Raw genomic sequence first — 144,179 nt, 5'->3', positions numbered from 1 at the left:
AAAAATAGGCCTGAGCTAAGTAAGTCAAGGAATCACATTTCTGTAAAAACCAAAATATTTCTAAGGTCCCTAAATTGTAGTTATGTATTTTTGATGCTTCTTGAAGATACATACACACTCCTAATTTCAATCCTATTAACTTAGCAGTTAGGAAATTTGCATCAATATCTTCCTGTCTGGGTAATTTAATTCCCCTTTTAAAAATAAATTCAAATTAGCAACAGTAAAAGAAAATACAAAAACTCTGTTGAACTCAAGTAGTTACCATAAACAACTCCCCCAAACCAATCAGGCACTGTGCAAAGTTATTGCTACTTAAGAAAAGAAATCCTGAGAGAGGGGGTCAGCCCCTATTCTTAACAAAAACCTATGCTATAATTCCCATTGACTGAAAGGAGAGCAGGGCCAGAACAACAGGGACACTTGATAACAGGGTAAGGTGTACTAATGCACTGCCATGTGGGGAGAAGGACCACGACAAAAGGTGGAGTATTTCAGGCCAGCAGCACAAGCGTTACCAGAGTTGCTGGGAATGTTTAATTCAGTCTCTGATCACTGAACACTCAAAAAAACCAAGTTGAATTGAATCATGACAGGCTTAAAGACATGTGACTGCCTCAAAACACAGATTCCTTAACAATTTCAGTAATCATTTTGAAATAAGTTATGCCACACTTTTAAGTCTCTCTGACTTTCGGGTCATCATCTGCATTCTGCATTGCAGTACAGGTCACCAATTTACAACAAACAAGACTCATTTTCTAGTACTTGTTAGTTTTCATTTTTTAATTACTGTGTCTTAGAAAAGCCCTGATTTTGTTTCGGATAGCAAATCATTCAGAGGAAAACTGAAATCCAAAAATATAAACAAAACCTTGTATATTTCAGGAAAAAGTTCAGTGAGACAACTCATCTTCAGTTGTTTTATTTCTAAACAAAATCTTAAACTAGAAACAATTTCACTCATTTGCCCCTTTAACTATTATTTCCATGGCAAGACAGATGCAACTGAGACAAACAAATTATTTTTGAGGTACCTATTGCAGAATGTGTTTTTTGCCATGTTTCCATTTAACTGGTCTTGAATGTGAAGGGTTTCAAAGTTCTTTATACTTTTTAAGGGTATAAAATATAAGACCAAAATTTATTGCATTACAATTATATATATTGGAATACTTTGATAGATGGTTAGACAACACTAAGTCATTTTAATGCTGATGTACCATCAAATTATAATGTAAGGATACTGGTTTGACTATGCTAGGGTAATCACTGCATACTTGAGGCCCAGAAGAAATTTTAGTAAAGTATGAAATTATTTTAGTAATAAGAGTGCATTAGGAACATAATTTTAACAAGGAAAAATGTAAAAAACATACAATTGTGTCAGCAAACTACATATAAAAAAACCCAACAAGCAATAAAAACCAGAAAATAAATATATGAAGAGGTACGTGCCTATACATGATGGGATCTGTTGTCCAGTCACTACTGAAATGAGGTTGAAATGGTACAAATAACCTTGAAAGTAAGACATTGGAAGTAGCTATGCCAGCTAAGCTACCAATCTGAAATCAGTGCATGCACATATGGACCACAAGTTGCGAGCACTATTCATGTATCCTGCACGAAATGAATCTGTCAGTCTCAATTCATGTCCCATGTCCACATCACAAAAATATACCCTTAAAAATGACCTCTCTGGTTGGGAACTTCAGCAAAGATATAAAAGGGAGAAGGAGACACAGAAAATCAACCTCCTCTGAAGCTCTAAAGCAGGTCACAGAGGAGCAGCATGGGAGAACTGATACTCTGATGGCCAATGAGAAAGGAATGATCCAGGAATGGGCTTTCGTAAATCTTATTGCTGCAGCAAATCATAGATCATGAGCTCTAAACTGTTCTGGATCTACCTGTGTTCAGCAGAGGAGATTAAATTAATGACTGCCAACAACTGCGTTTTCAAATGCGTACTTGGATCCCCAATGCACATGCATAACAGCCTTCAGAAGTGAATTTTGTTTTGAAGTTTGAATTGCAATCTGTTTTTTTAACATATCCAAGTACAAAAAATTGATATTTTGTTTAAAAAAACTCCATCCGGCTGCAAATTTCACATTCGGACTGAGCCACTCATAAAAGTTTGGGGGTTTTTTAAATTGTGTCACAATTCTGGGGTTACATTTCTGCTGTTTGGGGAACTAATGGGGTCTGTACATCTAGACAGACCTCTTCTGATAAGAAATATCAGAAGTTAAGAGGGTTAAATATTTATAAGTGGAGTCATGTATTTTGCATTGTTAGTTGGCAAGATATTTCCCATGGTGCGTTCACGAGATGTAACTTTTTTTTCCAAAATGAGCAGACATATTTTTCACAAATTATTGAATGAGTAATTGCCAACAGATTTCTGCCCATGACGTTGCTCACAAGCTATTCACTAAAATGACTGCTTCGTGTATTTTAGGAATTCACCACTCATAGATTAGTATTTATAAGGGGCTGCTGGTCACACAAATCACCTGACATTTTTTTTAACCTTTGTTGGTAAACTTGCAACCCATCAAAGGCTTCCCTAAGAGCTGCACGCAAACTACCATTTCAGGCATTCATATGGATATGGAAATGCATCATTGCATGTGACAGTTTTTCTACAGAATATCACTCTAATGAATGTTTGTGGAAAGTGAAGGAACTGCCTCAATTACCATCAAAACAAATAGTTATACTCAAATAAAAGTTCACATTTTTTTTAACAGTCTTTATGTACTAACCTCCATTGACAGAATACACTTCCAGATTTTACAGATGAATAGAACATTATTAAAACTACTCTAAAATTCTTAGTTTAGAACATAATAATTCCAGCACTGTATATGCATGACTCCTATCCACAGAAGCCCCATACATGCAACAAGCATAAGAAATAGCCATGAATATTAGTTAATACCATTTGAAGTGTATTGGAATTTTGTTCCATCTGCCCCTTGTATGCCCCCCTTCAAGGATTTGTTTGTAAATCCTAAACCAGTGCAAACTCAGTGTCATACCTTCTGACTTTCCTACAGGTTTCCCATTGATTATAGCATATAGTGGCATCCACATCAGTGGACAATCCTTGGTAAAAATATAGCACAGCTTTCCGAATAGTTTCTAAAAAACAAAATCCAGTTTGCTTTTCTAACTCATTGAAATAAGCAGACTAGCTCCCATGAGTTAAGCAAATAGCATTTGGCCCACAGAACATTTCATTCAACTATCAGACTAACAGAAAGCCCCAGAATAGCAAAAATACCTAGGACATTTTATTTACTTATACAAGACAGCTCTAGGAATAGATACACCCATTTGAGAATGTGGAAACAACCTTAATAGACTCCCACAAATCTACATGGCACTCTATCGTCACTGATTTGCCCCAAGACACATCAGCATCTGATTCAAATCTTTTCTTTAAATTCATATTTTTACCTATAGATTTGTAAAATATTATTAACAAGAAATTTAAAGTCTTTTCTGTTAACAAAATAATCATCTGAAGGAAACCCCTGCTCCCTGGCTGACAGTACGGCTCCTAGACCCTGCCAACAAATGGTCTGACTCAGCAGAAACCTGGTTAACGTGCCTGGCCAAATTCAACCAGGGCTTACATCAGGCTACAGAGGACATTTCAGAATGAAGATGTGCCTTGAAAGATTATACTGACATGTGGTGATTTTCTGCTGAAGAGCCTACAAGGGATCAAAATAATCTGAATAATAATAATGATAGTAATAATCTGAATAATCTGAATGCTCAGTTCAAGAAAAACTTGTTGACCAAGTGCATCCTTTCAGTAGGGTCTGAATTACAGGGATTCTCTGGATTATGGCAGCAAACTATGAGTTATAAAAAAATACCTTGGGGTTTTACCATGGGGTTTACAATAGATAATGTCCTTTGTGGTGGCATTAGAGTTTCCAGCAACAGTGGCACAGGGACTATGGTGACTGTGGCATAGAAATAAAAACAGCAATGTCTTTCTGTCCTTACTGGTCACTCTCCTTGTGCACATCCTCACTTCCCTACTACATTACAAAATAAGCTGATATTTACTAATTAATAATAATATTTATAGAATCCCTTTCACTATCCTTGGGGAAATACAAATTCAAATATAGTCAAATACAATCACAACAGAAAACTATTAAACAGATGAAAATAGTAATCCATTCCAACATTCATCAGAATAAAATCTCAGATTTGAGAGAGGAGACAAAGGGATTGACAAAGAGAGGGAATTGTAACCCTTGTAAAAGGGATCAATCCTTCCATCTTGTTGCTGTGGCAAAGGCACCTACAAGTCACACACAAGACTACACCTCCTCTGAAACATTAAAATGTGCCAGGGACACTACCATTGGCACCTCTTCTCCAGTTTCTAGAAGACCCCTGGCATGGCTGAGGCAGGGCCAAACAGCACTCTCCCAAACTGCTCCTGGGTGTGGGCTGGAAGCTACCTCAAGCCAGCAACGGTTCCCAAGAAATATTTTGCAAATGGCCATCTTGTCTTGGGAGATCAAGGCAGCTTAATTGTATGGATGCTGGCTGTTTTGTGCCAGTTGACCTCAGTGCCAGAGAATGGTCCAAGATGCATATAATTTACTAGCATGGACACAGCCAGGGATGTGAGCTTTCAAGATACACGGCACCGGCTCTGAGGTATCTGGCAGTGAGCTGCCAGTTTCCTTTTCTTTAAGGATTTTAAAGCTACATGCCCAGGATTTGAGAGACAGGCAGGGGGACAGGTGCACACTCTGTGGTAACTTTAATCTCCTAGATGCCTTTTGAAAATAACTATATTCTGCTAGTTCCTTTCTCTGCTGATCTGATAACATCAGCACAGCTCCCAGACTACAAATGTTTCATGGCTTGGCACTAGGAGTGGCCCAAACCATATGTATGCAATCAGTAAAGGCAGTGATACGGTTCTAGGGAAGCTGGGGAAGTGGTGGTGAAAGAGTTTCAGAAAAGAGGTTTTCCGTGCCTTTGGTAGTAGCCAGAAGTACTCCAAGTTTTACAATTTCCCCCCATTACTCTAGCAGGCTTCTGCCTCCCCAGTAAGCTCTTGATGCTGAGAAAAGCTTTTGTCCCTAGAAGGCCTGACAAAACCAAGGTGGCTAGAGGCCACTGCTGAGTGACTTTGGGTGATCTGTCTCTGCAGCACTGACAAACCCAGGGAAAGAAGATGTAGAAATGCAGAGAGGATCTGGATTATCTATGTACCACTGGGATTTACTAACCGTCACTGCAAAGGAGTCTCTAATAAACAATTAAGATATGATTTCCATCCACTGAAGTGAAAGAGCATCCAGATAGGACAAGAGGAAATATTTTCCAGGGTTGAAATTCTCCAGAACAGAACCTCCATAAGAGCAAGTACAGGTAAAAGCACAGAAACTCACAAACAAGGTACAAGTCTACCCTGGCAATGGGGACAGACAGCTATAATCAAGTAGGTCTACAGTTTCTGAATTTCTAAAACAGTATATGGAAAACAAGAAGTTTGATTTATTCTTACATGATAAACATATGTCTACATAATTGTGCCCACTGGTAGGCACCTTAATTTAATATTTACATGAGACAAAAAAATATGTACTATGCTTTATCACTAATTAAGCTGTTTTACACACTCATATCCAGGTGGATTCCTGTTCCTTATCGTCTGTACTTTCCAATTGTATTTCATAGAAGAAGATGCAAGAGAATGCAAAAATTCATGTTGAAAAGGCAAATAAGTCTCGGCAAGTAACCATGTTGGTCAAAAGAGCAACATTTTGCTGCTGTACTAGTGGGGGAAAAAGAAAGAAGAGCATACATGAACAGTTACCAAAAGTATGGCTTTTGTGTCCCTTATGCAGAGAAGTTCTTCAAATTTTGCAGCTCTGTGGCTCTGTTTTCATGACCCTCACAGTCCTCTGGTCACAGTGACCCCACCCTTACGAGAGGTTAAAGCTACCCTTCTGTATATGAAAGACAAGAAAGGTAACCAGTGTCTCCAGATAAGGGGCCTCTGGTACCCAACTGATCTCCTGCCCAGGAAAGCACCTCTGTATTATAAAGGTTTAGCTATAGCACACTATATGTATTTATTCTAAAGCAAAGATGACAGTGGTTGAGCTAGTTCTAACTAGATTAGAGATTTCCGTAATGTTTAACCACTGATGACCCCACTTGGGTTTTTATGCAAACAGTGCAGCCCACTGAAATCTATTTTGGAATATCTTTTGTTCCTGTGATGCTGCTACTATTTTCAAGGTGGGCAAGACTCTGTAGTGAGATCAAAGTGATTATGGAAGAAACTCTCAACAACAACCAGGGGACCACGAAGAAAACTGCAAGCCAAAGCAGCAAGTAGGACTACTGAATCAAGTAAAGACTGTCTACAGAATGAGGTAAGGCCTGACAAAGATGGCAACTGGACAAAGTCCATGATGGACATTATTGTGTCATGCAATATAGAACCTAGCATGCAGTAAGTATGATTTCCATTACCTAGCATCCAAACCCACATCTAATCTAATAAATAACAAAAGCTGTGCTAGGAGTTTCTAAGAAGGAACAGGAAAGGAAAAACAATGAGCTCATGCCTTCTGACCTTGCTTGTTTTTAGCCTGGTTTCCTATGGCAACGAGGCTTGTGATCATGCTGTGTGTGTGCATGTGTACGTACTTGTGCGCATAAAAGTCAGACAGAAAGTGACCATCAGGGTGTTCAATAACTGTTGAATGCACTGCTAGTTTGCAGTCAGACCTGGCACTTAAACATAGGTCTCAATGATAATTAAGTTTCTGCAAGTTTTGTGAAAGTAGGCGGCCACCAAGACTACAGAGACCTGTAAGTGTTCCAGGTTGGAGGAAAAGGCTGCACTGTGAGAACATGCATTATTAGGCACCTGAGAATCCACACAGGAGAGGGTAGTTATAAGCGGCCCAACTGAAGGAGAAGAATCCATCAAAATTTACAGCAAGGCGTGAAACAACCCTAGGAAATCAGCTTTTTCAGGTCTGGTACTACTCTGTGTAAGACATTCAGGTGATGTTCCTTTTCCTCTTTTTCCTGGTGAAAGTTAACAGGGACACCTTCACTGCTGGTCTTCAGGAAGCTGATCCTGGCTAACAAGAAGACAAGAACTTTCAATTCTAGTATGTCAGTATCCACATAAAGATATCTTGAAAGACAAATGAGAATCAAAGATTTGATGACCACCTTCTTCAAGAAAAGGCCGAGAAACATCACAGTCAGCTTAGCTGAGTCCTCTAAAGACAGTTGAGAAAAAAATAAATGTTGACAGTCATTGACATTGTTGAGTGTCTGCCAGATAAAGGATAGGTAATTTCTGGTCAATGTGGTTTGGGAAGACCCACCAAAACCTTTCCACTTTTCCTTGTACATAGCCTTCTGACACAGCAGGCTGCCTGCTTTCTTCCTCAGAAATATTTAACAACAGAGAGAGAGTAAGTGACTATTCCAGACAGAAACCTTCAGAAACTATCAGAAATCAGGATACTCAGATGGGATCACCAAACTCTACTTGTAATAGCAGTGAACAAAGTAGGATAAATGTGTGTATGCCAGTCTCCACAGACCAGTAACTAGCTGCCTAAGAACAGTCTATCTGAAACTGTATCTGCTTGTTGAAGCCTCCATTTTGCTGAACTCTGTTTCATGTAAATACTACATACCATTTGAAAAACAGCTGTCTGTCCAGGGTTATACTGAAAAGCTGGTGGAGACTGGAGGAGGACCTGAAGTCCTGGTTATTAATGCTCTATTTGAATCACAGAGCCTAGCTATTAATTTGGGCCAGTCATACTTACAGGACAGAGAAGCGAAGCTATTACAAAGTCGTCTGAAGAGGGAACGATGGCCTGTATTTCTGTCACTCACTTTAACAGACAGTCATCTGGAGTATGAAGTTCTACATATGAGTAAATTCCCTCTTTCCCGTAAAAGTCAAAATTGCCATTTGTCATTGCTATGTACAGTTCAATCGCTATCATGTTTGACTCCAAAGAGACTGCTCTCTATGCCTGATGAAATCATTTCTCTATACATTGGCAGATCAATTTGGGATCCTCTGATCTGGAAGTCACTCCAGAGTAATCTGAAAATAGTCTTTTTGATTTGGTTCCAAGTCAGATGTGAAACGTTAAAATCTTCACTCTTCATGCCATCAGGCAATATATGAGTATATCTAAGGGCAGAATTTGACTTCCATAGTTTTCCTTAATTTCATTATTGTAAAAACAATATTGCTTAAAAATTTAATTGCCATTTCCCAGGTAGATATATTTGTCACATCTGCAAACATGGCTTCTAAAACATTGATTTTTCTGGCCTCCTTATTTACCACAGACTATGTCCTCAGATCACTTTTCTCTCGTTGCACAAGCTTCTGACTACATTATAAATATTCTCTGAGTTGTGAAATACTCTTTTTATGCACCTCTGTCCTTCTGCTTTTACACCACACCCCTCACCTCTAAAACTGATACTGATCCCATTAAACGAAGTAGGAGCAGTATCATGAACCAGGCAAGTAGCCTTTTCCTAAATGGTTTTTAATTTGTGGCTGCGGCTTGAAAGCGGTGTGGTGAAGAGGAAAAAATCCTAACTAACCAAAACAAAATTCTCAGTGAAAAAACATAGTAACAACTTAAATATAAAAACCCCCAAAAAGCTGTTAATCTAATAGCATCTTTGAAAAGCCTTTTGATCCTCCACAAATTTTAGAAACTGATTCCTGTTTTTCCAAATTTTTCAACCACATATCATCAGATGGGAAGATTTTTAGATATTTGAATGTTACCTATAAATTCAACTAAATCAGAACCGAAAGTTTCAACAATCACAACGATTAGATTTGATTAGGGTATCAGGTATTTAGGTTAACTTTATCTTATGGTACCAAATTAGGCAAACAGTTTCATTATATGTTATGTGTCCCAAACAATCTGTTTCATGAAATAATACTGTCATATTTCTTGATGATCCTGGCAGGCATGTGTAATTAAAACCAAAACTTAGTATCTGTAGCCCTTCCCTGTTGTCTCCTCCATCCAAATATCTGCAGGTCCCAAGCCTGCAAACACGCACTTGTTTGAGGAGCCCTGCTGGCTTAAACTACTCACAAAATTAGACTTACACATACAGAAGTGTTTATAGTCTCAGATCTGAACCCTCAAGCTTGCAAAAGAGACTAACCTAAATAGTGACTGCTCAAAACAAGAAAACTTCAGTATAGAGTATTTAGTTCTTTGAAAAATAAATGTAAAGTTACAGAGGGGAGACTCTCACTTGAAAGATAAGATTTTTCTAAGGAAAATATTAGTAATATATGTAGAAATAGAGGATTAGAATCATATAGAAATGAAAACCTTCTTCATACACTGTCCAGAAAGAAACAGCAAGTAAAATATCAAATAAAAAGCAATGACTGGGATGGTCAATCATAATTTACAAGTAAATAAATTGTTAATCAGTAGTTTAAATGGAGGGGGGGGGAAAATCCAGGCTTTGTTCTCAACAGCTAAATGTTTTTATATTTTTAATTCCAAAATTACAAGAAAAATGTGACTGTTACTGTGGAGTAAATACAAAAAGAGGATTAACATTTATTTTTAATATTCATATTTACTTAATAACATGTATAACAGATGATAGAGTGATAAAATGGCAGCATGCTGCTCTGACAATTTTTTTAATGATCCAAGCATGTTTAATATTTAACTTCCACTATTACCTCAATGGAATTATTTTTTCTTCCTATTTTGGGTTACATTCATATAAGAAAAGTCATTCTAAATGTCCTTTGTTAGTTGTAAATGTACAGAAGACTTTTGTTTGCATTTGACTGAGCCAAAACATGCTTTCTTTATGTATCTGAATTGTCCATATAAGGCCATATAATGGGCTAGGTCCTTCTTACATATAATAGGACTAGATTCATGGGACAGAACAATATGGATTTGCCTATTATCTAAACATGCAAATAATTTTTATTTTATTAGTTATAGCACTCATTATGCACTTTACATATCAATAACCCCCTGACCAGCTGTAGCAAGAACGACAGAGTAAAGGTTTATTTTTTCATTTGTTCTCAGCTTCATTATAAATTTGGATTTTTTTTTTTTCCAAAGGATGCAAAAGAATAATACTCATGGATGCAAGGGAATCATACTCATGGCTAATTTTTAATGCAAGTTTCTGCTCTAGCCACTCAGATAAATCCTTCCATTTACCAGAAACAAGACTCTGGTAAATAATGTACAGAAAGTGAGTTACATTTGGCCTTGACACACATGAGCTTGGAAACTGTATCATGTCTAACAGACACACTAATCTTCCTCACCCCCTTCCACCCTCAAAGCATTCTCTTAGTTCCATGCTAGACCTGTGAATAAGCATAGACAAAGTAAAACTTCCAGTAGGTCTTACTTCTACTAGGCAAATGTGCTTCTTTATACTTAAGGACATCTTCTAGGTCTCCATTACATCACCACCTAACTTTATAATAAATAAAACAAAGCTATTACAAATATTCCTTCAAATAAGAAGTCAACCCTGCATTCGTCGTGCATTCAGAACTTCTAATTTCAGAAAGACCCCCCCAAGTACTTTTGGTATCTTTTTGATGTTTTTCTTTTTTGCAGTCAGTTTGCTTCCTTTTTGCTCCTCCTCACTAGACAGATTAGCTCCATCCTTGACACAGCAGGCATTGAGGCAGGCTGATGGCTCAGCTGACCAGTATCGGCCACTACATCTCCAAGGGACTTCACACATGTTACACACCTGCCTCTTTACAATACTAAAATCCACCCAAGTTAGAAACTATTTGGGACAAAAGACCAGGCCCAAATATTTTATTTTGTCATTTTTATTTTGTCCCAGATTTTCTAACAGTCTGAGCTAGTGTTGCAGCAGGGCAGTGGGTAGACCAGCGGCGCACGATCTGGTGCCATGGCCACAGGTGGCCTCAGCAGGAGGGTGTGTGTCCCCTCTCCTGCCCACTCACCCTGCCTGACACCCTCCCACAGCCTTATGTGCCTGTTGGACTAAGGGAATGGGGGACTTGACTGCACAGATGCCTAGATACAAAATGGTCACATTTCATTGTGCTCTATTAGCACAGTTTGCACCTTTCAGATCCACCCTTAGATCCAAGATCTACTCACTCCACTGAATTTCTGTTATTCAAATTCTGTACTGTTCCAGGCTGCTAGAAATGACAGAGAGCAAGTTGACTTGTTTCCTTCTTGACACCTTTTCCAGGAATTCGATTATATCTAACTGTGGTTACCTTTCAGATACCCGAAAGCAGTATCTCATTTATTCCTAAAGCTGATACAGAAATAAATGCTGTACAGTTTGGGGACCGTCCATAAGGTTAAAAAACAATGGCCTAAAATTTCAGACTTGCTTGTCTGAGGTTAGCCTCCTAAACTAGGCAGCAGGAAAGGCAAGCCAAAAAAACCCAACATTTTAAATCAAGGAACAACTATTTATTGTAATGTCTATGATGCATACAGATACTAAAGCCCACCTATGAAAGCAACCACTATTTTTAGTTCTGTAATTAATCAAGTGGACTTTGTTAGGAAAATTTGGATAATAAAGTAAGCAGGTATTGGCCTATATTTTCTTTACCACTGTTGAGTAGGGGAAAAAAGTCTCTTCTGGTGTGTTAGACACTTCAGATACATGTTCATAACTTCTCAGTCCTTGTGCTAGAGATGTTACAGTCTGTTTCCAAATAAAAATCGTGACATGAAGTGATCAACAAAATAGTTTTGACCTTCAAGGACAAATTAAAATGGAAAAAAAACCAGCAAAAATTACTCTGCTGGTTTTCCCATTGAAAGCTAGATGATGGCTATTCTCTTAGATATAAAAAAAAATAAATACTTGTGCATAAAGAGGAGACCACTGTTACACAGCCCTTCTCATGTACTACCTCATGGATATGTGTTTACCTAATGCATGCACAAAGCCACAGTAAAACTACACAACACGTATGGCTTTTTACGGACAGATAGGTGAATAAAATTTGCATGGGTACACGTGCCACACACACACACACACAGAGAAATCATGACAGTTGTTACCCTCAAATAAACAAGGATACTGGATGGACCGATACAATTTCTATTAAATGAAAAAATAGCCCTTAATTTCAGTGGGATTTTGATTGGATTTGAATCAGATTTGGTTAAACTACGTAAGGACTAGGTATGTACCTTACAGACAGGAATGTTCAAACACATTTTCAAAGCAACTAGTTGTGAAATCCCCCTGCAGCATAATTGTTTCACTATATAGAACTATACTGCAGTTTCATGAACACCTTAAAATTCTATGATTCTACCCAAATACCTTAAAAACAAATGAACTGAGGACGGATTAATTTGATTCTATTTATTATTTTCAGTTACTATACTTTTCCTGTATTTTTAATGCACATATGCCTGCATATATGCATGTATATCCAGTCCCCCACATATAGAGTTCTACTATACTAGTTCAAATTTATACAAGAAACTCCTTTAACAGGAATGAATCAAGAGACTGATTTAGTTTAATAGGAGTGAAAAGCAATGACCATTATTTAATTGGGACAGTGTTAGCTAAAATTTCACATGTGGAGCAGGGGAAGTAAAGGGTGATCTGCTTAAGTGAGCTCTGCAGTTACATGAGTGTTAGACGATGGGGAGGGAGCGGACAGATTGTGGTCTTTTATACATCAGCACACCAAATTAATCCAAAAATAAAAAATAATGATGAAATGCAATGTTACTTTATGCAGAACATTTTCTGCCATTTCAACCTCATCAGGTTTTTCTGATTTTTTTTTTCTAAGATTGCTTTTCTTGCGTGTAATACCTGCTTAAAGTTGAGCAGCAAGTAAAATACCTAAATTGTGAGTTTCTACTGTATATAAATATGTATCAACTGAACAAAATAAGGAGATGAATATGTCTCAAAAGAAGAGGTCAAATAGCTACATAATAAGAAATTATCACTTTTGAACCAGTACTTTTTGTATACAAGTCTAAAGGAGTTTTACTAATGGCTTCACTGTGGGAGCAGAACTAACTCCATAATCTTATGAACCATATGGGAAAGCAAATGAAGGTCTTATGCAAAAAGATAGAGTATAGCAGGTTACAAGGGTAACCAAATTAACACTCATGTTAATTTGTACTTTTGTAAGTGTACTTTCGTAAGTAATCTTTGTACTATTGGCATGACAGTACTTGGTCATATTTTGTTTACTGAGTGCTAAACTGCAGGATCTCCATTCTCAGTTTAGCAGCTGCATTATACATATATTTTTAAAACCCATTACATTGAGAAAGGCCTAGTTTGACTATGAATAATGAGAAAAGGAAGCAAGCAAGCAGGGTAACAAACAAGGTAGTAATGGTTAGTGTGATACAACTTTGGATGGTCTTTGTTCAGTTGCCAAACAATGATTGTTAAGTGTTAAAAAAAAAAAAAATCAAAATAATTAAAAAAAACCCCCAACGACAAAATACCCCTCCTCTCATATTTTGACAACCTGAGCAGAAAGGATTCAGAAAACCAAATATTCCTCTCAGGCTTTGGATAGTCCCTCTGCACTGGAGTAAACGTGGGATGGGGCAGTGAATTAATAAAGCCAGAGTATTTATTGCTAATAGGTTTACTTAGCATGTGAACAGATAGCCAGTCACACAGTGCCAAAACTACATCCCACAGAAACTCTTCAAACTAACAAAAAATAGAAATTTACAGAAACCAGGATCGTTCAGGAAGGGATGTAGGGTCTTTATGCCGCTTCTGTGACTGGACAATCAGAAGTAAAGCAAAATTCAGCAAGAGCTTGATTCTTAACACAAACAAGATATCTTTACCCACTGTGAAAAGGAAGGGAAAAAATATAAGATGCAGTAGTGCAAGACAAAAGGCCTTTCCCTGCAAGATCTGTGTCTCTTTGCAGCATTTACTGCTGTGAGGAGCCCTATTGTGGTTAGGCTAAGTCCTGTTAGAAGACTGCTTGGAAGAGGAAAGCCCTTGCTGGATCCAGATGTAGTTACTTTTCTCAGGAAATAGCTGCTGGGTTTGCAAGCAACATACAAAGCTTTGTACTGCAACAGACTGCTGGTGAACACAAAGAGCCATAAAATATTTGCTTGACCAAATAGTTAAAATTGGGGTTAAAAAAACCCTGAGGAAGTTGCAGAAATGCAGGCAATCGCTGGTCAGTAAACACTATTTTTTAAATAGTCCTCAACTCCATAAACTGTGATATAATAAAAAAGTCTGCCCTGTACTTCAGCTTAATTAATATTGAATAGGCCTTTTAAAAAGTTAGTAAATATTTATGAAATGAACTATAATTTTCTTAGTGTACATTAAAACCTGTGAATCAGTAAACAATTTTTAATTTTTTGCCAAATTTATACATAGCAAGAAAAGAATCACATTTTACCTTTATTATTTCTACTATGGATTTGCATGCACATGTATTTGTGGATATGTCTACATGTGCACATATACATCTGTCCTTGCACAATAAAATAATCTGTGTGCATGCACATACAAAGACTTGCATATTCACAAATACTGGGTAAGAAAAATTACAGAAGAAGTAAAAAATTCACCTTGTATAATTGCTATAACAAGTTAAACCTACTGTGTAAATTTAAAATGTTTATGTAAAAAATGTCATGGTTTCTGATATTAATTTTATTTTAAAGAGTAAAACCAGAAAGCACTTGGAAAAACTATAAAACAAACAAACAAGGGTCAATCCTGATTTCCCTTTTTATAGGCTCTTTATTGTTGCATTTCATTCAGTTTGGCCGGTAAAAAAAAAAAGAAACCAGCCTAAAAGATCAATTGTTTATCTCCCTGTCCTAGTCATATTACCTCCTTGCTGTTGTGTGCTAAAACAAATCAGTTCATTTGTTTTTTTGACATTAACTATAAAGTGTTTTAATTTAATTTAAAAACAAAAGATAGCTGTGGGTTTTTTTCCTGTTCCTTTCAACAACATACTTTTGAATTTTTTTTTTTAAAGAAAAACATAGGACTTTGAGAAGTCATTGCCATAGGTCCTTCAAGATGATTTTGAGCATCACACTTCAACATAACGTCCCTTATACTGCAAGCCTGACAAGCAGAGCTCCCAAAGATTTCAGCTTAGTGACTTGGCACCCTGTTCTTTTATGTCACACTACACACAAGTACTTCAAACTCTTAATAAAGCCTCAAGATGAAGGTATGGGTGGCCTGCCAGCATATGGACTTGAGCAGTTCAGTGTACACATCAGTATTTTAATATTGGGGTTTTTTCTTGGTCCTGTTTTCCTTCATTTGGTTCAGTTAGGTTGGCCTTCTGCTACAACTGCGTGATAAAAATACATGCATGTGAACATACACAAACATACAACTACTTACAAAACTCTCTATAAAATTCTGTAATGCATGTCAATAAATCCTATTTTTGTGTAGTAGATTCATCCTTCCCACCCTTGCTTACCTCAACTTGTCATAAAGCAGGGAGCACATGCTCCCCTCTATGCCGTGTAACTTCCATCATCATTTGCAACTTATTGAAGATGGTTAATCAGTTTATAATGTAGCCACACTGCCTGCAAAGTCCTTGTCAGCCCCGTGCAACAGGCACAGCAGCACACAGCATGCTAATTTACCTAAGAAGCAATTAAGGAGAAGAATCCTAACACCAAACGCAACAGCTGAGGGGAAGATTTCTCTCATTTACATTGACAGGCCCTGATATCTGCTCATTCTGCTCTATGATGAACTTTGTGATCATCCAAGTGCCAAAAGGCAGTGGCCAACCCAGCTAGTGATCACGTCTGCTGAGCTGGCTGCTCAGACCCAGGCTCACCCTCTGCCTTCTGCCCTGCCTCCTAGTTTTCACCTCCTGTGTTCATCAGAAGCATTCATCTTCTGTGCATTGTAGGAAACAAGGTGGGAGGAGCAGTGTAGTAGGAGAATCAGCTGAGGGCCCTTTCTAGGGACAGGTGCCCATGGAGGTGGGTGAAAATCTGGGAAACAGAATGAAGGAAAAAAGAGAGACAGTGTGCATGTGCCTGAGTCAGGACAAAGTAGAAGCAGGAGCAATGAAATAGAAATACAGGGAAACAGGAAAATTTAAAAAAAAATAAAAAAGGGGGAGGGGGGATTTTAAGAGGAGAAATAGGAACTGTCTTGCCACATTCTCATCATCTGTAGCATTTAGTCATTTCTCTACCTGTGCCATATCATACTTCCCCAGCAGACGCTCCCATGAGGGTAAGGAGAGTGACTGAGAAGCATTGCTTTGATGAGGGCAAGTTTGGGAACCAGCAGTGGACTGAAGTTTTTTAAAAGCCTACATCTCACTCTGCTAATTTTTTTCTCTTTTTTGGCTTCTTAAATCCTGATTTGGAAGGAAAAGAGTTACCAAATATATTGCTGAAAAATGACACCCCACAAAGCCATATCATCTTTCCCCATACTTTAGGATGTCCCTCTCTTTCTACCTCCTTGAGAAGAAATCCATTTTCTTTTCCAACTAGGAATTGTGCCTGGTCTTACGATTGGGACACATGGGCTGGAGATTCTCTGAGGAGCAAGACGCCACAGGAGCAGATCTATGGCAAAGGCTGAGAACTGTGCCCAGGCAGGGAACACTTCGCTGCACCATCCCTGCCCTGGAGATGGACCAACAAAGAGCAAATTAGCAATCAGTATACATTTGCATCAAAACTGGCAAACATATTGTCAGAGCCAGGAACTTCTGGTGTGCCAGGAACAGGTATGTCAGGATTTTTCATATTCTCTTAACAGACAAATAGCTCTTCTCTTAAATCACTGGCCATTTCTAATGCAACAAAATAGACCATAGGAACACATGCTGAAAATAACTAAATATAATAAATAGTTAAAAAATAACTAAAATATAACAACATTGTTAAGAATATTTAGAAAAGGAACCAGAAAGTGACAGAGATCTGGCATGAGCTTGCCACTAAGGACAAGGGCAGCTACACCAGATATGCAGAATTTTAGCGAATCACTCAGCCAGTCTTTCCAGACAAAAAAAAAAGCAAGGGAATTGAGACGTTTCTGTGTTGGCTTTAGTGTCTTTCTTTGGGTGTTTGCAGCTCACGGTATTTACGTTACATTAATACTGCTGACTATGTATTCTGTACATTGAGGTTAAATAACTGATAGTGTCATAGCTGCTGGCCACTTCTCCCCAGCCCCTCTCCTAGTTAACTGGTCTTTTTGTCCTTACTTCTCTCCCAGGAAATGCTGACATTTTTCCAGAGTGGACACTATGTGCCATTCACTCAGCTCAAGATTAAACACCCTCTCTTCTAGTCCACTTTCTCCTTTTCCTCCTGCTTGTAGTGAGGGTGGACACCAACATGGGCACTGACTTACATCTGTACAGCTGGGACTGTGATGCAACAAGCTGAACAGCAGCACGTTTTCCCAGTGCTTGTCCCGATTCCTCTGTTGGAAACAAATCTTATTTGCTTCAGTAAAGCTATAAACTCAAGGGTGAGGTAGGCCTTGATTTGGCAATGCTTTCTGCCTCCCACACCTCTCTGGTAGAAATGTTCACGTGAGGCCAGATAATTCAAAGAGGAAAAAAATGGAAGAATCACACCTTTAAAAAGAATGTAATTTCTCCATGGCAGTTTTCCACTGCTTTTCATTTTTTTCCTTCAACCAGGCATTTTGAGAATGCATCATTTAAAACAATCAAATTCTCAGAAGAAATTTATTTTACAATGCCCCTTTTCAGAGACGTTTGCACGCAAACTGAGAATTTTCAGGTTTCCCAGGTGGATGAACCTTGTCCGGGCAGAAGCCCATGATAGCTTATGTTATTCAGCATGGCATTATCCCATGCTGTTTACTTATAGCTTGCTGAAAATGAGGGACGATGGAACACGTTTTCCAGGGCACACCCTGACTTTATTCTTAGTAAATTCTATTCTCGGCCTAGAAAATCACAATTCTTTGAGCACTTTTTAAAATAATACCTGCTCATTTTCAGCTGTGGGGAGAAGGTGACAATAACCCCTTCAGTACCTCCATTGACAAGAAAAGGGGGCAACTTCAGAAGACAGCCTAACCACCACCTGGGAGACAGAGCTGCAGTGGTAGAGCATGAATTCCTCAAATTCAGAGAATGAGCTTTGGGGATGAGGGAATCCTCTAATAAAATAAACAGAAAATTAAATTCGCCTCCCTTTTTCTCTCACATGTCTTCCATCTACGCCTGCCTGGGAGAGAACAACGTGGTGCCTAGACATTAGCACTATCAGCACAACTCACTGACGTTATACAAACACAGGGGTCACATTTCGCCTCTGGCTGGACTCAAGGGAATCCTCTCTTTCCTCCTGAGAAGGCTGATGCTGCATCCTGGTGATGAGCACAGGTACCATCAGTGCTGGAATGCCAGTCCTTGTCACTACACTTGTAGCTCAGCCTGAGACTACCTGTATATAGACAGGAGTGCATGTCACAGGAAGCACCTGAGCGGTGCTGGAGGCCATACTGTGGCCATGGGGAGCGGATGGTGTCTACCAACCCCACAGAGGTTCTACAGAGACTAAAGCTGTATCAGAAATGAGACTCATGTCATGCTGCTACTATTTCTATGCATTTCTCCATGTGCAAATAGTAAAATTAATAAAGCATCTTCTATCATCCGTCCAAACTCATCTGGACAACAGCATCAAATATGTTATAAAACACAGGTGTCACTTCTTCTTTTTAAGTGGAAGCTTTGAGTTTCACAGGGAGAAGTTCCGTAACTCTCTTCTACAAATTAGGAAACTTGACTATCCAGAATTAAAACAAAATTCTAGAAAAAATTCCATTTTGTATTGACATACATATGTATTAAGTGTGTGTGCATGCAGCCAGCCCTGTGCCTCTGTGTATTGCTCTGAACAGCACTAGGTCACACAGAAAATTGAATGTATTTAAATAAGGTGCAACAACTTCTCCCTGCTCCAGACAAGGTCCATGGACAATGATGCTCTTTCCTGGTTATATTTACATAAGAAAATGGATTATATTTACAAACAGAAATAAAGTTAAACAGCATAGCGTCATTTCAGACTAAGTTTGGCTGTTCTAGTGCTCCTCTCTGAAGTTTGGTGAGTCTACACCCTATATTTTCCCCCAGACTACTTATCACGTCTGCAGTACCATAAATCTGCCAACTTTTCCTGTCATGTCTACTGCTAATTATGCTTCATTGGGGTTTTCACTCTCACACTCTCACATTAGATAAATGCAGTGGCTATAAGCACTGCTAACTGCATTACTGGTTATGGAGGCACTTTCGGTGGTCATGCTAAAACAGTGATAATATAACAGCCTTGTGTGGACACTGCCAGAGAGTCAACAAACCCTATTTAGTGCTCCCTAAGTCCTGCCCATAAAATATTTAGAAAAGGAAAGAGAAATAATAACTTTCTGTGGTTTGTTTTTTTTTTTGGGGGGGGGGGGGGCACAACATGACACCAATCAAATTAACCTGCCCCTGCTGAACCTGGGGTATAACTAATCATATGAAAGCCAAAAGGTATTTATTTTAATTTTTAGAAAAAGCTCCTTTAGAAGTATATTTAAAAGCACCTAGCATTTCAACAAGAGTTGATAGTTATTGAAAGTTACACAAAAAATAACCACTACAAAACTTGTCTGAAAATATAATAACAAAAATAAAAGTAATTCACATGAGTCCTTTATAAGAGTGATCTCTATAGCCAGAAATGAGATGGCAGTATACTACAGCTAATGTAGATATTATAGCCAAATATATTTGTGGTAACACATCTAAAAGAGAAAGAATGAAAACTGATGTGCAGATACTCTGCAAAAGATTCAAATACTACTAAAAATTGGGGGAGAGGGAGGGTAGAAGGAGGGGGGGGTACAAGTCTTAATCATTATTTCATGAGGCCCATATTCACAAAGCAATTTTTTACAGATGATTGGAGGTATTTCTCAGCCTTTAACTGACAGGAATACAGGAGCCTCACAGGCCTTAAGTAGCAATTCTATTCATAGGCTCTTAGCCTTTATATAATTGTATCAAGTACAGTAACAGACGTAAATTAACATGCGCTCACCTCCTGCTCCTATCAATGTATGCCTTGACCTTTTAAGAAACCTCAAGAGTAGAACTAGTTTAGTATTTGATACATTCTCTTTTGGGGGAGATTAAATGCTGGTCTAGGAGGTGCATGTACTCAAGGCTCTAGCAGGCCTTACCCACCTTTAGCTATAAGAATCTGCTTTTCTTCAATACCTATAAATAAGCAAAGTTTGTCTACTTTGGTGGTAAATGAGCTGATACCAGTAAAGCACTGCTAAGCTTTATGGGTCCTAATGAAGTGTTTAACCTGAGTCAGGTGGTAGCAGAGCCCCCAACTTCTGAAGACATCTGCCTGTAATGACAGCTTTCTGAAGAAAGATATTTTTGTGGTTTTACAGCAAATCATCCATCGCAACTTGTGGGCAGATAACGGCCATCAAGAAATTAGACGTCAAAATGAAAAGACAAAAATGGACTTCTTGCAAAAATCCTTCCTATGAATTTCATTTACTCATAAATTGAATTTAAAATCCAAAAGGAAAAAAATGAATATAAAATTAAAAATGTAAAAACACTTTGCTGTAGTTACTTGTCTATAAGCTTTTAATTTTGTAACTGGAATGTATTTCGTCTTTCTCCAAAGTTGCCACGTCTGGAAACAGAGCAAGGTACAATGGCTAAAAATGAGTCAAACAAGGATATTTTTGGTTGTTTTAATGGGGTGGGGTCCTTTTGCTTTTAAAATATGTGCTATAAATTAATTTGCCTCTTGATTTTTCTACCTCATGACTATAGTAGTAGGCAGAAAACTGTACTAGCTGTCTCAAGGATTGTGCATTTAAAAAAAAGAAGAAAAAAAAACTACGAGAAAAAACTACGAGACCTGCCAATGTCGGACAATGCATTTAACTATGAAGTGGAAGAGTGTTAACTAGCAAATGAAGAAAGAAAGATGAGGTAAGTAAATAGATTCTAGGCAATGCTCATTAACTTTTTTTCTTCCCCATCTTCTTACGACGACAGGTTTCACTTGAAATCACTTTGACAGTCTGTTTATATATAATTTATATCAACTTTACTTGGATTTCCCCCCCTCTTTCAATGACCTGACCTCCCTTCCACCAGCATGGGCTTTCTCCCGTGTGGATGAGAGGTGTTAGCCTGTACACAGGGGCTGCAGGTGCTACCTTGAGCCCTATCAGTGCTGGAGGTCCCCGAGGAGCTGTGGCCTAAGGCTGTATTAGGCCAAGCCTGGCTGTAACTAGCACCGGGGTCTAAGGAAATGGCAGTAGCTGGGAACCCAGACGGCTCCCTGGCTTTCGGGAGGGCCCCGTGTGAGTAACCCCGGGGGTGTGGGGGGAAACCCGTCGTGCCGCTGCTCTCACCTGCCTGTGGCCCTCGCTGCTCCCACGGCGCCTCCGGCCTCGACGGCGCGTCCGCACCTGTGGGGAAAGGCAGAGGGAAAAGGAGGGTTATTCGGGTCGGGGGTGGCTCCCGCAGGGGTCTCCGCTCCTCCCCGACTCACCTGGCTGCGGATTGCCCTGAAGCCTCGAGGGGAGCGGAGACTGGCTCACGGCCCCACCTGGGCGTCCGTGTCACTCGAGAGGACACGCACACACACAGACACACACACACAGAGCACCAAGTGGAGCCCCGGCAGCTGCCCCAGGCCCAGCCCCAGCACAGCACGTCGGGGGAGGCGAGTCCAGTCCGGGACGCGTCTTGGCAGGGCCAGGAGAGGGCCCGACGGGAGCAGGAAAGGGCCGGGGCTTCCCCGGGACGGCCCGGAGGGGCTGCCGGGGGGTGGGGGCTTGGTCGGCCGGGGCAGGGGCGGCAGCGGCCCGGACCGCCCGACGTGTGTGAGTGTCCCGCAGCAGAGAGGGACCTGCGAGGAGCGAGGACAGGGAGAGGGGCAGGGCAGGGAGTGGAGCGGGGCAGGGCGGCTGGGGGCAGGCGCCGTGTGGAGCTGCGGCGGGCGCGGAGCCCGGCCAGGGGCAGCCCCCGAGCAGAAGGGAGCGGCTCCCGCTCCGCCCGCAGCAGCCGCAGCCCTGAGCATGGCAGCAACAGTTGGCTGGCAAGGTAAAGAGACGTGGAGCTGCACCACCGTGGCTCGGATTTCCACTCGCGCCTGAGCTGCCCCCCCAAATCACTGCTGGTTTCCATCCTCTTGAGGGACGACTGTAGGCAGGGAACATACAGGATGCTTTTTTAGCCTTAGCTTGGCTGATCCCTCTTATCACTTCCCTCTTCTTTTTTTTCCAAGTTCCCTCTACTACCTTGTCTCTCCCTTTAGATTATGCTCACATGAATAAAAACCCCGTAAAGACGTTTGCTGGCGACCAGAAAGTACAAATGTCTTTTTTTTCTCTAAATAGAAGAGGATAAATTATTATGAAAATGCGAGTCTACTTGGAAGATATTGTGACCCTTCCACCTTTGTTTTCATCAAGCCAGCTAGTGCTCAAGCTACGTGTCCTGAACAAGAAGGAAAGGAGGGAGGGGAGCAATGAGGTGCTTTTTCTTTGCCTTCTTTCCTCACTTGTCCCTTAGCTGGCCTTTTACTCTTTTCTAAAGTGCAAGCAGGTCTTCAAAATCTCCTTTATCTCTCGAGAAATATTAACTCTTAACCTCGACTGTGGTCCTCGTCCGATCTCTCCTGTGCAGGCTTCCCTGAAATGCAAAGATCAGCCCTTTCTCAGACGAATCTCCCTCCGTGCTACTGTCCGGGGGGGTGGGGGGGGGGGGGGGAGCAGAGGGGACATCCCTTGTAGTTTCTAACAGCTGAGACATTAGATCGCCTCCCCCCTCATTTTTATTTTACAGCCGGGCGAACCATAGGCCCCTGTGTTGCGTCAAGCGGCCACTCTGCTACCAACTTGCTGCTCAGATTTTGTCTCTTTCACGAAGCTGATCTGCACGGACAGATCTGCTCTTAATCACTCCTTCTTTTGGGGGGCGGCAGGCAGGGAGGATTTCTCTTTGCTATTTATTTCTTGCCCACGGAATCCAGGCTAGTAATTACTGCAAAGAGAGGGAAAATGCAGCTTCCCCAACTCCTGCCTGAGATGCTCTCAGTGCTGTGTGCATGCACAAGGCAGTTTCAGAACCACAGAGCTGGTGCTGATGCTGCTTTGCTCGCTTGCAATCACCTCGTCCAAAAGCATTGCCTCGGCTGGGTTTTCCCTCGGATTCTGCCTTTTTTACCCTTTTCGGGGGCACTAGTTTTTGGAGAAAGAGTGATCGGAGAGATCACCGGACTGCAAGTTGCTTAAAATCAGGTTGGAAGTGGGCAGGGGGGAGGGAGGCGCCTTTGGCAAGCGCTTCCATGGTGCATCTCCTGCTAACTGGGGTCTCCCCCAAACCGCGGCGGATCCGTGCACCTCCCCCTCCTCCTCCCTCCCTATTATTTATGGGGTGATCCCGGTAAATCCCACCCTCCCCACCTCGAAATAAGCCGAGGCTCACAATTACAGAGCATTTAATGAATCGCTCCGAAGAATTTTTTTATGAATTAATCTCGATCAACTAGGACACCCATATTTTTCAAACACGGCTATGTCCTGAAAGGAGGGGAGGGGGGGGGGAGGTTAGGGTAGGAGAACTTTTAAGAAGTTTTATTCTATTTTTATTTTTCCATAAATGAAATAAAAACTACCATACAGTTATCCGAATAAACGTGTGATTTGCTCCTTTAGGCAAAAGTCGATTAAAAAGTTAGGCTACTAGGCGACGGGGAATATTTGGACGTTTGGGGGACCAAGAGGAGCAGGAAAGGGGGGAAAGGGTGTTTATTTCTCTCACTACATATATATCTAGAGAGACACATATACACTCACAACGGGAGGGGGGCGGGGGGGGGGGGGGGGTGGACAGGGGAAAAGGAAAGGTGCCAGGAATTAATAATAGAAGCCCACAGAGTCTAGATAAGTCCAAGGCTCGGCGATCGCAGCTGCTGCTCCTTCGGCGAATGCGCCCTCCGCGAATGCTTTTTGGGGTAAGGGCTTCCCGGGTAGGTAGTTATGTACAGCAAGCCCAGACCGCAAAAAGATTCGCGAAGGACAAAGTCTCCCGCAGCTTCCTACATCCATCCATCCGGCTGCCACCACAACATCCACAGGACCCACGGGCGATCGGCTCCGCCATCCCCCGCCACGCCGGGTCCCCACCCCCATCCCCGCCAAGTCCCGTTCCGAAACCCAGGACCCCGCCGGGAGAGGCGGCGGCGAGGGGGAAGGGGGGTGTCCCATCACCCCGCACCCCCCCGCGGCGGGGCCGGGGCCGGCGGTGGGGCCGCGGGAGCGTGGGGAGCGCGGCGTGTCCGCGGCCCCGCTCCGCGCGGAGGCTCCGGCGCTGGGCACGGGCGCTGCGTAAAGAGAAAACTCTCCCCCCTGAGCGCTAAATAAATAGAGAGCAGGAGGGCCGCTCATTGGTGCGGGCTAAAATCGTCACCCACCAATCAGCGGGCGCCTCACACTGCCTCGCTCGGCTTTTTTTTTTTTTTTTTTTTTTTTTTTTTTTTTTTTTTTTTTTTTTCCTCCCGAAAGGGGGAGAGGAGAGGAGAGCGGGAGGGAAGGATGGATGGATGGATGGATGGAAGGAGGAAGGGAAAAAAAGAAAAAAGAGGGGAAAAAAGCCCTGTCTATGTTCAATTAGTCACCAAATCCACGACAAGAGCACGTCCGACAGCGCGACCGGGCCAGCCCAGACCCCTTCTCGCCTCTGCCGCTCCCCAAGCCCCTCTCCGGGAATCCTCTGCCAAAGGGGCGCCGTTAAGCTAAGGATCAGCCCCGCCGCGGGGGGCCCCGGGCGCAGAGCGGCTGCTCCCCTCGGCGGGGGCGCCCCGGGCCGCCCGCCACCTCGCGGCGGGCAGCTGGGGACAGGGGGGACCTGCCGCTGCCTTCTTCCCTATCTCCCCCGCCTCAGCGCGGGGAGCCAGTCAGACCCGAGGGGCGACCCTGTCGTGGACGGCGGGGGACGCGGGACGTCCCCTCCCCTCCGCTCCTTAGTTCCGTCCTGAGCGCTGAGCCACCCATAACCGCCCCCGGCGAGGACACCCGCTTGCTAAAAGTTTCCAGGACATGTCAGTGAACTCCAGAGGTCTTCTCCTGAAAGCCCGCGGGGAACCAGAGGCCCCGCCAGTGCCCGGCGGCAACGGGAGGAAGGCAAACACACGTCCGCGTCGAGGCCCGCCCGCCCGCCGGGATCCCGTACGAGTTGGGGCAGATGCTCGCGTGGGACCGAGAGGACTCGCGTCCCGGCCCAAACTCCAGAACTTGCAGGTCCACCACTGCCCCGCGGCGGCAAAGGGTCCCGCGCGAGAGGCGCGGGAAACCCACGCGTGACGCCCCCGCGCGCGTCCCATCCCGCACGGCAGCGGCTCCTTCCCGACGCTCCCGCCCGCCGGGTGGAACGACGCCCCGAGCCCCCGGCGAGCCCAGCGGCAGCGGCGCGGCCGAGAGGAGCGGAGCGCGGCAGGACGGACAGTGCAGCCGGGGCAGCGCAGGCAGAAGTTTGAAAACCCCCAGCACTTACCTGGCGGGGCGCGTCCCTGGCCGCTCCGGGGAGTCCCGCGCAGGGTGCAACCATCACCAACAGTGTTTTGGTGTTTTTTGGTGTTGTTTTTTTTTTTTTTGGAAAGCCCAAAAGCAAAGCGTCCCTTCCTCCAGGTGTGTATATAAGTTACTGTACTGTGTGGGAGGGTCACGATCTCACTAGGTGCAGAAGATTCCCCGGGATTAACCCCTCCTCTCCCTACCCCTTCTGCAACTTGTTGAGGATTTTATACACACACGCGCGCAGGCACGGGCACACGGACACACACACGGGCACACACACGCACACACACGGACGGGAGAGCAAGGAGAAAGCGAGCTCCGCGGAGTCCGGCTGCCCCCCGACGCCGCTGTGATTGGATGGTCTTTTCATGGAGAGGGGACGTCTCAAGTCGAAGTCACGATTTCTCCTCAGTTTGGAACCATCTGTGACTGGAGCCATGACGCAGCCAGAGCACATTACTCACTTTTACAGTCACGACTTGGAAATCCGTGCAGTTTCCAACCAAAATTACACCGCCACCATTGAATTATTTAATAGGATCCAGTTAAGGGTAATCTTATGCATTGTGTCAAGTGAGGCAACGATCTAGGAGGGGAGGACTGGGAAGGCGAGGGAGGGGGCGAGGAAGGAGGGCATTTCTTGTTTCTAATGCCTGTTTTGTAGAGATATATTAAGAGTTGCAATGATTGGCTACACGTGTTGTAAGGGTTTTTTTTTTTCTTTAAAAAACCAAACAAACAAAATAGATATTGGGTCTGCTTGTAAATACGACCACGCAAGCTCGGGGAAGGGACGGTTTAGACATTAAGGGGAGCCGTGGGTGGAGTGCCGTGCTGTGAATTCAGGCTCTGGTATTTGATTAATTGCAAGAAATGATGTCTTTTGTATGCCTAGATTAGAGCCATTGCATGCAGTCTTGGCCAGGAGGTGCTCTCACCCCAGCCCAGTGTGCTGTGCTATACCGATGTTCATGGCTGCATCATGCCATTGTCTGCAGGATCCGCAATTGTTGCTGGGCTTTGTGTGGTAGGTGCACCATTTTCTAAGCTTGCTTTTACTGAGAGGCTATGGCTAAACGTGCTCCGGGGGAAGCTGCTTCCTTATCTATTGTCTGCCTCGTGCGTTTTCCACCCTTTGCAGGTCTGAGGCTGCAGCTAAGCCCCCTTCCACGGCGGTTTCGGAGGGGATACCGTTGTCCGGGATAACGCGATGGTGCATGTGAGTGCCGGACGGTGTTTCCGTGTCTCTTTTAATGCAATCTGATGACATGTCTTTGCTAGCCGGAATGCCTGCGAACCTGCATGCTCGTAGCCTAGCGAGAACTTCCCCGGCTCCCAGAAGCGGTGAGGGGATGACGGGTTGTTGCAGCACCGAGGTAACCCTACACAGCTACTCCGTACACACCACAACAATCCCCCACTACTTCGCCTCTAATTCAGTCATTCCACCAACTCCTCTGGTGAGGATATGACTAAGGACGCGAAGGACGGGCAATAATAAAAACAGACGCTCGCACACACACGATCAGCAGAAAGTGTGAGCACTTAGGGGGGAAAAACGAGGTGGGAGGAGAAGGGGTGAGTCCAAATAAAGCAACCTATAGCCTCTTATTTTGCGGAGCACCATCATCAGGTAGAGGCTCTTTCAAACACACGGGCGGGAAGGGCAGGCGGCGCCGGGCGGAGGAGCGGCGGCGGGGAAGCCTTCGCGGGAGCGGCGCTGCCGGCGGCGCTGCGCGGCCCCCGCCCGGCGGCAGCGGGGCCGGCACCGACCCCCGCCCGCGGCGGCGGGTTCAGCACCGGGGCGCGGACAGCTCCGGGAGGCCGCCCTGCGGGGAGCGCCCGGCCCGCGCCCCCGACCCCGCCGCCGGCCCCTGCCTCTCCCCCCTTGGAAGGCGAAAATAGAGGGGGGGGCGGGCGGGGAGAGGGGCTCAACAGCGCCGACAGAGAGAGAGAGAGAGTTGCAGCTCGCTATTGATTCAGAGATTTACCGACAGGGTGATTCCCCTTTCTGCAAGAATTCCCCGTGTCTGGGCTCCGGGCATGCACCAAATTCATTATGTAGAGGAGTATACCCCTATCGCTTTAGAGGAAAAGTAGAAAGGAAGGAAAAAATGAATCCAGGCATGCATAAAATAAAGACAAGACTCACAGCCACTCTCTGCACCATGCACAGGAAAGATCACTACTTACCCAAACGGGAACTCCTCGGTTAGGGGAGGGAGGGGGGAGGGGGCGAGGAAAGGGAGGGGGGGAATCCAACAATTAATTTCCAGACAGGAGTTGGAAAAAAAATACTGCGGTGATGTCCAGGTTTTCTTCCACCCGCGCTCGCTTTTTATACAAGTGCAACCCTCTGTCTATTTCTGGAACGCGATCAAAACCCTGATGCTATTTTTAGCAGGTACTGGGGAAAAAAATCTACACACAAAGGCATTTCGCTGGAACGCTACATCCAAAACATTAAATGTGCATTAAGTCTGCCCCCCTACAACACAACAACCCCCAACCACGCACCCCCCTACCCTAGCTTCTTTCTGCAACACCATCCACATTTGCTTTAGGTGTATCATTGCAGAGGAAAAAAAAACACCACACAACAAAAACAAACAAACAAAATCCACACCAAACGACCCAAACTGACCGCCTTCCATGCTGTCCTATTGCACAACCCCCTAATCCACAGTTGTATTGAGTCTGTCTCTGTGCCTCTCTGCCTGTTGCCTTGCAATCATTATTGTGTCTGCCTTCCTCCGGAGTCTTTATAAAGTGGGCTTTGGAAAAAACACAACCACCATGCACCAGTTTGCCATCATGCACAAATGTGGATTTCAGGCAGGGATGTTTGCTTTGCCGAGAGATAGAGGTGGCTTCATGTACTGAATTGCACCCAGCACGAAGAAAGGGGTTTTTTTATAAAATTCTCTCCTCCCCACCCAGTGCCTTTCCCCCCCTTAAAAAATCCTTTGTTTGGAGAATAAAGGATCTATAAATACATATATGAAAAAAAGGGGTGTGTGTGTTTGCGTTCTAGTAATTCACTACGAGGGGGGACTGGGGAAAAAATAGAATCATTAGGGCTTGCAGGCTGCAAGGAGCCAGCCTGAGACTCCTTTGCAAGGCTGCGTCAGTTATCAGCTATTGACGTCACGTTCAGATTCTCCTCTTCAGAGGCTCTAGTTCATCATAAAAGATGTCTGTGCTTGGAGCTTTGTGCTTGCAGTAAGGCACTTCAATTCGAGGAAAAGAGTTAATTAGCAAGCCCCATATTTTGTGTAGTGCAGCGCTCTGTACAGTTGCACAAAAATCCTGAGGGGTGTTCATATGTGTGTTTGGGGTGGGGGGTGGGGAGGAGGGAATATGCGCTGGGGACAGGGAGATATTTCTTAAAAAACACACACATATCCCATGCAGAAGCACAGGCAGGGAGAGCAATCTGCATAGCCAGACCTTGCAAGAACATTACCCCCCGCCCCGCCCCCCCCCCGCCCCCCATCTCCCTTCTCGTGGTTACCAATTTTAACAAAAAGCAATTTGGAAACATAAGTCTGTTTTCTGAATATTTGTAAGGCAAACAGCACGGGGGGAGCTGAATATATTTTAGCATCCTTACCTCCTCTTTTCCCCTGTCACCCCCCCCGCACTCCCCCTCCCCACAAGAGACCAACAACAGCAGCAGCAAGTCCCCCTACCACCTTACACTTGTATTTGGCTACTGTAGCAAAAGACAGATATTGATAAAACCAGGATTAATTCTGTATATTTGTCAGGCAAACAGCCCCGTCTCCTAGAATGACGCAAATAACAGATTCTATGGCTCTGGCTTTCTATATTCTGCACCCACGCACTCTGCTTGGTCTCCCACGGAATCAGCTACAGAGAGCAATGATCCAGATTATACAGAGAAAGGGAAAAGGGTGGGGGAAAGGGAGAGAATATCAAATGAAATTGCAATTAAAAATTATAATACTGCTATAGTCTGTACGCAGATGGCTAAACCTGAGCTTGCAGTGTGGCACACACAGACACACACTCGCACCCCCCGAGCCCCCTGCCCCAAACCCAGGCATCAATAGCAGCCAGACAAAAGAGAATTGTCTTGCTGACAATTGCGGGGTTTATCTGGCCAAGAGAGGTATTCCCTTTAGGCACCACACCTTTCCCTGCTCCCATTAAGCAAAACACATCTCTGAAACGACCTCTCTTGCCACCAAGTGTGCGAAGAGGGGTCAATTAACATCTGCAGCCAGGGAAGGGGAGGGCACCAGGAACCCTTCCACAGTCCCAGAGGAGCTAATGAGGACCTTGAAGATCATGGTCGTCTTCCCGTCTCCCAGCCAAAGGGATGCAGCTCTTTCTTAAAATGACTAAAAAAAGTCAAGCATAAAGGGCTGTTGCTATTTTTAAACACATCTCTCATTTGTTGGAAAATGGCACTAAAAGCATTAAACAACCTCCCCACCCCCGGGGACAGACTCAAACACACATGCCAGCACCCGAGGGAAAGCCCAGGCTTAGGGGACTGTCTTGCCCAGGTAAGAATACCCTACCATGCTCTGCCCACCATCATCCCTTTTCACACCTTGGATGAAGAGAGAAGCAAAATTCTGGGGCAATCAAGAAGACAGTAAGTTATTTACTGTCTAATCTGTACACACACATTCCTTATTTATTAACTCACTTAATTATTACCAACTTCTTTTGCAGACAATGAATTTCCTAATGTCAATAAACTGCAATCAATGAGGTAAGGCTGTCTCCTCCTCTGTCTCTTAGCCAGACAACGGTGTTGCCAACTACTGGTACTGATAGAACAGGACTCAGGGAGGGGGACATCACACACCTTTATGAGATCACATCATAAGCACTGTCAGGCTTGGGGAAATAGATTAGGCATTTTAAAAGGACTACACACACACACTTTGGTAGAAGTGGGCAGATCCATTTTCATTCGCATATCTCTGGCACACCAGCCACAAATCCATCTTCCCAGGACTGGGAAAGATGTTGTGCTTCAGACCTAGAATGAAAACCCAGCCTAAATCATTTTTTCACCATATACAACTGGAAAGCTGGCCTTTACAGCAGTAGCAGCCCAGACACTAGAAGGATGTGGAGAAATACCACAGTGGGGAAAGACCTCATACCAAGGACAGGTCAAAGCACCTAAAGACCCAGACGAAGAGCCAGTCACACAACATACCTTCTTTGAGGAACTGCAATGAAGCTCATCCTGTATTACTAAAATCATTAGGTGACACGGGAGTTCAAGGATGGAGGTGTGCACACCTAAACTATCTTCTGTCACTCAGACCTGAGAGCTTTCAGATAACCCACAGTCCACTGTGGAAGGAAGGGATGGTCATCTACTCTCTTCCCTCCCAGACATACACCAAATGCTTTGCATTTCTCTGTAGTTCTCCTCTGTGAATGTGAACAGAGGAAAGCTGTTTAGCTTTACTTTTTCTCTATTGCAAAGAAAAGGTATCAGCCTGGTTGTGCACAACAGATGATCTCTGTGACAGGTCAGGAGCAGGCATGCTGGCAAGCCTTGCAGCTCCTGGGCCTGAGACCCTCACCAGCCACAAAGATGCCTGGAATTCCCTCCCTGCTTCCCATCCTGAGCAGCTCCTTGCAGTCACATGTGGGATTTTTTATTTTGTTTTGTGGTTTGTTTGGGTTTTTTTGTGTTGTGTGGTTTCTTTTCCCCTAAGACCTCTAAACTTAGTGAAAGAACTAGATCTTTCTACCAAAGGGTTTAACATTTTCTTCTGGAAGCTGTAGTACCATCTTTCAGCTTCAATTCCACAAAACCAGCCTGCCTTTCTCTTTGGTGTCCCCTGATTCTCAAGCTCAATACATCATCTCCACCTCAGCAGAACCACCTCCTATCTTGCCTGTCTGCTGGTAAAGGCTTGGTCAAAGTGAAGTCCAGTGCCCAGAGAACTTCTGGCTTAAAAAAAAAAAAAAAAGAAATGGAAACCATCCAAACTGAAAAGTATGTTTGGCAGTTGATCATGTACCAAAAAGCAGTTTCCACTTCTCCTGATCATTAGAAGCACCAAAAAAACCCTAAAATATCAACGTAGAAGATAAATTTATCAGCCATCTCCTTGTTTCCAAACAGTTAAGCTTTCCTACCAATGAAGTCTTAATGAAAGCAACAGATCCTATATTTTTTCCTCCACTGAAAAGTGATACCCAATACTGACTGAAGCAGTGGAGTCCCCGTCAGCATCACCTACAGCTACAGAAGACGCCAAAAGGGCTGCTGTAACATGTATGATCCATATATGTGGAACTGTCCTCTCCCTTGGAAATTTCCCTTCCAGCAAGTTCAAGGCACCATCTCTTTCTCATTTTGGGTCTGCTGTAGTTTGAGAGTTACCTCCTCAGAGCTTTGGAGTTCAGCTGACCTGTGAGCCATTCATTAATATAATTGCTATAAAATACTCTTCTAACCAAGTCTTACTTCCACAAACAGTTTGATTCTATTCTTGGCCTCGTTCACTCAAGAAGCTGAATGACACTTGATATGTTCCAAACAGGACAGGAGAACAGAAGATAACCAGAAGCAGAGTGAAGCATCACCAAGATATACTAGGAACTCACAAAACCCCCTCATCTTTTTGAATAAAATTCACCTTGTATCAGGTCAATCAATAACTTATACCAGTTAATTCATGTTACAGGAAAATATAGAATCCAGAGGAAAGCACAGTCATATTGAAATGGAAATAAATTAAAGCAATATCTATTCAACAATCTGCTGGTTATTATAGGTGAGAGAGTATAAGCTAGTGAAAGGATCTGAAGAAGAGTAATTGCTAGTTAAAGCTGAGGATTAGGATCTAGATATTTCCTTCTAATTACAAAATTGCTACAACAAGTGTTGATCTGAAATTTCTCATGGAAAGGCTTTTTCCTTGAAAAATTTTGAGGTTCTCCTCTGATTTCAGGTGGAGTGCCCATCGCTTTATACTTGGTATATCTACCCATAAAATGAAGAGAAGACAATACCCACTTACCTAACCAGGATGTTCTTGAAGGTATCTATAGCACTGAGATAATGAATAAAAGTAATCAGTAAGAAGACTTTATAATATTGTTATATTATAAATAATCAGAGATCAGAGCATGCAAGGAAGCACAAAGAGGAAAAGAATGTTTTACTTCCAACATCAGAATGAGAAACTGCAGTACGTTAATAAAGAAAATCTCACCTTTGTCAGAAGATCAAGGACTTATTAAGACTTCAATTTACGGAATTTTATGAGAACCTGGATGCATATACTAGGACACCAATAAAATAGACAACTCATGGTAGTATCATCACACAAATTGCATTAATAAACACTTTGAACAGTTTTGGGTTGAAATGCCACTATACCTGGGTTGCTTTGTTTTCATTAGCTTTTCTGTTTACATTAGAGATATATATTGCTGCTATAACATGTAAAGGGATACAAACTGGATTTTCCTCCAATGGCTGCAAAACCAGGCCCTAGAGACATACTTCTGTGTAACAGGGATGAAAAGAAGAGAAGCATTAGCATAATGAAGCTGGTGGAAAAGAATACTAAGGTCTCAATACTGAGGATGATATCAAAAGAAAATCATACCACTTCTTAATGAAAGTTGAACCTATGGAAGAAATACAGTGAATAGGCATCATACTTCAGATACAAGAAGCACAACCTTTGAGGAATCCTGCTACGAATTTGATGAGCCTTTACACTAAGATTTGATTTTCATTAGCCTTTAAAATGGAACTTTTAATGAATAAGACCCATGACCTTTAACATAATGTGCATACATATCTGGTAAATACCTTAAAGAAAGAGTTATAAGCAAGAACAAAAGCATAAAAAAACACCTCAAGGTAAATTATACAGGAACTTGTACTCATAGAAAATAAGAGAAGGCAGTGATGAAGAAATGCTAAAAATCTGTGTCAGTCTTTACCTCAAGCTAGCCAGTATTATAGTCAGTGGGAGAGAATGGGATATGGAGTGGGGTGATTTTTAAGTAATTTAGGAAGAATTTATTTACTGAGATAAAACATGAAGCCAAAGGATATAATTAAAGAAAAAAAAATCAGATTCTCTCAGGGCAGAAGACAGTGGAGTGGGAAAAAGAAAATACATTCATTTAGCTACATTTCACAGATGGTGAGGTGGAAGAAAAGGTGAGATGTCTAGGGTTATGAAGACATGGCCTTGTGAGCTCTTATCCTGGCCTCTGATGCTGCTGTAACACTGTCCTTTCCTAATTTGTTGCCTCTGATTTGTTCTTCCTTAGAATGTAGTTCAATCTGGCTATCAAAAATTACAACATAGAAGTGTTACTCAGCTAGAAAATGTAATGCATATTCAAACAAGGACAGGATAGAGATTTCATCAGTCAGTTCTCTACTTACCTTTTGAGGTCCAAATTCACACCATTCAGTAGTTCTGGAATTCCTACTAAAAGCCCAAATATCTCTTTTATCTAAAGTCTGAAATTCCAGAAACCCATGTTCAGTAAAGCAGAAACGTAGCAGTTTCCAATAATGTGAAAGAAAATTAAAACATGAATGGATAAAAGATCTAGATCACATATGATTTTTTGTCTAAACACCTATTTTTATCACCAGTTAACATTTATGCACTGTATGCTAATAGCAAGTTCAACCCTATAAATGGCACCAAGATCCAAGCTGTTTCTGCTTGGATCCAAGCTGTCTTTTCTATGCACAGCTTACAAAGTAAGCCACTGGTTTCCTTACTGTGACTGGCAAACCATCAGTGTGTACAAAACTCGTGGAAGTCCCTGAGGACCAGCTGGGCAAGCACCAATGGCTTTTACTTTCCCAGATGCTGAATTGCAGAAACATGTGATACTTCATATTCTTTTACTTTGCCAAATAAATGACTATTAGTACATGATGTTATTTGGTCATGAATCGGGAGGAGGTAATTCATGTGACTGGGCATAGGAGTGGAAACATCTACAAATTTTTACTGTTAAGACATGCTTTGGTTCCCCTAGGGGAAACTGTGACAGCTACTGGACCAACAGCTGTCACTGAGAAGACAAGGCATGCCATGAAATTCACAGGAAGAAGGACACACTTCAATATTTGGAAGGGTATAGACCATTTAGAAAGTCCTCAGAAACACTGCTGCAGTGCATACATCTAATCACACCACCACCATCAGCCAATATATAGCGAAACATGTACAGAGGAACCATAGCGGTTTTCTCCATTTTGTTCCCTCATCAGTGGGCCCTCCAAAACAGAGGATGGGTAGCAGCTGTGTCCCTGGTCCTTGTTGTGGCTACATGTACATTCTTTTAATGACAGGACATTCGTATTAATACTTACCCAGCTCACAATGTGAACTGGATGGAGAAGTACCATACATAACTTACAGAATATTAGTAGAATATCTGGAGATCCACAGATGAGCAACAGAGAAACGCAGGCTATCATCATATTGCTATAAATGCCTGCCATGGAGCCAGGGGATGAAACCCATATGCTTCTTCAAATCCCTCACAGATCATTGTTTTGTGCTGCTTTTGCAGTAATTGCAATTATTGCAGGACTATATGAACAGAGATACAAAGTCTGAATTACATTTCATGTAATGATTTTCTGGGTAGTTCAAGGTTTGCATATAAAAGCTATCCTGAATTGTTGTTCAAAATTGACAATGAGTATTTAGCTAAATTTAGAAATCTGTTTGGTTTTTTTTTTTCATTAATATTGTATCAGTTGACTGATCCTTACATTAGCAACATGTCACAAGTTAAACTTTCAAAAGTGAGCCTCATTATCATGTGTTGGCAATCTCAGATTAAGCTCCCATCCTATGGGATGCTGTGCAAACAAAGAATCAAAAAGTAACCAAAAGGAACATTCTAGCCAGGAGCCAACACTTGAAAACATAGGTTGGGGCATTAAAATAAAGTTGGATCCTTATTTAGGGGGGAGAAAAAAGAAAAATAATGACAGGCAATGTAATTGTTACCTACTACCTATGCATGACCTGGTGGGTACTGTACCAGAGAATGAACAACATCAGTAACTGCCCCATGAGGTTACAATTCAAATGGAAGGGCACAGAAGAGAGTCCTATGAAAAACAGAGGAAAATTACTTGTGCCCCAGCACGGTTTTTTATTTTGGAATAGCTATCTTTTGCAGAAATATTGCTATATTATAAATGATATAATTTATAGAAATATTATATTATTTATAATATAAATAATATTGTGTAAATAATTTTGGTAAGATCGCAGCAAGTGACGAATTGATAGGAAAGAGATCTTGGGTAGTGCAAAGAGGAGCGTAAAGTGACAAGCAGCCAGAGCAAGGTGCATGGCCTCACACTCACAGTGGGAGTCAATGGGAAGCTCGTGCCTAAGGTTGAAAAGCAGGAGAAACTGAAGCTACTATACAAGAAGAATTTGCAAGAATGCATTGCAAATATCAGGGCTGAGACAATCTTTCAATCTTATTTGTGATCCTGGTGTTTTGAGGGGAAATATGCCATGGAATATCAAAAATACTCCAATGAGTATGTGAAAGAGTGAAGCCACTCACCTTGGCTTGATACTAGGTTTTCAACTGAGAAAGTGGAGGTGAACTAACCTGGCAGTGAGACTGCACATGGGTGTCAATGAATTTTGGAGTGCCTTTCAGAGAGGTCTGCAATGAAATTGAGAGACAGCAATTCTTCTGCCAGATAGTTTGTGGACTTGTGGCCTTTTCCTCATTTTCCTATGAACTAAATGTGAGTCCAAGCAATAAACTGTTTTGCTCTACCTCACCAGCATTGACTTTTTGTCCAGTCCTTATACTACGTACATAGTTTAGTAGAAGAAAGAGTTTTACTTCTTATACCTGGAGTTTATGAGGTGGTGTGTGGTTGCCTCTCTGAAGGTTTTTCATGAGAAAGAGCTACTTTCATTGCCATTTACTGTGATGAAGACTGTATCTAGGTCTCTAGTAGTACTATGTAATTATTGGCAAGACAATCTGGAGAAGTACAGTGAGAAGAAATACAGGATTTTCCTCTGTATGGCTGTCCACCTGACATTTAATATGCTGCATGGTGACATAAACTACCACCATCTTGAATAAAACCACTTCAGAATTAGCTTATGCAGCCTCCTTGAGGTAAGTTGCATCACAGGATGCTTAGCACTAGAAAATCAAGAGTAGCAGAAGAATATACAAAGCAGGAGGAGTCTTAATAGGGAATATCCTTCAGCACAAGCATCTAAAGCAAGATAAGCACTTTCAGGGCAAGACTCTGTGTTGATGCAGTCCTGTTCATTGTTGGACTAGGAGGAGATGGTAGTAGAGAGAAAGGGCAGAAAAAGGGGGAGTGGTTAGCTCTTTCAACACAGGGAATCCTTCTAAATCTGACATGAAAAGACACAGCATCTGGAAAGCTGCAACAAGGTAGATGAGCAGTGTTCGAGCTGGAGAATTCCCTCTATTGCACAAGCTATGCAAATGTAATTGTAGGCTAGAAAGTGCAGTGACTCATAGGTGAAGTGGATGCGAGAATATCTGGGTTAAAGAGAGTTTGTACTGAGAAGACCATGTGCAGGACCTCAGAAGCTCCCAGAGAAGGGGAAGTGAAAGGAGTTAATGAAAACTCATTACCAAGAGTCATCCCGTCACAGATTGCTTTCTTGAAGTGGCAAGCGAGGAGCTCCTGAAGCTGTTTAAACCTGGTGGCATTTCAAAACATTCAGATATCCTGATCAGTCAACAATTTGGGTGTTGGGGTGAGGAGCAGAGAAAAGAAAAGAGATGAAGCACAAACCTCAGAAACCTCAAAACAGCACTCTGAAGGGATGGACTCCAGCTGTTGTAATGTTCAAGTGAGTAGCACTGCCCCATGGTGTTTCACCCCCTGCAGTCTCACTAATCAGATGACCCCAATGACGTCTGCATCAAGATTCACCAGCATAAAACACAGGAGATCTCCATGTTTTCTCAGTTGGACAGGCGAATGAGAGATGAGGGTTGAACAGGTGGCTGTAGAGGTGATTCAAGGCCAAATGAACTCAAGATCTCCATATTTCTGCAAGGGAGATGGACCAATGGTGTAGTAGGTAGGATAATTAAGTGTTGGATATGTTCAAGGCCACACTGGATATGTTCTTAAGCAATCTGGTCTAGTAGATGGTGTCCCTGCCCATAGCAGGGTGGTTGGAACTAGATGGTCTTTAAGGTCCCTTCCAACCCAAACCATTCTATGATTAAGACGTGAGCACTTTGTAACCCCCAGCATGTTCCAGACAAATCTGCCTTTCATGGCAGAGGGCGAAAATACTCTATGAGCAAGCGAGAAGTGAAAAGCTGCCTCAAAACCACATCACTTTTGATTTTCTGCATCAACTGCCATGTCTCTGACTTCCAGTGCCACCTTCTGAGGCAGTTGGCTGTCATCCTGCAGTTGCCTGTTTTGTCCCCTCTGAGGTCAGGTTGCTCCACTGCTCCACTGAGTGCCCTGAGATTCCTCAGAAGAAAAGGCACTACACAAGGTGTGGTACATAACTCACACTCTGTACTGTGTCAGTTGTCACATGGTATTAGTTATTACTTTTAGTTACACAGAAATTGAGCAGGGTTCTCTGAAGGGAAAAAGGCTTTCCACTGGTTGAAGTAGTTGGTCCTCACAGCTACTTTGGAAACCTTCCCCTCAGACAGTGAGGACCATTCAACTTTTTTTGATTAAGAAACCTGCTTGAAATTACCAATAAATCAAACCTGCTCTTCTGAGGCAAGACATCTGTTGATAACCAACACTGAGTGCAGCAGCAGTAAAGGAAACCAGGACGTGCACCACAGATGGCTGCAGCCAAGGTGGAGACCAAGAAATCCTCATTTCTCCTGAGCTAACAGTATCTGCAGTTTGCAAACCCCCGAGAATTAACCGAGCATTTTGGCATCTTGGTTCACACATTGCAGAGCAGCAAAGTTTGGAACATGTAATTCTGTTTAGTTTCTCTATAGATCAGCTATCAGAAATTACTATGTATAAAGATTTCCCTCTACAGGTGGTTAGAGCTTGTAACAGCCTCTCACTTTCCTGCATCACTTTAATTAGTATTTTGCCTTATCATTTGCTTTGTTATTATTTTACCTATTACCCCCCCCCTTCACTATGGACTTTCAGTCTATTCCCAGTGGTAGCAAATTCTCTATGCAAGAAATGTCAACTCCCTTTCATCCTCCCTAAGCTTTAACATTGCTAACTTCGACACTTTTTGCAATTAAAATTTCATTTGCAAGCTTGTTTCCTGAGTGAGTTGATGCCTTCCTTCTCCCCCCACCCCAAAATGTGACAAAGTGAAAGTTGCAGCCTCTGCAAAAAGTGTGGGGGGGTCTCAAATACATAGCTCCCTGTCTGCAGTTTGAGCTCGCAAACTAACATGCTTTCCTGCAGGAACATCAAATGCACAGGACACACAACACGACAGTCTAGAGAACTCTTTGCAAGGAGGGGGAATGCAACGCTGTCCAGTCTTTTCAAAGGCAGGTAGCAGAACAAATCAGAAAAGTCTATGTCTTGTAAAAGCATCTAACAGCTGAAATCAGAAAACTTTGCAAAAAGCAAAAGGAAAGCACCACACACACGCACGCACGCACACATACGCGCACGCACACACAGAGAAACCTACCTTGCAAAATCTTCTTCACTTATTTTTGTATGCAAAGAAAAAAAACCCAACAAAACAAAACAATCCCCAAACAAAACAAAAATAAATAACTCCCTCCCCTCCAAAACCGCTTTCCCCTCTTCCCCACGCCTTAGCTGGATTTCTAGGGAATTTGGGGACGGGTGGGAAGAGCTGAGGGTGGAGGGGCTATATAAATAAACTAGAGCGTTTCGAGCTGTGTATCGCGAAAGGCTGTGGGTTTCGCGTAATGTGTGCCTGCACTCTTCTAGGAGAAAGGAAAAAAAAAAAAAGGGGGAAAAAAAAAAGAAGCCAGTTCGTGTTCAGAGCCTGACTTGGAGACAGGGAGAAGCAGCAGCCCCCTCCTCCCCTCCCCCGCCACCCCCCCCCCCGCACCGCCGCCCACGCACCACCCCCGCACCGCCGAGCCCGGCACCTCCTGAGCGAGTGCGCGGGGCGGAATCGCTCAGCCCCCGCCGCCCCGCGCCCCCGCCGCTATTTATAGCCCGCGGTCCCGGCCGGCCGGGCACACGCGTGTCCCTGCCTGCCTCCCCTTCCTCCTAGTGCGTGCACCGCCACAATAACGCTGCCTTTCACAGGTAGTGAGGGGGGGCTTTTTTTTCACCGCACTGCCTCTGATCACAGATTTTTTAGAGATTTTTTTTTTTGCGGGGGGGGAGGTGGGGGTTGCGGGAAGCCCACGGGGTGCGTGGGGGGAGCGGGGATGGCTGGGGAGGCGGCGGGGGAGCATGTGCGGGAGCCAGGGTGTTGGAGCGGGCTCCCAGCCCTTGGCTCCCGGTAGCACAGTCAGTTCCTCCAGTGTGTGCTATTGACCTGCATTGACGTCATTGCGTCATTAGGTCTCCCTTAGAAACACTGACTTTCAAAAATAGTATCAAATTAATTCAACTGGCAGAGAGAAGCCACTAGCTGGAATGAGCCATAAAACTCCAGAATCTTCAGCCCGGCTTTGCTGTGCCAGCCCACCCCCCCCCCCCCCCCCGCCCGACACCCCCCCCAGCCAAGCGGGCAGAAATCAGATTGTATGGAAAATACCACCGATGGAATAAAAAAAGAGAGAAAGAAAAAAAAAAAGGAGGGGGGAAGAGGGAGACCAAATTAGATTGCAAACCCTAGACCAGCCTCTCTCCCTCTCTTTCCTTTTTCTCTCCCTCTCCCCTCCTTTCCCTTTTCTGATCTAAAAATATCCCCCTTGCTTGAGCTGACTGCAGTATCTTTTGTGTTGCATCTTTCTGTTTTTAGCCTTTGCATGAGCCATTGAAGGGTGGCCTGCAAGAGATCAGAAGCACAAGATATTGATCTATCGATACCCTCTGGGGCCAAGAATTAATTTTAAATGAAAGAGCTGCACCTTGATTTTGGCAGTGGGTGGGTGGGCAGATGACAGGGGTTATTTTAGGATACCATTCACATTCTATGAAGCTGCAGCGTCCACTTTCTCCCTCTAGATTCATTTTAAAAATATCCTTCCTTCCTCACCCCACCTCTCTCACGTGGACCTGTGGGCAAGCACATGTCACCCCCATTCATACAAACACAATGCAACAGAGCAGCGGTAATTTGCAGAGATGGTACATTCACAAACAGCAACCCAGTCGCTTTAATGCAGGTTGATTTCACAGAAAGGACACCGCAGCCCAGAGGAATTTGATTAGACTGGTGACTTAAATTTGCAAGCTGCTTATTTGCTTCCTTATTTTCTTCACCCTAACTTAGCAAAACTGATTTAATCTCTCTTTCTTTCTTTAAAAAGAAATAGGCGGAAAATTCTGTTTACACTGGAGAGGGAAGACCTAAATCTTAGAACCAGTGGTAAAGGACAGTAAAAAAACATTGATGGTGATCAGCTTTCAAGTGCTTTGCATCAAAGCACACACCCATGGCCAGATACAGCTATATCTATCCATGACCTATGCTATGCAGAGCTGTGCATACGTACCACACAGCAGATCTAATCCTGCAACATTCACAGTTCAGGAGAGTGTTTGAGGCTTTTTTTTTTTAATCGGTGAAAGTATTCAGGAACAGAGGTACTGTGCTAGACAGTAATAATTTGCAAGATCAGGCCATAAATAGGACTCTAGCCCTGCAAACATTTATTCACGTGCCAAGTGTTAAGACTGTGACTAATCTAATTTGAAATCAAGGGGATTACTCATAGTAGTAACGTTAAACTCATGCATGTTTGCAGGATCAGGGCCTAAATGATTAATCACCACTGCAGCTAGGCACTATTGGGTACACCATTTATTACTTACAATACTTCAGCACTGTATACACTCAGATCCATCCCAGAGAGTGTGCATTGCTCTACCATAGTGAAGAATGAGCATCATGTTCTGCTTAACAAGGAAGTATGCAACATACCTCAATATTCTCATGCTCGATCTGATTTTTGCAGTACTAATGAACCTCCCAGAGGCCCTGGATAAATATCACTTGGGGCAAATTTGGAGTCATTTGAGCAAGAAGTTGCAGATGCGCAGCCTGCCTGAGATAGGCATCTCACACATCCCTTTTTTTCATGTAATGGCTACACATGTACTGTAGCTGGAACTGTATCTGCAGACTGCTGATGACTCCAAGACTAGCATTGGTGTGCACAGAGGCTCCACTCCTAGTTCTGAGGGACAAATAGGAAAAGAATGAAAGCACGGCCATTATATGAATCATTCATTCACACATTCATCCATCTTTGTATCACTATTGATGATGGCTATTATTATTATTACTATTAATTTTTAAAAAGAAGTTTTGGTCCTGCTCAGACTGGCATGTTCTTGGATATTAATTTCTGCTGGTGCTCTGCAGTGGTGATGACACTCTGCTGCAAAAGTGACTGACCTTTGAGCTTGAGTCCCCACATCAGCTTGTGGCAAACTATCAAATCAAAGAAAGTGAGGTGAGGTGCACATGAGCAGTAAGATGTGCTGAAGCAAGAAGGTTTCAAGGCAGCTTGCTGGTAAAATAACTAAGTGATCTCAGGTGACATGAGGTGTTGGCTAGACCTGAGCTGCACCCATGCACTATGCAGGGTGACTTCTCTTGACAGCTTTTGGGAACAGAGTGATGTACAAGTTTCTTGTGTTTTGCAAGAGCTCCTTTTGTCCAAACCTCACTATCTCTCATTTAAAAACAACATTTGTGAGTTCTCTAAAATAAACAGTCCAATGTTGTTTTAGAAACGTAAGTAGTCATGAAAAATCAGCAAGGACTAAGTGGAGGAACATAGAAGACAGTTAAAAAAACAGGATTAGGTTACCTGGAACAAGCAAAGTGAATGCAGCCAAAGAAAAACAAGCAATTTGGTCATCTATGCCTGTAAGTCACAGATAAAAAAGTCCCTTTAGCACAGACTGTTCTAGAGTTTCTAAATTTTTTACTTTCTGGGGTGCTTATCAGAGGGAAAGCTTTGGGGCACATGTGCTGACTGAACAGGGGCAGGCTGGGTTGGTTGGATGCAGAAGGGAGAAGGGTCTGGAGTAGAGCACAGGAAGAAGAGTATAGGACTGGAAAGGCAAAAGCAATTAGAGGGGAGGCTAGAAGGCAGAAGGAAACAAAGACAAGGGAGTAGAGCTGAGACCCTAGCCCAAAAGTATGATGAGAGGCCTGGTGGAGAATGAAGGCCAGGTAGGCTGTGAGGAGAGTGAGCTAGAAGCACTCTCCTTTTCCCTCTGTGTAAGCGGAGTATGTTAGTTAGAGGGGAATTCTGCTTGGCACCAAGCCTGTCTCCGGCCAGAGCCACCTGGAGCTGTGCAGACACTGTTTTCCTTCATGTGGCTCTTTTGCTTGACCAAGAATGAGCCTCTGAATTTCCAGAGCTCTCAGCCTCCTTCCCAAGGGCTTCCCTTCCCCAGGAGCAGCCTGGGGCTGGACCTTGGCTCTTGTTCCCTGTCCTGCCATCCTGCACCTGGTACACTCACACCTCACAGCACTGCCCCGTTCCTTGTTGCCCACAGGTATGTCAAATAACCTCCATGTGAGAAGTGGGAAGGAGAAGGGTAAAGCTGAGATGGATGTGGGAGGAAACAAGGGAGGACAGCTGCAAACAGTGCATGCATGGAGAGGAAGGGGAGGGTGTCAGAAGGTATGGAAGTACAAAGTGTGGGTGTAATGGAAGGGATTTGAGAAGACCTGAAGCACTGTAGGGGAGTAAAAAGAGCCAAAAGGAATGTGGTGGATGAAAGAAAGCAGTGAAAAGAAGTGAGAGAAGCTGAACAGTTGAGCTTTACAAACTTCATAACCAATATCCATACCTCACAGGGCTTTGGAGTGCTTTGTTTCAGGTCTCTTGCTTGTCATATGTGCTCCCTTCACATTTGTCCTCTCCACCTTTCTAAGTGTAGTTATGGCTCCAGTCTACTCCAGAGTCCTTCCCCAGCTCCTCTTTGGAGTTTCATGCTTGTACCTGCAAACACAGGAGCATAAAGAGGGAAGCAGTGTGCAACACAGTGAACCAAATCCAGTGTGGTTATCCAGGCTCTGGACATGGAAAAGGTTGCATTTTTCTGTGGGTGTGTAAATTGAAAAATATTTGATATCCCAGAACTTTGCTTAGAGGGAATTAAATTTCCTTCATTTCATTTCAAGAAGTAGAGAAGCAGAGTGAGGGTGAAATCAAGCAAAGAAGAGACACAATTTTGTTGCACACATTGCTGTTTGGAATGCAACTTCAACTCTGCCCTCTGAGTGCTGTGCCACAGCAGGGCCCTCACCCACCATCGCAGGCACACTGGAAACGTGTATGGAGGTCTCTTGGACAGAGTCCAATGTCTCCCTTTCTGTGGTAAAGCATAAGGCAAGGTGACACAAACAAACAGGTGCAAGCTTGGCTTGGCTTCTGTTCAAGTGCTGAGCCTACATATAAGACACTAAAAGATATCTTGACTTTTCCCTTTCTCTATAGATTCCTTCAGTGAGATGGCCTTGCTCACCTCCCCCAGTGACCAGGAGAACATACCACTAGGCTGTGGACAATTCCTGCAGCAAGGGATAACTATGGGCACATTGGCTAAATCTCTGTTGGCAAACCAAAAAAAACATGCTCCATCTCTTAACATAGACCTTGCACTGTATCACGATATCAGCTATTCCAAGCTGCTCCAAGAGGTAATCAATACAGCTACAGTCAACACACTCAGCATAGAGGCAGATAAATGTTGGATTTCCAATTTGTTGTCTGTAATTCTAATAACAGCACACACCCAAAGAGAGTGCCTCAGGTCTATTTATTAGGCTCCTCACTTTTTGCCATGCCATTTCTAGGAGCTAATGCCAGCAACTCACAGTTAAGATTGTGTTGGGAAGGGATATTTCTTTTGGCATTTCATTGTTGACTTCTTAGACATCTCAGTCTTATGACTACTGGAATTTTCTAGAAGAGCAGGGAGACACCACACCACCTGTGCAGCAACAAATGTTCTGAGCACTATATAATAGTGAAAAAAAAGCAGTTCAGTGCATAAAGTGCTTTGTGGTTAAGTATAGGAGAGCATGCTGCACACAAAGAGATTGCAGTCTAAATGGGGAACTGTGCAAAAAAGAACAATTAGAAAAGGGGAGGGAGGATGGACAAAGTAAGTTACCAAATTTCATGGTGGGTGGGACAGACGTATCTTGCTATTTTCAGCTTTTAAATCAAATTGGCATCCTGTGTTTAAAGACTATTTGGAACCACTGCAGGAACTTCAGTCCTGGAAGAAGAAGCAGGAGATTTTCAGTCTGGATAGGCTTCATGGCACATGGCTTTAGGGATATTAGAGGCTACAGGCTACACAGGCATCACAGCACATGAACAAGTGGCTGTGTCTAGCCCCAAGTCACAGGAAGATGTCTTTTTTTCCCATGTCTTTTTTTCCCCTTCACAATTTGCAGTCCAAAGGGAAATTTCAGGTCTGCACAGAGTGCAGGAGGATTTATCTGGAATTTAGCAAAAGCAAAATCATGATCAGCTATAGTACTACCAGAGGCCTGAAAAACTGTAAAGACAATGAAAGGTTACGGTCCTGCATCCTGCCTAACCAATCATGTCCCAGGGGCAAGCCAGACTTCCCAAAGTCTTGCCCATGCCACACATAAAATGTTGAATGGAGTGGTATTGCTGTCAGCAGCATGAAGTAGTCACACAGTTTCTGACAGGAGACTCCTATGCAGCAGCCTTGCATGTCATGTCCCAGGCTTTAGAATACTTGAGGCTGGGTTTGTTCCTGCCGATTTCCCCAATAAATGTTATACACACACATCGCTGTTGTGTCAGAGCATCTTTCATGACAGAAAGCCCTTTGCATGTTTATTTCTACCTCTCCTGAATTTAGCCAAAATTCTCAGAGATGCCATTTTGGGCTACCTCATTCAAGAGATAAATCTGTTTCATACTGCAGGTAAATCCAGTCTGCTTCCCCTCTTCTGTTTTGTATAAAACCTTGCAGCACTTATGTCTTGCTTGCACCGGTGCAGGGGGAAAGATGGAGATAGAGGGCAACATGATCTTCTGACCTGCATGACAGGGCTTTTCCTGCCTTTTTAAAATGAGGTGAAGGGGCTTGAAGGCTGAATCATCAAAGTTAAACAATGGTGGCTGTAGGCCTGGCTCTTACATGCCTGGTTACTCGAGAAGGTGCTTTCTGAGACACATCAGCTTGTCACTATGGAGTAATCCTGTACCTCCTCTCTTTGTGCTGTAGGGACAGTGCTGGTACTTTCTTTACTGCCTGGCTTTTCCCCTCCCCTCCCCACCAAAGAAAGGAAAGGGAAGCAGGGAATAATCTGGGGAGTGGGGTGAGACACACCCTCTGCAACCCTGTCCCTTATTTCAGTGAGTCTGTAGGGACTGGTGGAAGACCAGTGTATGCTGCCTAGGCACAGCCTACCGTGAGTGAAGGTCTGACTGCATTGCCCTCACAGCTGGAGGAGAAGGTTTGCAGAAGGAGGTGAGCTAGCAGGGCAGGCAGAATGAGGGTTGCCTCCCCATTTCTGATATTTCTCAGGACAATCCTGATCAGTCCTCTTTTGTCAAATTCATCCTTGTCTGAACTCCACTGCAGTCACTGGAATTACAGGTGATGAGCTGCACATTTTGACTCATATACTGGGAAGTTGTAAACTGACTCCCAGTACACCTGACTCCATTTTGGATTGAGAAGATAGGACCCTTAAAAAGCCAATAAACCAAATATTTATTGTGACATGCTCAGATAGAAAAACTTCTGCTCATCTCGTATTTTCTTTTATCCATTGCATTGGGAAATCTGTTTGAAAACAAGACTTCACAGTAGTCTTTAGCAGTTCCTAGTTCCTCTAATTCATCAGAGTACTCACAGACACTGGAGACCATAGCAGGGCTGGGTGCATCCCCAAGGGTCCTGGCTCCCTGTTCAGTGCTTAGCCCCATTTCTCTTCCCTCTACACTGGTTGTCCTTTGGTGAAACTACCCAAGGACTATAGGGCAGGAAGAGACAGCAGAAGCTGGGGAACTTACGTGGTGAGGATGGGTTCAGCTACACCAGTCTAGGAGATGCAGGTGGATGTAAAGTTTGCTTAGAAATAAATATTCTGTGTGTAAATATCCTTATTAGCCATTAGTCTCTTGTACCGTCTCACCTAGTGAAGGAATTAAAAATGTTTGGCAGCTGAACGCATTTGCTACAAAACCTTAAAAAAACCAACAAAGCATCCCCAGAGCCAGCTCGAGCCTGTGACTGTTGCTAACATCCTCCCGGCTTTGGCATTACCACTGTAATTCCTTTCAGTGGAGTTTGGGAGCAGAATTAGGCTCTCTGACTCTCCCCTCACCAGAGCTCCCTGCTTCAGCAGGAGAGAGGTGCAGAGACACCCCGGATGCATTTTAGGGCCCTGCCACTCCTCCCCATCTCTCTGTTCCCCTGCTCACAAGCCCCCCAGCCAAGCTCCCCCGTCACTACCCGTGTGTTCTCCAGCGGCATTAACTTATGCACACACCATTCACCAATTGTTCAGCATTTTTGTCAATGAAGGCACATTTTATGAATTAGAAGAGCACATGCCCCCTTGTGGCTTGACTTCGCTCCCTGCTCCACGCCGCCAGCCCCTTCCGCACCCCAGCGGGGGGACTCCGGCACGGGGAGGCTTCGCTCAAACCCGCACGAGTTAAAAATAGCCCACGGCATTCGAAGAGATGGCCGAGGTGTTTGAAGGATGAGCTGGAGGGACAGCACGCACAGACACCCCCCCTCCCCCCCCAAAAAAAAGGCAGTAGCTTGAGGAGTAGAGGGATATTTATTTCTACAGGGTTTTAAGAAGGGTTTAGCTAATTGAATTGAACTGAAAAGGAAGACAGCTGACATATAAGCCGAATGCAGTCCCCTGTTCATCCATGGAGCAGGTACAGCACAGCAAATGGCTTCTGCCTGACCTATATGGCTCAGACACTCGCTAGAGAGCGTAAGTGGAGCTGATTCTTCACAGCCTTTTCTCTCCTCACCCCTTCCAGTCCCTAAAACAGGATTTTCTGGGGTTGACAATGGTAGCAGTTTAATTACAAGAACCAGGTTTTACTGAGCACTGAAATGAACCCCATGACCTAATCCACAGATCTTGAGAGGATCCGGGTACAACACTTTGATTTGGGAAACACAGGATTAAAGACCAGAGGAGAAGAAGCAAGACTGATAGTGCACAAGCCACCTATGGACCTCATTTACAATCAGGGTCACATCCTGCAGTTGTTATTCCCGGCAAAACTCAACGAGACAGAAACCAGAACAAAACTCCAAAAGCCAGCAAGAGGCTTGGCATCACAGGTTGTGGGATTGCCATCTCTGGGATTGTGGCTTGGGTTAGGAACCAGGAATGCCAGGGATCTGATTCCAGCTATCATATCACTCCTTTCCTAGGCAAGTCTCTGTAAAATGAGTATTTAGTTCTCCACCTCCTGGGGGCTATGTGGCTGAATTATTGATGGTAGAAGGTGAAAAGCAATAAACAAGAAATCAACCAAATTGCTAGCATGAGGGAAGAACAGGTATTAATATAATTACAAAAAAAAAAAAAAATAAAATCATTGTTCCTGCAAATGTGGGAAGGAGTGCTGTCTCATGGTTACTGGAGACAGGGAGAGGCAGGACTCCCGGGCTGCAATGCCAGCTTGGGTGCAGCAGCTTGTTAGGCTCGAACTAAGCACTCAGGTCAGTTTGGTCTTTACTTGCAGTTGCACACTCTTTGGTCATGGATTTCCTTGTTATTTTGGGGGCAGCATCTTGTGCTGTGGTGCCCACGGGCAGTACTGTAAAGAGACAGGATGCTACACAAAGACACACACACACTTCTGCACGTGTACATTTGTGACCGCTTCCACCATAACTGTCTGTCTACATCATTAAAAACATTCTGGGGTTGATATCTTACCTTCTTGTCCATACACACAAAGACCTTTATCATGATTAGGGCCTCTAAGAACGGACACAATAAGAGTTTAAAAATACAAACATTAGTGGGTGTTATGAGTGACCTTTGTTTCCTCTGCCTTAGACAGAAAGCCTTGTTTTTCAGTAAGCCTTACACAGTCTTATTTAGCTTGCGGGATTTTTTACTTCATGTGACTGTCAGTTTAAAATACTTGGGTGGAATATTTAACTTGAATGCTTTCCACCTTCTCCTCTTATTCTTTGCATGAAGCAACACAGGTTTCTTCTACTGAGTGAGCAGAGTGTCTCTAATATAAATGGTGGCAGATAAATGTGGAATTGCTGTGTATTCTCCTTCACAGATCTTGGTTCAAAATATTGAGTCTAGCCAAGAAAGCCCCTTCATACATGGGGAAAGCTAGAGCCAGTAAACTAGATCCTCTCTCTTTCCTCCTCAGAAATGCAGAAGCAAGAAGCTTGCTAAGATATCTTTCTTGGGGCCAGGGTCCAGCTCCACTGGCTCCCAAAAAGAGAAGGGTAGGCAACACTTGGATAAAAAGTTGTAACCACTACCTTTTCACAGGAACAAATTACCAGGACTGCAACCCAAATTTCACTGATATGCTTTTCAAAGGTGAAACACACATGCTTCTGCTCAGGAGAAGGCAAAGACGTTTTTGTCTTCCTAGATTTGGAGCTCCTGTTAGAGATGTCTGAAGGGTTAGTCCAGTTAGCAAAAATATCCCCAGGATACAATATAGCCCAAAATATCTTTGCTTCTCCATGCTACAAAGAGGTAACTCCACTAAGATCCTTGTGTCATGCCCACCCAGTCCTCATCAGACTGACCTGAAGCAATAGGAGCTGGGGGTGCTCACGACTAACCCTGAAGGGCACTGGAAGCCTCCACCATCACTTGTTGTTTGCTGGGGAGAGGTCTAGTCCTGCTGCTGTTGGCCACCACCACTTCCCAGTGCAGTTCAGAGGGTGCTTGTTCTTCCTCACCACATTTGCTCTGGTGTGGAGTAGGGACTTGGTCCCCTCTTTGTCTCACCTGGGATGGCTGAGATGAGAATCCTTGCCTCCTCATGCTGGGGGGATCTCTGAAGAGGAAATTTGTTTTCCCCTTCCCATGTCTCTGGCACACCTGGTAGTGCTTGAGGGGGTGAAGCTCTTCAGGTCTTTGCATTGATGCAGCCTTAAACAGGAAGTGGGAGGAAGATGGCTGGTGATGGGCTGCAGAGCTCTTTGTACTGACGTTATTTCTGCATGATAGAAAGTATGAATCCAGGTGGTTCATTCATTTTGGACCCAGCATTGGACGAGTGGATGGTAAGAAAGTGCCGCATAAACTGGGCAAGGGTACAGATACAGGGGATAAAACTATCCTATCTGTTACCCTGGTGTAAACCCCAGTGGGGTTGGAGCAGTCATATTGCCAGAGGTACTTCAGCCCACTGACAGACACAGCTGTATTTTGTATTTTACCTCCCCTCCTTTTCAGCATCTTGTCAGAGTGGGGATGTGACTGTCGGAGTCAGGCAGGGCAGGCAGCCTGCCACGGCTTGGGAATGGAGGTGGGCAGGGGCACCAAAAGTCGGAGCCAGTGGTGGGGGAGTGGGCTGCAGCGAGGGGGCTGCGACGCGGAGCATTTCCTGCCCCACTGCCGGGTAACTACATTTACCTTGGGGATGCCCGGGTTTGTAACGGGGTTGTTTGGAGCTTATTCGCCCCCCAGCACGTAGGACTTATGTGCCTGTATTTAAAAATAGACTCGAGCTCGGCAGGCCCCCGGTGCTGGGGAGGAGGGCAGAGGCTGAGGCGGCCCCAGCCCGCGTGGTGCCGCAGGGGCGCGGAGGGGAGCGTGCCGCTGATGTAACCGCGTGTCCCGGGGATGGGTGGGATGTGCTCTAGCACCGTACTGGTTCTGTGTGCGGGGCTCACGTGGAGCCACTCCCGCAAGGTGGTGGTGTGGGGGTGCGTGGGGCATGAGGAGGCGGGGGGGCTGCCAGCGAGGCCAGCCCGGCTCTGCCTCCCCCGGAGGGAGCACGAGGCGGGAGTACGGCTAAGCTGCACTGAATCCCCTTTAAAAATCTGCAGTTCGGTGCCTTACTGGGTTTTATTTCTCTCTCCTGTTCCTCTCTCGCCCTGGAGTTCTGTAGTAGCCCTGAATTAGCATGTCACGTGTATGGCATGTGGAAATGAATCAGGGGCATGTGAGGAGGAGGAGGACGCCTGTGTCTGTGTTTGCATCCAAGGATCTCCTCTCACTCTGTGTTTGCGTAGGTGTCTAGCTCCCTTCTCCCCCCTCCCATCCCTGCCTGCCTCTCTCTCCCTGCCTCCCTCTCATCCCTCCATCTGGCCAGCCCAGCTCTCCCTGCCAGCTCAAGCAATACCTCAAGCAGAAACTGCAGCTTATTCCCTGCACCCCGTTAGAAAAATAGGGTGGCCTTAGGCTCTGGACATGTACTCAAGGGAGAGCATGCACACACACACTCCCAAATGAGACCTCCCTTTCCCGCTCTCCCCCTTCCCTGGATTTTTGCTCCTTAGTCAGCTCCTCGAGCCCTGCAGACTGCACCAAGGGCAAGCTTATTAACGCTAACAACAACAGAACACAGCCACAAACGGAGCCCCAGAGCTGACTCTGTTAGTGGGTAGGTTGCCTTCACCCTCTTTTAGGGAACTGCCACCAGCACATCTGCACATAAAACCAGGCATGAATCAAATCCACCCACGGGCAGGGGTGGGAAAATGTCCCCCATGGGGCACAGGAAGCAGGCAGGACCCCCAGGGAGAGAGGCCAGGCACGGTGCGGGAAGCAAAGGCTCAGTGAGAGCCGAGGGGGCTGTAGAGAAGGCACTGAGACCCTCTTGGGGTGTTTCCACACACTTGTCATGGTTCTGCCTGCCTGCTGCAGCCAAGGTCAGAGCTTGCCACCATAGAACAGTGATGATGCTGGGGAAGGGATGGGGAGCACACCCTGAACCCAGTCCCCTGTGGCAACAGGCCACGTAAGCCCAGAGTTCCCCAGTCCCAGTTATGACTCTTGCTGGACAAGTTGCCCCCTCCCCATGGGTCAAACTCCAGTACTGCTCTTTTTTTAGATGTTCCTGCTGTACTGAGTGAGATGGGCTGTTTCTGCACTCCCCAAAACCCACTTCCCAAGAGGCAAGTTTTGCTCTGACCAGCTCCCAAGTACTCCCTGATCCCAGGCAAGGGTTGACCCAATATGATTTAAATCAAAGCCCCCATCCTATCCAGGAAATAGCTACCTGACACATCCCTCCTCAAATCTCTCTCAAAACAATTTTTGATGTTTCCGGTTTCCATTCCCTGACAAGCACCTGACACAGCTCCCCTGGTCCACCTGCACCCTGCTCCTCTCCACCTTGCATGCCATGGTTCCCACTTTGCATACAACCTTTGGTTCACTCCCTCCCCTCCTTGACTTCCAGGCTTTCACCTGCCCTCCTCTCCTTGCCCGGGGCCCCGTGCCCTGCCCTGCCCCATGGCCTGCCCCGTCCTGTTTCCCCCGGGGGGTGGAGGCTGCTGCTGCTGCTGCTGCTGCTGGCAAGGTGCAGCCTAGTGTGGCGAGAGGCTATAAATAGCTCAGTAAGCTCCACTCTCATTGACACCGTTTGGACAGAGGATGGAAAAATAAACAAAGGAAACTCCAGGCTCTAAGCAGCAGATACATTCCTCGTGCTAAATAATTACAGATTTTCCTCCAAGGTGTGTGGGTAATATACAGATTGCTATTGGGAGGTGGCAGGGGGAGCAGGAATCAAAACAAATTATACACACCCAGTGCATGTCAATATTTTGGTCCCTCTCATTCTGCCCTGTAGTAGTTAAGCACACGCAGATTGCCTATATTTAGAAAAGGGTATATTTTTAAATACTCTGAGATGGAGATTGTTTCCATTAATAATGATGGAGCACATTGGAGGAGGCAGACCTGGCGAGGAGCTGTCCAATGTTGCTTTAGTGACATATAGAGGTCTGAGAGATAAAGGACAGGACAGGAGCAGAACAAATATTTTGAAATCAAGCAGTGATTACCCTGAAGTTTGCAGTTGTGTTGCTATTTTTACACAGGGGGCTGTTTGCACTGGGAGATTATTCACAGTTCCCTGGTGCAGAGACTCAGGCAGTGGGAGAAGAATTATATTATCAGGGGTTTATTTTATTTTGTGCCTTTTTTTTTTTTTTTTAATTGAGGACAGAACATACACTGCAGCAGAAAGGTTCAGCTTAGAATGGCTGAAAGAAGGGATGGACACAGAAAAAAAGTAGCATTTATTACTCAATTCTGGGATGCTAACTCAGCCTGGCTTAGGAAGGGCAGTGTCTGCATTTTAACAAAATACTTTTTTTCCCCCCCCTCCATCCTGTCATTCCCAAAATAGCCTCTCCCAATCTCAGTATTCCTACAGGGATATTAATAGTGAATTTTCATTTATGCTATGGGAGGAGGTAAACAACCAAATAAGATCTGCACCATAACATGTGAGGAGCTAGACATGTTGGGTATTAAGAGACTGCCCAAGGAGCTTAATATGTGAAAAGAAAAAGTAAATAATAAATATAAAAGGAAAAAACCCTTTGCACTTACTTATAGCTGGGTAAATGAAAGTTGAGTGACTCACCCAAGGCTATAAAGGTAGTGTGTGGCATTGCTGGGACATAAAGCTAGTTTTTCCATCTTAGGGCAACACCCTTCATATGATCAAGCAGATGCTTCATTTTTTTTCTCCTAGATGTTTCTGCTTGGCTATTTCCCAGGCAGGATGGTTTACAGAAGCAGAAATCCCAGTAATTTTCCTATTACTCTCTCATGAAGGGACATCTATCAGTCAGAGCTGCCTTCCCCATCTGATGTCCAGCATGGTGGGGGGGAGACAGCCCCAGCAGCCCTCCCGACTGTAACCCTTCCATGTTGTGGTCACTCCTGTGCTCAGTCTGGCTGTAGCTCCAGCAGCCTGGTGAGTGGGCACACAGGGCCTGGGATGGCAGATGCCTGCGGTCATGCTGGTACCACCCAGCCCTGGTGCTGGTAGGGCTGCCTGGTGGGGTGTCTCTCTGTGCCCTGCTGAGCTGAGTCAGCCCTAGCCCAAAGCTCTCTCACTCCTGAGGAGGAGAGGGCAGAGAAGGCTCTAGCGTAGCTGTTCGGACACCTGGTGTGGGGAGCTTTAGCTCTTCCCCTGGAGGGCTGTCCCGGTGACACTGGGGAAATCCATTCCTGAAGGGCCATGACCTGTCTCCCAACCTCACCTCCTGGTCAGAGTTCAGCCCTTCTCCCCAGCCACAACAGGTAGGGAAAGTCATCTTCCTCTGTGGCCTCCTAGGAGGAAGTTGGTCTTCACCAGCTATGGCAGTTACCTAATTATTGGATATGCTCATGCAAATGCACCCCAATCTCCCAGGAAAACCCATCCAGGCACCAAGTTTTCCCCAAACTTTTGTGCAGAGAGAACAGACATGGCCTTATAGGCCATGGGAACAGATGCTCCTCAGGCTTTCTCTTGCTTCTGTGATGGCCTGACCTGGGTAAGTCATGCTACCTCACCCAGCAGGACTAGCTCGGTTAGTCACAAGGTGAGATACATCAATGACTTGTAAATGGTTCTGAACTCTCGGAGTAAATGAAAATTAGGTGATGGAAGATGCTGGAAAGTTTGGGAATGTGGGAGAGCTCCCAATCAGAGTCTTTTTTTAACCTGTCCTGCACATACACGCGCCACACCACTGGGAAAGGACAAAGCCCTTCTCCTTCCCCAGCTAGTCTTCACCAACTTCAGGGTGCAACTCAAGCTGTCATCTCACTGATGAGGACCATGGTGGTTTTTTTGCTTTTGTTATTTTTCATCTTGGAGTGTTCAGCCCACATATTTGAGCTTTTCCCTCACAACTTTCTTACAAACAGATATAGTGAGAGGCAACAAACTGAGCTGCCTCCTTTCTCCAGAAGGAGAGGGATGGATAGAGGTGGGCATTTCAGACTAAGCCTACTACACTTGTTGAAAAAACTTCCCTTTAAATATATGTGTGGAGTTCAAATCTATCTTCAGCTAAACCTTTGAATGAAAAATAAGTTGACAGCCTCATTCCACCCATCTGATGCACAGGCGGCACACCCCACATGGATGAGCTGGGGATTTGGGGGGGAAGCAGTGGAGGGATTCCCATTAAGGAAACCCTGCTCACTGTCTGCTTGGGTAAGATGCGGGGGAAGGCTCCTCTGCTTCCCAGCGATATGAACATGAGATCAGTTGCCTCCTGGTTGCATAACTCCCTCACTCATTTGGGAATTCATGTGTTATTCCCATTTAGAGCCACTAAGAAGAGACTTGATCTTTTGGGGGATGGGGCTGAGAAGTGCAGCTGAGCCATGTAGTTGGACTGTGTTCCCAACCATCCATCTGGCACTTCATGGAAACTCTTCTCTCTTCCGGGTTTCCTCTTCTAGGGAAATGGCTGCTTCACCTGAGCCTGGGGGTGGGAGTGAGTTAGCAAGTGTGCTGTGTGAGCCACCCTGGGAAATGGGGCCACAACACAGGAACTGAATGGATTTGACCTTTTAGCACAACATGGCTGCAATGTCAGCACGCTGGTAAAGAGTGACGCAGCGTAGAAGACCAGCTATTTCTGGAAAACTAATCTTGCCCTTCCAACCTCCCTCTAGTCTGCTCCTTGGCAACAGAGGGTGGGATGAGATGGACCTGGTTTTAGAGTATGGCAGTTTATCAACATTTGCAGTTGTGCTACATTTGTATCTACACAATCAGAGCTTTGGAAGTACACTAATTTACTACAAGCTCTCTTCCCAAACCAAAATAGGCTCTTGCCTCCTCTTTATGTTTTAGTTGTGATGGCTCATCAAGCTAATGGTGGTGCAGACTGCTCTAAGGGAGTTGTCACAGAGTGGCAGAGCTGGAAGGCACCTGTATTGCTTTATCTAATCTATCCGTCTAGCTGGAGCAGAGTCAACCATGACCAACGTCATTCCAGACAGATGCCAATTCAACCTTTTTAAAGGCTTTGCCAATATCCATTACCCCACAATCTCCTTTTCACAGAGGACCTCCTTGTGCTGCACGGAGCAAGTGTAATGGTTCAGCACTGGCCACACTCATGTCCTCAAATGGAGAATCTGGTTGGGCCTGGCCAAGGTCCATGGTCACACCACATAAAGTGGACTTCCATGCATTGGATTGTTAATCCTGGCAGGCAACAACCAGCTTCCATGTTAGCCCAGATTCATTAAAGCAAGTGTAGGTTGAACCTGCACCGCAGAGCTGTTAGTGTTGTGGGCAATATAACTATGAGAGGAAAAGACACAGGTACCTACATTACTTCTTTTGAAAACTCTCTTGGAATCATGAAAACAAAATGGGGTGTAAAGGCGCTGAAGAGAAATACAGTTAAGGAAGACAGCTCCAAGGAAGACTTGGAATAGAGCGTTGAGGTATAGGATGACTCTTAGCAAGCACCAGGACTAAGATTTCTATTGGTCTTGATGACAATAAGCCTCTAGCTGACAATGCAGGCTGCTGTCATGCTCTGATGTAGCTACAGGGACAGTGGCACCATGCCAGCAGAGTGTTTTATTCATATTTTGCTACTTCTGTAAAGATAGGCTCAAGTGACTCATATGTCACTGACCACATACCACACATTTAAAGTAATTGTCATGGATTTGATTTCTGGGGGTTAGGTTGTTGTTGTTTTCTTTCTTCCTTTTTTTTTTTTTTTTTTTTTTTAATATTAATTCTGTTCCCTCTACTCTCATCAATTTAATTACAGCTATGTAATCTGTAGATCTGTAAGGCTCTAGCATGAGGTCTCTGGCTATCAAGTTTCCATATTCACAATTAGCAAATGGAGACAAGAAGAGCAGCACTGGAAGAAAGGGTTTTAATTTAAGATCCTTAAGAGGATCTGTGATCCTGTTGTCTCATCACTAATAGGAGGGACATGGATGAGGAAGGTTTTAGGTTTCAAGCCCAAGTTTCAGGACACTTAAACCAGTATGAAAATCAGACTTTGTTGGACTTTCTAGAGGTAGAAAAATGGTAAGAATTAAGAGCATTTTAAGCCACCTTCTGTAGTGTTCAAGAAACACTGAAAAACACTGATGTCTTGTTGATCTTAACTGAGAAGTTCTCATTTCCTGTCAAATGTCACTGAACACTGACCTTTGAGCAACACAAGCCTGAAATTACTGAAATTAATTTCTTCACATTCTGATTATCAGCAAATGTTTTCTCCCTCTTTTCTCACCCATATCATGTCATAATACCATCACAGACATCTCTCTTGAACTTTGCACTTGCTCCTAGACAGATCCTCACAGAGGGCAAGGGCCTTAGGCATAGTCAAGTGGAAGACAAGAGCCTCAGAAAAATACAGCATGTCACCTATGGCGCTTCCCCCAGTACTTCTACACTGCACTGATGTGTGGAGAGTGCAAGCACATTAAATACAGAGCATACTGATTAGCAACTTCACCCAGAAACTTGCTGACATGGTTTTGAGTTCAATATTGGTCTATCATACTTTCCATGCCATGTATGAAATGGTATGTCTCATATCACACTCCTGCAATGGTAGCTAAGGCATGTTCAACATAGTGTTGTCTCATTTTAGGATGAACTCAAAGCATAGATTCAGAATGGTACCAACCCAGAATTAAGAAAAGTAGAGGTGGTGTTTTGGGAAAAGATTTCAATTAAGTGATTGGATACAGCTCATGAACATTTTCCATTTCTAGAACAGATATGCAGACATGAGGAATTCCCTACCATAAATCCCTTCTTCTCCCCTTTTGAGTGAAATTTTTTTTTCATAATTTTGTCAAAGGGCAGTAGAGTGAAAGGTAGTAAATATTTTACACTTATTTCTCAAGGAAAACACTGTATCTGTTAAGACATACCAATCTCCAAGGATCTTGCCTCTGTCACAGGATTTTCACTGCCATCTCAGATGCTATGGAGCATCTTGCTCATGTCCTGTGCTGTACCACAGCAACGAGTTGTCAGGGAAAGAGAGAGCTGATGTCTACACACCTCCCTTGCAGACAACCAGTCAGGCATCCCAAGATGGTAGTTGTGTCCAGTCAGACCTGAAAGTAAAAAATGAGAGAATTCAAAATTTGCAGTTTATGGTGAGAAGGGCAAGCATATATAGGTGACGCTATGCTTTAATTATCACATTGGAAAAATTCTACATTGTTCCAAACTGGTCTTGCTGCAGCCACAACTGAGACCTTCTATGGGCTGTATCCCTGTGCAGGTGGTCTCATGGTGAGACTTTGAATTGCCCACAGATGCAGGGAAAAAAGAAATGGAATAAGAGCATGTGGTACATCGGGAAAAACATCAGACCTTCTCACTGTGCTTAAACATGGGACAGATGCAGTACCTGAAGCAAGTAATTTCTGTGTAATTCCCCCCTCAGTGATGATGTTCCATTATAGAAATTAAGGATAATGCAGATAGCCAGAAGCATGAATCTCCTAGTCCAGCATTGTAAATGGCAGTCTCCTAAAAAGGCAGGTGAAGGTCTGGAGGCTTGCAGCTTACATGTCCCTCCACCCTAATGTGGTACCAAAGATGACAAGAAGATGGAGGATGCTGTTGCATGTTTGATACTGCAGTGGTTTGGCACTGCAGGTTTGGGAAAAGAAGGAAACCTGACTCGAAGGTTAAAGTCAAAGCTGAGAATCCCACCTCCTAATTTCTTTTCCAGGAATTGTCTGTTAGGTGGCTTTACACAAGTCCCCCCTGTGGTTCACTGCCCCTCTTTTTATAAGAGGGTTAGTTACTCCGGCTGTCTCCTAGGTGGGTGTACCTGAGACTGAGTGAAGCAGTGGCTGCAAAGGGCTTTAGGAACCTCAGTTAAGGCATGAGGGTAGCAAAATATTAACTGTTTGGTAGTAGACATGCAATAGACTCCCTTCTGGATATTTACTAGGAAAGCAAAGGGGAAAATGACTCCTAGAGCTTCTCCCTGTTGTTTTCCTTTAGACTTCTGCTGCCTGTATCTTGTTTCTGCTTCACAAGGGAAATTTCTTCGGATCTGTCATACAGGCAGAAAACTCCTGGACCAGGATTGTGGGGGTTTTTTTTGGGTGGAGACAACTGCAGATAGGTACTAAGCCTGTACATTTTAATCTCCCTATCTGGCTAAATTGAATACATATATAGCACACAAAATGTGCTGCAAAGTAGAAACTAGAAGGCTGGCTTTGTTGGGTAGGAGAGAGTTAATCCCTATGGGGTGCTCATGTACGTCAGAGCAGGTTCCTGTCTGTGCAGTGCTCAGCTAGGATTGAGAGCTTTTGTTCCTTGTTGTTTTTCATGATTTCTTTGCATTTAATAGTGTTTGGATTTTTAAAAATACATTTTAAAGAGCATTTCAAGCTGGCAAATCGGGGGGGCAGTCTGAGAACCCTGTACACTGCAGTCCCTAAGATATTAAAGAACATCACAGACACAGGCAGGACAATTCCCCACCATGGCCATGGCTTGCCTTTAGTGCCTGTGCCACACCCTGCAGGGGCAAGGTTCCAGTTCATCTCCCATCACCTTCCAGGAGTCTGAGCAGGGACTAACAAACGGTGGTGGGACTAGGGGTGGTGATGCTTGCACCACCTCTCCAGCTCTGTCGTCCCTGTAGATCTTCAAACAGGGAGCTGTTACCTGTCTCAGCGGGACTGTGACCATCAGATGAGAAACCCCAATGTTTCACTCCCAGGTTCTGAGTCAAGCCCAGCTCTAAGCATGACTCTCCTGTTTGATTTTTGACTGAATTTGAAAGAGTTTGGAAGAAAGTGGTGTCATTGTTCTCCGAGCATGAATCCAGCCCGAAAGGTTTGAAACTGACAGAGCCTGAGGTGGTTTCTGTTCTGAATTACAGACGTTTCAGGACAGATGCAGTGCTGGATAACAATGTCTCTGCCCCCTCCAGAGGCAGGAAAGGTGAGCGGGAACTCCCTGCCAGTGGGCTGTCCCCTGGGCTCTGGGAAGAGAGGCTGCTGTGAGAAGCTGGAGGGCACGCAGAGGTGAGGGACTGAGCTGGTAAAGGAGCTGGGGAGGGTCAGCCTGAAAGCAACGATCGTGACATTCGTGAAATATATAGAGATTAGCCCAGCTGTGACTAAAGTTTTGGTCAAAAAAACAACCTACAGTGAAAGGAGATGGAATCGCAAACCGCAGCCCAAAGGGCGGATCAGCGTGAGGCTGCACAAAGGAGCGTTCCGTGGGCTGGTGGGATCGCCCGGAGAAACCTCCCGATAGGCAAACCCTTCCCTTACAGAATCTAGAGCTGAAGTGGGTAAACCCTCAGAAATGCAGTGCTGGGCACCACCTGCCCAGGAGGGGATCGCCGGTAACACCGCTCCGCCCCCGTGTTTCCACTCCCGGCACCCGCATCCCTCGGGTTTCAGACTGTGTGGGCGGGAGGGAAGGTTCCCCCTCAGCCCCCGGGGCGTTGCGGTGCCAACGGGGGAGCCGGGCCGCCCCCGGGGCCGTTCTCCGGGCGGGGAGGCGGGAACGAGCGGGAGGTTTCGCCGCAGCCGGAGCTGTCCCCGGGGCCGGGGGGTTCCAGCGGGGCCGCCAGGGAAGTGCGGGCGGCCCCGCGCAGAGGGGCGCTCAGAAACACCCCCGCAAAGCCTGCTGCTCCTACAGCGCTGCCACGGGGGCTTCCACCGCCAAAAAGGCCACAACTCCCCAGCCGCCCCTCACCCCCTCCCAACAGACGAACCCGGGCCGAGGCCGCACCTCGGGCAGGGAGGGGAGCGCGGGCGGCGCCGCTCTCCGGAGGCAGCGCCCTCCCGGCTGCGCTGTGGGCCCGGGTGAGGACCCCTGGGTGGCCGCAGGGGTGACACCGCCAGGCCCGGGGCCGCGCTCCGTGCGGGGGCAGAGCGCGGCGGGGCAGCCCCGACGGGAGCCCCGGTCCCGCCGCGGCGGCGGGCGCTGCCCCGCCCGGCCGGCCCGGCCCGGCCCCTGCAAGCCGGGCTGCGGCTGCCACCTGCCGGCAGAGAGGGGAAATGCGCCTCCCGCCGCCCCCGACCCTTCCCGGGCTCCCCTCGCCGCCCCGGGCCCTGCCCAGGGTTCCCCCGCCCCCGCCGGGGCCGCCGAGCTGCGGCGGGAGCAGCTTTTGTGTCTGGCGGCGAAAGGTGCCGGCTCCGACCCCTCCCTGGACGGGGACAGACGGGGACATCCGTGGCACGGACACCCCTTTCCCCTCCCAGCATTAAAGGCTCCTGCCCAAGACGTGAGTCATCACGAAACTGGGGATACTGAAGAATCGGCGTTACCCCTGCCGAGTTGCCCAGTGTCCACGGCACACACACGCCCCACTGGCAAAGCCTGTCCGGGAAAGGAATATAGAAGACAGAGAGGTGCAGTGAGGGGCTCGATACCGGGCCTCCGGGGAGGGCGGGAAGTGTGTTGTGGGGGTACCCAGGAGGCTTCAGCGCTGCAGGTGTGTAGGCACAAAACTGCACTACTAGGGATTCACAGGGCCAAAGCTGGCACATGGAGACAGGCAGAACAAAAACTGGGACCTGGGAAAGTGATTCTGTCAGTGGAAGACCAAGGCTGTGGTGGTAGAGGAGGGGGGCAGGTAGCACAACTGCAGCTCAACAAACCTGCTGTGCCCAGACTGGCAAAGAGCTGCAAGATCCTCACATCACTCTGATTCTCCCAGGGAAGATGCTGGGACAGTCTGTGGGATGGGATAGGAGAGGGGTACTGGGATGGGACAATTCTTACCTGCTCCTAGTGGGGCAGACCATCCATCCAAGTCCAAATATGTCCAGAGAGGAGGCAGTACTAATTTTGTCCTTGGCTACTTCTCATCTTTGCTTCATCCGCCTATTCCTTAACTTAGAGGTACAGGGAATAAAGCATGACAGTGCTGGAGTGCTTCAGTATCAGTAATGGCGCTTTTCCTGGCATGGAGAAAGGCAGAAGCACGGCAAAGGTGAGGGAGCTGGTGGGAATTGCCCCACAAGCCACTGCTCACACCTCTACCTGCTCCTCAGCCCCTCTGGCTACTAGGTGGATGACAGAAACACAGCTGGAGGGGGCTGCAAAAGGGAGCAGACAGCGACGCTGGCTCTCAGCCCCCAGGTGCTCTTCCCTCTTCTTCCTCCCACTCCTCCCACTTTCCTCCAGCTGCTGGTGCTGCTCTTTCCTCCCACACAGCAGCTCTGAGAGGCTGGAGGAGACAGTGAGGAACAGGGGAAGCACTTGGAGGCTGACAGATGCCACTGCCTGGTTTCTTTCCAGAGCCCCATCTTCCTTCGACCTTCACTGTCTCCTCCATTTGCTCAGTGTTGGCAGCAATGCTTGCAGAGGTGGCTGAGCTGCATGATGTGAAGTGGGGCACAGAGAAATGTAGGTGCCTGGGAGCTAAAGCTGGTCACTGCAGCCCTGTGAAGAAGTCACTTTGTTGTGAGGAAGGGAGGATTGATTTAAAAAAAAGTAAAAAAAGTAAAAAATGTGAAGCTCATTGGTTGTCCCCCCAAAATCAACCTGTGCTAGCCAGGATCCATTTTGCTGGAGATCTTGTGAATGGTGTGCAAGCAAGGCTCTGAGATGGTAATCAAGGGTTGCTGGTGACACTTTGAAGTGAGAGTCACCATGATGACTTAATTTCCATGTTACCTGCAGTGACCTTGTTCATTCTGCAAATACCAACTTTTAAACTAATATTGTGAAATCAACTACACTTCTCATTCCCCTCTCAAATGTTTAAAGCCATGCTGACAATTTTAGAAAGTCTTGTTCTACTTTTTCACTGACTTGAAGAGTTGTGTGTTGAACAGACAAATCACAGTAACCTGATATGCTAGGACATGCTATCCAGACTGAAAGAGCTACAACTGCCACACAGCCAGTCAGAAAGTTTAAAAAAAACCAAAAAGCTCAGGTCTAAGTCAATATATAAAAAGATGGAAAGAAAATAAAAGCCCTGTCCCTGAAATCAGATAGGTAATGGAATGAGCAGACTCTACTCTTCTGCCTAGCACTGAGGAAAGTTGAAACTACAGGCAAATAGAAGGGGTTTGTCTTGGCTTCTCTTCTGAAGAGTTTCTAAGGGAACTCCCACCCAAGGTTCCCCCCTCCCCCCAACTTTTTTTTTAGTCTCTTGCAAGTCCTCCAGCTGAAGAAAGCAAGCCTTGCCTACACTAAAATATGCCAAATTGTTCTTCTGGTCAAAATGTCTTGGAAACATTTTAGGAGAAAGTGGTTCATAAGAAACACTCTGGGCTTCTTAAGGCACAAAATACCCTATTTATGAAAAGGGACACAGGGCTCTTTGTCAGGATACCAGCAGCAGTGCTGCAATGATCTGATCTGCTCCTGAGAAAATGCTATCACTCAGGTTGCAGCCGCTCAAAGTTTTAAGAGCTTTTAGTGATGCTCCTGCTAAGTTTGGCTATTGTATACTGGTGCAAAGGGGGTGTCACTATAGAAATTTAAAGGAAGGCCCGTGTAAACCTACAGTGACAAGGATAAGAACCCTTGTAGAGCTCTTGCAACCTGATGTGCTGACTAAGCTGCTCCAAATAATTAAAATTGCCCTTTGATGACAGGTATTAATTAAGTCGGGTTTGTCAGATCATTCAATTCACCTCTCTCAGATCACTGAAAGAGACTGTAAAGCACTACTGTACTCAACAGATAATGCACAAATTAAAAAGATTTTAGGCACAATTTTCATTATGGCAGTCAAATAGTAGAATTGGCTCAGTGAATGAGGTAGGGCACACCACATACATTTTGTTATGTGAATGTGTGCATCCACCCATGCTTAGGGACATACATACATGCCATCATGCCATCTACTTGCACAGAAAACTCTTCCTCAGATGACCCCACAGGCAGACATATCCCTGTGCCACACAACAAGACACAGAACTCACTATCTGCAGGTCCCCGAGAAAGAGGGCAAGAGTGATTGGGCCAGAAGATGCATCTGGTTTGTGAAGTGTAGATTGGCCACCCTAGTGTTAACACCTCAGTTACCCGAATCAAATTCTGATCTTTCCTTTCCAGCAGGAACTGCAATCTAGGTGGAGAAGGTAGAAAAAAGCAGATTAAGGATGCTGTATACTCTCCTTAAAAAAGCATAGAATTGCTTTTAAGTATTCTATCCTCCCAAACAAGTGAGTAGGCTAAAAGCCAAACCGAGGTCAGGCCTCCATTTAGTCAGGAAGGCAAGTCTTAGCATGTCGCAGAAAAAGTGAGGGAGAAAAACTGTCCATGATCTTCTATAATACAAGAAGTAGCAGGTTCAAAACGAATGGATACTTCTTCACTGGAAACTGAACTCTGTAATTCTCAGCCATAGGTGTCCATGGATCCTAAAATGTCTACAATTTAGACAATGGACTAACAAAGTCATAACAGTATTACACAACATGTTTAAAGGGAGGGATGTCAGTGCACACAGGAGTGGGTGTGGTAGGGCGTAGCAGAAGGCTCTCAGGCACACTGCTCCAGGCTTCACCACCTCCCTGAGCACTCGGAGCTGGAAAGGTGTGTGGGAACTTGTGTTCAGGGAGGCTGAGCAGCTCTTGTCCTCCAAACACTAAAGGAACATACTGAACACACAGAGGATTGCATGTCAATGGCTGGTGCCCCACTGCTGCAATGGTTTTGCAGCATCGACTCATGGCTTCTTAAATGTCCTTCTTCTTGCTGATGTCTCCAGACAACCAGAAAAAACCATCCACTCAGGCTATCCCTTTGTCCTTTTTAACCTGTCTGGTCCTGCCATCAGAAACAGTCTCTGATGCTATGTAAGCAGGACTTTTGGCTCCCTTGCTTCTATCTGGAGCCTTCTCTCTCTCCTTCAAGAGTCTCACCACTAAAGCCTGGTTTCTCTTCCCTTTTCCCAGAGAACATGTTTTCCTACCTTAGCTCCTAGCATGGTAATTGGATGAGACTGGCTTCCTCCATCCATTTATTTTGTTTGTATTGCATCTGCCCACAAGTTAGTGCCTCTTAACTTTTACATATTACATCTTTGCTGCTCAGCATATGGACCACAAGACAGAGTACAGTAAAAGGCACTCATAAGAATAGTGGTAACTCATGCTATCATACTGCAATCTGTAACAGCTGCAGCTCTGGGAAACACCATCTTTTAAAAAAATTCCACAAACCAACAGTAGAATTAGACTAGTAGAGAAAGAGGACAAGACTGGATTTTTTAGATCAAAAAGCAAAACAGCCAAAAATTCAAGTTGAAGGTTTTCCATTAAATTGTACTACAATGATGACCAATTGATTTGGCAGAGTAGTATTCTCCAAGAAATGTGGATTCCTTGGTTTTTAAAACCAACAGTGGTGTTACCATGGAAGGACTGTGGCCAGAAGGTTTGACTCAACAACTGCCTGATCCCTGGTTAAGGCACCAGTGACCACTGAAATTCTGTGGGCCAGTGTCTGGGGCTGTGCACTCTTCAGAGCATAGACTGGCTCTTGTGTGAAATACCTGGCATGCTGCGGGCACAAATAAATATAAATAGCAATACTCTGGTAGACTACTAATAACTCAATTCTGAAGGACTGAAAATAGAAGGAGCAGTTGAAACCAGATTAAAGAAAAAAAAAAATAAATCAACAAATCAAAACACCTGCGTCAAGACAATCCCCATAGATTATAAATATTAGAAAACTAACTCATACTCATCTGTATTCAAAACTGTTCCTTCTGTGGCACTGTCATCACACCCCCTCTGGGACTACTGAACTCAGATACTATTATTTTTGCTCTGGAACCCAGAAGTAGATCATTAAGTTTAAAAGGTTAAAAAACCCCAACTACTTGCAAAAGTTCAAGGGGCTGCTTTTTTAAGCAGTAGGCCATATCAAACCACCGTTCCTAATCAATCCCGAGCTTCTCAATACTCAAAAATGAAAAAAGCCTAAAATACAAGAACTCACTCTCTTCATTCAGACTGTCACTTCCTTAACATTCTGTGTATGGAATATAGGTTGCACCACTCTTGTGCAGATTCCCTAAAAATAGCAGTGAGAACACATTGCCTTTAAATTCACTACCTGTCCCTTTCTGGTAGTCATTTGCAGGACAACTTGCTGTTGGCTCTCACAGAGGACCAGCCATTGGACCTCAGCAAGACCACCACAAATTGATAGAAAAGCTTCACAAGCCCCTGTTCACAGACCCAAATGTCTTTGTTTGAATCAGTACTGGTACACTTGAGTACATTCAGCAAATTAAGAGAAAAGAAAACCCAACAAAACCAATCCCACAAGTGACAAAGCTTACTCTTGGGGGACATTTCTTTTAAGAGAGTCTCATTGACCCAATCATGGCCGGCTGGTCCTCTAAGAAATCACGGCAACATGCAGCACTCCAGAAGGACACATCTAAGTGATTCTTGAGATGGGAGGACACCCCCCCCCCCCCGAACCTGCCACAGAATATCCAATAGCTATGGAGAAGAGGAGAAGCTTGCGTTTTCTGAATGTCAAGGCAAATTCTTCTAAAGCATTTTCACTCTTTCAGTACTGATACAGAGACCATTAAACTCTTCCTATTCCCTGCTTCATAGGTTTCCACACTGTTGTTTTTTGTTTGTGTTGCTACTATTTGTGTTCTCTGGCATTACGACAATTTCTCATACAAATTCATAAACAGCAATAATTCCAGCTCCAAAACCCCCCATATGTTCTAAAAAGACATCAGACAATGTGTGGGAGAAAGAGAGGTACAGCAAGGAGGGAAATACCTTGCCTGAAGTCATACAAGAGGACAGCAATGAGGGTAGGAACATTACTATTCATGAAGCAGGTCTAAACTCAGGAGGTCCTAAATTGCTAGCCAGAAAAGTTCATGGCAGCTACTGCAAATCACAGGAAGCAAAAGCATCACAATACTGCAACAAATCTAATTAGCATCTTTGGCTATATCATACAATGCTTAGGGAGAGGTTAAGGATTTGTTCGTTTTTAATCTTTTTCCTGTAAGAGGAAGGGAGGGTTATAGAGTAGGGAAAGAAGGTTGTAAGCTGCATCATAAACCTTTTCTGATTACCATTTTCCATTTGTCATGAAAATTTGCCATCATAGGGGATCCAAGGTGTCCATAGGTGATCTGTCTCCATTGCATTGTAAAACCTCTTGCTTGAACATGATCCTATGGTCACACTGGATGGCAACACGATACTTTGGGGTTTCCTTTTTTTGTGTGGCATCAGTGCAGTCCTGACCAGTACAACTACGACATCGACAGTAAATCAAAACCAACAACTTCATAGATATAAGCATCTGATTCTTTTCCTGTAGCATTTGCCCTCAAAAGCCCCTGGATGTCAGGAGCTTTAGAGGCTGTGAGGATGCTGAGGATTTTGAGGATGTTATCTGTGAACAAATGGAGACATTTTTCCCATCTATACTTAATTTGTGGACATGCTCTGAAAACAACTGAGGAAAAAAACCTTTTTTTTTTTTTTTTTTTTTTTGGAGAAGAGAGGATTTTGCCATTTACCTATGGTTATGTCATCCCTCAATTCCACTACTTCAGTGATATGTTTATCAGAGCCAGTCAATGTGAAATGAGTTACCAAGCCTCATTATTAGAAATCATATTGAAGTTCAGTTTGTCAAAGTATCTCAACAGTCAATGGAAAGGAACAGGCAGTTCGAATACGCAATTTGTCATGCTCTACAACAGGGAGGGTAGATCATCCTCCAAGATAATAATCTTTTCCATTTATCGAAAACAGAGCCTAGACAACTATCTTAGCTTATTTTAAAATAGCTTAAATGCAAGGAGATGAATGTAGTCCTTAAATAGCCAGCTCATCCCACAGAGAATCACACCTTTCCTCCATAATATGCATTGGCCTCCATTTCAGCACGCTGCCCAACTTGTTTGCTGTCTGTACCATCAGCATAATTAGTTTTAATTGACTAACACTTGAACACAGTCAAACCACTCAAACCCACCACTCTTGGCATTTATATAGGAGGGTTGAAGGCATGGAGATGAGAGTGTTCCATTATCCTTCTCCACGGGCACATGCCAGCATTCCTCAGCAGATTCACTAATGGGTGAAATCTTTATAGCGTTAGGTCAAGTTTATGCTCTCAAGTAGATCTCTTTGCTTCTGGGTTTCAGTTCGATGTACTGCTTATGCACAAGGGATTTAGGAATCACCTAAAATTTTGGAAAGTACAGTTAAGAGGAAAGCAGAGACTATTTTAAAATCAGTTGTATGGCAGAGAGAGCAAACAGTAAACAAGTAGCAACGGAACACCTGTACATACAAATTTTTTGGGACTAAGGCAGAACACATTAAAGTACTTGAACCAAGATTCAGAAAAAATACCTCAAGTCAGATGATTGCAGTTTTCAAAACCATTTATGAGGTGCAAATTCTTTGGAAATGCCATATCCTGCTATCTCCTTGATGGCCATTTATAGTATGGTCAAACACAAAAAACTTAGTCTTCCTGCATTTTGTATGATGCCTGTATACAGTACATCTTGCTGCATTTCTTAATGAAACAGTTAATAAACACTGGAGTAAGCAAGATGTAAGCTGACATGAGTATTAATAGCTGACTTTAAGTGCCCACCAGTGTTGTCTAATCCTTGATGATCCAGAAAAGGTCTATTTCAATTCCATCTATTGTCAAAGCCATGGATGACCATCTGTGCTCCACATACTGCCCCCCTGGGGTTCTTAAGGACCAGCCTTACTCTTCACTTAAATCCTGGCATCCCCCATTATCAGTGAGACAGATGCAGTAGAAAAGAGTTCAGCAGGTGGCAGCCACTTGATTTGACCACGTGATATATTAGGAAACCAAGTTGTAAGGTCCATCCTCTGTACCAAGGGAAGTTTTTGCACGTTACATTTTAAAACTAGCACATGACATATTTACCAAATATATTTAAGTGACTTCCAAGTATTTATCAAGCACTATAAAAGTAAAGCAGACCAGTTAACCAAACTGGTTTACATATAGATACAGCTTTGCCTGTCTCCAGCCCAAAACATTCAGCCTTCCAGTAGCCTTGGGAAGAGAACACAATTTGACATGCTGTTGACTCTGCTGATAAAAATTTAACATATTCACCCACTTTTAATACAAATCTACCCAACAGTAGCACTTGCTCATACCTCTGTCAGGCTTTCTAGATAAATGAAAACTACTTGCACTAAAACAGGGGTAAAATTTGCATTAGAACTGCTTATCTTCAGTCATATATAAAAATACTCACAGAGCCTTTTATGAAGTAATGTTACAGTATTATAAAAATTATGTTGATGTCACAGTTTCCACCACTGCCATACTTGCTCTTAATCTGCATTAATGAGAGAGGAAAAATATGGGGGGGAGGGAGGGGGAAAGTAAATTCATAAGCATTGTTAGTTCTGAATCACTAAGAATCATATTTAACACTAAAAGCTGGAGGGGAGGTTATATGAGAGCTGATTTAGTTAACTTTCCCTTATTTTACTCTGCCACAGAGAGTCAGACACAGAGGTGCGGGGAATTTTCCAAGGGTGCACATGAAATCGTTGTCTAATCAGGAGTGTTAAAGGTTTTCCCGCCTCCCAGCTCTGTCTGCTCCCAAGGAAAGGCTGTAGCTCCCCTAGACTAAGCCAGACTCTTGCAAATGGCGCATGACACACACACTGGAGGAGAAGCTGCGAGTTGTTCATAAACGATTTATTTTATTTCAAATATGTGCCCTTTTTGATTCATCAGTGATGTCTGGAGAATCATGTCCTCCACCAACCAAAGACAGAACTGATTTGGAAATCTTCCACCTGACTTATTTGCTGTTGATACCTTGACACCGTCTCCCTCCTCCTCCTCGGCAGCTGAAAGTATGGCTCAGAGTGAGCATAAACTTGCACCTTATTCCGAAACGGCTAGAAATATAGTGAACAAAGAATTAGTAAATCAACCACTCAGGGAGGCAGAGGGCTATGAATATATAGACAAATACAAAACACCTTATTGGGATTTTTACCAATTTTCTTTTTCTGCAAGTAAGATTAAAAACTACTTTGACTTTAGGGTCCTCCTGCTCCCTCCTCCTTATCCCCCAGGGAGAAACAAACAATTCCAAAAATACTTGATGTTTCTCATGTTTTTTATAAACATTTAGAAGTCTGTTCCTCTCCTTCCAAAAAAGCAGGTAATGTGGTATGGAGTGAACAAGACCGGACGAAGCATGAGTTTCACATGGATGAATTGCTTATTATCTCTTCTTACTATTTGGTACAGGTATGTGCTTTGCATTTCCAGTGACTTAGATTGTAAGACATGAAGTAAGTTATTTTGGATGCTGATGCCAATCTGAGCATTAAGGAAAAAGTAACAGTGCCTGGCTCCTGGTACAGGTGGTCATGGACTTATGGAAGTTTCTTGGTTTAATATTTACATGGATGTTTTAAAATTACGGTCTGTGAAATATATTTTCCAAAGATGCTCCTATATTTGAGAAAAAAAATAATAAAAGAACCCTTGATCCAAATCCCATCTCTTTTTAAAAGTCTTGTTAAAAATTTTGATTCCTCAATTTATCTTAACACGCTTAAAAGCAGAATAGAGAATAATGACATTTTTAGAAAAGAGAAAGATGCTGGTCTCTAAGGAGACCGTCGCTCTTTTTTCATAAGTAAATGACACTGAATGGTGCGGATTCGATTCTTTGCTGGGGCAAACTCCGGCTGAAGTTTTAGTGTTGACTCATACCATTTCATCGCCTTTTCAAACTCTTCCTATAAAGAAAGAAACAAGAGTGCAAAGAGTCAGATTCCAAAAGCAGTAAACACATTTTCTATGCCTTTCCTATCCTAAGTAGTTGTGTAGTGTGATATGCGCAAAAGCAGCTGAACCAATTCACATGGTTTAGGATTTTTTTCCCTTCTTCCCCAAATAAACCGCTATTTTCTTGGGCTAATGACTCAATTCTGCATAATCCATGGAAAGGAGTCAAATTACTGTTGCGAATTATTGATCCATGTTCTTGTCTTTTCCTTTTAATAGTACATCTTAGCATTCTTGATGTAAAAGTAACTTTTAAAAACAGATTTCAGTCAGAATTTATACAGATAAAATCTTTAAAATCACGGACAATGCAAAACCACCAACTTTTCTGAAAAGCTAACATTTTTAGAAACAATCTGAAATTATTTTTAAAAGATCACTCAATGTAGAGAGTAAAAACTCAACAAAAAAACGCCAAAATTTAAAGAGCATGCAATAGCTAGAGAATTTCAATTGGTAAGCTGGACTCAGATTGGTAGTTAGAAACATTTATGTGGAAATAGCATCTAATTTTATATAGCTGAAATCTCATTACCTATGCCACTCTGCTTTTTTATTAACTAGGAAAGCATGCCAACATCCAATAATGTATTAGAAGAAAAATGAGAGGGGAAAAGACCCAAAACATTCTGGGGTTTTCAGTCACTTTCAATACTGTTTTTGTTCTATTAAGTTCCTTTTCTCAGTAACTTTAGTTGTACAGTAGAGATAATACTAATTTCTAGCCATCTTATAAACACTAACTAGATCAAGGTGAGTTGTGAAGTTTTGGTTTTTTAAAAAGTACATTTTAATAGAATATATACAGTATGAAGAAATTTGAGTTCAATCTGTAAATTACATTAGACATTGATAATCCAGATATTGAAGCTGAACTTCCCTTGTGTTTCTTCCCTACAACTGTGAATTGGATTTTACTTATTATTCTAAGCTTAGCTTTTCAGGATGAGGACCCAATTTATCATTAATTTTCCAGTAGAAAAGTATCTTGTGTTTAGATGAGCAGCCAACACAAATTACCAATTGTTTGCTACTGGCTTAACAAAGCTTTGCAGACAGCATTCTTAAGCCAGTTTATAAAAATGTTGGCCTTAAAGTACTGAGTAATAGGAGTAAAATGAATAACAGAAGTTTTGCCTTCCACAAAAGATATTCCTTCTTGATGATCCTACCCCGATTTCTTGAACGCTGTTCCTTCAGAATTATTTGTGAGAATACCATTTTAATATCCATGTAAATACTGTACCAAAGACAGATCTAACTGGGTGACAGCACACTCACCATTGCTACGTAGACATTTGCCAGTGTGAAATGATTAACCACAAAGTGTGGCGCTATTTCCACTGCCATGGTGGCCACAATGATGGCATCATTCCAGAGTTTTGCGTTGTGGAAGATGTTTGCTAGACTTATTAGTGGCACATCCTGAAAGAGAAGAGCAACAAACAGTGAGGTTCTTTCCATTGAAGTTGTCAGAAGACTCCACTACTCAGCCACTCTCACTTGGTTCCTACTCACTTCCCTCTCTGGTGACATTAAAAGTGATGAGCCAGACCTGTTTTACTTTAAAAGGGCATTTGGGCCCAAGTTATAAACAAAAAACCCCTCACACCCACAACTACTCTCAATAGTGATAAACACTACTGTTGGATAGAAAAACAACTCAAAAATTAGCTCACTTAAGTGTCCTAGGATGTTTTTTGTCCTGCCTCCATCACAGAATTATTATTTTGATGCTGAGTAACAGCAATAAATAAAATTTTCTCAGCTAATCACTGATGGTATGTTTTTTATTTCCTGTATTTCCAGACTGTGACCTTGTCTAACTAACAAAACTGTCGAGCCCTGGAAGCCATAGCAGACTCTGGGAGCTGGGCTTCATACCTTCAAAGGACAAAATACTGCTTAGTACCAAGTCTTAAATGCCCTCAACAAGACAATAAAACATTCTGGATGTGATTCCTGCCTCCTTGACCTCCACATGTCAAGGAGTACCTTTGGTGGATAAGTCATTCATGTTTGCAAAGCAGATATTATGGAAGTCGGAATCACAAAAGAAGTTCACAGGAAAATTAATTACCTTTCATTTACATAAGAAAAGTCAAGAGAAAGTAGCCAGAGTGCATAAAAGCAAAGAAGAGGATAAAACAAAATATTAAATAGCTTTTAATTCAGTGCTAACTCTGAGTACAAGCACAGTTGTATCTGCAAAAATCCAGACTTTTCTCTGGAGGCAGCTTCAGGATGGAGGACAAAACCAAGGTACAAATTAGGAGAGTCATCCAGTCTCAAGCAACTTTACATCATATTTCTAGAAAACAGCACTACTACACCATAATCTTGCCAAGCTGTAATTTCCAATCCATAGTCTGACCCTTACGAATCACACAACTAAGGGCTCCTCTCCTGAGGAACCATTCCCCATTACTAAGAAGGAGAGGAAAATAAGCAAAAGTTTGATGTGTTAGATCGTGGTTCCAACCTTGTTTTAAAAGGACAATGCAAAGATAGAGACTTATAGGAGACAGGATATGCAGTGGGGATGTGCATTTCTTAGTTGAGACATTTCTACTGTAAATGGCTAACTCCTCCTAATAATATCCTGGAAGCATAAATTACTTTGACTCCCAATTTTCAGAGAAGGGTTGAAGACCAAGATTCAAAAAGGAGTATACATTTTGCAATGCTGCCCAATTTGTCGCTCAGGTCCCAAAGGAAAATTTACAATGTATAGTAAGGAGCCTATGCATTTATCAGTTTGCAAGGGGGAGCCTGGTGTATAAGAATAGACATTATAATGCTCAGCACAGCACGTGGCAAGGTGAAGAGTACAAAGCACTTCAGCCAACTGAAACATTAAACAAAAGATGATATCCAAAGTACTGCCTTTTTTTTGGAGTGAAGTACAGAACTGCTGCACAAAGTCAAGCAATAGTGTCTAGTTGAGATTCACACCCTAAACGCTTAAGATTTAAGCATTTAAGTAATTCCTTTAGATACCACCTCCTATCCTCTTTAAAAGCACAATCAGAAGACATACTCCCCTCTTTAAAAGCACAACCAGAAGACATACTCCCCTCTTTAAAAGCACAGCCAGAAAATATACTCCCCATATCTTGGGTTAGAAAACTTGTCTAGACAAAGGCTGATTAAGACTCACAGTCCTATGTAGCAAGAGGAAGTTCAAGCCCAGAATGCCCAGAGAGGTGTCAAACCCACTAAACTGTAGGAAACACTACTGAACCTTTTCTGCAGTTATCTTTTGTTTTTGCTTGTTTGTTTTTTTTTTTAAGAGATAGTCCGTACCAAACAGGTGGTGAAAGTCTTGAGGTTTCACCTCAACTAGACAATACCTAATACCTTATAGACAGTTGATAAAGTGTCTATAATTGTTGGTCTTAAAATTAATCTGTGAAAGCTCTGTTGTGACAAGCAAAACATTATTTCATCTGAGTAGTGGCCACATGCATACACACCTTCATGTGATGGGGTGCATAGTGCAATGCTTGCCGTAAACAATCAATTGCCTTCTTTCCTTGGCCTTTCACCCTCCAGTAAAGAGCTGCCATGCTAGAGAGGACCCATGAAGTCTGATTCTGGCAAAAGAAGAACATGAAAAACTGTCATGTAAACATCTGTAGTGAATAGTCTTATCTTTCACTCTTCGAATTAATTTGTTATACTGATGTAGAGGGTGTTACACTTATAAATGGCATTAAACTATTCCAAAGCAGCAAAAGGTTTCTTATCTGACAACACATGTGCAATAACCAGGTAAATGAGACTGCCAAATGAAACACAAGTTCTAAGTGCAATGTCATTTTCTTCAGAAAGGAATACCAGTTGAACAGCTTTCAGCAGCCACAACAGCTGTCTGATGCTGAGCATCTAGATGTGTATACACGTTAGCCAACATGAAGGAAAAAACTTAGTTAAATTAGCTGATTGGACTTGTAGGCTCCCTGCAATCATTGGAAAGAGAAAGGATGCCCTGGGATGCAGCTCAGACCAGATGCCTGACAAAGCTCAGTGGGTAACCTTTGGTGCCTCTAGCTGGCTGACTCCCATGCCCTGTGTTACAAAGGAAAATACTACGTGCTTGAATTCTAAGGACTCAGACACAGTAAATGAATGTTTATGCTCACATATGCAATTACATAAGTAGCCATCTTGATTTGTTTGATTAGCTCTTGTGAATACTGAATGAGATTGGTAGACAGAAGAACTGCATTTTATTTCCAACACAGCCAACACTGAGAATTCTGTTACTAGTCTCTGCACTAAATTTTCAGCTTATTTGGATAAAGCTTGCTGTCTGCAGGGGAAACTAGCACTTAAGAGAAAAAGCTACCATACATCTAAAGTGAAAAGAGACTAAGTCTAAGTAAGACGAAGACAAGAGTAACATCTTTACTTTCTGGGAACGAACAAAGCTATATTGGCCTCAGTTTCAAAGCATAGTAAGGTTGGTCCTCGGACAGCTTTCAGAAGAATAGGCTAGGGGCACCAAACTGGTTTGACTGAGACCTCTTTTCTACAGTAGAGTGGGATATTCTCCCTACTAGTTGTAAACCCAGAACAGCAATCCCTACATCTCTATCTACTTTGTAGATCCTGGGAAAAAAATTACGTCCCTAATCACCTTATCCTAAGGTGTTCAACTGAGGTCTTCAGCAGCCTTTAGCCATAGAGCTTGGTTTTCTCTGGGGACAACAGGAAGTGCAGCCCTGCACATGGTACCACACCTCTGCCTGAACACATCTGACACTTCAGCCCAACACTGGATGAGGTAAAAGAAGCAGGCTGAAACAGCAGGAAGCTGTCTGACTGCTGAATGCCAGAAGCATCACTGGAGAGGTGAGACATGGCTTAACTCAACTTTCCATAAGCTCCAAGTCAATGTAGCATAAAAAGAAAGAAGAGGGCTGAGAACTGTTGAAATAGTTTAATATATCAATAATCAGCAATGCTGTTCACTACAGGGCAGGAAAGCCTGGAAAATCTGACAAGCTTAACTTTCAGTAGAGAGATACGGAAGACACTTGCTGGTGTAAGCACAGGGTATACCTCAACAGAATACCTGTGAGGGCATTACAGATGCTAAATAGACACAAATCTCTAGTCCAAGTACTAATACGTTCCTTGCCTGAGATTTCACACGAATGATTTGAGACCAGATTGACCACTATGTCAGTCATTAGCAGTAAGCCCAGACTTCTCATTTATATTGTTTACACATACCTTTTCCAAAGCTTTGGCTATTCGAGTACCAACTTGTTCTAGTGACTGGGGTGAGTACTGGTCTTTGCCAAGATTCTGTAGCACCTGTGGAAGAGGAAGTACAAGTGCTTACATGCTGGTACCTAGTAAGAGATGTCTCTTGTTTGTTGGTTGCTTTTTTACCCAGCCTTTTACAAATGCTGTCACCTGCTTCAACCTAAACATCCTTGTCTATCTTGAGTTAATACTATCTGTATTATCACACAGTGTTATAATTCCATGGCACTGAATACTAAGAAGCTAGAAGTTCTAAGTATGCTGACTTGGACTTTTCTTCCACTTATTTATCCACCAAGAGCTATAAATACAGAGACACTAACGGTGTTTTAGGATTTCCCTCAGACCAGACTATAGATGGTTGGGAAAATATTCTGGTAACATTTGTTGGTTGCTGGTTTATTGCTCTTACAGTTTTATCTGGGCATTAATTCACTGAAAGTCACCTCTGGAGACAGGACACTGAACTAAATGGGCCCTGAATCTGCCATGGTGTGGCAGCATTTTTGTGTGTCAGCCTTCAACTCTGGCATACCTCTTTCAGTTGACTTTCTCCAGTGTAATGCAAGCTGGCCCGACTAGAGACACCTTGCAGGTGGTCCAAAGTATGCATACTGGCTGGTAGGTTTGGGTTACAAAGGGGCTCCATGGCTGGTTCTTGCAGCTGTGTGGCAAAATCAATGTGTTCTGTAATGCTACAAATGTCATAAAACAAGCTGAATTAGTTAAGAGAAGAAAACAGAATAGTCATTATGAAGTTCTCTAGTGAAAGTAAACTGCTCAGAACCGGGCAGAATCTCATTTGAGAAGCTCAAGAGGCAAGAGAAAGTGGATCTTCCATCTGCACTTGCACTTTTCTTTGCAAGTCTATTGATGAAATAGCACATAATGTTTTCAAACTTCTTTGAAATCCTGCAAGTTCTTTCTTACTATCAAAATCTTCACTTTATGCACACTGAAGGCCACGTAACTGTCTTGCTTTGTGTAAGTAACTTATTTAAGGCTCATATACAAGATACTTACTCAATGTTTTTAGCAGAAACAGCAAGCCATGTGCTGGCTACAGCTGTAAGCTCTACCCTGCGAAGCTTCAGGCATTCATCAGGACTTGGCCAGCCAAGGCTACGATAGTCCCGCCTTTTTCCTTGAGAAAGTAAAACAAAAACAGAAAAAACTTTCTGGAAGCAGAAGACATTATACTTCAGTACGATGATTTATAAAATACTTTATACCAGTGGATACATTCCCTGCATTATAAAAGTCACCATCTTGCAGTCAGATTTCTTTAAGAACATTCCTGAACCTAAATGGACTGAACGGAACTTGTAGGATGCAAAGAAAGAACCAGGTTGTACGCAAGACAGCTTAGGAGATGGAGTATCAAAACCTGTTTCATTACACTTTTCCAAAACTACAGATTAAAAACAACTGCCACTTCTTGGTTACAGGTATTATCTCTACTTAAATGTCCTTAAAATAAGTTCGTAACTGAGTCATCATTTATATTCTACAGTTACAGTTAAAATGAATAAAAGTTGTTTGGTCTATCTTTTGACAATCCCAGGTGAAAGACACTGCCCTTTCTGATCAATGAGTATTGTTTAGGAGAGTCAGTGGCTTTTACTGCATTCTTACACTCAAGACAGCAACATTTCTGAAACTTTTTTTCATGGCTAGGCTTCGCGAACGAAGATTTGGGAAGGCTCTATCCACATTTGTTACAGGCACGCTGGTGGCTTATGAGGCCAATACGTGACAGACATATCCGATTGCAAAAGGCACAGCAGAAAGACTCCTTAGATGGTGTATTCTGCAATACACGGTTCTTTCTGTGTTGCCTTTTTTCCTTGAGGGTGATCCTGCGTGTGTTCTCAAAGGAGACAGCTGCGTTATAGATGGTGTGTCTCCAGGCCTCCCGATTTGAGGCCAGAGTAGACCAGTTATGGTGATCAATATGGCCAATATTTCTGAAACTATTAAACAATTAAACCTTAGCCCTCCCACTTTTCAGAAAAGTTAAGCAAGGCAGGGAAAGGTTACATAACTTGCTTTATGTTAACAAACAGATCACCAGGAGAAAAAAGAACATGATCTTCACATCTGAACCAAAGCCTACTGAAATCTCCCATTCCCTTCCGTTTGGTGGATATTGTAGCAAGTCCAAGGAATCAAGCCTGTGTTAAATGTTAGGAAACATTTTCCTCTCATATAAGAAACATCCAAACTATTTGGAATATAAAAAAAAAAAATAAATCCCAGTAGCAGTAGATTTGCACAGTGGGAAGCCAAGTTTAACACCGTGCCAATCTACTGCACCAGCTACGCAGAAAGCGTACTTATTTCAGTACTTATTTCTAGTTACCTGAAATTTTGCCCATTTGGATGCAAATCCTATTTCTCATACAAGTTATAGTAAGCCACTTCGCCATCATTTTGCAAAATAACAAAGATGTTTGTAATACCATGTATTTTGTAAAGCATTGTGATAAAAGGAAAATTAATTTTGAGATACACTAGGAAACTTCAGAGAGAAATGATCCGTTCTCATCACCACCACTGCGAACTATCTGTGAGTTCTTACTGGTACGAATAGCAAAATTCAGCAAGCGGTATGGAAACGCTGCAGAGACAGGTCAACAGTCTGGGAGGTAGTCAAACACAGGAGAGATACCATAATTTCCTTGTTCTACCAAGAAGTCCCCAAGTGACCTTCAATATGTTACTTAAATGTTGGTGATTTAGTTCTTGCAAAGAGGATGTCAGCAGATCCTGCCTCACAGGAATGTTAGGAAGGTAACTACTCTCCAACAGAGGGATGCTGTGTAATAAATCCACAAAAGTAGCTCGGATGGAAAGAAGATAAATACTGAGGAAAGGACAGGTGTGTGCTCACAGATGATAGTCTGTTTTCATGTAATCCTTCCCCCTACTTCAAATATTTAATTCAATAACCTACATTTGTCAGTTGCTAAAAAAGGAGCTTGTTAAAGTTTTCATGTAAAAGCCTTCAAAATGTGAAACCACTTTCCAGGTCATCAAATCATCAAGGACTAAGATGTACTGTAGAACATATTTTTCCTTACACAGTCCTACAACATTAAGATTTTAGCTCCATTGAAAGATAAGACAAAAAGCATGGGGGCCAATTACTTGGGTTTTATTCTTTGGCACCACATTAATAGATTAGTCTCCAATTCCTGTTACTCAGCGAGCAAAAACTCCACTTCTCTTTCCAAATCTCATCTATGTTGGTGCAAAACTCTACCTTTCTGTAGCTCCAGTATTCTGGAAGACAGTCTCTAAGTTTTCTTTTATAATATCACCAAACAATTACAGCAGAACACTTATTTTTATTTATTTATTTCATTTTTATTAGACCAAGCTTTCTGCTTTTTGTCTTTGAGTTGTATGTCTTATGTTTAGTCAACAATGAGTCCAAGCTCTTATTCTGCATCCTGATAAACTAACTTCTCTGCTCATTCAGTTTTATCGAAAGATATCATCATTAAAACCCCCTCTCTCTTTTACTACTTCTACTCACAATATTTACCCCTTTCATTCTCCACTCTTACCACTTGACCCCCAGAAGTTTTGGGGAATTAACTAGAAAGTTTTCATTCAGTAAATAAAGTTATGCTGCACTTCATCAAGAAGGTGCAGAGGGAGGAGATTTCTTATTTTCCTGTGTACTCATATAGAAGGCACATTTCACTACATAGTCTTTGTGATGCTTATTTTTAGTAATAAATCAGTGTAATATAAAAGCTGCAAAGGAAATAAGCCATAGTAATGCAAAAGCTGCAAATGATTCGCTTTCTCTAGAAGCAGCAGGTTACCTATTGGTCCAGGAGAAGGTATCTTTGGTCCACTGATCTCTAGTGCAGTTTGGTAAAAGTTTTCATTTTCTCCATTAGTCCCTTCTTCCACAGTTCTCCCAGCTGGCTCCTGGAGATCCAGGCTTTCAGCTTTGGGTTTCTTTAAACGTTTGACCTGAAAAGTGATCTATCAAAAGAACAGTATTAGCAAGGTTAACAGTAAGAAACACCACGGATGTTATCAGCTCCAACACATTACTTATTTTAGCCCAAAGATGTTACAGATGAGATTTTTGTCTCTCTCCTTCCCTTCCCATGTCAACCCATTCTCTAAGTCTGATCCCTTACAGTGTATCATGCCATGCACACAAAAATTCTTACCTCTAACATAAGAGAAAACCAATTTAACTGCTGGAGAACCGAAAGGCATTTTTCAGTATGCATTTTACTTGTAACATGATGACAACAGGTATTTTCTTGTTTTCATGCTAACCAGAACTTTTACTTAGAATCTTTTTTCCTTTGCAACTGTGAGCAAGAAGGTTGAAGGCATCCAGCATCATTCTATAGCTAAGCTCTTGCTGCTGATTATCAGCACTTACATGATGCCAGTTGGTGATGGATTAAAACTACTTGTTCATTTTACACAAGCTATCAACCGTATCTTTTAGGTCCATAGGGAGAGTTCATGTATCTCCCAGTGTTAAACTCCCTGAACTGTCCTCATCTTTCCTCCGCAATAGTTAGTTAGTACGAGACTTACGTAAACTCATTCAAACTTACCCATTCAGCTTCATCATCATCACCACAGTCCCCAAAACAGGAGCTAGCCAGTCCATCCTGAGATCCCTTCTTCAGGACCCGGATTCCCTGCAAGTCCATCCGACGACCTTTTACCTCCAATGCTCCTTCAAAAGCTTCCTGAGGCCAAGAATTTTCAAACTCATCCACCAAAGCCAGCATCTCTTCAGACATCTGATCATCTTCTAAACCCTCCACTCCTTCTGAACCATTGCTTTCTGCTGTTACTGCGTCTAAGAGGGAATATCACAAAAATTAAAAATTATTTTCCTTGTGCTTTCACAAATTGTATAAAAATAATCTTTTTTCTGCCGCCTGACTTTTCCACTTGCACAAACCAAGTAACACTGACTATTCACTGCACACTGCAAACAGAACTAGAGAATGCAGACTTCCCCACTGCAAATAAGCATCCATGTTATGCAGGGAGAAGAACAAGGAACAGAAGGAAACCAGTTTATGGGTTACTTGTTACTGTATGGGTAGAGGGGGGAAAACATAGCTTCTTGGAGGAAGACAAGAAGATTTCTGAAAAATCTAGAAACCAATTAATTTGCCAGCACTGATTTTGTAAGGCTGAACTTACTTTCCAGTCTCAAGAAGGAGGGATCCCTTGCTGAACTCTGAGTAAGGACTTGCAGATCTTCTGTACCTCCCTCAGAGTGTCCTTCTGTCACTGCTGTAACTGACTCATAGTGGTCATCAAAGTATTTCTCCTTGCCATAACTGCCATCTGTATTTTTCTCATGACAGTGGTCTGAAAGAGAAAAATTACTGATAAGCCATGCATGAATGCTCCTCCTGGATACAAGCGCAGAAGCTGTACAGCGGAAGCTACTGTCTTCTAGTTTTCTACAAATGGATTGAAAGAATAATTCTACAAGGTATCAAAAACTTAATTCAGTGGTTAAAAAGTTGATCTGCTTATTGATAAGGAAGATCATGTAAAACAGTTACAGGAAACTAAATTATTAGGTATATGCTGTGAACTACCAATGAAGGAAAAATCAGCTATCTTTCAAGGGAAGGTTGCACAGTACATCAGAAATTACTGTGTGCTGGAAGCCAGTCCAATGAGCACTCCCAAGGCATATTTCTAGTGACAATGCCCCGTATGTGGGGATTGCTGGCCATATGAACTTCGGACACCACAATGCTCACCATGCTTACATGCAAGAGAAAAACAGTGAAGGCAGACTGGTCTGGGATTGTCACACTGACCTTCAATGCCAGCAACACAGTATCTTGGCACGACTAGCTCATTAAACAGACAGACAAAAGCTATGAGTATTAATATGTGCTAAAAATCAGAAGTTTATTCAGCCGAAAATTTAAGCTCTATAATTCTGTGGTCAGCATACAAGCTCACATTCCACCAAATGCAAAGATCTAGGAATAACATTGGAAAAAATCCAAAGGTAGAGTCAGTAATGAGCAGAAACAGGAAAAAAGTGCAAACTTGCAACATTAGCCTTTGAGCATCCTTCAGTGCCACACTCTTAAGCTTTCAGAGGGTGACCACCTGAAACTTTGTAGCAATAATTTGATATTAAATACATTTTAACTACAGATCTCAGTTTTTTAATAATAACTACTTGCCAGTCTTCCAGGGCAAGAGGTGTTTAGGGAGCTGCTCCCCCAGCCTGCCTGCAGAGCTAATGACATGATTCTCCACACACTTGAGAAGCTGGGAGCTGCCCCAAACCCCACAGCACAACTATGGGGCTGAGACGCAGATCAGGGCACCTACCTCTTATCACAAGGGAAGCTTGTCACCACTGAGAAAAATATAATTCACATACAAAGCTACTACTCTCAAACACCCCCCTTCCTTTATTTCAATCACTTGTGAGTGGAAATAGCATACATATATAAATGAATTAAGAAGCGCACAGCGAAAAAAAGAAAACTTAAATGAAAGATTCTCAAGTATGTTCCCTATTCTACCCTCCTGAATGCAAATGGTATTGCTCCATGCATATGGAAAGGATTTTTTTTTTCAACAAGCAGCATAAACTATCAGGAATGTGAATAAAGTAGATCAGTGACTCCTTTCCACTTCACATTACAATCCCATTTTAGGTCTCACTTTTTTATCAGGCCAGAGGGATGACAGGATGGTTCTAACTCTCATGTAAGGGTAACAACCTGTTCCACTGCTTCTCTGCAAAGTGAAACAGCTTTTAGCTGTTTGCTCTCTGCTTTTGCATCTGGGAACACTCAGGAGGCATCTCTGGAGGAGAAACAGACCAGTTTCTCCTGACATGGGGGATGTGCATGTGACTAAAATAAAAAAAATAAAACTATATTCATAAACCCTCTGGGAAAACTATTTCTTGTTCTACCTTTTCTGCTGTATGTCAAAAGTCAAACAATGTTATGAGTAAATATATAAAACTCTTCTAACATCTGCCATACAGTTATACTCAGCCTTTCCTACTCTATCAGTCATTAATTCTTTCTTCAATCCCCTCCCCACCTCTCCCATTCTGTCAGTAAAAATTTAATTGCTTTCATTAAAAAAATAAAACAATCACTTCAATATATGGAGATCCTCATGTTTAGTTTATGCGAAATGGTGTGCACAGAACTCTAAAGCTGAAACTAGTTCCCCTGCCTGACATCACACCAGCCTGATTTTAATGCAAGTCAGGTGCTTCTCAGTAATGTGATGACCACAATTCCCTTTGCTGAAGGTCTGCTCATCATTAGTATAAAGAAAAAAACAAAGGGGTTGAAAACCAGACAACTATTTTAAATTGAAATAAAAATGTCAAAAAGGAAAAAAAAAAAGCTGTAAATTACAAGCAGAAGGAAAAAAATAATGGCACTTACAATTCTACTTAACACCAACTCTGTTAGTATTAATTTACAAACACTGATGGCTAAAAACAGACTAGATGGCTGTACTGGCTTTCTTGGGATCTGAGAGCTGCTATATATAGAAACTTGAGTGACCTGATTTTTTCAAATTGCTGCTTTCAGTTGTCTGATGTTGCTGAAGAAAAAAAAATGCTAGCTGAAAAACCAATGGAAGTTGAAGATCTCTGATGACTGTACCATGAAGCTGTTGGTACTGAAAAACTGCAAGTCAGAACTTCACAGCTTGTATCAGCCAGATGCCTGAAGCCCAACAGGGAAGACCACCAGGTAGGACTGTGAGACCAGCAAGGGAACAACATAGCCCCAAACTCGAGGCACATTCACTGTCTGCAGAGCATTAGTTGTATCACTCCATTACTTACAGCACCTCAGCCATGCGAAAGACAAACGTGACTGCTGACCTACAAATGCTCAGCCATATATTATTAATATTTCACACATATTCTGGTTGTCTGAATCTGCACATGTGAATTTTAGGTGTAAAGTCCTGACACAATGATACTGCAGCCACAAAAATTTGAAGTCTAAAACTTCTACATAGTACTTGATCAATTCAGCTTACTCTATCCTGAAAATTTACTGGAGAAGGATTGCTTTCTTGCTCATTTATTTTTCTGAGAGCAGCTGTTGCCACTTTTCCTATTGATTCTGCAGAGGTAAGAAAGCTCAGAGGGAAGTGTATCAGAGTTTGTCCTACCTTTAGTATTATGAGACCTGGTTACCATGTTCCAGGAAGTGAAACAAAAATGATATAGTGATGATACGAAACAAGTGTCTGGGCCTTTATTTAAGTGATGGAAATAACACAAATAGTCTGACTGTGCCAGGCTAATACAGAAATTGGCAGAAAAACCCCCATAAAGCAGTTCCTAACTTAGAAGGCAAATCTTTTGGAGAAAACAAGCAAATACAAACTCTGAAGCATTGAGTCCCTGGAGATCAAAAGCAGAACACACTATTACATACTAAAGGACTCTATTTCCCATAGTGTTTTAAGTTGTAATTTTTTGGGGCCAATATGAACGCACTTGTACAGCATTAGCACAGAATAAATTTTAAATGTAGAAAAGATCTGCTACATCATCCATCCCATCTAATATCAACCACCTCTGTGATTTTGAGAACCCCTCTTGAATGTCCACTGAAGCTGTGGTACCTACTGCAGCTGGTAGGGCTAAGAAACCCTAAACAGAAAGTCAGGCTTAAGTTCTTCTTTAGGAACATGATCATTCCAAAAGCTTAAGTTGAAAGCCACTTAGCATAAAGAGAGAAGCACCCAGAGTGTTCTCATCTGTCACAAGGAAGGAGAAATATTAGGAAGGAGAAGTGATGCAGTAACTGATGGTGAAGACTTGTGCCATCTATGAATGGATAACAAATACTTATTCTGAACCATACTTAATGTTGCCACATTAAGTCACACTTGGAAACAATTAGGAACTTCCCTTATTACACATGAACTTTTCTGGTGCTGGGTTTTTTTGTCTGAAGAGCAAACTTCTGTTAATTTAGATCCTCAGACTGAAAGCCTTAAGCAAGGAAAGAAATGTGAGAAGTATGGAAAAGAGGAAAGATGAACAAACAACACACCCAGTGTATCATGTGGAAGTGCTGAACTCTGAGTAAGCTCTTGAAAGTAATCAAACCTCACCATTAAAGTGGGCATTGACTGTTTTAAAAATCCAAATTAACTGCCACTGTAGGTGTTTGGCTCTTGTGGTACATCTGGCAGAGAGAATGAGGCATCACTAAATATTTTCACTGTTCGATTCCTATATATCAACTTAAGACAGATGATTTGGTGTCATCAATAGTACTGGAAATAAGAACAAAATTATCTCCAAGTGTCTTTGGACAGAGTTTTTAGTGACATTTTGTTCTTTGTCAGTGCAGAGCTTGCAAAATAGGACATTCCTAACTCCACCTTCTATGTTCCAACATAGTAGGTTTATGAAAATTATTGGCTTCTAAATTCTTATGATACGCAGACTAATTCCCTTAAAAATTTTTTTGGTACATATTTAGAGATTACAGTGGCATAATAATGCTTCAGTAATTTTAAATTTAGGTACTGATTTTTTTTTCCTACCACTTGGAATAAGCAGAGCTGGATTACCTCCTGAATGATTACAAGAGTCAAGGACTATTGCGGTAGTCATTGACTTGCATTAGGTTAGGCAAAATGCAAGTTATCCGGAGATACGTGTCACTTCAATGATTTGCCTCTTTACAGTTAAACACAGCAAAGAGAGAACTGTACTTAGTATAGATGTAAGTCAGCCTAATACCTGAGTTGTCAGAGTACAGAACAAACTGAAACCAAGCTGTTAACAGGAGTTATTAACTCCATATTTTTTTAATGCATGCTTTAAACTAGTATTCCCCACACTGAAATTCAGTAAAGGTGTAAAGGTAGGTATTTTTTTTTTAAAGCAGGAATTACATATCACTGATCTCAATGGAAATAAGTTTCAATCCCTGCATGCAGATGAATAGTCTCATCTACAGACACCTCAGAAGCAGTGTATCAATACTTTTTACTTTTGCTAGTCACTGGTTACACAGATGCATAGACACACAAGTCAAAGCGGGTGGTATACTACCACTTTACACAGGAAAATGCATAACAATTAATGCTGCTCACAGGTCATGTGAAAAATTTAGGTGTGCTCACTGCTTGGCTACAGTGAGGCTAAAATATATTTATTGTAGAAATCAAACAAAACAAGCACATTGTCACCCATCACTTTTATAGGACAAGTCCTGTTCAGTGCTTCATGTGACAGGCAATAAAATTTAGCAGAATTTACAAAAATAATCTAGAATGAGTGAAATCACCTACCACAACCTTTTTGTGCATTTAAAACTACTGGGATCTCAATCATCCAAATTTGGGCTAAACTAGCACCTGAAGAACTGTCTTCCTTCCTGCACCATAGTGACTTCACCGCAATACGACATTAACAAGCTCGGGTAGTGTTACAGGGAAGTGCTGTTTGGGAGACCACCTTTTAGACAACACATAAAACATAAGCTTTGACTTTCATGGCAATGTTAACACTGGTGATTAACACACTGCATACTCTAATTACCTTGATCTTTCAAGGTGAACATGATAATTTCCTAAAGATCTTCTGCGATATTAACAGCAACCATGTTATTCCAATCACATATGAACAGATATTTGATTGCAAAACATTTGCTAAGGGAAAAAAAAATCTATGCCACTGAGTTTTAAAAGCAACAGGATGAGAAGTAACTAGAGATCTATCTTTAGCAGCTATTGCTGTTCTGCTTACCTTTATCATAAATTAACGTGGTTTTATTAAGATTTTGCTCTAAAATTAGTGCATTCCTTTTCTGTTTTCCTGAAAAAAGACGTATTTATACTTCAAAATGAATCTCATGATTGAGCTCTGAAAGCATAAACTGGAGAACACTTACAATGAACAGGATTGCCATCAAAAATGTCACAGAAACGTCACAAACCGTAACTGCTGAACAGCAAGACAGCACTGCATTCCAGAAGCAATACCAAAGGAAATCATCTGCTTTCCACGCACACAAGCATAAAAAAATACAACTAAAGAATTCTCACTTCATTTTTAGGGGAAAATGATCAACAAAGTGACAAACAGAGCAGAAAAGTAAAAGGAAAAGAAAACTACAAGTTCTTAATTACAATTACCTGGCTATGCAATACTGACCTGTGAATGGTTGACAGGTCTGTATTTAGCCCAAGAGAAATACACAAGTTCTACTACATATTCACTGTGCACTACAGGACCCAGGGAGGATACAAAGCAGATGGGCAACCCACATCTGCAGAAGCATAAAAGACTTCAAAGCCTTGTAGTGGACTCGAAAAGTCAACCAGCCCACCCAGTGGTCAGTTTTACTCTCTCTGAACCCAAAAGTATCACCGCTGCTTTCAACAAGGCATGACAAGGCTCCATCACAGTAATGTGAGTGCACCTTCAGTGTCTTTTACAGTTGTAACATACTGGATAAATAGCTAAAAGGATGTATCTACTATCCACATATTGTTATAGCTTCTATTCTGGAATAACAAAAGACAGATTGTACTAAGTTCCCTCTCTGGTCAAGTTAAGTATCAGTATGGGTACAGACAAAGAATGAGAAGTGTAGTGCCTAAATTTAGATTATGCTTTTGGTGTGGTTCTCCCCACACAGAAACACTTTTCATTTTTAGCTTCTTCCTTTAATATAAACCCTCCTTTGAAAAACTGAAAGTTACAGGACAAAAATAAACATTTTCAAAGAACAGGACAAACTGCAACTGAAAAAGTTAAGTATAGAAAACAAATAATGAAAAGCAAAATGAAGTATTTCAAAATCTGATTTCCACAAATTCTCCCCTAGATGGTCAGTGGCCCTTCTTCAAAGATCATGAGGTGCATGTTCCAAACAGAGCAGTCAGAAAAGCAGTACAAAACAAGCTTCAGTCTGATGAATAGCAAGCAACAGGATGATAATCTATGTTGTAAAAATTTAGACTGAAGCACACAAAATGAAGCCTACAAAGTTCTTTCTTTTTTATTATTTATTCCAACAATAGTTTTTCAGTTAAGAGGATTATAAGGTAAAACTGTTCTCACTCATAGAGAGTTTTAAAATCTGATTTGTAGCCAATAGATGCCTCTAAACTGGCTTAACTATAGATTTAAAAGTTATCTATTTGTCTCATTACAGTAGTTCTGATTAAACCTTTCAAAACATACAAATGCCAACAAATCCATAACCAGATTTCTTGATCATATTGAGAGAAATACCTCACCACTGAGTAACAGACTAGTCCCTGAAGAACAGACAAAAAAAGTCTCCTAATGATATACGAAGACGTGATAAATAAAACATGGGAAAAAATTTAAAGAGAAAGACAAACCTATTTAAATTAGAACACAATGCAGTTAAATAAGGGACATGCATGCAAAACATCTTGAAGAATTCAGTAGGCTACTTTATAAGAGTAGAAAATGTCAACCCTCCCCCCAACAACAGGGAGGGGAACCTCAAAGAGGTTGACTACCTAAAACCTTCACTCTCCTCCTTCCTCACCACCCACTAAAAAAGGAGCTTGGTTTTTTCATGATGCAAATTGTAGAAGCAGTAACTTGCTCTATGATGCCTGGGGAATAGGGCTAAAACACAGAAAGACCTAAACATTTGAATTTAAACCCTCCAATCCTGTGAGTGGTTAAAAGAAGACTAGAAAATGCCTCTTTCAGAGGATCCTGTTGCTATATATAGAGAAGGAAGGTAAGTAGCCCTCCAGTCTGAATTTCAGCCTGTGCCTCAAGGTAATGAATTTTTTTGTTTATTTTGGGAAAAGAGGGAAAAAAAGGAAGAGAAACAAGCATAGATAAGTTCTGAAGGGAAATGCTTGTCCTCAGTGACTTCTCCTATGTGGTAGATTTTTTTTACTGCAGATAATAGTTACTTATAAATTTCTTAACAATAAACACACACCCACGGTACATCACAGTATATCATATACTATGAATATTGAATGATCAATATTTAGTACTCTGTACACAACACACTTCTGAAATCTGTTTATGATTAAGCCAAGGAAATTCTTAGTTTAAGGCTCACTAGCATATGCAAAGGCAACAGTGGCCTTTTTTCTCTCTTTCTAATCTTTCCTCTTTTCCACATATCTCCTATTCTAAACATCATATGTTTTGTAGATCCTGTTAGAGCCTACAGTACCTATGAACTCAAGTTTAAAAAGGACTTTAAGTAAAACAGTAACCCTACTCACGAGAAATAGCATCTGTAGTTGAACTCTACGACAGGAAAGTAACTCCACAGTGGTTTATGATTAGCTTTCCACTGGTATGGGGCTGACACTGTAAAGCCAAGTAGAGGCCTCATTGTGTGTGTGTGTGTCTTGATTACCACTCTGCCTGTAAGATTTACACCATATACTGGAATTCAAACAGTCTACCACAGGGACCTGATTCCATATTTATTTTGAGGAAGTATTTTGATAGGCCGAATTTATGTTTACCTGTGTTTCTCTTTACTAGGTTATACTGCTCAGCAAGAGCAGATTAATAGTCAGACTTGATCCATGACAATTTATAGATTTGTTTGGGATAGATATCCATGCAGTCTTCATCCTAATTGGCCATCAAACCAGAGATACTGACACATTCAAACAGAAAACTAACGTGTTAACTGGTCAGGTAGGCATGTCCCTTATTAATCTAAGATAGCTTTTAAGCACTTGGTAGTTTGTCATACATTCTATGCAATAACATTAAGCAGCAGAATAGTTGCTGTAAATAAGATCTAAAAAAAAAAAAAATCCTTCTTTTGATGAAGTGATGATCAAGAACAGGATTAGTCTTTTCTTGAGTAAGGAATACCTGCAAAAGGTTATGTTTGACAAGAATACTGCCAACCACTCTAGATTAGAATTCAACATGAAAACACTCTCCTCATACTGCCAGAACAGTACAAAGCTATAGAACAATGACTGCAGAAAGACTAGAAATTTTTGGAAGAATGTCCCTGCTCCCCAAAACTGCTGGATTCAAGAAGCTTCAATTTATTCCTCTAGGAAACTCTGAACTGTCCTAGTTTCAGACATTAGTAACCAGAATAGAGGATAGATTTAAAGCTTTGAGGACAGTCAGAGCACAACACAAACTCACATGAACCAAGTAACCAACCTTAAAAGGAAAAAACAAATCAATAAAGCAGACAGATTGGGGAAGTTAAGTGCCTGGCACTCTATGGCTCAGCGTGCAGTGCTTATTTCAATCTGAGCACATGGCATTGCATGCTGCTTTGAGACAATCTCAACATGACTCATTACAGGCTGAGGCTACACATCACCACTTTACAAGTCCTCAGATTTAAGCCAAGTGAATACAGGCTTTGAGGTCTTGGCAAGTTGCACAATGACACTAAACTATGCATTGTCAGTTCTCCCATACGTGAGGACCACATGTTCTTTTCTCTTCCAAACATGTTTTAACCAACTCATTAATACAGCTCAACTATGAAGATGTTTGTGAAACTACATCTTCCTGGAGATGTAACTGGGGAATTACTATTCCTCCTAAAAAGGCTGTTGAACATATGCTTTTGTTGGACGTTTTTAAATAGGTCCAGCTCTAGACAGAGCAGACTATTAAGGTTCAGTAAGAATTTTTAGCAGCTATGTGCAATAACTGCCACTGGCAAATGCAGCCTCCTAAACAGAGAAGAACACAGAGAGTCAAAAATATGTCTCATTTTCTCTACATTCTTGTCACAAAAAAGCACCAAAAAGATTGTAGAGAAATGTTAATACATCTGATAACAGAATGTATCAAGTTTTGAAATATTTAGTTGGGAAGAACCTTTTCCCTTCCACTCAACTCCTGACCACTCCCTCCTCCTATATGAACACGTAGCTATTGCTCAAGTAACTGAAGGCTCAAGATAACATATGAGGATGAATCTTTTGCACTATAAAGGCAGATAAAAATGGGAAATGTCATATTATGTTTACTTTAATACTGTACTGCTTTTTCTTCATACTGCATAGTTTTGCATCAGTAACCTCTCACTGAATTCCCCTACAATTCTAAATCCCCTTCCACAGTGCAATTCCCATTTCCCCAGTTACTCCTGCAGCTGAGGTCATAATTTTCTCCTTCCTCATCTGCTAGCCTGATCCTGGGAAAAGACAGAATGGATACAGAACACTAAATATTGCAGGCATACCATTCTTAACAAAGCATGATGCAAAGTGAGGCTGATGACTGTTGGGAGAAGCTGTTAGGTACACTGCCATGCAGAAAATAAGCAGACTAAGCACATAAGCTAGCAAGACAGACTGCATGACGAAAGAAGCTGCAGACCAAATTCCCCCACTAGCATATTTAACACATGCAGAAGAGAATGACATTTGAGCAACAGTGATATACTTAAGAAAGCACACATTTCTTACAGAAACCTTTAAGATTCATAATGGCTTTCCAGCAAGCAGCAGCTTGGAAGCAATGTGCACAAGCAGCGGGTATACAGCCTTTGGATACTGGTGTAGCTAAAAATGCCATGTTTAACACAGTATCACATTCTTTCATTTTTAAATTTAAGAATCTTAATCTATATATCTTTGTATAGTTTTGAGAAGAAAAATATACGGGGCTTGGAAAGGAAAGACAGGTTTCAATATGAGCTTGGCATAGTGGTATCAGGGCAAGGTCCTTCAACTTCTTCAGTCACCCAAGAGACACTAGACAGAGACTTTGCAGGGAAAGATGATTTATAAAGCAGGCACCAAGGAGTCAAAAGTATCAAAAAGCCTGCATCTGGTCAACTATGTTCCAGATCACATCACTAATATTCTAAGATTACTTGAGCTAAGATGGACTGTAGGAACTGCTGCTTCTCTTACTGGGCTAGTGGTTTAGAAAGAGTAGCACAAGATCGAAAGAATAATTGGGTCACATTATTCCCACAGAGCACATTCTCACATGGATTTCTCCAAGATCTCCCAGTCAGAGGCACATCTAACATTTCCTGACACCCCCACACCCTAGGGATGTTGGCCTCCACCAGGACAAAAAGAAGTCCTCATTCTCCATTATCTCCCACCCACCTGCATTCAGCAAGATGTTTTCATTCTACACTAGAATAATTTAACCTCCTCTTACTCCTTTAGCACTGCAGAGCCCAAATATGGTGACCTAGATTCCACTTGTGGGGCACCCACCATATGTCTTAGATGGACTAACACTGTATGACCTCCACTGCAAGAGTTGCTTGACTGCCAGAGGGAGAAAGAATCCAGCTTGATTTTCAGATTCCTGGTAGAACTTGCAGGGTGAACAGCAAGTACATGGGTGCACTCATGTGCATGTATGGGGTAGCAATAAGCAATTGAGTATTTAACTTCAAAGGTTAACACTGATTTTAGAACTACCACTGTTTAAGACAACACCTACTTTATGCTACTATTAAATGGCAATGCAAACTATTGCCATGATGTGTTTCTGAGAGCTCTGGCAAGCTGTTCACAGACTTCATAGAATTCTGCTTGTTTAAAAATTCTACTGGCTTTGACTATTCTGTTTATACAGATGAAACTTCTGATAAGGCGACAGAGAGAGCAAAAGCAACAAGAGAAACAAATGGTCACAGATCCTTTTTCTTTCATGAATATGATCAGATAAATAAGAGTACGAACATATTTTTCTGGTATTCTTACTAATTTTCAGGAGCTCATGAGTTCTGCCTTTACATGATATGGAAATCAAGGAAAGAAAAATCTGAATTTTAAACATACCGCAGTATTGAGTTTAGAATCTCATATAATTGGTATAGATTCCAGCCTTTTGTTTCAACTAAAACAAGATTAAATTCTGAGTTAAGCTAGATACCCTTTTCCCCAAGAGTAAATATCTCCTCTTTCCACCTATGCACACTGTAAGTGATGAGCACTTCTTGGACGAACGAGATACAGCAGCTTTAGAACAAGGAAACTACTATTATGATAAAAATGTCTAAGAGAACCTCATGCTACAGGAAATAAACCAAAAATTTAGCAGACTGTTGTCGGGACTATCAAGTCAATCATAACTTGTAGGGAATAACTGAGTAAGTGAAAGGTACATTTAAAAATGCAAAGTATTTCACATCCCTGTGCTTTGACACAGTATTGTAAAGAAAATTACAGGATGCTTTTCCTTAGTGTTTGTGTATCTTAAATCGCTATAGGGAACTTGAGGTGATTGCAGCTGTCAAAATACAGTCAGAGGCTTGTTGATCGATGTGATGTTGATTTCAGGAAGTTATTTAATCTATCCATAAGCTTACTATTAGAGTTTCAAGCAGAGATTCTCCTTCTAGGTCAAAACTCCTGTTAATTTGCTTAAAGGTCTCAGCTTATTAACTTTAACTTGTAAGAACCTCATGATTCATATCAAGAGGAAGTACATGAAATGAACCAAGACTACTGACTTCATGTGGTACAGAGTATTTCCACCACAAGAGGGCACTAAAGCCACACCTAAAGCGGATCCTTACGCTGCCACCGCACACATCACAGAACTCAGTCAGAGTAAGAAGGATGATGCACTGCTTTCACAAACACACACACCCCATACCTAAAAGGATTCAGGTTTCTTGATGGCATGCACATACATTCATAACGTACTCACACCCCCTCTACTTCCAACAGAGCAGCACAAAGCTTTTTGTAAAAGCACTACCCTGCCAAGGATGAAAGACGGTGAGACCCGAAGCTTGAAACAAGTTGTGCTTCACGTTTTGAATGCCATCGGTCTATTAATAAGATTTTAAATTTTAGTCTTGTCTAAAAGAATGTGAAGTGCATGAGCTCATAACAAAATCAGAACTGTTAGTCAGAGGTAGATGCTTACAGTCTGATAAAAATGTTTTAAGTACAAATTGCCCAGGCAACAATTCTGTTTACACAAACAAGGAAAAGTCTTATACAGCAGCAACTAATAAATCATCATTTTTCAACAGCCAGCTGATCATCACACTAAAAATATGGTTCTAGTCTTCTGTAACCTTTTCAATAAGGCTTGACAATATCAGAATGTTCACATCAGCCAGTGAAGTGCCACAGGAACAATTCTGTAGTTGGACAGTCCTCTACAGACCTTATCACACGACAAAAGTTACTTGCAATATTTTAAGCCATGAAAGTGTGCAAGACAAATCTCAGCAATGCATCATTTTAGTATCACACAAAAATGACGTTGGCTTTCTCTACTAGCTTAATAAGCAGCACAAATATTTCATTTCTGCACCTCAGAGGTGACCATGCTTTTCACATTAAGCTTATGCAAGTCTCTTGGTCCTGTTACTTGTGTGTCAGATATGGCTGCTCAATTTATTTTTCAAGCAACACAAAGTTTCTGATACTTAACATCCTGCAGGAACTGACTTGCCAGTAACTAACAGTTGATGTAGCAACACCCTTAACACTGCCAAGTCACCTCTAGAAGGACCACCACAGGATAATCCCATAAGAATGAAGTCTTCGAACCATTTTCTCAGGTATTTGGGAATAAGACAGTATGTGGCCCGCTGCTGTACAGCATCTACATTAGATGCAACTGACTGAACTCCTGCAGTTGTCTAAAATACATGTCACAGCTGATAGTGCTGTAATAATTTTTGACACTTCACACACCTACTCCATAAGAAAAAACCCTACCAAAAACCTCTGTAGATTTAGAAATTCTTTTACAATGAAAACAAACATTTACATAAACTTGAATATAGAAGGCAAAAGTTAAAAAGAAAAATGTTGGTATGAGGTTTTTAATTCCTCTTCTCGCATGCATGAAGTGATTTGTGTTTGAAATATAAATTTTTACCTAGAATGGAGATAAATTACTAAAAAAAAGTACCAGGCAGCAGTACAGACAGGAGCATACAAGCAAGCATCCAACAAGTTAGCATTAGTGTGTCACACTTCCAAAGTTCTGTGCTAACAGCAAACATCCCAACATGCTTGAGAAAATATCTATTTCACCTATTTGAAAAAAACACCAAGCATATACTGTAATCAAAAATCAGACCATAAGTTCAGATTCTTGACCCCACATTCCATCCCATGCTAGCATATAATTCCCACTGACCATTTGCTGGATTCTGCCAATGGCTCACGGCAGCAGAGCAAGGAATTCCGTGTCTCGCTAGTTAGTTCAGTTCTCATGAACAGAGGCTTTTGACAGGCGAAGCAAAAACCCAGCTATCACATGGGCCTACAACCCAAAGCACAGGCAACCCTATTGCTGTTACTTTCAGAAATACTGAATCAATGCTTATCAAAACAAGATATTAAACCAGAGAAAACGTGATATTCCAATTTCTTTGTAAATTTTTTAGCATAACATATCCACCTCAAAGGATATAAATAGTTATGACACGCCATCAAGTACCTAATAACAAGAGGACAAACTAAATTCAATATCAGATGTCCCCAAGCAGAAACACATCACCTGAAAGGCTGTGAGAAACTCCTGAAGTAACAATCCAGTGATACTGTGATTGTCAAGCACACATTTGATCCATGTATTTATGAATGTGCTTCATTAGCTCTATCCTATTCAGAAACATGTGTGAAAGTAGTGTTCAGTTTGCACCTTGTCATCAGAATGTACCTTCCAGTCTGTCATGGTGTTAAACAATAACAGATCATGTTGCTTTATGAATCTTCTAAGTCTATGTGACATTAACATTTTAAAAATGTTGTAAATGCAACAAGTAGTGTCAAATATTAGCATCTAAACAGTTTGCATTTTTTAGGTTCCATATAGTGGCCGAATAATTGCATATATTATTGTATTAGAATGGAAATTCAAAATTCAAACTTACAATCTCTTTTCAATTGTTTTCTTTGGACTGAAGGATGAACAGAAGATTTCCAATATTTCAGGATACTTGTAAGTGCGAAGTGTGATTTCTGAGTATGCATTCTTGAAATCATTCTGGCTTTGGAGACTTAACCTCACTTTCATACCGCCTGTCAAGGTTCCTCTTGAGTCAGTTGAAGTTTACAGTGGGGAAAAAAAAAAATATTTCCCCAAACCTTATGAAAATAAGATAGGCACATCTATCTCTCCATTTTTTAATTTTGAGTTTTGACTTAAACCACAAATCATCATCAAGGTTGAATTAACCAGTATGTTTATTTTACACTCTGCACAAGAATGTACAAAGAACATTTACACTATCTGTCAGGTTCGCACGTTCAGGTTTCTTGCACTCAGACAAAAGATGACCTATAGAATAGTATAAATAAAAATGAAAAAGAAATATTAAGAAGAGTCCCGGAAAAAGGTAAAAAAAAAAAATAGAGTAAAATACTTAACTAGTGGAATACTGAAATTTAATAGGCAAATTAACAAGCTAAGGCATATTCAGCTCCCTCTTGACGTAGCATCATCACAGATTCATTAACAAACAAAACCAAATGTCAATGTACCAGATGAATATATTTGTGCTTGCTTTGTTAACCTGCGGCCAAGGTAGCAAAAGAAGCAAAGATAACACTTTTCTCAGAAGCAAAGAAAGGAAAGATAACACTTTTCTCAGAAGCACTTTTGACAGGGGTTCTCCCTCACATTCAAGAAACAGAAACTTCCTAAACAGCATATGCAGCAACAGCTGACCTCAAAATGAACATCCTAGAACAGGAATCAATGCTAACAGAGGCCAAGAATCAACCACAACAAACTATGACAACTTTAAGAAAGAAAAGCATACAAGACAAAAGAAAGATGTCAAAGATCACTTTGGAGTTCAGATACAGACACTGCTTGTTTACCATCTCGGTTCTGTGAATATACTTTTAAATCATTTTCTGCTTACCTTCAAAATAAAGTAGCTATCACTGGAACAACTAAACTTTTGAGTTACAGACATTTTAAAGAAGATCTTAATTAAAAGTAAACAAACATTGATTTTTTTTCTAGAACAGTGAAGTGTCTCTTGTGATGAAATGCGCAAGTCCCATTACTGTTTACAGTATCTACTAGGATTTTTATAAGAAGGGCAATCTGAAGTTAAGAGATTCATTGTGAAGCACCAGCATATAGAGGAGCTGACATTATGAGCATCAGCAAGAGCCCCATCAGTTGGGCTGTAACACCACTTACTACAGTACATTTATCCAAACAGCATTCATTTCTCACACAACTGATGTACTGTCAATCACAGCAAAATGCATAAAGCTATAAAAAGAGTATTAATCTAATGGCATAGTCCTGAAATTTCACCTACAATGGCATCATCCATACTGTACCAGCAGACGTGAAGTTTAGACTACACAGTTCTACATGTTAAATCAGGAGGTTTCTCCATGTCTTTTCACTGGAGATAGAATTAAAAAAAACACCTCAGAGGAAGTTCTAGCAATACCAAAAATCAGAAGCATTTATCTGGTGAGGTTTTCATTTAAAAATAAGGAGAAGATTAGACAGAAAGATACCTTAGTAACAATTTGAGAGAGAGAGGTTTATAAAATATATTAATAGATGTTCTTCAAGATTGCTCAAGAGCAGCATATTAGCCATATGCAAGCATACACAAAACACTGAAAATATTCATTGGGATTGTCTAAAATAAAAGAATCCACCTCCAAAAGCTATTTTTTTTTAAATACAAGTAGCCACTAATGACAATAAAGCATTCAATCTCAAATATTTTAAAAGCGAGACTGGATTCAGCCCTTCTTCTTACAGATTTTTGGAGGGTTAAGAGCAGTGACCACAGGTCTCATATCAACAAAATAATGTTGACACAATATGGCCTATTCCTTAAAGACTGAACACTAGAAAATGACAGCCAAAGTACTGAACACACTGAAAGAATATGAATTAAACTAAACCACTCTTCACCAAATTCTTCAGCTTTAAGAAAACAAATCCAGCTGTCTGTAAATTTTGAAGGGATGTACAAAGAGGTTGTTGAGTAGCTTAGCAATAGAAGTTGTGCATTTCCATAAATACTGAATCCAGCATTCCTGGTTTACCAGTAAGAAATTGATGAGGCTGTTAAGGTATTACTGACACACTCAGGAAGTAATTTGCATTCAGTGGAAGCCCTCTGGATATTTAAGAAGTTATCCTTAAGCAATTATTCAATGGACTGTAACTTTTCCATTAAAAGCAGTTTCTCAACCTTGATCCTTAAAAATAGAAAGCACTGTAAAGCAAAAGGATGGATTCTTGGAAAAAAGGGTGCAACACCCAAAGCAAATAGACATTATTTGACTTGTGGTCCATCTTTCAGCAGTTGCTTACCACTGCACACAGTCGAGGTGATGTTGTACAGAAAAGGATAAAACTGCAAACAACGAATCATCTTCAGGCTGCTTTCGCACTCCAAACACTTGGTTGTCAAATTCAGTGCATGTCTGAAGGCCTGCAGGGCTCCACTTATGTTGTTCAGAGCCAGGTATGTGTTTCCTAGGCTCAAAAAAGTCAGGGGCTGAAAAGAGAAAAGCAACGCACCAAGCATAAGTATGTTCACTGTTTAAGACTGATAAGAGACAGGAAAAACCCTTGTAAATCCACACCCTCCCAAACTTGGCTACAAAGAATTCAGAAAACTTCTTAAACTGGGACTACCTATTCTTCAAATGGAGAACTAACAGCTTGATGCATTGGTGCTAAACAAAAGTTGTTTTGACATAGGGTTAAGAATTCCTACAATAAAAACCCAGCTGTTAAATACACACAAACTGAAATGAAGCATTAAATACTTATAACCATCAGCAACATAATACTTACTGCATAGAGTACCAAACTGAATGCTTGAAGGCAGTTTATAACATTTAAAAGTCAGAAAAAAAGTAAAAATTTTTCTAGCAGGACAGACACATTTCATTTGTCAAGAGTGTTCAGATTTACCTGAGCAGAACTAGGTTACTGCAAACACCAATGTCACACCAGCTTAGTGGTACACATTCATGCCTTTCAATTCTTTAAAAAACGGTATTTTTGTCCACTGCTTTTGGGCAGTCTCGCTACAGTATGTATTTTTTAAAAAAGTAAAGAGTATAAACACCTTTTTCACTGGGTAGAACTTAATTAGCACTTTAATACAGGCACACAGTAAAGCACTACATTTTGTTTGTTGACTGAAAAGTCTTTTCCTTGCATGAAGTAATTTGCTGCAATTAGCAGTATAATGCTAGAATAATGAACTACAGTATTGTAATTTAGCAGTCATTTTTCCCACTGAAATAGTTTTACATTCATTGTCTGATCAGTAACTTAAGATTTTTCAAACTCATCTTAGTTTGTATTATTAAACAGCATTCATAAAACACTGCAAGCTGAGCAACAGGACCTTTTTTTAACAGCTTTTGCTTATATAGCACATTCTTTACTCCCTGTGGCTGTAATTAATTTTAATTTGTATTTATTTTACACTGTATTCCAGGAAATACTATTCAAGTATAAAGTCTCCTGCTAATTTTTTTGGTACAATAGGTATTACAGGACTGAATACATCTGAAAAAAACAGGAGCAGACATTACTGTAATGAGGTAGGATTCACTAATATTTTTGAATGAAAGCCCTACTTACACAGCATGGTCCTAAGGATCCCTAGGCTCCTCCCCTCCAAGGCTGTGCTTTCTTAAGGCACATCATTCAAGCATAGTTCTCTCTATACTTCCTTTTTGCACTCTTACCCACCACCCAAATGGGCTAGATTCCTTTCCAACATTTGAAAACTTCTTTCTGAATGCTATATTGAAAAAGCTTTTTCTGTTTCTAGCTTTTTTATGTGCTAGGTGACTGGTGGCCTAGCAGGTTTAAGCTCTGTTAATCTAACTACAGAGCACAGGAAAAAGTCACTTGAGCTTCTTACTGAAGCATCTCAAATCTAAGACCAAGACCGCCTGCTAGAGGAAAGCTGTCCCCCACTATGCCATGCCCCCTCCCCTTCCTTCTCACAATTGTTGTGGCCAGTCCAGTAGTTCAAAGAGTTTATACAGAAACTGTCTATATGACATAGGTGACAACATACAAAATGTTTATAATGTTACTGCTCAGAACTACAAAAACCTGTTTTGAACCTATGGTTGGAAATAAAGCCACCAAACAACTAGAACATGGGTTTTCCTCTACGACAAAATCTGCGGACAAATAAAACAGTAGAGATAAAAAGTCAAGTGTCACAGAAAGATGTCTACACAGTCAAAGATCCTGGTGACATATATGCTACTTTAAGGATTTTAAGAATGCTGACAGCATTACAGATCTCTGTTTTAGATAAAAATGTTACCAGACACCAGGATTAAATCCCTTGGAGGCACTGCTGATAATACAGGTTTTGGGAGGCTAAAAGTCTGTCCCTGATTTATAAGAACTTCTCTAGATGTTTATAATCTCAGCAATCAGCATCACCCCAATGCGATCAAGAATTTAAATGAAAATTAACATCTGTTGCAAATTGCAAGCTGGAAGTTGAAATGCATGCACAGGTAAGTAAGCACAACATATATTTAGAAAATAACGAAGAAAAACACATTCACTGCTGAACAAACACAAACCCCATCATCTTACCTCAGAGGCGTTGATGGCCAAAGCCTTCAGCAGAAGTCTGCTGGCATCCGAATGAAGACCATAATGAAACAAGAGGTTGGCAAGGTTGACCAGAGGGATGTCCTGATACTCATGGGGAGCCAAATTATATGCTTTTTGCAAACAGGTGATAGCAAAGGTGCTATTTCCAACTGCACGCCAGTACAATCCAGCTTCATTAAGCACAAGCCATAGAGGGTCTTCTGGCTAAAGGACAGTCAGGAAAAGGATAAAAACACCCACAAAAAGGTGTCTCAGGAAGACAGAATTGCCTGCTATTTAGCAAGAAGAAAACAGAACTCACCCTTGCATACTATCTTATTAACTAGATACAAATTAGACTTTGTGTCCGCTAGCAGATTATTCAGTCTGCTCTATTCTACTCAAATTGACACCATTTACAATCTGAACTGCAATTTAGTAGCAGCTGTTGCTTACACTCTACTCATATGACTGCCTTACATATTGACCACAAAATCCCTTCAAATATGCAAGTGATAATAGTCAGTTCACTTCAGGAAGGAACATTTGTGAGCCACTTCAGAGTCTTAAAATTATACTAACACAAATCTATGTAGAAATGTTACAATTTGAAGGTCAGGCATATCCTGACCTTTCCCTGACAATTTAAGGTTTCAGAGTTGTATTTTTCTCACACTTAGTTATCTATTGTCTTATCAAAGTTGACAACTGACATGCATTAGATACTACTGAAAGATTATAAAATAGGAAGCAATAAGAGGGCAGGTGGAAGAACGGAAGAAGTGTCAAATACACCTCTGAGTGCTCCTTCCTCCTCTTTCACCTATAACAGAAAAAACAAACACCCTAGAGGAGAAATAGCAAAATTTTAAAATCCTGGCAGGTGGACAGAGGTAGGTAAAACATCCGCTTTCAGATGCACTTTCAAATTACTTAGAAACATGTTCTAGTTTTTAATATTTTCAGCATTATGTATTACCCAATTCTGTACAAAGAGTTTACAGCATAAAAGCAACAACTGAAATTAATGTCCAGTCCAACCTACATGTCTGAAGCCCAAATGAATAGGAGACATGCAGCTAGAATTAAGGAAGCAAAACAGATAAGGATCTTTACAGTAGTATTATATCAATACAATGCAGCTGGCATAACAGTAATACTGTGTTGAAAAGTTAATCAGTAAGAAGATTTTGTTCCAGGTTTTAAAACCCTCACACAGGAGGGTTCTAACTATTTGGTTCTAGATGAACTGGAAGATATCAATAGAAAATATTATTCTTTGAGTACCTTACATAATCTATAATTTTAAGAGCATTTATGATCTCTATTTTGCAATGCACATACAAAACATTACTTACACGTTATTCATTCCAAACTTCTCACTGCATTACACTCCATACACAAGTCTCAATGTCCTCTCTTAAACTAAATCCTCATCAAGTTATTAGTATTTTGTCTTTCCCAATACAAAGATACCAACTGTGGCCTTCCTGCTCTGAGGAGTTTATCATTAGCAGAACAGGCGTGACACAACACTGTTCTTACATCAGCATCTAAATGACCGAGGAATTCAGGTTCTTAGCATGACAGCAACAGAATACTGCAGTTAAAACCAAAATACCCATGCACTGCACCATAAGACAACACTTATAGGGTTGTTCTGAACAACATAATAGTAGGAATCAACTCATACTGATAATTTTTCTTCTGGGTAAGACAGATGCACATAGTAAAAAGTACTGATTTCAGAATAAAAAAATATACATATATATATATATTGCCTTGACACAACTTCTACAAGAAAGTTAAATTGAGAAATATCAGCTTGACAAGTCAAAAAGAGTCAACGTCTATATCTCAATGCTTCCTTGTCATTTGACTTGTGATGACTCTCAAAGGCCCCACGCAAGACGGAGGTGGCACTCCACAGGGTGTTATACAGATGTACATTCTTTGCTCCAGAGTGCTAATTATCCTGACAGAAGATTGATAGAGGGTTGGTTTTTTTGGAGGGAGAGCAGGGGGGAAAGCAGGGTAGTGGGAAGGAGGAGGAAGAGCAAAAGGCAGGCATGAAGGGAGGGGTGACATGAGGAGTAGTTCCAAGTTCTCTCAATTAAGCAAAAGTTTGCCAGAATTAGCTAATAGAACTAGCACAGAATTGCCGTTCTGTGTCCTGCAGTTGTAACAAGAACAAGTAACTACAGGGCTGTTTGGTCTACATTAAGCTAATTTAGATACGTCTCTATACTTTTGCGCCTTACCTGTAAGCATGGATTTTTAAGCTAGTTTCATCTCAGTTTCAGGCAGCAAATAAACTTATTCCTCGTATGTCACTGGCTGACTGACTACTTTAGAAGTATAGAAACAAGCCTCAAGTAAGAATTCTGAATTTATCTCATTCAACAGCTTGACATACCTTTCTCATGGCATGATCTAGAAACACTCCTATCTTCGCCTGTGTAATAGATTCATTGTTGATACGAGAATGCAAAACCTGAAACACAAAGATAGTGTTTTTTTCCCCTCCAAACAACTGAATAAACCTTACAGTCTACATAAACACGGGCCATTCAAGTCTTGCTTCTTTAAGTCTTTCCTTTAGCAAAGGGAAGAAAAGGATACTGTTTCAAACAGAGGATGTGAACACATAACACTTCAAGGAGCCAATCTTCATAATGCAATATGAAGGACTCACTCCAGCCTTAAGTTACCAACTTGGTACAATACAGTTCTTAGAAACCCCAAGAAGATGAATCACGTCAACCAACTGTTAGATTTAAAAATTTCAAATAGTAAATTATATTTCCTATTTTGTGTGCTTTTCGTCAGTATTTGAAAAAGTCAGACAAGTTCTCCCTTTCTCCATTCCCATTAGAAAGCACTTGTTCACCTTTTTTGGAAATATTGATTACCTTATGATACCAAGGAATCCTTTAAATATCAGAATCTCTTATGTTTTGTGTAAGATTTTTAAGGCAATAAAGAGGAGAATTTTATAACAGAAGAGAATCAACAAGATAACATCTCTTACTTGTCTTGCTCGATCATCTGGCATCCTGAATTTCAAATCTAGATTAGTGTCTAGTTCCTTGACCAGTATGTTTAGAGATTCATTGTTACGAGCATCAGTAATGGAAGAACAATCTGGTGTCTGTGTTTCTCCATGCTCAACAGTATCTCTCGGGGTACTCAGGATTGGATGGATCCTAGCAATAAGGAGAAATCAGACAAATTAACAGCATGTGCTGCCTGTAACTGTGTATAAACAAAAGACAATCAAGGAAAATGCCTTCCTTCTGTGAAATGGCCAGAAAGAAGTCTGAACACATCTGTGCTGATGATTACTAATTGCATCCATCCTCTCCAGAAATAAAATACTCATTAAGGTATTAGTGTGAAAATTTACAAATACAGTTTTTAAAAGTCAGCACTTGCCTGAATCCCCTATTTTCTGGAGGCAAGAAATAAGTTGGCAGTTCTTCTGGGTCAGGAATTTTGGGGAAAGATTTAATGCATTCTGATCGCTGAGGCCACAGAATATGCTGTTTGTCCTAAGGGGAAAAGGAATTATTTTTTATAATTTTCTCAACATTTTTAACATTCTAATTAACAAGCTAATAAGAACACAAGGAACAGTCTGAAGAAAAAAAAAAGAGATTTTAAAAACTATTATTTTTCCATCTTTTTTTGCATATCAGCAGTTCAAATTTCTATTTTTACTCAGCTGTACAGCTTTACTTACAGCAGATGTTTACAGAACAACTCCCTCTGTGCTGTAGTAGAGTTTCAAAGGATGGGAAACTAGTACAGAGAAACTAGATAGATGCTTATATGTTGACGACATTCAGAATGTTACATTCTCCAGTGCTGCCACACATCAAAACTGCAGCCTAAATGCTAAGAAGTTTCATAAACAAGTAGAAATTTCACTTTCACCACTCCTCTTTGAAAGGGCAAAGCCTATCTACTCTTCACTTACTCTGTTGGATTCTACACTCCACACTGAAACAACAGAACGAGCAACAGGGGAAGACTGCAAGGACTGGCTGTGAATACTTTGGTTTGCATGAAGATCCAAATTCACAGATGTCATACTAGAAGTTGAGGAGTCTTCACCAAACTAGAAACAATAGAAAAACAAAATTTAATAAAGAAAAGAGATGGTACATTACTGGCTGAATTTCTGCATATTATTTTTTCCCCCACACCATTTATGTAGTTAAGCCTCACTGATGAGCTGAAACTTGGGTAGCAGAAAAAAAAAAAGAAGAAACCTAGTCTCTCGATCTACTCACACCATGGAAAAGTAATATTCATGTTGTAAATAAGTCAGCAATGAAAACACTAGTGCAAACAGACCACAACCAAAATCTACTTATCTAGATTGCATAGCTTGAGTTCAAGTCAGAGTTACTAAGACTCATGGCTTTCAGAATTATCTCGATAATCTGATTTTATAATTACTATAGTAGGAAGAAAACAACATAATTAAAAATAATTATTCCTGTTTCTTAAACTAGTTAAGGGGAAACTCCAGAACATATTCCATATTGCAAAATAACTGAAACCATAATCTTTATCTGTAGTTCTAATACAGCAGAGGTGTTGCTTGGGTGGCTGTCATTCTGGATTTTCAATATTAGTATACACCTTGCTTCCAAAACTTCTCAGTACTCTTGTATCAAATTTCCTTTGTGCGATCACAGGAAACTAAGACTTTGGACTAAAATGAAGTTTTTCAATTCAAATAATTCTAATAGCTCTCTTTTCTAAGAAAAACAAAGCCTTGTACAACAAATCTATATTTCTCTCTAGTTCTACAATTCACAGTCAATCTCAGCTTGTATTAATTACAAAAGAAACTAGCATTAAAATACTTTAAACAACACTCTGGAAAAGAGACTAAATGATTTCTCACTATAATTACCACACCCAAAACGTACCTTTTTTGTCAAGTCTGAAAAAAATAGAATTATTTTGCTAATAAGGCAAATGGGATGCAACTTAAAGCAGTGGTATCAATTCACAGACAAACCTGAACATATTCCACATTTTCAAAAATGTCTCCGCGATGATATCGAACAGGCTGGTCCCACTGGCAGTGCAAGCTATGCTGCTGGTTGCCCAGTCTACAAATCTGATGGTTCCCTGCAGAGGACAAAACATTTTTTTATATTACATTAAGTGTGGTTTCTGAGGAGACAATGACAGCATACAGTCAACCTCTCTGCCCCCAGTTCAGTCAATCCCTTTTTATTGACTTCATCAGCCCAGAGGAACATACAGCTTCAAAACACCGAAAAAAAGTCCCTGTTCAAGAACATGCTGCAGTCTCTTGCTTTAATAAGCAAAACACAGCAGCTACTCAGGGCCATCTTAATATATACGGAAGTTATGTCCTGACATAATTTGAATATGTGCAATACTTCATTGCTTTAATGAGCATGAACACTAAAAATTTGTACCTAGTTGAGCTTCTTTTGCCATCTGTGTCTCGTGAATGATGTTCCTCAAGATTTGTTCCTCTTGGATGAGCTTGTACTTGTCTAAAACATCTTGTTGCCTAAGGTAATGGTCATGCTGCTTCTGATATTCCTTTAATTCATTTAATGTTCGCTGAAGTGATCTTGAAAATTAAACAAGAGAAAAATTTATTTGAATGCTTTCTAGAATATCACCTTTTCCTACCTTGTTGCATATATTCAACATTGTTTCCTTAAGTATTCTTATGCTCAATTCTACTGCATAGTCAAAGAATTATAGTGAGTTGAAAATCATTATCCTTCTTGAAATGCACATGGTTGCTGCAACAGAAGTTGAATTGTATGCATTGCCACTGGGATACTGCTTTAGTTACCTATGCTGGGCTTCCAATTTTTGCTCAAGTTTTTGTTGACATAAGACAGCATGCTTCCTTTTTACCGCTTGCTCAAACCCTGGTTTGGCCTGTAGAGCATGATCGTAACACAGGACTGAGTGGTTGTACTCTCCAAGCATCTGAAGAATGACCGAGAACAAGAGAATTAGCCATTGTTCAGTAATATTTAATTAAAAATATTCAACTTTTAAAGAAAATTTTTGAAGAAGGCCTTTAACTTGAATTTTAATTTATGGTAACAAGCAGCCTGTCATTTCTGGCACTCAAGCCACTATATCTGTTAAAGAAAGGCTGCAGTAGAATTTTTATGGAATTTATTACCAGGAAAAAAAATTTGCTGAAAGACAGACTTTTGGATGAAAGTCTCTTGACAGAATCTTAAACATTAAGCATGAAATCACGTGGAAATCAAGACACACTGTAAAAGAGCCAAGCCAAAAAAATTAAGTAATATTCAATTTTCTTCAAGTCTTGGAAAATGAAGATTGTATTTACTGCGTATATATTTCCCAAAGTGTAATAGCTGGTAAAGAAGTCACTGTAATCCAGAGCTGCATGAACCACAATAGCTGCATCTGCAGAGAAGTGAGCCCGGTGCAGAATATTTGCCAAATTTACCAGTGCAATATCTTTATTTTGCCTAAAAGAATACAAAAAAGAAGCAAAAATGGACATTAAAGGAGGGTCAAACTGTAAAAGAATTGTGCATAAGGACACAGTCAGTTGTCAGTCACGCATTAAAATATATCATTTAAGAAAAACGTCTCAACTATATATATGCCTAGTACAGCACATAGAGACCAAGAACAAGTAACATGGATTACTCATTAGTATACAGTCTTAGAAACCAAAACCTGTTTATTAATTAGGATAACTAGAAAAGCAATCTGAGAAGAAATCCTTATTAGCAATCCTTACCTTGAAGAAAAATGAAGGGCACGCATGGCACATTCTACTACTTGGTATGGCTCATTCTTTATTCGCCAGTAAAAAGAAGCCATATTATAGAGTACCCAGGAAGAAGAGTTCTGCAGTAAAGAGAAACACATGAACTGTACTAACTACTAAAACATGAACTAAAAGGTTAATCAGGCTTTAATTACCATAGGATTAAAAGCTGGTGCTCAGCTGCTCTAAGTTATCCTCTTCCACTGGAAAGCTGCCATTTGGCAACAGTTGTGACTGTTTAGGAAGAATGAACTGGCATACAAATGTATTAAAGAAACACAACTTCTGCCTTTCAGGCATGTAAAAATTTGAAATGAGATGAAATGAGAGGTGACAGTAGTTTGAGCATCAGCAATTTAATGGGGTTCAATGAGAATTCCTAGATTTTGCAGGAAGGCATTTAATAAAAACATACACATTTCAGTACTGTTGTTTCTTCTTTGTTCTTTTAAGTACCTGTATTTTTGTTTAAAAGCTCTTATTATCTTGACAGAGATAATGAATGTGGCTTGCCAGATAACATAACTACATAAGTCAATAAAGATGACAATAAGTATTTATTTACTTGTTTTGCTGATGCTTTCTCCTATCTCTGCTTGCCTAGCAGAAAATGGTTTTAGTCTCCCTTTTGAAACTGAAATGTAAACCAAAAATATACGTACAAAACTAGTACTGGATCTGATTGCATGTATGAGGTGTATCTAATCTTCTGAGACTTTTCTAGCATTCTTTTTGTGCATACAGTAAGATTTCAGTTTCATACCTTCATTAGCCCGTCATAAATACGATGACCTATTTCCTCTATACTTCTTCCCAGCCTCCGTGATAAGTATGTGAAGATTGGATCTTCTTTAGGTAAAAGGGGTGCAGAAAGATTAACTCTTTCTTGGACACCCTAAAATAAAAATTAAATACAGGTATTTGCTGACACTTTAACTAAGAGTAGAGAAATACAAACAAAAGCATGACACTCAGGAAAATGTACGCTTGGTTATTTATGATCTTATCATCCTTTCAGGATCTTTGGCAATTGAAAGAATAATTTCACCTCTGACAGATTATGAGTATGTCAGATAAGCAAATATTAAAAGCAGCCAAAAGCAGTCGCTGCTTGTGAGTGCTACAAAAGAAATATTCACTTCTGGTAGTATACTGTGTATCCAGCAGCTACTGATTTCCACTGAAGCACTTAAATCATGTTTATCAGGTTACATGCACACAATGAAAGTATCCCTACACTTCTTCTCTTTCTTCCATCCCCATGAACAAATGTCCTTCTTTCAAAAATACATTCAGACCCAAGAACAGAGATAATAAGACTTCACTTCCTGTTTTTTCTGTAAGAAAATCCTTATTTGTAGATGAAAAGACTTGTAATGAAATAAATATCAAGATATAACTGCTAAAGCTGCATCTGCATTAGAAAATTTGCTCATATCATGCTGTTCACAAAACCAGTTTTTGCACCACTCTTCCACTGTAGCTTTCCTAAAGCAGCTGAAAGAACAGTTATCTCACCTTCTGGGTTAGGGCTTGGCATTCAGATACCAAACAGATGGTCAAGTATGTTAGGAGCTACTGACAAACCTGCAAACCCTTTTCTGATCCTGAATTGTCATACATTTAAACAACTCTGTTCACCATGCTCCAATTTTCAACTGGAGAAACAATTCACAAACTAGTAGTAGTTCCAACAAAAGCTACCAATTTGCTGATGAAATGTGTTATGAACACAAAATACTCCATTTTCCAAAAAATGTCCTCTAAAGTACAGTAAACAATAATAAAAGAGAAACTGTATAAATCTGATAGAACTGTTCTCCTATAAGCAGGTACTTTAATCAAGGCACAACTGTAGTTTAAAAAAAAATGTGAAATAGTCTTGAAAGATTACAATGCCTTGTAATCTTGACTGAGAACTACCAGTAAGGGTTTTCTATTCCTCTTCCTAATGGAGAAATACACATACTTGCATTTGCTCACTTACCCGTAAGTGCTGAAAAGCATGAATACTGTATGGAAGATCTAGAACTTTTGTACAGTCTGGCTGCTGCAGGTCTGGAGGCACTGGGGACTTTGTGTCTATATAGTCTTCAGGGCTAAAGACATAATAACATAACAGACTCCAGATTAAAATATTGCTGAAGTTTGTAAGAAACAGTATTGCAGTTGACACAGAGAGTACTCTGATTTAATCATTACAAAAATCCCCTGTTTGAGCACATCAGACTATTTCTGATGTCTTCCCAGATTTCAGTTGTACCAGGATGTCAGCACTATAGGATAAAGTAAATAAATTTGTTGGCTTTAGAGAAAACATCAACATTTGGATAGCCTCCAAAATGTCTAAGCGTCAACCTAGTGTATCACTGCTATGATTAATGATCTATCTGCCAGGCCAATGGCACTGCATGCAGATTAGAAGACTCTTCCATTGAAACAAACAAACCAATCCCAAATATTGGTGAGAAGTCCAAATGAAGGTATATGAGGATAAAACTGATCTTTTCCCACTTCAATGAAACTACAAAACCAAGACAGTGAGCCCTGCAGATGAATTACCAATGATGTCAAATGTCAAGGAGACTGTCTGCTCATCCTTTACTTTCTAAACACAGGGGACAAAATATAACCAGAAGGTTCAACAGCTCAGTAATCAACTGAATTTCATTCAAATTTAAGTCAAGACAGTTCCCACTAAAATAAGTGTGTCTAACTCAAACACTGAAAGCACACTCAAGTAAATTCAACCCCCTTCTACATGATGCATTTCACTTTAATTTACATGTCTGGACACGTCAGTACAGAGTAACAGTAACAGAACTCAGAAGAGAAAGGAAAGGTTTCAGGGTAAGGCTAACATGGACTGTTTGAGGGAAACTGTGTTGTAACTGTTCACAACTAGTAGCAGATGTTGTTTCAATTTTATTCCACAGTAACACAAAAAAAATTAAACTGTCATCTAAAGATCAGTCTGTGTTAAGTATTGTTCTTTTTATTTTCATTTAGAGGTATTTTTTTTAATTCAGTAAAAATCTTAGAATATAAAGCATCTTATTACCGGATATCTTTGCTCTCTAAGGTGATGTATGTGCCATCATACAGATCTAGGTCCCCCAGGGGCACCTTTGCTTTAATGCAGTCTGGATCCTCTTTGTTATGCCTTTGTTCCAGCCCTGTGTCTCTGTCCTCATTTTCCTCTATATGAATCTTTTGAGCAACTAACTGTTTCTGTAGGGAAAGAGAAGGAAACAGAAGAATATATACTGATGAAATCAAACTCTACAGTTGCTAGGAGTTCAACAGTACAATTTTTTCCTTACAACAAAGTTCATTTGAAAAAAATCTAAAAAACTCATTAAATTTTGGGAATATTTTCCTATCTTTTAAAACATCTGTAGTATATTTTGGATTTGGATGGAACGTAAATACTTTCATTAGAGATAATACAACTATAATAATTTCTTCTGTTGTACCTAAAAGGAGGGCTAATAACATTCCAAGCTTATGGTAGTCCGTTTAGGAAAAGAAGAAATAGCTGCTAACAGTATGTCAACTTTTAAATATTTGGACCCTTTTTCTTCACTGTAAGACCTCATGGAACTAATACTAGAGATTGCAAACAAAATCATCATCTTAAGCATTCAGTGTGCTAAGTACAACTCAGGTGGCAGGCAAATGCAAGAATTGAGACTAATTTCCATACATCAGTTTATGCTGTGCCTTGGGAGCTACCTTTTGCCCCATAAAGCTCACAGGTATAGATCACACAGATTAACGATCTGTTCCAGTACAGTAAGCTGCATTTAATTCTCACCCAGATGTGCAAACTGAAAACACATTAAATATCATAGGAGTCTATACATGTGAAATAATAATAGAAAAAAAAAATCGCAGTTTTAGCCATACACATTTGATTGCATGCTACTATGCAACAATACAGATATAAACTAGAAGTAATAGAAACTTGTACAAGAACTTACAATATATAACTTCTGCTGAAAGTCATTTGTATGCGCAAGTTGGACATTAGCAACTTCCAAATCCCCAGCCCATGCCCCACAGCTAAAATGTTCATTACCACAAAAAAGAGTATACCTTGATGAGAAAGACTGGCTGAATTCAGTCACACAAGGGGCAGTCCTGCTTCTGTTGCTCCCTTCCACTTCTTCCATTCACCTAAAGCTACCTCTGGTGCTCATCTAACTTTCCAGTTAGCTTGTTATGCTAATTTGACAAAACCAAAACTGGCACAAGAGAGAAAGGAGTGCATGGCCTGAAGGGCTGTGAGCTGTTTGCTTGCCTAACCCCTTTTATATTTAAACTTCAGTTTATCAGCTCAAAGTTCATTAAGACCCTTTTCAAAAGGGTCTCAGACCCTTTTTCAATAATAAATGAGCCCAAATTAAACCAGAGGTGACCTGCTCTGTACTCTTCTGAAATACAGTACAACAGAATCTAGTATCTGAATGACTTTCCTTAAAAATGTTAGGATTATGGCTAACAAAAGAGAATGATGCAACTGGAGACCAGTTAAGCAGACTTGGGGCAAAAAATTCCCGATCTCTGAAAAATTCTTCATCCTTTCATTGAAACAGAATTTTGCCAACAGTGAATTCTTTTCCCCATCTAAAACTATCACTATAAAGATTGTGGGAAAAAAAAAATCTGTATTTTCAGAAATTAGTTAGTACTTAATATTGTGCTTTACCTCCAGTTCTTTGAGGTAGTTAACTGTTGTTTCTTGTCTCATTAGTATTACCAAATCATGAGGGTTTCTCAAGTTCATTGGTGAATCCACCTGCAAGAAATTTCAACAGTCCATCATGTAAAACATTCTCCTAATTGGAGTGATTTTAAAAGGTAGGCAGTTATGTTCATTCAATTAGTTTGTCTGTTCAAAGGTTTTCTGTCCAGTCAGCATTCATAATATGTCCATAATTAAAATCTGTACTTCGAAAAACAGTTATTTTAGAATCCAATTCAAACCACGCTTTAATTTTAGTTTATTCAGACACACAAGTTCTAAGCATGAGGCAACTAAATTTCTCACAACAAACATTATTGCTGAAATACTAGATACCTTAGACTGCAATCACACAAAGTTTTCTTTTATAACTTTAAAATTCCTCTACTGTGTGCTTCAATAGGCATAAAGTACTTCAGCTTCAACTCCTCTGTGCAACTAATGTAACACACCAGCCTAGCATTAAGTTCTATTGCCTTCAGAATTAATAAGTAAAAGAACAAAATCAATAGGGAATCAGGAGAAGACTGAATGCTCTGCTACAGGAGACCGTGCTGCACTTCCAGAGCTTTGCACAGGAGTTCGCAGTTCAATAGAGCAGCATTAGAGGTATGTCCCAGACAAGAGCAGTTACACATCAGGCTCACTCTGAGGCCTAGCTGGGCTCAATAAGCCACAGCACTTCACTCCAAACAGCCCAGCCTTGTCATCATGCCAAATCAATCCTGCTGTGTGACCGGGCGGGGGAAAGTCACTACAGTCAAGAAGGTGGATGAGCAGCTGAGCCGATGCAAAGGCTCATCAAAGACCAAAGGCTCACTTCCATGCTTCCAGCCCCGTTTCCTTCAATCTGTCAGTGTGATACCAGGACACTGGCTGCACACCAGCTCTGGTGCCCCGCCAGGCTCTGCCGTGAGCTAACCCAAACTCAGGAGTTGAACAGCGCATAACTCCCTTTCGGTTGCTTTACCTGAACTAGTAAATTAAATTAGTTCAGGAAAGCTCACTGAGCATGAGAACAGAAACAAGGAAATGGACAAGAGAATGTGGCAACTGGATGAAAAGATGACAAGCTGACAAAGACAGCAAGATCTCACATTTTTAACATGACTGTTATGGTAAGATGATCTACACCAGGATGTTCCCGGATTTGCTCAGTTTCCATTCAACCTTTCAGGATACAGAACTAGCTACTGCATACAGATGTAAACACTTACCTGTATGTTAGCACTGATACAACTACGTGGGCTGTCCATCCCCATGATATCTGTGAAAACCCGGTGACATTGCAATGTAATGGAAAAGTTTGCCATACATACATATGCAGGAGAACCTTCTGAGCTCCAGCTCTTCATTTTTTGTCAACTTTCCAAACAACTTGGACACACTTCTGTGACTCTCTCTTATTGCAGAAAACTGCATCTCCAGCAGGACACAGCAAATTTCATGGTAATTGTAATGTGTCCTGTCAACAGATTAAGCCCTGGGCTGTATTCTCTCACCTGTGGGTCAGGTAAGCTCATATCTACTTTCTTTGGATTACTGACTATAAAAGTCTATGTTCAACTCCTGACTGAGTAAGGGCCTTGTCCTCTGAGACATAAACACTTGTTCCTTTTATTAAACCCTAAGGGTGGTTTTGGCTAAATTTGGCGAAGTATTCCTTTCCAAGTCAAAAGTCTCAGTGCTTCTTTTATTATGGAGCCATTTTGGCAGGGGCTACCTACACAGTCCATTATATTTAACTAATTTTCTGCCTTAGCAAATTAATTCTCTTATATAACCAGACGAATAGAAAATAATAGGTGCTAGTGACACCAGTCCATTTTTACACTTTGGAGATCATGGATTCAACTGTTGCCAATAAAGGATGACCAAGTATCTGCTATGATCCAGAGAAGCACAGAAAATACCATATAAAAAAAAAATCTAACAATTTTGTTAGTTGAAGTATCAAAATCTACAACATTTTATTTATAGTCGTCTTTCATATTTCCTCCTATGAGCCCCACCTCACTTTGAACTGGCTGCACACAAAAACAGAGTTATGCACTGAATGTAGCACTTGTCCATGGCTCATTTGCTAGAGAAACTACTGTGCTATGTGCAAATGAATAAGAGACGAATTTGCAAAGAAAATAAAGGAAAGTTTTACTGTATTTAAAGCACTTCATCACCCATTCCAAAACACCACTGTACATCTGACATCTAAAGGCTGCTTGCATGATACTACACAGTCACTGAGAGCAAAGTCAATTATCAGCTCCACTTTCAGTGACAAACTGCATCTGGGGAGCAATTTTTTGCAGAAAGTTATGCAGGTATCACCAGTTAGAGAGCTTTACTCTGAAAGATTAAGGATCTTGGCTTATAATTTAGTCAGAAACAGAACGATATTCAGGGACAGCTTCTGTTTTTAACTTTTGATAAGACAGTCTCATGAGAGTTAGGTCTGAATTTAGCGTGCAGGAATTTGGAGTGGTATGTTACCAACTCAGTGTGTATGGGTTGACAGAAAAGAATGCAACAAGTATCATACTCCCATCAACTATTACCTGGCAGCAGAAATCAAAGTGGCAGCAACAATCAAGAAGCAATACAATTTCAAATTCATTCATAAAGTTATGTCAATCCACTCATCTCAAGTTAAAGAGTATTTTAATTTAGGCTTCATATTTTCACTTCCAGATCAGACCTCACTTTGTCACCAGCAAATAAGCACTTTCTAATAATAGCATAGAACCCTTCAACCTTGTAGAAAGTTAACTTTACCAGTGCGAAAACACAAAGCTCTTAACCCAGAACTTTAGTAGTTGTATTGGGTTGTTATGGCAAGGTCTTCATAGCCAGGGGCTACAGGAGTCACTTCTGTGAGAAGCTGCCAAAGCCTCCCCTATGTCGGACAGAGCCAACTCCAGCCAGCGCCAAGATGGACCCACTCCTGGTGAAGGCTGAGCCCATCAGCACCTGTGGTAGCATCCCCGGGGCAACATAGTCAAGAAGGAAAAAAAGTTATTGTACAGAAGTAACTGCAGCCAGAAAAAAGAGAACTGAGAATATGTGAGAGAAACAGCTCCGTAGATACAAAGGTCAGTGGAGAAGGAGTAGGAGAAGGTGCTCCAGGCACTGGAGCAGAGATTCCCCTGCAGCCTGTTGCAAAGATCATGGTGAGGCAGGCTGTACCCCTGCAGCACATCATGGAGCAGAGATATATCAGCAGCCTATGGTGGACCTCACACCAGAGCAGGTCGATGCCCAAAGGAGGCTGTGAACCCACAGAAAGTCCACAGTGTATCAGGGTTGCTGGCAGGATCTGTGACCCCACAGGGAACCCACACTGGAGAAGCCTGTTCCTGAAGGACTGCATCTTGTGGGAGGGACACCACACTGGAGCAGTTTGTAATAGCCTGTGGGAAGGAACCACATTGAAGAAGTGCATGGAGGACCGTCCCCTGTGGGAGGGACATGACATTGGAGCAGGGGAAGGAGTACTCCCCCGGAGGAGGAAATAGTGGTAAAACCAATGTGTGATGAACTGACCACAATCCCATTCCCCATCCCACTGTGCCACCGAGGGGAGGGGGTAAAGAATCAGAAATAAGGTTAAGTCTGGGAAGAAGGGATGGGTTGGGAGAAGGTGTTTTTAAAACTTTGTTGGATTTCTTGATACGCTACTCTGATTTGATTTGTAATAAATTAAACTAATTTCCCCAAGTTGAGTCTGTTCTGCCTGTGATGGTAACTGGTGAGTGATCTCTCCCTGTCCTTATCTAAATCCTTGAGCCTTCTGTTATATTTTTCTCTCCTGTGCAGCTGAGGAGGGGAGTGATAGAGCAACTTTGATGGGCACTCAGCATCCAGCCTAGGTCAACCCACCACAGTAGTAAATCCAACCTTACATTTATTTCCATTTGATCATTTCTGAGTCTGAAAGTTCAAGACCACTTCAAGAAATTATCAAAGACTATTCCTACAAATAAAAATGCATTTTATGTGCAATAATTTTGGAAAAAATAATTTGAATGAAAAAACTAAGCAGCTACACCAGACAATAATGCAAGGTTTGCAGAGGCAATTTGAGCCAGCACATCCAATGTATTCAGAGCACTGATGGCAGCTTGTAAAAGTGAACTGAAAATACTCTATTAGTTCTTATACTCTTCAGTTTATACATTTACAGTATGAAGGCACTACAAAACAGTAACTGAGGAAATAAAAAGCATTCAGATCTACAAAAAATACTATCTGACACAAAGGAAAACAGATTCTTAATAAAAAAACACAGGAGATCTTATGATATCATGCCTGCAAATGAGAAAAACAATGCCAACTGGCCTTCAAGAGGCATTGGCTGGAGGATGAGGGTGCTCAAACTTAAGAATATCATAGAATTTAAACCAAAAATTTCTGATCTGTTTAGATTGATCCAAAAAAATCAGCCTGCTGCCAAGTAGGCGAATCCTCCCTTTTCTTGCTATCTGTAATCTTATAGCTCTACTGAGAAAGAGGCCAACTAATGCAGCTGAAAAATAAAAGATTAAACAGTAAGTTTTCAGCCAGATCAGTAGGCTAGTCTGAGCTGGCCTCAGGTGAGCACTTCATTATCCCACTCTCTGTAGTGATAGACATGGCTTTTGAACTGAAACTTATTCCTCTCGGACCCAGCCAGCAATACTGTTAAGACTTATACAACATCCCTTCCTAGATCAAACACATTTTCTTTACACTGCCAGCCATTTCTACAGCAGGAAAAAGGCAAGGCTGATGTACTCGATTGTGAAGAGCACCAATACTGTGTTTGCCATTGAGGGCAATAATGATACCTCATGAAGAATTTAGCACAGCAAGTAGGTAGCAAACAACAGTATAACATCCACGTAAACTGTACAGCAAAGGTAAGGGCAGCAACAGTGGTGAAGATAAGCAGGAAGCATAGTGTGCTGAAATCGTTTTTAACTCAAAGTGTGTTAGACTGATGGCAAAGCACCACATTCATTTACTCTTCCTCCAAAGTGCTGAAACTGTGACATTCAAGATGAAGCGCCTGAAATGCAAGAATCTGACTTCAATTCAAACACAGTAAACAAGGAAAAAAAATACTGCTGAAAAGCTTTCTTTGAACCTTTGATGGCTACTGTAGCTACACTGCAGAAAGCCTGCCAGCAAAACACTTTCAGAATAAGTGTTCTCTGTTCCACTTTGCCCAAAGGTGAAAGTTTCTCTATAAAGCCCAGTTCAAATTTATCCAGTCACAAAGTATACCAAGAATCTGATTCAGCAAGAAACACACAGAATTTATGTAACAAGAAAAGACATCAGAGTTGAATCAAACGTTGAAGTCTCCTTCATAGTCTCCTATGTTACTTGCATATATCAAAATCTCTGAATAGTTAGACTTGTTAAGTTTTGTCAAACCTTCCAGTACATTTTTCTTGACAATCCAGTTATATTGCAACAGGAATTAAATTTTTAAAATGAGGGTCAAAGGATGCTTCAGTCAACCATTTTTAGGTAAGGCTTTTTTTTAAAGTACTGTGGAAATCCCCCTGTTAACTGAGGTACAGGCACATCAAAATTGGAAGAGCTGTTAGTACCTCTTCACATCCTAAAAGCTTTATGCTGCATACAGAAGGCAGATTACTACAGAAAGAAGCTGAACTTGTTTTATAGTCAGTGGATCTTTTGTCACTGTAGGAAATGAAGGCAATTCCCACTCCAAAAGGCTGCAACTCCTTGCAATTTGGAGTGTGAGCAAACGATCTGAAAACCAGTGCTTGTCTTTTGGTATATTCTTGCTGTCTTGATACTTGACACTCCAACACAATACTTCATGGCATTTCTGAGGAAGTCGCAAAAAAATCTGTATGGGTTTCAGTGCGAGACAAGCTACGAAACTGGAAAAGTTCTTTGACTCATTCAAATGATGAGTAGGCAGAGTCAAAAGATACTTCTTCCAAGGGATGTCACTGAAAAATTCACACAGAAAAATGAGTTTTTATGATAAGTATTCAGCCATTTAAAAGCTTGGAGCTGCAGAACCTGTTAACAAACAGCACTAGGTGTTCCGATATTATTCATACTAGCTGTGCTACAGGAAAAAACCAGAAATTTTAAACACTTGGGCCACTTCAAACATAAAAAACCTAACAAAGTTGCAGTATTTTGAATAACTATTCAACTGAGATCACACCAGCTATGAATATCGTAGAGAACAGATCTAAACACATCAAAGGAAAACAGGACTTTACTTGTAACACCACATGTCTGCAACGTGTTGTTGGTCATACTTAAGGGTACAAGTTTCCAACTTGTATATTCTAGGTAAGGTTTATATTCTTCAGCAGCAAACCAGATGCCAGCCATACACTCAGTTGAATCAAATCAAGAGATGGAGAGATTATACTCATACACAACTGTAATGAACAAGTACATTTTTTTCATAAAGGCAGACTGGTTCTTGATGCTTGCTCACTGCCAAATCCTAAAATTATTAAATGTTCTAACATTGAAAATATAGACAGGCAAACTAGTAGTTAGACTTACACAACAAATTCAACAAATTCAACAAATGAACAACAGAAAACCCATTAATTTTTTTTTGGTTAAATTTTGAGGGAACTTACTTTATTCAGAGACGTATTTTTAAAGCAAGCAGCTACATGAAATAACAGTGGATTTCACAGTCTTGCTGACTTTGCTCCTTTGGGCTTTGATGGCATCTTCATACAGACATGTGATTGGGCCACTTCTAGGCTACCCTTTAGCTGTGAAGCTCACAATATGACAAAGGCATGCCAGGCACCATGAACACTTTCACCACAGAATAATCAGTTTTGAACAGTTGATTCATATCATCTAGTCAGTTTGTCCTACCCTTATTTTAAAAGCAACATAAAACAGGATGAGAGGCCAGGAAATCAAAGTGTGAGGATGCTAAAAGAAATAAAACCTGGGAGCACACTGTGCCTGGAGGACAAGGCTGCAAGAAAACAACAAGAGTGGAGGAATGAGCATGACATGCCTACACAAGGTCAGAGCCACCACTAGGGCATTCTGGACTTAAAAATTGAACCACCTCTGCACATATGACTATGCTGGGCTAAATACAGATGTTTTTGCACTAAAGCTTTTCTGTCAGCAGTCAAACCTGGCATAAGATTACCTGCTAGACTGCAGCAGGTGTGAGGGGCATGGACACCAACAGCTGTATTTCAGCGGCCCTTTGGATCTACCTCTTTGCTCTTCCACTTCAGATGCAAATCTTTCACTGCTGAGTTGAGAACAGTGAAAGCTACTTCTTCTCCACCACTGCCCCAACAAACGAAAAATTTGCATATCTGACTGCACACCACATACAGGCTACCACAAGGCCTATTTTTATCAAATTCAGATCTAGTCGTGACGCTCACAGTGACACAGAAATATGTAGGCTGTGCTCCCCTGTGAGCAGGCAGCGCTGGTGAAGTGTGGCTCTAGGTCCCCATTTGGGACAAGGACGTTAAACATCTCAGCCATTCAACATCCAAAACGTTCAGGTTCAAAATTTTCTTACGCACTTATGAAAAGGCAGAAAATTTAAAGTGAGGAGGTTTTGTTTTTTTTATTTAAATTACTATTTTTCACACTAGATGGAGGCCTAAGTCCTACAGTCCTTTGGTGATCAAGAGAAGCTGTAAATCAGAAAAAGTTTCCCTTTTCCTGAGGATAAGCTGACCTATGTCTCAAAACTATCCTGCTTCAGCTCATCACCCCGGGGTTGAATGACATCTGATGAACTACAGAACACTCAAACCAACCTCCAGCCTAGGTCTGTTTTGAGCAAGGCATGCTACCTGACACACTTCAGTAAAAATAAACAGGGTTTTGGGTTTTTTGTTGGTTTTTGTTTTGGTTTGTTTTTTTTCTTTTGCTTAGCACACAACAGACTTGGAAGTATAAGAAATTCAGTCAAGAAAGAGGTCATACAGCCAAGCAAACTAACCTTTTATAGAAAGAGCAAAGCAAACATCCACCTTTCATTTTCAAGACAGGACTGAGTGACTGCTTAATATACCACAGAAAATGCTTTTGTAAGCAGCAAATAGATTTTTATTTGGCTGCACTAGATTTTCAGCTTCACTGGATTTTCAGCTTTCCTTGGATTTGGATGGCTGCTTTTCCTATATTCTTGAGTATATGGACCACTGTTCTCATCTCAACCTGGTGCACTGAGATGGCAGATTAACGCATTAACCAACTCTAAAGCCATCCATGAATCAATTTGCCCTTTTCCTACTTGAGGTCCACAGGCATTCAAATCCGCAACCACATGAACAACTGTTAGGTACTGTCCCCCCTCTCTACTGCACTAAGCCACTACTGCACTGCAGGAAATTCAGATGTTGCATGTACTGAGCGTCCGGTTGTCCTAGCCCCCAGCAGGTTAACCAGCATTGCTTGTTCACTCTCCTCTCCAGATCATCTCTAATGGACTTCAAAACACATGACAACACATTAAAACCAAAACAACTTTTTGTCAACTCAGATTCCTTGCCAGAATCTGCCAGAACACTTTCCCAATCCTGCTTTAGACCATCTGCCTAGAAGGTTTCTCAGCTTTAGTTTAATTATGCTGAAGCAATGCTTTCAGTGTTTACAGTAGTCCACACAAAGGCAGTCCTTTGAGTCTCCACGAGCTCGCTCAGCTTCAATCGCCTCCATCAAGGGATCTCTAGAAAGATCCTACCTCAGCTCTGGTATGCCAGGTCTCTGTGTCATGGTAGCAGGTGGTCCCCACCATTAAAGCCATGAATGACCACTGAAACTGTATCCTGCACTGCATTTAATCTGTCAACTGTCTGTCCTCTTTATGACAAGTTTCTCTCTTCTCTTTAAGTACACTAGTATTTCTGTAGAGACGAGTTTCCCTACTGGCAGATAAGCACTGTCTAAAATCAGTTATATATTAGCCTGAACTTTATACTGTGAGTTGTGAAATGAAAAGGCTTATAAACACGTGCACTGAGTAGCTATAATCTCATTAAAGAGAGACGATTACTCAGCCCCTGTCTGGAGGAACATACATTTGAAGGTGGACTCAGAGTAAAAGAAGAATATGAACTGATCCAGAGAATTATGTCTTTGATCTGAAAACCAGCTACTAGAGTAACAGATACAGCTTGATGGCTTTTCTCTTGATGGCTGAGACTTTGAAGTGTTACATGTACTGCTAGGAATTAATTTGTTTTATCGTTCAGAAATGCTCAGTAGAAACTGGAACAGCAGTGCCTACTTAGCAAGCACTCCTGTTTACTAGATGGAAGCTTGCTGATAGATGGAAAATTGTTCAATCCATGTTAACTTTGCTACTGCTGCCAGGTTGTTGTAACACCAGGAACTCAAGTCTCAGCCCAGGTACTGCAAGAGATCTTATGTCACAAAACAGTCAATCTCACTTGAATGTAATCTCACACTAAATGCCTGCACCCTTGCTGTACTATAAGGAAAAACACCTGAGAGAGATTTTAGATCAATAACATATTCTCACCCTTCTTCCCTCAAACATATTCCAGATAGTATATATTGTATATAGGTCAGGATCTGTAACTCCTCCTTTCAGCTCCTCATCCATAGTGCACTTTGGTAACACAGAAAACAAAACTCACAGTAGAGTATACCAGAAGCTACAAGGAAGTCAGTTATCACTTGTGTTTATCTGCATATCCATAGCTAGTGGCTCCTTTAGCAGTGGGAATGTCTGGGTCTTACAATCAATTAAGTTTTTCCTACCTCTTAATTATACAGGCTTCATTCAGATAAACTGTGGGAGTCCAAGTGAAAACTAAGCCTGTACCTCTGTAAAAAGTTGACAATCTTTAAAAATGTGTTTCAGACTTTGAGAATGCCAGTATTTCCAAAACTGAATAATTAATACCACCACTCTTCGCTACCAGTAGCCAGTTGCAGTCAGAGACTGCTGTGCTGGAAGCACTGTGATCAGCAGTGCAAAGTCCAACAGCGGCTGACCACCAGCACCATCCTTTGGGGATCAATACCAGTCTTTACTGAGACAGGCTTTCACTAGTGACAGTGAAAAAACCCTCTGCTAATGACACCAAACAAAAGGAACCTCAACAAGCTTGGTGTCCTCTGCAAATGTGGGATGGCCATGGTGGAAGGAGGGGCTGCAGTTAGAGAAAGGGATGGAGAAATGAGTTGACAAGGACCTACCTTATGAAGTCAACAACGTCAAGAACAAACTCATAGGGTGATATAGCCCCATGCAGCAGGAAAGGCTGGGGCTGAATCGAAAACAGCTTTCCAGAAATAGTGTTTAGGTTCTGGTGGGGAAAAAGCTGGTGGTGAGCCAGCAGTGTGCCCTTGCAGCTGAGGCAGCCAACTGCATCCAGGGCTGCAGCAGCAAGGCTGGAGCCAACAGGGCGAGGGGTGCAATTATCCCCCTCCACCAGGCACCCATGTGGAGGGAGGCACTTTAGCTTTCTGTCCTTGGTTTCAAGGTCAGCAAAGCCCATTCGAGGTGGTGAGGGCCCTGGAGCACGTAACATGCAGAGGCTCCCATTGCCAATGAATCCTAGAGTATCTCAAGTGGGAACGGACCAATGAGTTCTCATGATAAATAACAAATTAATTAAGAATATTCTGAAAAATTAAAGCAAAGGGATACTCTGCAGGGATGTTCTAGGTTTGTGTCTTGTTAATAAAGTCTTGGTATTAGGAGAAGGATAGCTCACATATTTTGGAATACTGAGGTTCTACCAATGAACTGTTAAATCAATTATGAATCCTTCCAGTGCTGCCCAGATGCTGCTTCAACTCTGGCAGGTTTCATGCCATGACCACTTCCCTGGGGAGCCTGTTCCAATGACTGACCACCCGCTCTGTGAAGAACCTTTTCCTAAAGTCCAGTATGAACTTCCCATGGCACAGCTTCATTCCGTTTCCTCGTGTTCTCTCACTGATCGTCAGAGAGAGGAGATCAGCACCTCCTCATGCACTGCCACCCTTAAGGAAGTTTTAGGCTGTGATGAGGTCTCCCTAGACTTCTCTAAGCTGAACAAGCCAAATGACCTCAGCTGCTTCTCGTAAGTCTTACCTTTGAGACATTCCACCTTATTGGTTGCCTTCCTCCAGACACAGTCTAATAGTTTGATGACCTTACACTGAGGCACCCAAAACAGTACCCAGAACTCAAGGTATGACTGCACGAGCGTACAGTAGTGTAGAGTGGGACAATGACAATTCCTTCCTATTGCTGGACAGTGGAGATTATCTGCCATTTTTGTTGCTAACTATTGAACCACTACTATATTTTGGCATTTAAAACAACATTCAAGTTCACTGTAAAACTTGTCCTCTCATTCCCCAAAACACAACTAAGTGGCAAAAATGAAACTCAAATGTACCACGTAGGGCTGGCAATGGCAATAACCACAAATTTAAGTCTAATTTTCTTATTCACAAATTTAAGTATAAGAGCCAGGGAGATGAAATTAATAGATGCCAAAACACATCTTATTGCAAAAAACTCACTGGACATTTAGCAGCATTATGTTCCAGCTGCACTACGTTCCAGCTACTGAAGAAGCCAGCTCCTGATATTCCAAGTAATACCATATTTATAATTCAAGTTTCCTTGCTTGAAATGGGTGGATTAATTTTGACCACACAGGTAAGAGAAATTATTCCACAGATATTGTTTTATCACGTCAACAACAGGCCTTGAAAACTTTATACAGGGAACATGGGAATGCTCGCGCTTAAAAAGCATTTGCATCTGTAACAGAAAAGCCTACTGCATGGCAATGGTACAGTGAAAGCTCCTACCTGCACCATCAGTTAGCTGACACCATAAAATGCCATTTCTTAAAATCGGTACTGAATTCAGCTAATCAGATTTCCAAGCCATTTTATCTAATTATATTTTTTTCAAGCCACAGCTGCTTTTCATGCAATAATCAAAATCAACACTTGACCCAAATTTTATAACATACAATCAGTACACACATACAGATGCTTCCAGGCCATTATCACATACTCGCACCACTCCCCCACTGCATTAAGTGGGGAAAGGAGATGAGAGAGCACTGGAGTGTTGTCATTCATTAATTTATGATTAACTAGGGCGTGTGAATGCCTCAATCTACACAGATGGCCGAAGTGCCCCGGAATCATAAACACAGCAAAAGCTTCCTGCAGAGAAAGTCTGTTCCACCTGTCCGAGGACCATAATGCATTTTGTTAGGAGACTCGACTAAAAATCCTCACCAAGGAAGGTGATATTAATGGACGCTCAATTCTCCACACTTTTTCACGGGGGGAAGGCCACACTGCCTGCTACGGCTACTAACTCTTCCGCTCCAGAGGGAAACCGATCAGATCTGACATGAAAGTGAATTTCTGCTGCTGCTCCCCTTCCAACAAAGAGGGAGCCAAGCAACTAAGAAAAAGCCCAAACATGAAACGCTTATCGACTCTTTCAAGCCGCTTAGTGAACGTGAGGCACAGCCCGCTATCAAAATAAGACATTTTGGCTAAACCCACAAGACTACCGCATAACAGGGCGCGCGTGTGCTTCTGCACCGAGCACACACGCCAGCGTTTCTTTCCCACTTTCAGCAGGAAGGGAATGCGGCCGGGTCGGGAGCGGCGGGATGTGAAAAATCGCAGACTCACTGATACCTGGGGCTGCGCCGGCAGCGGCGAGAAGCCCGGGAGTGCCTGGGGCCGGGGCCGCGCCGGGAGCGCTCCCGGCCCCGCGGGGGGTCACGGCTGTGGGCTGGGGTCGCGGTCCCGCCGCTTTCGCCACCGAAGCGGGACCCGCGTCGTGCCGGAGGAGCTCCGGGAGACGGCCTCTAAGCACGAAACACCGCCGCTCCAAACACGATTCCAGCTGAAATCCATCCTCGGCTCGCCTGGACTCAGCGGCCGCCCCTCCCCGCCGCCTCCCCCCGCGGCTCCGGCGGATTCAAGCCATGTTTCGCGAGCGACGCCGGCTTGCCGCGGGAGACCCCGTGCCGGGCCGCCGGGAGCGTCCAGCACTGTCTCCCGGCTGCTGCAGCGGCTGCGGGACAGGGAGGGCTTCGTTCCAGGCCGAGGGCCATCGTCCCCCTGCGCCGCACCGCTCGGGGCAGGCCGGGGTTGCGGGTGAGCGGTGGCACGGGCAGGGGCTCTCCGTGCCTCCGCAGCGGGTGGGCAGCGCCCCGCGCCCCCCGGGCCGCTCACCTGCTGCTGGATCTTCCCATCCTCGGTGACTACCCAGTGGGTGGTAGCAGCGGCGGGCCGAGTCCCCGAGGCCAGCAGCGAGCACAGACCCAGGGCCCAGCCGGAGAAGACCCACGCCCGCCCCAGCCCACCCCGCCCGGACGCCCCAGCCGCCGCCATCTTCCCCAATCCCGGCCTGCTCGCACCCTCCGGAACCGGAACGGCCGCCGCCGCCATTTTGGGAGCGGGCGGTGCCTCGCGCTGCGGGGCGGTGCGGTGCGGCCGGGCCCGGGGTGGCCGCGGGGCGTCTTTTCAGGCCGCGCCAGGAGCCCCGTCCCGAGCGCTCTCCTGACCCCACGGCAGCACCGGCGCAGCCCCTGGGCGGAGGCACAGGAGCGGAGGCGCGGCAGGGGCTCCGCGAAGCGACTTCTCCCTCGCGGGGAGCCGGGTCTGGCCAGCGGGGCCTTCCCGGAGCTGTGGCAGCCGCGGGTAACGGCGGAGCTGCCGCCCGGATCTCCAGGCCGGCGTTAAGTGCCAACAAGCGGCGTGTGGCGCCGCGCTGAACGCTGTAATTTAAAGGATGTAATTTCTGTCTAGTGCACACTCGGTCATTCGCCACGGCAGCTTGAGGAAACAATCGCAAACCGAACCGTACCTGCAGCTATCCACAGGTTTTTATCCACAGCCCCCGGAGGAGCTGGGTGAAGGGAGTTCTGAAAGACACATCGCTCCTTTTCCCTTCTAATGCTTTTCAGTTACACAGAAACTTCTGAACTTTTCCTTTCCCATTGCAGTTAAGAGTAAATACCAACCCAGGAGTGAGAGCCTGTTTCCCAGTCCTGAGTGAGATCTAAAAGCTGCCACATTCAAATTTTGTTCTGTTTGACCGAAAGGTCTGTGTTACCTACCAGTCCTGCTTCTTGGGGACACCAAACTTCCTGGAGCCTGTTAAACAGTAAAATTCAGCGGTAACTCAAAAGCCATTAAGTGGAAACAAGTTTCCAGATGGTGTCAGTGGTTAAACCAATGCAAGGGATTCAGTTTCTGTCAGCCTAGAGAAAATATCCGCACAAGTATGATAGTTCCTTACACTGCCAGAGTTTACACATCAGGCATATTACAGATTTCACAAAAAAAACCAGGCTGCCGCTCCAAGTCAGTCTTCCTCTATCATAAGATACCAACGAATTGTATCACACTGTCAACATCTAGGAGGTTGCATAAGACAATGACTGACTCCTTTTCACCCGGTTCCAAATAAGATTTATGACATGCAGCTTTTGCTGAATATTTAAATTCCTAGGCAAAACTTTGCATTTAAAGGTGAATTACTTAAAAGTTGAAACAGCTAACACAGTCTTGCTCCAATATATTCCTTAATGGCAAAAAGCTTTAGACATCTATAGCAATCTAAGGAGTAAGGGAACTAGGACCAAAAGGTACCACAGAACCCTTTTACTAAGCCAACACAAAATGTTGCAGAGTAACTGTGAAACAATGAGCCGAACAAAATTACAAAATGAATTTATTCCAAAGCTGTAAGGGAACATTTACAATTCAACAAGATGGTAAAAAGGTGTTTCCACAAGAACTCACTGCATTAAAATCAGATGTGAAACTGGGGAAAAATAATCTAACTACTGAGGCCACAAGAACTTTGCACATCACTTCTGAAATACAGGACTCATGTAAAGAAAACTCACTCAAAATTCAGTGAGAAAATAAGCTGCTAGCACCTAGCTACTAGTCTAAATACAAGCTATGTTTAGGCTTTGAGATTACATTTTTAAACCCCCTCAAAACACCAATTATAGCCACAAGTGCAAAATGTCTTTTTTTTTCCTCCTTTTTTCCTCCAATGGAAGCTTATTACACATCTAGTGCCTATTTTCAGAGTGACATTTTGGTCTCACAAATTTGTCCTTGAAAGCTTTTTGCCAAGTTTTATGGTTTTTGTGACAAATCAAATTTGAGCAGCTGGCAGGTAATCAGAAATACAGTCAGCTCACATGTCCTGGAATGTCCAAAGTTTGCTGCCTAGTGTTCCAGAGTTAAGCAAAACCAGATTTTTAGCATCAATTTTTAGCTAATTTAGCATCAACAATGTCTCTCACTTTGACAATTTGGTATTTTGGCCATCTGACTGTAGTGATAAATATCAGTGTTAATGAAAACACCTGAGTCAGATTCACAAGCAAATACAAATAGAACCAGAGTGGGGAGACATCACCTTCTGTAGATATCAAGTGGCTGAACAAAAAAAAAAAAAAAAAAAAGGCAGGATAAGAAGTATTATTTATTCTTCTAAAGCTTAAGGTATTTTACACCAACATGCCCTGGAACACTTAATTAAAATTCTTTTCCTCTGTCCAAACTTCTTTTTACTATATGCTAATTTCTTTACAATGTTGAATGACCTGAGAATTAAAAACTTTTGAGTGGTGAGAATTAAAAAAAAAAAAAAAGCTTTGTGCTTTTACTTTGTATTTTCTGGGTGTACACCAGTAAATAAGAATCCCAAGTTCCTATGGAAAAAAATAGCATGGAATTTTTAACTCTTCCACCTGAATTGAACTACATAGCTGGAATTTTTCAGTGTTACCCAAAATACAATTTTATTTATATATTTTTAAATGCAACTATTGGTTAAAAAAACAACCAAACAAAAAACCCCCAAACAAAAAATTAACACACACACACACACACAAAAAAAAAAATAAAATCACCAAACAAAAAAAACCCCCAATCAACCAACCCCCACCCTCCAGTGCCAACTAATCCAGAAATCTGCAAAACACAGAAAAGAGCCAGGTACTGCTATGGTCCAGCTCCAGCCTATGAAGCTTAATCACTGCATCAGTCTTTACCCATTCCTGGAATAATTCTAGTCGTTTATTGTTTTGTTTTTTTGCTGTTCATTTACTGAGCTTTCACAGCATAACTATAAGCACATATTCATATTAAACATTAAAAATTAATTTGCAAAACATCACTTTTGTATTACAATGCACGGAGAAGAGTAAGATGTGCAAACCAAAAAACGCCACTTTCTCCACATCTCTAAGTAAGAGGACTGCATCATGCTACAAGCAAAACAGATTTCTAGCCACATTGCAAACGTTAAAAAACCAGCATGTATCTCATTCAATTTAATTAAAAATGCAAATCAAAGCAAATTTAACAATGGTACTCTTCTCCACATATTGCAAAATACAGTTACAAATGAGGAAAGGATTACTTCAGCTGCTAAGCTAATCTGACACTTATCTCTGTTGTCATGCCTTTCCTGTCCATTACTTAATACATAAACTCAATTATATAGTTTCAGTTACGCAGTAGCTGACTTTTAGGTTAATATACAAACTGTCAAGATGCAGCTTTTGATGAAACATCTATGCTCTTTTCCAATTTTGAATCCTGAAGACACTTCAAAATTAAGAACCCAAAACTGCTGACTGTAAGCATCCAAAAATACAGCTGTAGTTTCACTATGGACAAGTCGTAGTCCGTTAGAAAAGTAGATCATACATACAAAGGTATAAAGAACATTTAATTCAGTCTTAGTGGAAGGCAGTCCTTGAAGAAAACAATGCTCCAAGCAAACACTTGCTGAGTAGCACTCTCACTTCAGCCCTTCAGGGGCATGGAAGATTTAGCAGTCTTCTCAGTAGATTCTTCCTCGGCTACGATTGCCACGTCCTCCCCAGCCTCTTCCTCGTCCACCACGGAAACCACCTCTTTGCTCTGAAATAAGAGTTGAAACTTTTCATGCAGGTTTTATGCTGAAGACAGATTAAAATGGAATAGCAATATCTGGAGGTATTAGTTTTATTTATATATCTGACAGTGCTTTGTATCAGTTTTTCAACCTATGAGCGTGGGTGATAATTTGTCATACCAGCCTCTTTACTTGCCAGAAGGAGGATCAATGGACCTACAGGGAAGACAGGAATGGGCTGCTGCCATTGCTGGGCCTACTCATCCAGTCTGCAACTGCTCTTGTGCTTCACCCAAAAATACAACTCGAGAGAGACAGAATCAGTGTGACTGGGAGCACGAGGACATAACTGTGGATGCACAGTGAACCTGGCAATTTGCAGAACTTCTGGATCAGGTCTGCAACATCAGCAGTGGCTGTAATAGGAATGCAGCACAGGTCCAGTTGTATGACAGGAGGTGACCCAGCTCTGCCACTTGCAGCAACTGGCCTGTCCAATGGGAAATTGGTGCAAGTGCTGTGTGTCATAATAGAGAACACAACAGTTCAATTACTAACTCTAGGTATTAAAACACTACTAAAAGTAACTTGCAAATGACATTGTTTATAGGCTGGTAACACTCAAACACTGCAATAGATCAACAGCTAGGAAAAGACTGCCATACACAAAAATTTGTGACAGTACAATTTGATCTTCCAAGAATGTGGTATTTGTTCCCCCCACCCTGAGATACAACTGTCACTAGACAAAGTTTTTCCAAACTGCCTAACTTACCGTAAGAAAAACTACCCAGATTACTGCTGTATTTTCCACTAGGAGGATTATATATTTGCCTGGCATCCCTTTTTGGTCCTGCTGAAGCTTTCTTTGGGGGTGAACTTGAGGTTGTATCTTCACTTGCTCTTTTTTGACTGACAGAAGAAAACAAAAACATGTCATTACACCTTGTGGTGACAAGTACAGGAATAGTAGTTTAGCCGCAAGGATTAACCACTGGAAGCCAGCAGCAGCTAATGAAGATGCCCTGAATAATAATATCTCAGAAGAGGAAGTAGGCTAGTCTCCAGTTGATTCAGTCTATTGTATCTCTAAGCAAGACTAAGATAATGTTTCCGCAGCCACAAGATGTGAAACTTTCATCTCATGTGCTGCGTATATATAATATACACAGTTTGGAAGTTAACTGTTACTGTTTACAAAACAAACACCACTTTTTTTTTAAATTAAGAACTCTTACCTTGCATCTGCCTTCTGTACTGGTTTCCAGGACAGTGTAATTGTACTTTTGTAAGAAGGAGGAATGTGGAAGAGATCCTATGAAGGCAAAATTGGACAGTTTACAGTTAAATTCATGTTGATTGCACTTCAAAACTTTATTCTGTAGTCTCAGTTAAGTAGCTAACCATTAATTTCCAACAATTTTAAATCCTTTTTGAAGTCCCATGGCAGAGGGAGAAGGCATGTGCTTACTGCCTTACTAGGAAATTCAAATACGATTTGAATTAACAAAATAGTGTCTTGTACTGACCAAATATAGAATCATGTAATAGTTTGGGTTGGAAGGGGCCTTTAAATACCATCTAGTTCAACCACCCTGCAATAAGCAGGGACATCTTCAACTAGATCAGGTTGCTCAGGCCCCCATCCAATCCAACCTTAAATGTTTCAAGGAATGGGGCATCTATAGAGAAAGCACAAGCCTTCTCTCCCTCCCGATGAGTAGTGTGATAGACCAATTTAAGGCCATGATGACCATCCTGATCGGTTACAGGAAACACCTCAGCACCTGGAGAGGGCATTCCCAGAAACCCATTGTCAGATGATAGTGGGTTACACAAAGAGGGACTAAGAGACCCCGATGGCTTCCTGAAAGTCCTCAACAAAATGGGGAGACTTCCCAGCAACAGACTGATAGGATTAACAAAGGATGGAGTGTTATGGAAATAGCATGGCCTTTCTTTGCAACATCCTACTGGAACACAGGAAGCTGACCCTTAAGCCTATGTCACCTGTCTAGCACCCCCAAAATTATTATTGACTATTGTCACTCAAACTGCTTAAGAAAAATAAGTATAAAAAGAGATTGGACATGAGCAAAATCAGGGAGAAGTTCCATCATCTCTGCGGGGGTAACTAAAGAGCTGCCCTGTCTCCTTCCACTCCTTTGGACACTGTAGGGCTGAGCAACCATTTACTCTCCTTTCTTTACCTTGAACTTGCTTTATACCTTACAGATTACCCTCTTTCACCTTTACCCCATAGATAGCTTATTTCCTAATTGTACTTTGCTTTATAGATACTAATTTTACCTTGCCCTACACCTTGTAACTTACCAGGTATATATCTTACTTTATATTATTCTTTTTCTTGTCCTATATTGTACTTTATTGCCAACTCATTCATGGTTTGCTTTAATTTCCTTATCTCAGTGAGTTAAAATGTGTGTTAGTGGGAAGTGGCTATATTCTTTCTTTTTTGCTTTATGTTAACCAGTGTGTTTAGATTTTGTTCTAGTCTTTGTAAACTGGTCTGTCATGGAGGGGTGTTGCTTGAGTTTTGTACTAAGGCTTAGGTAGTTGTGTTGTTTTGTAGAGCGTGCTTCTGGTTTTTGTTTTTTTTATTAGTTAAGTGCAATCGTGCAGTTAAACATTATCACCGGCGATGCCAACCCTACAGTAGTTTGTCACATACTGGTATTAATAAAAGTTATTTCGTGAGCTGCTAGTTGGTTTCTAGTGCTGGCAGCCTCGTAACTTGTAGGAGAACTTTGCTGAGAAGGTTCTCCATTGCTATTAAGAGCTGTCCCCATATCAGGGTATCAAAAGTCCTGTCCATCGCAGTGAATCTGTCTAGTGAAGGGTCTCTTTAGGTGAGGTGCGGACAGACTGTTTTGGGCCTTAAAAGGCTTTGGTATTCTGGGGACACTGATAGCCAATAAAAAATATATTAATACAGGTGGGACAAGAAATCTCTGCATTTCTTCCCCTTTTCACGTGACACTATGAACACCAAGCATCTTAAAACGAACTACAATGGCTCCTGCAGGGAGACGTCTGATATCCCTACAATATCCCTATGATGGTACAAGATAGGCTTTGCAATACCATGGGCAAAGTTTTTGGTTTATTGTGTGAGAGTGAAGAAATAGAGGAAAAGGTGGTTAGAAGAAATCAGAATGGTTTCATGGGCTCCAGACAGAAGTCTCTTCCTGCAGCCCATCTCTTCTAGACTCTTTGGAGACAAAAGTTTTGTATAGTACCTGCTTTGCCTCCTCCCTCCTTTACGTATCCTTGCACTTGTTTAAACTACTCCTTACCCCTCAATGCCACTGCAGGAAAGGGAAATTACAAGAAAAAAGGCTCAGCCAGAATCCAGAGACCCCTAAAGCAAGGTGGTCTCTTCTGGGGGCAACCAGTGCTGCAAAAAAGGACCAAGAGCAGCAGTAGCAGCAAAAGCTAAGTTGCTTGCATAGTCAGCAAGATCCACCTCTCTTCAGAAACAGTAAAGCATGGCAACTCTGAGCTAGCTAACACCAACTAACACAATACACAAAGTAACACAATACAACTTCGTTCAAATCTATTCCTTTCTGCTGCATAGGTTACTCTGCTGTGAGAATTTACTCCTTCATGATATGAGGACTTACCTTGATTAAAACATTAATGTTATTGGTTATCTTCAAGGCAACCACTTTAATCTTGTTCTGTAAAAAAACCCAAAACATCACTGAACACCTATTCTAGTAGTTTTATGCCAACTACATTTGATGATGTTACATTAAACTGGCTGCTCTTCCTAGTGAATTGTTATAGCAATAGTAACAGTGAAAGGTGTATACACTTCTGAGTTTTCATCACAACTACTCTTAGGCTTCTTGCAGTTTTACACTAAGTAGTTGCTTTTAATATTCCAGTATACTTCTCACTGGTGTTTTTTCGCACAACATATGAAAATTTCCCCTTCAAAACAAAGCACAGAGCACAATTAAACCAATTATATATGTGGATGTAGAGAGTAGTTAGCAGTAGAAACTAAAAGAGCATCTTTGCTGGCAAAATGCAGCATCTAGTAAGATGCATTTGCAATAATGCTAGCAGTATTATTCCCTTAATCTATTTGCATATTTACAACTGACTGCAGCCTATCAATATGTGCCAATCGTTATTTCAGAAGGTTTAATTAGAAAAATCAGAATTCCCAAACAATACTTACCTCCTCTGTTTTCAAGGCTTCTCCTGTTTTTCCTTGAAGTGCCAGACGAAGCTGCCGAATATAAACCTGCAACCCTCGAGCAAAATATTGTAGCCTAAAAAATTAAAAGCAATCTGTTAGTAAAATTTACATAGTCCCATAAAAATAAAAGCATAAGCAAAGGGAAACTGTAATTTTGGTTTTTTTTTCACTTTAGGAAAAATGCTCAAAATAAGTCATCCATCAATCTGATTTGTGCTTCTTTAGCATCCAGGCAATAATAATTCACACTTTCTTAGTCACAGAATCATCAAGGTTGGAAGAGACCTTGACGATCACGTAGTCCAACCGTCAACCCAGCACCACTGTAATCACCCCTAAACCATATATTCAAGTGCCACATTGAGACACCTCTTGAACACTTCTAGAGACAGTGACTCCACCACTACAACCTCCTTTCAGGTAGTTAGGATGGGCAATGAGGTTCCCCCTGAGCCTTGTCTCCAGACAAAACACCCCCAGCTCCTTAAGCTGCTCCTCTTACAACTTCTGCTTCAGACCCTTTATCAGCTTTGTTGTCCTTCTCTGGACATGCTCCAGCACCTCCATGTCCTTTATGAAGAGACAAGCCCAAAACTGAACAGAGTACTCAAGGTGTGGCCTCACCAGTACTGAGTACAGGTGGACTTCGCAAATCCTGCTGGCCACACTATTACTGTTACAGCCCAAGATGCCATTGGTCTCCTTGGCCACCTGGGCACACTGCTGGCTCATGTTCGGCTGCTGTCAGCCAGCGCCCCCAAGTCCCTTTCTCCTGAGCAGCTTTCAGGCCACTCCTCCCCCAGCATTGCCTGGGGTTGCTGTGACCCAAGTGCAGGACCTGGCACTTTGCCTTACTGAATCCCATGCAGTTGTCCTCAGCTCATCAATCCAGTCTGTCCAGATCCCTCTGCAAAGCCTGCCTATCCTCCAGCAGATCAACATTCCCCCCCAAGGTAGTGTTGCCCATGAACTTACTGAGGATCCAGTCAAACTCCTCTGCCAAATCACTGGAAAGATGTTAAACAGGACAGGTCCCAGTACTGAGCCCCGGGGAACTCCACTAACATTTTCCAACACACACTTTCTAACAGAACGCTAACAGTTGCCTCTAAATGATTACCTGATTTTAAAGTCTTTCAATTTCTCTGCATTCAGCTTGGCTGTGAGGAAGTCTGGAAGTTTACGACCTAGCTGATGGAAACTATACAATAAACACTCCACATGACTGAATTGCAACTTAGGCTCTTCATTGCCAGCATTTTCCCCGTTCTCTGCTTCCTCTGGAGGAAGAGGCATATACTCCTAAAGAACAGAAAGGAAAAACAAATGCATGAGACACATTTATACAGCCTGACAGCTCTTTTGCAGTGTTTGAACTGGATGGTGTATTTATGCTGATAATTTAAGAAGAATCCCCCATCTCTATACCAGTGTGATGAACTGATGAATGAAGTCCTAGTGCAGGTGGTTTGCCTACACTTATGTGACTTGATACCTCAGACTCAGCGGAAATACTACCATGGCACTGCTACCACAGGAAGCAACAATGTACTGCACCAATGCTTTTGAAATAGTGCTGAACTTGCTTAAAACTGTCAGTGCAGATACAGTCTTTACTGAGATCAACATGAGTCTCTCATGATTACAAAACTTAAAAAGAAGAAACCCACATAAATCTACTGGATTAAAAACATTATTCAGGTAACAGCTCCATGTATCTACAAAGGCTTTAAATTGCAAAATGATGTTTGACCTTCTACTATGGATAGAGCTACCTCTGAAACAGCCACTTTAGAAAAAGGATAAAGAGATGAATACATAAAAATAACTGTTTCGATGAAAACTTAATTTTTTAAAGTGTTTTACATGAATAAGAAATGAATTAGTCTTACCAGTAGTTTGTCAAACAGCTTCTTCAAATTTGATTCAAGCTTTTCCATATCGCCACAGAAAGAGCTCATTTCAGCAAGAAGCTTTAAAACCTACATGTAAGAAGAGCAGGGTTTTTGTTTGCTAACTGAAAAGTACATAGGCTTAACTTTCAACCCAAAATCAATTATCACATCACTACAGATGGTACAGTAGAGGTCAGCTATTACAATCAAACCCCTCCCAAACATTGGGAAGGAATAAAAGGAAGAACATGCCTAATCTGTTTTTCATGTCCTCAAACAGAAATACAGGTTTGTGTGTCTAATCCCAACAAGCATTAGTTAACAAGTAAACAAACCTTCATCTCCCACACCTGCAGCACAGCTCACCTTCAGTGAGCGCCACAGAGATCTAACTGAAGCTGTAGCACTGATTAATGTAAGCAAAATTACAGACATTGAGCCACTCCCTTAGGAGATTAAATTAGCATGAGCTGTGCAACCATCATTTGGGTAAATGCTATGTGCTTAAAAAAAATCGATAGTAATATAAAAATGATTACACCAATCTACTTATTGTACCTTGCCTCAAAAGCACAGGACAAATGACACATGCTTTAAAAGGCAATGCTCAGTCATGCCTCAATAGTGCAAACTTTTTTCCTAGTGTAGCTACTTTTTCTATAAGCCACGAGATGAAAACTATTCAAGAAAGGAGTTTTCAATTTTAAAAATAGATGTCTTCATCTAATGTGCTGATTTTTTATTATTTATTAATCCTGAAAGACATTTTAGCTTTGGCTTACCTCTAACTGGATATCGAGACCCTCCACTGAAGTAGTCAAAGAACTGAGGTTTGGCAGAACATGCTCACAGAAGTAAGTAACAAATTTTGTGGAATGAACATTTTTCTGAAAAAAACCCAAACAAACCACTGCATATTATTCATGCTACTCTGAGTTTGAATGACCTAAATATTTTTCCCCCATCTCTCTGCCACCCTTTTAAATGCCTACCACACAGCTATGCTTTAAAGCTTTATTAAACTTCCCTCTAACTCCTAAAACACAGACCCCCTTACACATAGCTTAAACTGAGGCTGTCTGCAACAGCAGCTGAAAAGATTGCTTACAACCCAAGAATAGGCTTTTAAGTGCTGCAACTGCCTGGCACTAAACTTGAAATAAACTCATACAACCTAATGTGAGAATCTTGTCATAATTCACTGTAACATCCTAAATTTGAAAAAAGAAGAGAGTAACACAAAAATATCTTTGTATTTGGAGGCCTTAAGGATGTTTTCCAGCATTTGAATACAGCAGAAGTTGAAGGTGGAGAAGTACTGATATGTGGTCATTCTAACATAATCGTTCAGAACACCAAAGACAAGTCATAGCCATTAACTTTCCACAATACTCCTCATGCAAAGCAAACAAATACATACTGAGAAGAGTGGCACTGCCTGCCGAGTACACTGCTGAAGTCTGTCCACACAATCTGGATCAGATGGATTGAATGTTTGTTCCAGGTCAGCTTGTTCGGCTACCAGCTCCACTAGCTGTTGCCTCCCACTTACTGTCTGTAAGCTTTTTAATCCAGACAATATTTTCATGAACAGATTAAATTCCTCGCCTGTCACATCTTCCAGAACCTTAGCAGAAAAACAGAAAACACAGTTCTATGGTGGTAATTTGCAAACCTATAAGTCAAACCAACAAAGTGATCAGTATCTAGAGCACATGACCTGTAAGGAGAACCTAAAGCAACTGGGCTTTTCCAGTCTAAAGTGAGAGAGCTGTATGTGGGTGTGGCAAACTAACACTAAACCTTTAATACTTCAGAGCAAGTCACCAAACATAGGAGTCAGGTTCTTTGCTGAGGTGGACACGGTGAGAATGAGACAATGATACAAAACTAAAATGGAAGGTTCCAACTGGATAAAGGGAAAAAATAAATTCTCTAGAGGACAATTAAACATTAAAGCTGGTTGCCCAGAGAGTATAGGAACTTTCCTTCCTTAGAGATTTTCAAAACCTAATTGGAAAAAGCACCTAGAAGTCTGATCTGAATTCAGCTGAGCAGAATTCAGCTGAGCATGATTCACTGTGCTGATCAGTCTCCTAAGGACCCTTTCCAATTTGAATGATTCTGTGATTCTAATAAAAGTTGCTCTTACAAAATGAGAAGAGCCTAGCATGGTTTTAACATTCTCACAAAAAATTGTTGCAAATTTCGGAGTGTAACAGAATAGGGTAAGTACAAGATCACATTTTTACAATGCTCAGCTATACATGTGGTTTAAATGAACTCCAAAGCAACACTAATGATAAGGGATGGTTTCATAATACTTAAGTTTGTACTGAAATAAGACAGTCACCTTCTTTGATTCAGTCAATATGAACTCTTCCACCTCCTTTGTCATCACCTCCTCAGGCAATGTTTTCAGTTTTGTAGAGAGGAACTTAATGGCTCTCTCTCTCACAATATCCTCTCCCTGAAGAATTTGACTGAATAAGCCTCCCAAAGTTCCTGAATGGAGAATAAATCAGGTAATGAGAATTATTTTAAAAGTTATGAGATCAACATTCTATGCAGAAGAAAGAAGTTCACTCTTTTAAGACTCCATGACACATTTTAAAATAACTGCTATACTAACTTTTCAGCAAAAACACAATTTACCTGTATCTTGACAGAATCCTCACTCTTTTACTGGTCTGTATAATTCAGATCCATGATTATTAAGTTCAGTATTGTTTGCAAAACCAAACAGTTACGTGTGTGTCTCAGTTTTGCATTGTACTAAGATAAAAAATTGAGTCCTGTTCTCATCCTACTAGAGACTGGGAAGTATTAATAAAAGACATACACAGAAAAATGTGTCCTTTACCTTTAGCATCCATCTTAAATATACTGAGCAAGGCATTGTTCACCAAATTGAATTCTGCAGAATCATCTGGAGAGAGAAAAAAATCTGATATGCATATACTTGAAATGAAAAGGTAAGAGCAGAAAAGTAAAAATCACTGATGTGTAATTACACATTAAGTATTCCGTCCTCAGCATTTAGTGATAAACAACATAACCTGTATTTTTAACAGCTACTAGACTGAGGAAGCTGAAAGTCATGATTATGAAAGATGGAAGCAAAACACAAAGCTATTTGCCACTTTAGCCTCCCTGCCAAAACTTTAACATTATAAACTTAATAGGACTGAAAACCTGAAAGGAAGTTACTAATCAATACATTGACTTATTTTAAGGAACAATTGTATTAACAAGCTGACCTTCACTAAATTAACGTCAAATAAAGTAATTTCTTTTTTAACTCTTCTAGGTGGCAGAAACAATCTTCCTCTTGAACTAAATGGAGAAATGCCTAAGTCTCAAAAAACCCAAACCAACCCAAAATTTATCTTCTGAGAATCCTAGAGACTTAATCAGGCATTTTTAATAGAAGTTTAAACACCTAAATTTAGCACTCTATAACTAATTGGATTAAGAGTGTATTAAAATCTGATTTTGCACTCTAGAAATATTTATTTTGCACCAAAAATGCACTCTATGAAAGAAAACGCCTTTAGGATTTTTCAAGTTCCAGAACCTGGATTAGAAATCCAACAACTCTTTTCTCAGAAGGCAATTTGCTGCAGTCCATAACTGTAAGGTTCCCCCTGTGCCTTGCCTTTTTCTATAGATGCTTTCAGAGAGCTTGAATAAAAAAAATTCTTTTATTTAAAAGAAAGATTTTGAGTTTAGATTAGGATGATTAGTGGCCTTTCGGCAGAAGCAGCAGCCTAACTGCACAGCAATTAGTGGGCAAAAAAGAACAGAAGAAGGACATGAATGGCCCTGGGATAAATTATGAATCAATGTTTTACAGAACCAAAATGGCATATATTTTTAGGTGTGCCACGAGGAGATTGTCTCCTACCTGATTGTAGAAGCTGGGTCAGTATGTCTGCCACCCGAGGAAGATTATCTCCAGTGGCAAACTGAGGCAATTCCTTGATTGCTTGTCGTCGAATCTGCCAAAATTGTCAGTATAGTAGAAATACAGAAATTTTAAAATGTCAGGAATTACATAAAAAACCCCAAACAACTATTTTGACATATTTATGAAGAAAGTCATATATTTTTCTTAGACATAAGCAGCTCTGGAGAAAAATCAAATTCAAACAGTACCTTTGTTCACAAAATTATTCATATGATCAACAAAATAAAGCATGGAATGTGTGTTATTACAGAGTTTTATTTGCTAACAGCAAGGATAGTTCCACAGTTGTGCATATGGCAGGAATAAACTCTACAGTTTACAGTTCCCAGCACTGACAAAAATCCTTGAATGATCTCTCCAAATTGTTTAAGACCAGATAAACAAAGATCTTCAAAGGTACAGCTTCTACCAATATCACAGAAGCAGTATGAAGCATCTCAAACTTCTGCAAGAATAATACAGTCAGAATCACATCCCCATGGTTTTCAGGTGCAAACCTGAAAACCTGATTTTCTTGCCTCCCAGCAGGATTTATCAGAACCAATTACCACTGAGTGCTTTTTGATAGGGAAACATGTAAATACTATTCAAATAATCTGTAAATTTCTTTCTACAGAGCTATTCCTTTGATCAATGATGGGAGCGAAAAAGACAAATGAAAAGTGATGCATCATTCCAAAGTGAATTCTTTAACTGCAGGAATACAACTATGTTTAGTTGTCAAAAGACCAGCTCTCCTCTCCCTAAAGACACAGTCCGCTAAAAAAAGGAGAAAATAATAGCAAAATATAAATTCAATGTATCAACTTGCTACAAGGTTATTATTCTTACAGAAACATCTTCATCCTCGCAGAGGTCCAACTGGGCATTGATAGCTGAGTCAGCTAGCTCAGGAAAATGCTTGAAGAACTTAGGAATAAACTGAGCTGCAAGTCTCTTCTCCTTGGCACCTCCTTTCACACCATCCAAGATCACTTGGTATGCATCCTTATGCTGAAAGAGGAAAACCAGAGTATATAAATGGAAAAATCTTGGGTTATTCTCAAGACAACAGAAGACTTTTTCTCTCCCAATCTCTGCAACTATTTAAGTGAACTATATTACACAAGCTTCTTACAAAGGAATAGATTGTTCTCTGATAGATTGTTCAGACTGATATAACTGTGCCAATTTCATAAAATTTGCCTCTGTTGCCTGGCTTTTAGTGTTATTCCAGTTCCTGTCTATTCAAGTGCTCACTGTTCCAGCTGCTGGCCTTAAGGCTGACAGCTCTTACACACCACCTGTGATTAGATCAGTGCAAGAAATTATATGATCAACTGAACTTGGGCAGTTTTTCAAGGAGTTTATGCCTTTTGTCTCCTCGCTTTTTGTCTCTTAAGTAGAGGTTATCTTTCCCAACAATTGTGCTGCTGAAACGGATCACAAATGATTGTTAATGAACACCTATTCAACTAGTTAACTTAATCTGAGATGAAACATAGTGCTTGAAAGAACTGTTAACAGAAAATAGATACAAAAAATACCCCAGAAACCCCTGGCTGAAGCACAGAAATAAACACTTCAGCAACAGTAGAACATCCTCTAGCTGCTCCAACTAGAATCACATAGGTGTTTCCGATTTTGTGCCTGCAGGACTGAAACTTTAAAATAATTGAAGTCTTTGTTGTAGTCAGTTATGTGTTTGTGAAACAGAAGTCAGCATTATTAGCATACCAGCAGAAATCAGAATCATCTAATTTTCCTCATGGTTGTGAACAGAATGCTTTAGACAGTTTATCGTACTTTGAATGGTAACATTGACAGCACAGGACATTTTCTTTGCTTTATTTACATTAAATTTCCCAGAGCCACATATATCATTATCCCTATTCCTCGTGGAAGTTTTTCCATAGCAATTACAGATACTAATTTACAAAGCAGTACACTGCATTAATGCCCTTCAAAGCAAGCTGCATTTTAACACTTAGTGCCAATGTTCCTTAAGCACTCCCTTCAGCTAGTTGATAGCTCTCTGTGTTGACAGATTCTGAACTGGGATAGGATACAGATCTGCATGAAAAATAACCCATGAAAAAACTGGTTGCCTTTCAGCTGATCCACATCCCCATCCAGTTTACTCTGTAGCTGTGCCAACAGAGTGCACTCAACAGCAAAGACAGGAATACGCCAGCACGGACTAGCAATGAAACACATGTCATTACAGACACAGGTTCTCAGATTGCACATTAAGAACACTATTTTTCTGGAACACATTACTTAATACATATGAAAAAGCATTTATACAACAATGCAAGAGAGTAGCCTGCGTTCCATGAATTTGTATTCCTGCATGCTAACTCCTCCTACCATTCAGGCAAAATACAGTTCAGGAAAGAGTTTGTTTTACCCTGTACCTGGCAGCATGGAATGCTCAAGAAAAACCACAGGCAACTACAGAAGCAGCATGATCCTTCAGTTTTGCACATTTCCTCCCAGTCTGTAACACAGGAACGTCTACGCTGGAGAACGTCCAGACCTTCCTTTTTAGTAACTGTCAATTGCCCTATCGTCCTTTAACTTCTCTAGGTTAGCTCCTGTATCAATTCATACCCTAAACTGCCCTGTGACAAGTTTCACGTGTTATTGAGAAATGTTCATCTTCCTCTCTGAGACTGCTTCCTAATAGTTTTTTTTCAACTTCTCACCTTCATTCCACTCATAAAGTGAACTCATCATACCTAAGCCCCTTTCTCAACTGAAACACTCTTCTACAAGCTCAATACTTCCAGTCTTTTAAACAACTCCTCTTAATACTTCTGGTGGTCCCCATGCTCATGTTCAACATTTCTTTGACTGTGACTTTTTGTAGTGAGATTTCACGTTCATATGGTTGTTGAAGAGATAATAAAGCAGTAAGTGGCATAAAACTGATGAACGAGAAACAATTACTCATGGCTTCTCAGAATGCAAAAACTGGAGACATCAAATAAGATTATCAAATGACAAGTTCAAAGGAAGTAACTCCTTCACAAAGGTTCATGAAGTAATGGAACATTTTACCACACATTGATAGGCCAGAAATATAATCCGTTAAACAAAGCATCAGAAAAGGTCACTGAAGAACAATCTAGCAAGCTACACTCATTACAGAGATGCTGTCTCTGGCTCTGGAAGCCTACAAACTGGAGAGGGGCAAAGCTGGGAGAATGGTTTAGGGATTATCATTCTGTACTTACCCTCGGAGTTCTTACATATCTGCTCCCCTGTCAAAGGCTGCATTTCTTAACAATGCTGGAGTTTGCCTACTTAATATGGCCACTCCTACCTCACAAAAGCTACTCACAATAGCCAAAATGATGATGGACCACGTACTTGTAAACAGCATGGTAACAGCACGTTTTACTCTGCATCTCTCCCTGTAGTTCCCAACATTTTATCTGCACTTTGGTTTTGGTTCTCAGGTTATGTTTTTGTTGGACTGTCTATGAGGATGTTTTGTTTCACTAGGGCATAATTACACAAGCAAAGTGAACGTTTTTGAACTAAATTGAAAAAAACTTCACCCTCCCCCAAACAACCACCATATGATTTGTTCTCTCAAAGAACTTTTCAAGTGACTATGTATAGTAGCATCTAGTTTAAAATCCATGGCTAGATATGTGCAAGGCTACTTTCCTACCTGTGGATGTTATGACAAAAAAAAAAAAAAGAAAAACACATGTAAAAAAAGTACCTGCTGCTTTTTCAGGTGGACATTTAGTAAAATAAGGGCCTAATGAAACTCCAAAAATTAGTGCTAACTAGCCATAATATTTTATATTGGTAATGTACAAAGTCATCCTCTTTTTTTGAATAATTTTGTAACTCTATAAACAAATGGCAGGCCTTGCCAGGATTTTACAGAAAATAAAATCTTCAGCCGTGAGGGTCGATCTTTCATTCTTGCCTTAAGGAAGAAAAAAAAAAGGACTACAGGCGGTTATCGAATCATGATAGACTTCACAGTAGACTCCACAACAAGCCTCTTAGCAAGACAGCCTGCCAGAGGCTTTCCGGATCTGGACTTGCGCTGGATCAGATCTGCATAGCTACCGCTGTCTTCTTTTAAAGACCTAACTTCGCCAGCCGAAACTCCCCGCCTGACTAGGTAAGAACTAGTTAATACCCGCGACGCCACACTTAAAAGGAGAGCCGCCGACACGACGCGAGAGCTGCAGAAGCACCGGGAGCTGGCGCCGTCCTTGCGGATCCGCAGGCGCGATGCTCAGCTCCACCCGCCCCGCGCCGCCGCGGGGCGCGAGCAAACCCACCCCGCGCACAGCCCCGCGGGCTTGCCGGCCGTGCGGGCGTCTCGCAGTCCCTCCGGCGGCACCCTGGCCCGCCCCTGCCCACCCCGTCTCGGCCCGGACCTCCCCGCGGCGGCGCTACGCAAGCCCGAGGCCTAGCGAGGCCTTGCAGGCCGCAGCCACGCCGCACCTGGCCCGCCGTCTCGGTGGCGTCCGCCAGGATGCCGTAGTTGCGGTAGAGCTCCTCCACGGTGGGCATGGCGCGGCGGAGAAGGGGCAGAACCGCCGTGACACCGAGCCCGCCGCTAACACCGCCGCCGCTCCGGCCGCCGCTCCCGCTCGGGCCGCGCCGTCAGCACCAGCGAGACGGCGGGCCCAGAGCGGCCGCGCCACGCCGCCGGCGCGGCGCCCCCGCACGGCGGGCGGTGGAGCTTCACGGCCCGGAACCCCTGCGCGCCCCCGCGCGGCGGCCGCTTCCACCGGGGAGCGGCCCCGGATGACGCCCAAAGGCACCGCGCTCTCGAGGGACAGCTCACCATCAGCTGGTTTTATCTGCCCGGCCCCAGTCCCGACCCGGGGCCCTGGTACGGGGTGCGTTCGTCTGCTCAGGAATGTGCCATGGCCTTTACCTTTTGCAGCCTTCCTTTTTTTTTCCCCCTTGGACTTTTCTTCACACTCCTCCTTCTTCTTTCCCTTATCGCTGCCTTCCTCCAGCGCCCCTGTTTTTGTCTCTCCTATACAAATACGATGAAAGGTGCTCGAGAAGTGCCTCTTGCATGCTGAGTTCCTGGTACGGGAAAGAGAATGCTTT

The 144,179-nt window shown here is 41.8% G+C and overlaps 2 protein-coding genes and 3 long non-coding RNA genes across 9 annotated transcripts; 1 reads left to right on the top strand and 4 right to left on the bottom strand.

Annotated features, from left to right (window-relative positions):
* The first annotated feature begins 26,647 nt into the window (after positions 1-26,647).
* Positions 26,648-27,247, top strand: LOC135415708 (uncharacterized). The gene is made up of 2 exons (XR_010431248.1): positions 26,648-26,752; positions 26,867-27,247. It is a non-coding gene; the product is annotated as an uncharacterized LOC135415708 (long non-coding RNA).
* A 14,416-nt stretch (positions 27,248-41,663) lies between these two features.
* Positions 41,664-60,852, bottom strand: LOC135416784 (uncharacterized). 2 transcript variants are annotated; one of them, XR_010431722.1, is made up of 5 exons: positions 60,598-60,852; positions 57,729-57,938; positions 43,688-43,832; positions 42,694-42,750; positions 41,664-42,054 (listed from the first exon to the last, which is right to left on the bottom strand). It is a non-coding gene; the product is annotated as an uncharacterized LOC135416784 (long non-coding RNA). The 2 variants fall into 2 exon arrangements; XR_010431721.1 differs by having other exon boundaries at positions 43,688-43,839; positions 57,750-57,938; positions 60,598-60,847.
* Positions 60,853-69,528: 8,676 nt separating this feature from the next.
* Positions 69,529-125,535, bottom strand: TTC17 (tetratricopeptide repeat domain 17). 4 transcript variants are annotated; one of them, XM_064657797.1, is made up of 26 exons: positions 125,305-125,478; positions 112,048-112,137; positions 110,398-110,567; positions 109,324-109,435; positions 108,100-108,231; positions 107,307-107,416; positions 106,884-107,028; positions 106,368-106,507; positions 105,976-106,136; positions 105,546-105,658; positions 104,490-104,630; positions 103,946-104,061; positions 103,542-103,716; positions 102,927-103,004; positions 100,511-100,735; positions 98,237-98,423; positions 81,133-81,303; positions 80,529-80,779; positions 79,767-79,932; positions 76,954-77,074; positions 76,466-76,625; positions 75,895-75,978; positions 74,130-74,249; positions 71,935-72,078; positions 70,579-70,604; positions 69,529-69,749 (listed from the first exon to the last, which is right to left on the bottom strand). In XM_064657797.1, the coding sequence occupies exons 1-26, from the start codon at positions 125,461-125,463 to the stop codon at positions 69,650-69,652; spliced, it is 3,597 nt and encodes a 1,198-aa protein (XP_064513867.1). In that variant the 5' UTR covers positions 125,464-125,478; the 3' UTR covers positions 69,529-69,649. The 4 variants fall into 4 exon arrangements, with proteins under 4 accessions (XP_064513867.1, XP_064513866.1, XP_064513870.1 ...); XM_064657796.1 differs by having other exon boundaries at positions 69,529-70,604; positions 125,305-125,535; XM_064657800.1 differs by lacking the exon at positions 125,305-125,478 and adding an exon at positions 124,762-124,870 and having other exon boundaries at positions 69,529-70,604.
* On the bottom strand, positions 95,068-98,230 carry LOC135415704 (uncharacterized). Its single transcript, XR_010431246.1, has 2 exons — positions 95,808-98,230; positions 95,068-95,194 (listed from the first exon to the last, which is right to left on the bottom strand). It is a non-coding gene; the product is annotated as an uncharacterized LOC135415704 (long non-coding RNA).
* A 1,256-nt stretch (positions 125,536-126,791) lies between the features above and the next one.
* On the bottom strand, positions 126,792-143,751 carry API5 (apoptosis inhibitor 5). The gene is made up of 14 exons (XM_064657801.1): positions 143,559-143,751; positions 139,932-140,093; positions 139,038-139,131; positions 137,994-138,059; positions 137,484-137,635; positions 136,551-136,757; positions 135,913-136,017; positions 135,128-135,217; positions 134,356-134,537; positions 133,215-133,308; positions 132,649-132,705; positions 130,240-130,316; positions 129,777-129,913; positions 126,792-129,027 (listed from the first exon to the last, which is right to left on the bottom strand). Exons 1-14 carry the CDS (start codon positions 143,625-143,627, stop codon positions 128,948-128,950), a joined length of 1,572 nt encoding a protein of 523 aa, XP_064513871.1. The 5' UTR covers positions 143,628-143,751; the 3' UTR covers positions 126,792-128,947.
* Between the last annotated feature and the right edge of the window lie 428 nt (positions 143,752-144,179).

This window comes from Pseudopipra pipra, chromosome 6, assembly GCF_036250125.1.
Source record: "Pseudopipra pipra isolate bDixPip1 chromosome 6, bDixPip1.hap1, whole genome shotgun sequence".
NCBI classification, from domain to species: Eukaryota; Metazoa; Chordata; class Aves; order Passeriformes; family Pipridae; genus Pseudopipra; species Pseudopipra pipra.
Note: the sequence above shows the minus strand (reverse complement) of the source record. Positions and strands in the feature narration are given on the sequence as shown.

Bases quoted from the DNA above. Each gene is read 5' to 3' on its own strand.
- TTC17 (XM_064657796.1), bottom strand. From the start codon at position 125,520: ATGGCGGCGGCGGCCGTTCCGGTTCCGGAGGGTGCGAGCAGGCCGGGA. The intron at 79,933-80,528 runs GTAAGTTTGAAT...TTCTTTTGATAG, and splicing joins ATGATGATGAAGCTGAATGG to ATCACTTTTCAGGTCAAACG. The intron at 72,079-74,129 runs GTGTGTATGCAT...CTTCTCTTTCAG, and splicing joins ATGCACCCCATCACATGAAG to GATGTGCCACTAATAAGTCT.
- API5 (XM_064657801.1), bottom strand. From the start codon at position 143,627: ATGCCCACCGTGGAGGAGCTCTACCGCAACTACGGCATCCTGGCGGAC. The intron at 130,317-132,648 runs GTAAGTCCTCAT...TTGCCTTCATAG, and splicing joins ACATTAATGTTTTAATCAAG to GATCTCTTCCACATTCCTCC. The intron at 129,028-129,776 runs GTAAGTTAGGCA...CTCTTATTTCAG, and splicing joins TCTGGGTAGTTTTTCTTACG to AGCAAAGAGGTGGTTTCCGT.